This window comes from Phascolarctos cinereus, unplaced genomic scaffold (genome assembly GCF_003287225.1).
Source record: "Phascolarctos cinereus isolate Bilbo 61053 unplaced genomic scaffold, phaCin_HiC Scaffold_3;HRSCAF=262, whole genome shotgun sequence".
In the NCBI taxonomy this organism is placed as follows: domain Eukaryota; kingdom Metazoa; phylum Chordata; class Mammalia; order Diprotodontia; family Phascolarctidae; genus Phascolarctos; species Phascolarctos cinereus.
The window spans coordinates 90,900,044-91,044,222 of record NW_027555736.1 but is presented as its reverse complement, the minus strand read 5'-3'; the positions used below and the strand labels follow the sequence as shown (position 1 = coordinate 91,044,222).

General features: G+C 37.7%; 1 protein-coding gene and 1 long non-coding RNA gene across 6 annotated transcripts; both read right to left on the bottom strand.

Moving 5' to 3' along the window:
- Positions 1-38,942: 38,942 nt before the first annotated feature.
- Positions 38,943-74,511, bottom strand: LOC110209560 (uncharacterized). Of its 2 annotated transcripts, XR_013485244.1 has the most exons (5): positions 67,315-74,511; positions 61,068-61,188; positions 49,394-49,510; positions 48,332-48,425; positions 38,943-39,708 (listed from the first exon to the last, which is right to left on the bottom strand). It is a non-coding gene; the product is annotated as an uncharacterized LOC110209560 (long non-coding RNA). The 2 variants fall into 2 exon arrangements; XR_002324862.2 differs by lacking the exon at positions 67,315-74,511 and having other exon boundaries at positions 61,068-67,305.
- A 16,091-nt stretch (positions 74,512-90,602) lies between these two features.
- On the bottom strand, positions 90,603-136,680 carry FAM204A (family with sequence similarity 204 member A). Of its 4 annotated transcripts, none has more exons than XM_020988192.2 (8): positions 136,629-136,680; positions 132,156-132,422; positions 131,218-131,308; positions 131,033-131,063; positions 130,225-130,324; positions 118,226-118,315; positions 100,071-100,177; positions 90,603-99,771 (listed from the first exon to the last, which is right to left on the bottom strand). In XM_020988192.2, exons 1-8 carry the CDS (start codon positions 136,674-136,676, stop codon positions 99,720-99,722), a joined length of 786 nt encoding a protein of 261 aa, XP_020843851.2. In that variant the 5' UTR covers positions 136,677-136,680; the 3' UTR covers positions 90,603-99,719. The 4 variants fall into 4 exon arrangements, with proteins under 4 accessions (XP_020843851.2, XP_020843850.1, XP_078007162.1 ...); XM_020988191.2 differs by lacking the exon at positions 136,629-136,680 and adding an exon at positions 135,867-135,955 and having other exon boundaries at positions 132,156-132,400; XM_078151036.1 differs by lacking the exon at positions 136,629-136,680 and adding an exon at positions 135,867-135,947.
- Between the last annotated feature and the right edge of the window lie 7,499 nt (positions 136,681-144,179).

Sequence of the window (144,179 nt, the reverse complement as noted above, 5' to 3'; positions counted from 1 at the left end):
ACAAGGACTTCCCCATCCCCATTGTGGTCAGTGCTTTCTCTCCCCCTAAATTACTTTCTATTTGCTTTTTGTATTTCTATATCTGACAACATGTTGTTTTCCACCAGTAGCATGAAAGTTAGCTATTGGAGGATTTTTGGTCTGCATCTCCAACTCCTAAGCCCAGTGCCTGGCATATAATAATCATTAACTTAAACATTAATTAAAAATAAATTAAATTAAGAAATAAATTAGACATTAATTCAAAATGGAATTGAACTGGTAGTATCTCTCCTTTCCCATATCCTTTCCTTATGAACCTTCATGTGTTTTTAACTGTGATTAGAATTAGAAAAAAAAGTCTTAAACTTCTGAATTACTACAAGGTCATTGTCCTGGACACAAAAATTCCCAGATTTCATCCCATTCCCATTCTGAGATGCTGTTTTCTTGGACCTTGCTTGCTCTTATCTAATTGCTAACTAATTTCCACTTAGATGTTAGCCATTAAAACTTTAAAGCATTACTCTTCCTGGGGGCATTTGGATTTCCAGGAAACCTGAAGACAGGAAAACCATTACTATCTAGAGGCCCACAAGATTCTAGGGACAACATGCTATCACAGAAATCAGGTAGTTTAACCCTCTCATCATAGTAATAATTTGCATTTACTTAGAATTTTATGAATAGCTTTAATCCCAACAACTTTGTGAAGCAGATTTTATCTATAGTTCACAGATGAGGGAACTGACTGATATAAGAACAAAAGGTGTCAATAAAAATTTATTTAGAAAAAAGAAAAAGAATAGTCACTTCTGCAAGTGACAGTAAGTGGGAAAACTAAGGATTAGAACCCAGTTCTTCCCTCTTGTAACTTGGGCTTTTTTTCCCCTACACTACATTGACCATTACTCAGTGGAAAGAGACCTGAATTTGTAAGTTGAGGCTCTGGGTTTGAATCCATGTTCTATCCTGTGTTACCTGTATGACTGAACAAGTCACATAACTATCCCTCTTGGTCAAAATGACTTCAAGGACCCTTTCAAATCTAAATCTCTGAACCTGTGAAAGAAGGAATATGTCAATAGTAGAAATTATGGGAATAAGAAAAAAATGTGGCCAAAGGTTCCTTCCCTATATATCCCTTAGGGTCATTGATCTAGAGCTCAAAGAACCTCCGAGGTTCTTTAGTGCAAACTCTTCATTTTACAGATGAGAAAACTGAGGCCCAAGGAAGATAATTGACTTGGCCAAGGTCACATTGGTAATAACTGTCAGTGGCAGGATTTGAACCCAAGTCCTCTGACTTTAGAAGGAATATTCTCTGCCTACGTATGTATGAATGGATGGATGTTCCGTCATTTTCGACTCTTGGTGACCCCATTTGGGGTTTTCTTGGCAGAGACACTGGAGTGTTTACCATTTCCTTTTCCAGCTCATTTTACAAATGAGAAAACTGAAGCCAACAGGCTTAAGTGACTTGCCCAGGGTCTCACAACTAGTAAGTGTCTGAGGCCGGTTTGAAACCAGGTTCTCCTGACTTCAGGCCCAGCACTCTATCTACTGTGCCACGCACTGCCCCAAATCAGCTATATAGGCAACTGCCTTCTTGTCATGAGTCTTTTCATTTGTAAAAGGAAGGCTTTGAACCTAGTTCTTCTCTCCTGTAACTTGGGCTTTTTTATTTTGAACCAGATGATTTCTAAAGGCCCTTCCAATTTTAAGCATCTGGTATTCTGTTATTTTAAGTTGGGCCTTTAATATGCCATTAGGTTAAGAAGTAGAGAGAGAATATAATGCACGCTATTTTGTTTTGGTTTTTTTGAAAGCCTGGGCAAAAAAAAAGCCTGAAATTAAACCGTTAAATGGACCAGAAGTTACTGCTCCAAAAACAGAATTCTGTTTTTCTTTTTGCTTATTTTTCTGTATATATTTATTTCTGTACACACTGTATCCTTCCCCCATTCCCCCATCCCCCCACATGCACAACAAGAAAGTTAGCACCTAGAGGGTAAGAATCACTTTTTGGTTTATCTGCTTAGCTCCAGGGTCCTGGCACCCACACTTAAACATAGTAGGCGATGAATAAATGCTTGTTGGATGGTTATCATCATTATTATTTTAGAGATTAAACAGGCTCCCGGACCTGTACTTGAAGCATAGATATTATGTGTAAATTTAATCTAGAGAGGAATGCCCCTATAGTAGAAGTGCTGTGGCTAATGCCTTTATTCTCCTGGCCCAAGATTTCTGAAAGTGACTGTTTCATCTCAATGGGCTGGTGGCCCTGAAGGAAATTGCAACAGACATTTCTAATGCTTGTCTCTGGCTCCTGATTACAGACCACCAAGATGAAAAAATTTAGGAACAATTTAGGAAGATGTGATTCCTTAAAAAAAAAATTAGACAAACTCTTGAAGGTGTTTTTCCCTTTATCTTCAGACCTAACACATACTCTGAAACAATGGCTGCTGCCGTTCAGGTAGCTTGCTCGAAAGGACTGAAACTTCCATTGTATGTCCTGAAAAGATATGAACACAACATAGAAAAAAAAAAATTACATTCTCAGGGAACCAGTTATGCTGAATGCTGCTTGATAAAAATTCAAGATAAAACCCTCATGGATTCTACTCAACCATAAAGAGCCACTTAACAGACAATTTGCACAGTCCATGGACTGCTAAATTTCTTTTTGACTGTTGTAAACTATCTCATCCAGCTCCTATCTTTTCAACTATATGGTATTTTAAATGACAAATTTGGGGGGGGGTTGTTTATTTTCTTGTGATTGTTGTTGTTAGTGTTGCTGCTGTTGTTTTTAGTAGACAGCTCACACTGGACTAGAGAGGTGACTGCCTCTTCCATGGATTCTGAAGCTTTTTCTATAAAGTCTGATCTAACTCCTCCAACCTTTTTGGTGAAGAGTCCTGACTACTAGGCTGGCTAAGGAATGCCTACATTGACTAATCAGTCACCTCTTTAAATAACTTAAACTATAAGCTAAGATGCAAAAGGGGATTTGACATTCTAGCTCCCTCAGTATGTCACTGTTTCTCTAACAAAAATTTGTTGCTTCAAAAAAAACTGTTTTCCTATAAATTTTGTTGCTTGAAACTAACCTTTCATGTTATTCCAAGGGAACCAGTGCTACAATTTTCAAACAAGTTGAATGCAAACAGCTTCTTGGGACAGGCTGGTTTTTAAGCAATCTTCTTTCCTCCCCTTTCCCCTCTTCACTTTACCATACAATTTCTTGAATAACTGGGTCATGTCCCTTGCTTTTTCTTTACCTAAAGTTAACTGAAAATTTCCTCACCTGAAATTAGTGGAGCTGATTCTTAGTTTTAAGAGCACACAAGTCATTTTAAAGGCGACAGAAACCACTCACCCTTTATCTGAAGTAGTGGTTGCAAAGAGAAAAAGCATAGCTTTGGGAGCATTATCCAAAATAGTGACTGAGAAGAGAAAAAAAAAAGCATAGCTTTGAGTGCTGAGGGATAGAATTTGGATCCTCCCAGATCTTGAACAAAGAATGTTAGAGCTTGAAAGAAAGGACCTTGGGGATCATCCAGTCCTTAAGTGTCAAACCAAGAGAAACATGAGTATAGTCAGAACCAGATTAAAATATAATTGAGAAATATTCAACATAATAAATAAAAATACAATAGAACATAGACAATGTTAATATGTGTTTTTCTGTCAAAGTGTAGCCCCCAGATTATGATTATTAAGAATTTATTTATGATTTTTAAAAAAATTTAAAATTTGGGTGGCAGCTAGGTGGCACAGTGGATAGAACACTGGCCCTGGAGATAGGAGGACCTGAGTTCAAATCTGACCTCAGACACATAACACTTTACTAGCTGTGTGACCCTGGGCAAGTCACTTAATCCCATTGTCTAGGCCCCCCCAAAAAAACCCCCCAAAATTTACAATTTAATGGCTCCATATTTCTATTTGACACCACTGATCCAATGGTCTCATTTTATAAATAAAAAAACTCAGGTCCAGTGAGGCTTGCCAAGGTCACACAGGTAGTAACTGACAATGTCAGGATTTAAATCAGAGCAGAGTATCATAGATTCAGAGATGGAAGGGACCCTTAAGATAACTTTAGTCCAACCACCTTTATTTTACATTTGAGGAAACTGATGCTTAAAGAGACTAAGTGATTTACCCAAAGTTACATAGGATTTGAACCCATCTCCTATGACTATACAGCTCTCTTTCTACTACATCTCCATGCTGCCTATCACCTTGTATACTGCCTATATCACTCTGCCTCACCCCATAAGGTTTTAAGCTAGAATCCTATTAAAAATTCCATTCACAAAATGGATTCTTCAAAAAATATTGCTTCAAGGATTTGATTTTATTTTGGTCCAGATTTGTAGGGGTTTTTTTTTGGTATAAGGAACCTCTTTTCCCACCAATGCAGGGCAGCAGAGCTTCCATAACTTGTGCTCTTAGGGAGTGGCCTCAGGGAGTAAGAAATGAGTAATTTGCCCATGGTCACATAGCCAGGATGAATCAGAGGGTGGCACTTTAACTCAAGCCTTACTAGTTCTATCCTCTGTTACCTTTCTTCCAGAAACACTTCATCGATATATTTTGGGAGCAAATGGAATTGAAGAATCTTTAGTTGAGCATATCTTTAATTGTGATTAGCTTATTTTTCAGTTATGAATTTTAAGGCAAATAATGCCATTAATACAAAGTGCTCAATATCTCCAGGAGTCAAAGAAATTGAGACAGATTCAGAGATGGAAGAGACCTTCAAGATTATTTAGTCCAATCCCTTTATTTTACACTCGAGAAAAATGAGATCCAACGATTTTTACCCCAAGTTACACAGATAGAGAAAGCAGAGCTCGGGTTTAAATCCAGCTCCTCTGTAAGTGAATTTCCCAGGAAATGAATTTCAAAAAACTTGCCCAGAGGCACACTGAATGATGATATGTTTACATTGGTGAATACCCAGTATGATATGGCATAATCGAACTTATTTTCCAATGACTTGTATTTTTTTTATGTGGCTAAAATGGATGTTCCAGCATTTTACAGACATGACTAAAATTGCTGCCAAAATTCAATTCTAGTTATTTCTCTCTTAAGTTGTTGGGGTTTTTTTAAGTTTAAATTAGTGGATGACTTTGTCCAGAAAACTTCATTACACAGTCTAACACCTTTCTATGAGTTTTAACCTTTTTAATACGCCCCCCAAATCTTCAGAATCCCAGGTGTGGTACAGCCTATGTGACTTTAGGCGAGTCACTTCCCCTTTTCTGAGACTCAATTTCCTCACCTGCCAAAGAGGTTTACCTAGATGACCCTTAGGCATGACCTGTCCAATGACCCCTTCTTCAAACTCTACCCCCTCACCCGTAGTTATAGGAAATAATGAATAACTGCAAAGCCATGAGATTCTTAGCTCCATTTGAATTTTAGGGTATGAACTGAATTCTTTTGTAAACCAAAGAATAAAACTACAACAACAACCTACCAGGGAAGAAGGTCTCTTAGGACAGCTTAATTCAAATGTGGACCCCAAGTTCAGGTTACCATCAAGGAAGGAGAACAAATGGTTGTCAACCGCCATCTAGTGGCTACAAATGAAACTCCCTGGAAATGGATTTGGAAGCTATTCTCCATATTAGAATTTTAGAGGCTCACCCCAAGGCGCTGTACGTTTGGGCATCTTCCATCCTTGCTCTCGGGGAAAGTGCGTGTCGCGGGATGCGCTAAAGAGCCCGCGGCCAGGCTAAGAAACCTCTAAGAGGAGAGAGACAGCAATCGGGTTTAGCTCTGGGTACAGACAGGTAGGATGGGGGAGAAATCCTTGCCTACACGCAGCATTTGTGCTCTAAAAGGGTAAGTAAGTAGCAGGCTACAGGCTGCTTGCTTTCCAATCGGATCGTTCCGTGCGTGCGTCTACCGGCCCGAGCGGCCCCTCCAGGCCCAGCCTTCAGGTGGGGGAGCAGGAATCTCTGGGTCTTGGCTGCCTTTGGGGCAGTGGAGCAGGCTGTCCTTGGAGGGGACCCACGTTTAACCCACCTTTGGCGGGGAGGGGAATACACATAAACTCTGAACTCCTCCATCCATCGGTGCTCAGTATTTCAGTAAGGGGTCCTTTGGGAATGGGGGTGTGGGGAGAGGCAGGATTGATGATATTTTATGCTTAAGACTGGCTGATTTTTAACTCCCTCATTTCTTGGTTGCCCGTTCTAATAAAAAGAAAGTGAACAACAACAACAAATAAAAATGCAGTGAAGTCACCCAAAGCCAGTAGGGAAAGTTACATTCTTCCTTAAAAAAAAAAATCACAAGGCAGTAAGTATTTTAGCAAGTCTGCATGTGCTAAATATAGCTTTTAATTCTGTCAGGACAATTGGAAGGGAGGGAAATAATTTATTGGGGGACAAACTTTGAAAGATGCACTTCATTTCTGTTTAAAATGGTGGCCCAGTACAGTAGAACAGGGGCTAAAGTCATTAAATGCTCAACAGTTGAACAAAGTAAAATGAATCCAAATCAATTGCTTAGGAATCTAACAAACAGGAAAAATTAATTTCCCTGTCAGTTTCTTTTTGTCACATTTCCTTTTTTCCTCATAATTTTATGTATTGCTTGAAAATCATTGCTTTCATGGTTATTTTAAGACAATTCAAGACACTGAGTTAGGTTAGCATGTTAATAAAAGCACACAAAGGGTCTATTTGTCCCCTTATATAGGCTTTAAAAAAATTAAATCTGAGCTTTTGTCCCCAGAAAATGGCAAAGCTAAAAAGGCTTTTCCTGTTTTCCTTTGAACTAGTGTCAATCTGTCAAGTGAGAGGCAGAAAGAATATTAGATCCAGTTCAAACACTTTCACTCCTATGGCCTTATCCTACAGTTGATTGCTTTTGGTGAAACCTTTATCAATTTAAGGTGTTTCTAGAGTTGATTTCCTTTTTTTTTTTTTTAAAGAAGAGACTCTCAATAAGTATTGACATAAAAAAGCCAATTATTGTATATGTGAAATCACTTATTGGGGAAAACAACACAAACTTACAGCTGTAGTCACTGGAGCCTGCTCAATGGGTGCCTAAGGAGGCACATTGTCCAGAATCGAGGAACATAAAGGCCAGCTGCTCTGTAACAAAGGAACCTGTTCTGTGAACATTTGGCATTGATGGTTGCCTAAGTATTTAAGTGTCTGCAGAAAGTCATCTTTCCAACCTCTTTCTTTTCCCTGATAAATAGTATTTTCAAAGTAGGTACACACTCTTAAAATATTTACCTATTCAATGACAGTGCAGTTGAACAAGAAACCAGCTGAAGGTTTTGGAGGCAATGCCTGTTAGACCAAACACTCACTGCCATGCAAACTGAAAGAGGAAGGAATTTAAACTTTGTAGGTCTCATGACTGAAACCTTTTACATGTATTTACTACCAATGAATGGCATTTGATAGCTGACTGGACTCTTGTCCCAGGTAGACAGCTTGGTGGGTAAATGTCACAGCTTGGATAAGGATCAGGACCCTCTAGCTACATTTCTGCTGCTGCCGCATTTTTAGTTATACCATGTGTATCTCTGTCTGTCTGTCTGTATGTGTGTGTGTATATATATATATATATATATATATATATATATATATGTATATATATATATATATATATATGTGTGTGTATATATATATATATATATATATGTGTGTGTATATATATATATATACACACACACATACACACATATATTTACACACATATATGATATATATATATATAATATTTGTATATATACACATACATGTACAGTATATACTATGCATGTGCATATATGTTACACTTATGGTCAAATTTTATATGACTGCTCAATGGTTGCCATGTAATTCTGATAAGTCACTAAACTCAGTGTTCCAGGCATCTCTTTAAGTTACAGATGAGTTGTTGATCTGGGTTTCTATAAGGGAAGTTGTCCACACTGGTAAAACTATAAGTCCAGATCACCCTCTTCCCCACCTCCTAAAAAAAAATCTATATGAAAGCTAGTGTGTAGTAAAATTAAATTAATTATAGTAGTATCTCAGATTTTATCACATTTTACAGCTTACAAAATTATTTCCTCATGATAACCCTGTAAAGAATATATTATAAGAATTTTGTCCACCATTTTATAGGTGAGGAAACAGCCTCAAAGAGAGTAGGCAATTTGCCTGAGGCCACACAACTAGAAATCAGTCTTTTAAGTATTCTTTCCTATATACCACGCACTTTCTCTTTTATTATAAAATTGCTTGGTTGCTAGTAATTGAGAACTATAGTATCTACACAGCATAGAATCACCAACAATTTTCCCTGCGCTAGCCCAAATCCATGATTGACATTCCTCACAGCTGCCTCTGCCTTACTCTGAATCTCATGTGCGGTTGGAGAGTCTGCTTAAAAATAGACTTTGTGGCCAAACTGAGAAAGTGAGGTACAGATTTTTCAGAGGCTTAACTACAAATTCTGGTACTTGAGGCAAATACCACAAAGTGAACCTGCAGCAAACAGCATAAAAAGTGTCTTCAACTATTTGAAGATAAATCCACTTGAGGTAGAGGGTGGGAGAAACCTCAAACCTTGGGACCCAAAGCTCTATATACAAAGAGACCCTGGAACCTGCCCTGTGAAAAGGAGACAGAGACCCCAGGGACACCAGGATGCTTGAGGAAGGGGTAGGGTAGAGGAGAGGAGAGGAAGAGAGGAGCAAGGTGAGGCCAGGTCTGCTTGAAGCTCATTTAGGCGGGTGGGGTGGGGGTGGGGGAGGAGGGGTTGGGAAGTAAATGAAGGAAAGCTTTCTGAAAGTTTTCAACTTTAGCTAATTATTCTTGTTAACCAAATGCTAAGCTCAATGATTCTGTCTACAGAAGGAATTCCAGTATTGTCAACACTCTTCATTTTTGTACTCTGGGACAAAGCCCCATTCTTCCCACCCTAGTTATAGCTCTGAAGGTTTTTGGAGAAGAGGATCATCAGTTGTACATACTGTGATTACTTAGGTGGCTATTTGGTTATCTTTCATTTGAGCTTTTAGGCTCTCTCAAATAAGTCTTTAAATGTATTTAATTCGATGACTAAGGGCACATTTTTTTCACTGACCCGTTTCAGAAAACCTTCCTTGAATACTCTGGCCCTTGTCCATCTCTCTTTCCTGTACATTCCTATAATGTGTATTTTTCAGGCTGTACTATATCAGATAACTTTTCATGCATTTAGGTTGTGTGCTTCATGTCTTGTCTCTTCAACTAGATTGTCAGCTTCTGGAAGGCAGGTTCCGTGTATATATATATGTTTCCTCTCCAGTGCCCATCATCATTTTCAGTGCTTCTTGTACAACTGTAAGGTGTTAGACCTGAAAGGGATCTTTGGAGGTCATTTGACCCAGCCTTCTTGTACAAGTCAAGAGTCTGAGGTCCAGAGGAAGGAAGTGACTTGTACAAGGCAATGCAGCTGATTGATTAGTGGTAGAGGGGATTAGACCCTGCATCTTCTGAAAACTAGTTGGGGAAGGGAATAATGCCAACTATGTGCCAAACACTGTGCTGAGTGCTTTACAATAACACATTTGATCTTTACGACAATTTTGTGAGGTAGGTGCTATTATTATCCCCATTTTGCAGTTGAAGAAAGTAAGGCAGATGAAAGTTAAGTGACTTGTGCAAGATCACACAACTAGTAACTGACTGAGACTAGATTTGAACTCAGGTCTTCCTGACCCCAGGCCCAGGACTCTATCCACTGCACTACCTAGCTGCCCTAACTAGTTCAGTTTATTCTGACTCTGTTACAAACACATTTGATTAACTGGTTGGCATAACTTCCTAGGTGGCACAGCAGATAGAGCTGCAAGCCAGGAGTCAGGACAACCTGAGTTCAAATTCAGTCTCAGACACTTACTAGCTCTGTGACCCTTGGCAAGCTGATTAACTCTGTTTTCTTCAGTTTCTTACGTCTGCAAAGTGAGCCGAAGAAGGAAATGACAAACTGCTCCAGTATCTTTGCCAAGAAAACCCCAAATGGGGTCACTAAGAGTCAGATAGGACTGAAACAACTGAGCAACAACAATAACTTGCTAATAGTCTAAGTTCAAATCATGCTTCACACATTTACTAGTAGTGTAACCCTAGGCAAGTTACTTACCTCTCTGAGCCTCAGTTTCTCCATCTATAAAATAGGCATCCCAATAGCATCCACCTCATAGATTTGTTATGAACATGAAATGAGATGTGTCAAGCTCTTTGCAACATGAAAAACACTATGTAACTGTGTTTTTAGTGTTGTTTTAAATTAGTATTATATGTCAGCATTAGCTAACATATGCAGATTAGCTAAACTTATACCACCAAATAATATCATTAGCCATTGAAACAAATCTAATGATTTGAAAAATAAAACATCCTCCCTGAGAAGTTTAAATCTGTAGAAACCCTGGAATACTTTGGCAGAATGGTCACAATAACATGGTTGTAAAAGCATTGATAGACATTGGTCACCTGAGTGAACAAGAAATGCTCCCCATAATGGGCAGCCTCAAGATTATTGTTGACTGAACAGTCAGCATTGAGGAAAGCTCCCACAATGCCTGGCAGCCAGTCCAGAATACACTAGCTCATGCTGTATACTCAACTACTAGGCATGGAAGCACTTGAGTTCTATTTGTTAAGATCATGTTAACAATCCTGTGTTAAGACAACCCATGGGCACCTTGCTATTTGTCTTAAAATCAGATAGTCTCACACTTAGTTTTTATTTTGTTTTGTTCCCTGGGTGTTTGCCTCTCCCCTTGAGTAGGACATAGTTTCCCCATGTCATATTTGAGACTTTGCTAAGGGACAGTAACCTCTCCCTAATTTTAATGGGAATTAAGTGTAGAGGCCATATCTTATTATGGCTTTGCGCCCCACAACCTGTGCTTTGCGTCATGCTTACTTAGCACAGGGTCAGTGTCCAGTATTCACTAATGGTCAATCACCTGGTCCTTCTGGCAAAGAAGAGAGAGGCTTCTGTCCTTCCACAGAAGTCCAGACATGAATTGGAAAGATTTTGAGCATTCTCCTAGAGGGGAAAGTCAGACACACAGGTAGTCATGGATCAGGTTGAGATTTCCAACAACCGTTGTTATTTAGAAGCTAACAACAAGCTGCCCTGGAAAGCTTCCACCCCCTCATTTGTCTCACATTCCGAGCAGTCTTGTGGCTTGGTGTCTATATTTGGGATATTAAAGGGTTTAGAGTCTATAAATGGCACGGTAAATGGTACCTCATCGGCTGCAAATCAAGTGCTAATTAAAACTGCATTAACCCTAATGGATTGGAGAGAGGGAATCTAATTGACCCAAGTTCTGTTGCCACCAGGCTGCCCAGAATAACCCAGGGCACCGGGCTTGCAGACACCCAGCCAAAGGTGACATTTACAAGCTTAACTCCATCGCCGGGCCTCCACTTCCCTTTGAACGGCTACTGAAGCCATTCCGAAGGGGAGGCTGGGCAGGAAGAAAAGAAGTTATGTAACTTCAAAATGTGTTTATTGTTGCGGCCAGCCTAATAATAAGAAAGCACCAAAACGTGCTTGTACCAATCAGAGTCACAGGTGCTGATAATGGCTCACCTAATTACTTCATTATTCTTTGCCACTCGGCAGAGAGGGTTTGTATTTACAGTACTGTGTATGGGGCTGTTGCCGCCGCTCATTGTGAGGATCGTAGTTATTCCGCAGAGTCTCTGTGGGCCCAGACAAGTAGAATCTTGTTTTTCTTGATTTCCCTGGGGGGAGGGGGCAATAGAGGAGAGGCATCCATCCAGAATGTAATGGCAGCCGCTCATCTGAGATGAGTGATAAATGATCAGTTATTTTTGAAAAGCAAAATTTTTCTTACAAAAAATTTAAAAAAAATTTCTTTCCCTTTAGCCACAATCCAGGTTGGCAACAATGCAAATGGAGAGAAGGTGTTCTTGAGCTTGGGTGTCCCAGTGGCTGCACCCACCTAGAAGCTTCAGTGGACCGCAGGCCGTCATCATTATGATGGAAGCGAAGTTGTAAGTAGCCCCCTGAGGCTTGTTGTCCTAATGAATACCAGACCACAAATTAATGAAGTGGGTTTGGAAAAACGTTGTGATTTTTAGTCACTCAAGCATCAGTGAATCTGCTAGGAGTCAGGTCAGGCTGTTTATAGCTTGTTAAGATGTTGATTGTTTACAAATTAGATTTTTTTTTTCCCTTTGAAAAACTGTGCACCTATCTGCCAGCTGTTGTCAGTCATCATAAGCTCAGGGTGCCATCCTCTGAAGGAGAGAGGCAGCCTATTGTTAGGTGGTCTAATTGTCACAACATGCCAGTTTCTGGCTCCCCTCTTTGCCTCTTCCCCCCACATACAGTTTTAAAATAGATTTTCCACAACATTCCCTTTTGAATCAAAGGCACCCTGGGTTCTCAATAACTGCCACTTTCCATTTCTTGTCGTCTGAAAGTCATGCAAAGAAGTAAACACTCAGGGGCTGGTGGCCTTGTCTCTCTCCTCCACCTCACCCCAAGAGATGTAATAAGCCCCTGACTTTTGAGCTCATCCATTCCAAGAAAATATATTAATTTACAAGGTGAGGTTCTCGGGGGGAATAAAGAGCCAAAAAAGGTCCCTCCTTCAAAAAAGGATGGCAAAGTACTTACTTTCACCTTCCTGGACAGTGAAGAAAACTGACTAACTCTAAGCAGAAGGTACTTCCCTGTATCTTATGTTCCTGGTTTATGACTGTGGGTCTAGAATGTTCCACAGCCTCACAGATAGAACCACAGGTTACCTTTAAAACATTCAAGCTGAAGTGAATTCAGACACTGCATGCTCATTCAGGAATTCTTTTCCTGTATGTTTATATTTTAAGCTGTGACTCATTCATTCATACATACATTTTTTTTTTTTTGCCATTTAACGAACATCTACTTAATACCTATTATGTACAAGGCACTGTTCTATGTGTGTGAGAGGCACAAAGAAAAAGAAGTCATGGTCTCTGCCCTCAAGAAGCTTATGGTCTGGCATGGGAGATGACATATATACAACTAAATCACAGGGTATGATGGAAGACTGTAATGAGAGGTAGAAACTGCTCTCCAAGTTTATGCAAGCAAGAGGGCATTTTCAGTTATGGGAAGGCATAAGAAAGCTTAATGGAAGAGTTAGCATTTGAGCTGGGTTTTGTAATAATTGGTTACACTTAAGTTGGGAGGAGGATGGTCACTCTAGGCACAATAAAAATGTCAGCAAAAATAGAGCTAGGAAATCACTCTCTGGTCTCAGGACAGTGAGTGCTATAGCTTAACTGAAACAGAATTTCTGATTGGGAGTAATGGGAGATAAAGGCAAGTCTGGGTTCAAATCACAGTCTTAGGTGGGAGGCATTGAAGTTAAAACTTTGATCAGTGGAGTCATTAAGGGTTATGAGCAGGAGACGACATGATCAGAACTCTGCTATAAGAGGATTTATCAGCTTCTGTCCCCAGTTAGTTGGCTCTCTGTGGGTAACATCAATCGAACCATGTTCCTTCAGAAATTCTGATACTCTCATTGGACGTTGGCATGTTGACTTGTGCTCATGCACGCTCGCCACTGAATGGAGAGCGCTGACTTTGGTCTTCTGGACAGCATTGCATCACCTTGTTCTTCTGAAGTACTTTCTCGATGATATTTAAAAAATGGGCCTTCAAAATCAAAGAAGGAGCTTTGGGCTGAGGAGAAGGAAGAAAGTATCTCACCCCCATCCCCTCCTCTTAAGCCCTGGTCTTGTCTTCTTAAGAAGGATGTATGAGAAGTGTTTTCACATGGTGGTAGTAGGAGTGACTAGGAATCCCACTCCTAGGGTTAGGATTTGCCACTGTCCTGGAAAGTCACACGTGATGGTAACGTTAACCATATCCACAGCGTTGCTTTTTATTCCACTTCTGTAAAACCCTCTTGAATGCTGTTAAAGAGGTAATGCCCGAGTCCATGGAACTGGTTCGAACTTTAGTTAAAAGACTGGAAAGATATGGCGCCTTAAATTACCTTCCTTAATATTTAATGAATATTTTCTGTAGACCTCAGCTGTCTTTACCCATTCTTGGCAGTTCTAAAGGCATAGAAGGACTCCATAAAGCCCTACTCAGAATTGAGGATTCTTCAGCTGAAACCACATCAGAAGTAAAGCTCACTAATTCAGCAGGAATTCATTTGGAAACACCGTGACCTGTTGAAGGGACTTTCTGCTTCCCTTTGGGGGGACCAGTTGACATCCTCCATGGCTCTGTCTGTGAAGGAGGTAGAGAGCAACTTTTGGAAAACTTGCTTTTCATACCTCTCTTGAGGCAAGAAATGAAACTTAGGGCCTAGTAGTTCTCTTGTTACCTATCCATCCATCCAGAGATCAACCTGGCTCTTCTTATGTAAGGAATATAGGGAATGTATTTAAATATACCTCCACTAAGTATTTGGGGAAGACTGTTCTGAACTGAGTGGTTAAAAAAAGTGTGATAGAAAGGATTGAGATCCATTTGAATTGTAGAATTATTTGAACAGCAGGGGAATTTGGAGATTGCCTTATCCAATCTCTACAAGTTACAGATAAGAAAACCTAGACCCAGAAAGGTGACTTGCCTACCAACACCACCAAGTTAATCAGAGGCACAGCAGGCACTAATCTGAGACATGTCCTAATTACTATAGAGCTACCATGTTGTGATGGTAGAATTCAGGTAGTTTTGAGCCAGGAAGAACAATGTTCTGGTGGCCAAGAGGTACACACCTTCCTAAATCCATGGTCCTACCATTGGTCCCAAGCCGGGATCAGGCAAGGGAGTGGATCATAGCTTGATGCAAACCTATTCTCATTACAGGACAAACAACATAGAATATGACATCCGGACAACGTCCAGAGCATCATATTACTCAAATCGCCCTTAGTTCATTGGCCTTTGGAAGGACTTTAGTAATCTGTTGCCATGGGTCCATATTATTGACTAAAAGTGGGAAGGTGATAATTTGTCAGGAATAATTAAGCAGACTGATGTCCAATTTAGTGAGAACTGCCAAGTTGCCTCCAAGCAAGCTCCTGGACAGGCCTTTGCTGAGGTGAAAGTTTGGAGGAAAAAAGGTTTTTCCAAAAGAATTGCCTTTTTGAGAAAACCTAGAAGAGAGGGATGTCAGCTTGGAAGTCAAGCAGTGAAAAACTTCCCAAAATATGTTTTTGCCCTTTTTTTTCTTTTCAAAGCATATATTCCCCCCCTCAAAATTATTTAAAAAGCCAAGAGATTCCCTGAGATTTCCTTGCCCTTAATAGATTTCCTTGCCCTCAATAAATCTATTTGTATTCATTCTATCTTACAAGACTAGAAAAATATATACTCTAAGATTTAGTGGGCAAAAGGTGTCATGCACAGCTTAGCTATACAATGGCCATTAAAAATTATAAAAATCTCATGTTAAGTGTTTACTGACTCAAGGTAAAACAGTCCTCTGTTTGCTAGACGGCCTCTGGGCAGCCAAAGCACTTGGTTGTGCCTTCTGGGAAAGGAGGAGTTAATTAAATTACCTTATATTTAGTATTAATTTTTTCCCAGGCTTGTCAGGTAACCGACAACAAGCCCAGACTTGACTGGGAACATCAGCTCTGCGTCAACATTGTCTGGTGGGTAGTCGTATTGTAATATTAATTGAGTTGACATCTCAGTTGAGATTAGTTACAAATGTGGTTCCAAATGTTATTTCAACAGGTGTCAATTTGGGGGGCTGTGGTCAGAATCAAATCATCTGCTGCATTAAAATGACAGGCTCTCTGCTCAGCTGCTTCTGGAACTGATGTTCCTGTGTATTGTCAAACTGCCTGACTGAGGACGTTAGAGCAGATCTATCTGGACACTTAGGAAGTGCTCGAGAAGATAGGACTTCAATCAGGAAAACCACTAAACTGTGATTCTTTTTTTTCCCCTAAGAGCAGGAAATGGGCAGAGAAGGGCAGTGGGCATTTGGTAGAGAGCAATTCTAATGGGTTTTATTTGTTTGTTTGTTTGTTTTCCCTCTTATCTGTTCAAGGTTTTGGTTTTGGGTGGGTGAATTTTCATGCACTCTAATTTCAGCTTTTGGTTATTGGTTAACAATTTCAGGCATCTCACTCATTACTGATGGAAAACAGAAATGTTTCTTTTGTGGGGAGAGAAACGGGTTCTGATTTTTATTTAGTTAAAATTCCCAAAAATGAGTGCTATGGACCAGGTCGACTGGACTGTGAATACCTGAATAAGGGAAGTTCATGAATTCACCAAACATTTGTCATACTGCTGTCTTGGACTAAAATATTCTTATTTTGTCCTTTTCCTCCTAACCCCCCCCCCCACTTCTGTTAACCACTTTTCACATCATTACTTAGATGAGTGTGTTTCAAGGTGATTGAGACTTGGGTGGGGGTGGGGATGGAGGAGGTGAAACAATACACAGGAGTTAATGAGAGTCTTTATTAAACTAGATGCTTGTTTGTGGCTCCTCTGCTCATTCAGAGGTTTGTCCGTTAAAACAGATCTATTATCGTTGTGACAGACCAGGGAGCCAATATGTGAAGGGTCATCCAAGCTTCAGAAAGAATGTATGTTATTTAGAAGCATCCGTGAACCACCCGACATAATCCTTTTACTGTCCAAAGAAGAGAGAGAAGTGTATTCTCCTCAAGGGGATCCGGCGAAGAGTCGGACATACAAGGGGGCTGGTCTGGCTTGTGTTTGTCAGGTAGCTACGATTTGCCCAAAATAGGTGCTCAAAGAAATGATCCTGTCTGTGGAATGAGTGAAAGAATGAAACCCCACCAAGTTCTATAATGAAACACCAGCATGTTCTAAGATGTCTCAGAGGAAAGAACCTGGACTTGCTGAATGAGGTTTGGGCCTGGCTTTGTCAGATGGACAGTCCGTAGAGGGCTCCCGAAAGTCCATTAACAAATCAACAGCACATGCTGAGCAGCCTGGGCTGGCTAGCCTCAGGAATCAGCAAAACTCAGCCTCTACAAGTTTGGAGCAGCTGGCAGCAGGGGGTGGAGGTTGGGGGTGGAGGGGAGAGGGCCAGGGAGGTCCCGTGAGTAAATCACTGTCAAATCCTAACAACGGATGTTTCAGCAATCAGTCCTGCCAATAAGCAAATAATTATGGTTGAACACCTGGTTTTTGTACCACTTTACATACCTGCCACAGGCATTCTGGACCCACAGCCTCCCCAGCAACAATAGGGTGGAGAACCAGGCACAACGTCATCTCTTCATGATAGCAAGATTGGAGGGAGAAGAGAGAAACTAAGTCCAGAACAATTGGAACAGCAAAAACTAGATCAAAATCTTCAGAAGCAAAATGCTATTATGGAGGAGAGGCAGGGACGGTGGCAGGTGGCCCCATTAGGAAAGAATTCACAAAGCTTCATTTCTGATAATTACTTGGAGACTGAAATATAATGATCCCATTTATTCCGTCAACTGGAGTTGTCACGGTATTACTGCATGAAATATAAGCCTCCGCCCTCTGGAAATTCAATGTGAACTTATCATTTTCACATACTATACAGTATGGTTTCCACATGTTAATTATCCAAAAAGTAACTTCCTGAAAGTGCATTTTGTCATTTTTTCCCCCACACACCCAGAAGCTGACAACGGGCTCTGGACACATGTAAATAAAAGCTTACAGATTTTTACAAATCAAATAAATGTTATAATGCTAAACACTGACACCACAGAAAGCCTTGTTAAAGAAAAGTCTTGAAGCAATAATCTCTCTTTTACTCTGAGCAATAAATATGGCAGCCATTGTCACAAACATTATTGCAAATATATTTCCCATCTCCCCTTCCCCTCCCTTTTGAAATTGTACCCATTTTTCAAGGACCAGCTCCAATGCAATATCCTCGATGAAGTTTGCTCTGATTCCTCCAAATAAGATCTCTTCGTTCTTAAATCTCTCAGCACTTTTATAGCATGCTCCCACCCCCCATATACTTCTCACATTCTATTTTATAGTAATATTTGTGCATGTCAACAAGGTATATTGGGGGGGGATGCTATATTAACAGAGTGGTGTCAGCATTATTTTCCCAGCTTTTCCATTAATTTTTTAGTTGACTTTGGGCAAGTCAACTAAAGGCCATGGTTTCTTCACCTGTAAATGAGGGTAGGACTAGATAATAGTTGTTTCCTTCTAGCTAAGATACTACGATATTACCTAATAAATGCCTTATAGGCAAGTACTATGTTTCATTCTATTTCATATCCCACGTTATTATGCACATGATAGACACTTAACAAATCTCTCTAGGTGTCCAGGTTGAAAACTCTTCTTTACCTTACGTGCCCTGATTGCCCAGTCTTGTCAGTTTTACCTCTTAGTAGTACAGAGCAATGCTAATTACCTTTCTACTAAAATTCACCCCTCTTTCAAACATCTCTCTTTATGTTAAGAGTACCACCATCCTTCTAGGCACCCTGATCCAAAACCTTGAAGTCATCTATGACTCCTCTGTCTCCCTCACCTCACATATCCAGTCAGTTAAAAAAGTCTTGTCAATTCTACCTCCCAACATCTTTCTCTTATCTCACTCACACAGGCACCAACATAGGTTCAGTTCTTCATCATCTCTTGCCTGAACCTATTATGAGAGTTCCTCCCATAACCTCCCTTTAAGGGGGGCACCCAGGCCAGTATCTCTTCATTTCCCACCCCACTGCGCTCCATCATTCCCCAGAGCTGGATACCTTCCCCTTCCTCCCTACCTTTCTGTTTTCTATTAGATTGTACATTCCTTAAGATCAGGCACTGTCTTTCTTTTTCATACTTGTGTCCCCAGCATTTAGCACTATGGCCAGCACATAAATGTTTATTGACTGATTGACTAATAACCTTTTAATTGGCCTCCAGTCTCTATCCTCCCCAAGTCATCCTCTGCATAACTACGAAGTGATTTTCCTGAAGTATAGGCATGACCATGTCACTCCCCTGATCAATAAACTCCAATGACTCCCTATTGCTTCTAGAAGAAAGTACTGATTCTGCTGTCACTTAAAACCCTTTTCAATGTTGCTTTAACCTATCTTTCTAGCATTATTGTATGTTATTTTTCTTCATACACTCTATAGTACAGCCAAATTGGGCATTTTATTGTTCCTCACATGCAACATTTTATTTTCTGTCTCTGTATCTTTATTAAAGGCCATTCTCCTGCCTGAAAGGTACTCTTCTCACCTCTGTTTCTTAGGCTCCTTAGTTGAATTCAAGTGCTCCCTGCCATGGGAAGTCTTTCTTGATTCCCTCCACTGCTCAGACTTCTCTATAAATGCCCACAATGTCTTTCTTGAATAAAACTCCTGATAAACTCCTGGAAGGTCAGGCCTGCTCTGTCTAGCAGACTGGACTTATGATTTCATCAGAGAGGTAGCTCTCAGTGAGGAACTCCCTCTGCCATTGCATATTGGCATTTTCTCTGTGGTTTAAAGTCTTTGAGCATTGCTGGAGGACCAAGAGGTTAGGTAACTTGCCCAGAGTCACACACCATGTCAGAAGTGGGGCTTGAATGGCTCCAAGGTCAGTTCTCTATCCACTGTCCCTCAACACCTCTGCCTGGTTCATCATAGATGCTTAGTACACATAAATGCCTTTTGATTGGTTGAATTTGTTGAACTATAAACATGACATGTAAATAAGTTTAAAAACACAAATTCCATTCATGTACATTTTGAAGTTAGGTTTTTTCCCCCTCTCAAAACTAGCCAGGAAAGCAAGAAACATGTTAGAAAATAGAGTTCAGGGTCAAGAAATAAAAGAGGCTTATAGAAGACCCAGAACTCTCACACCTATATATCATGAATAATTCAAGAAGAGAGTTAAAAGGTACTAGACATCACATTGAATAACAATATCACAAAAAAGGAAATGGATTATATCTTAATGAATAGGAAATGAACAGTTACACCATTAACTTGTTAGAGCAAAGAATAAGATCCATGACAAATTAAAGAAAGAATAAAGGTAAGAAGGAAATAGATCATATAGTGGGTACATAATAAATGCTTGTTGATGGGATTGAACTTGATGAATTGAGCACATGACAAATGAACAAATTAAAAAGCACAAATTCCCTTCCTGTAAAATATGCAGTTAGATTTTTTGGGGAATAACTTTCTACCTATACATATATACAGATACATAATATATATGTGTGTATGTATGTATATGTGTATGTGTACATGTGTTGGAAAACATGTCTTAGGAAAAGTCCTCAGACTAGGAGCAGCAAGATATAATTAAATTAACTCATACCTGACTGATATAAATGAGCTAACAATGTCAAAAAAGGGAAATAGATAAATAAACAAACATCTCCATGGATTATCATCATTTCCTATGGAAGTTTAACTAATGTAAGCAATCAACATAACGAGGAGGCCATTAAAGTCTGGAATCACTTAAGCCAACAAACATTTGACTGCTTTGCCAAATAGGTATGGTGGATGAGGGCAATATCAGTGTAAAATTAAAAACACTTTTGTAGAATCTTACAAAAGAGCATGGTGGAAGATTGTGAGCAACGTCAGTTCACAAAACAGCAAAAATTGATGGAGAGGAAAAGAAATTTTGAAAAAAAATTACTGTGAGATTCAAGCCAGTTCATCCATAAAGAAACAAACAAACAAAAAAATAGAGCTCTATTAAGGTTTCTCTCCATCAATAACGTTTTTCTAACTAAATTAGGATTCTAACATCACAGTCCCTACTGTGTCTCATAAGGAAGTATGAATAACAACACCACAGAAAACAGAAAGTTTATATTGAAGGACACAAAATTTGTATCTGAAGGAAAAGGAGATGCTACACAATTAGAAAAAAATGACAGAAGGTATTTCTGCCCCCAAAAAGCAATCAAAAGGATATTTATAATTATTGATTCATATGCCTACTTTAGCATCTCTGCTAAATATTTAAAAATAATTTGTGTATAGGTCATCTTTCATGGAAATCTGATAAAGTAATAGGCAGGTTTTCACAGAGGAATATCCTGTTGTAGATTGTACTTTTACACTCACACAAATTAAGGCTAGAAAAGCAAGTGGAAGTCAAATTGTGAATGCCCTTACCTCCCAGACTGAGAAGTTGGTACGCAATTTCTAGAGGCAGTAAGGAGCAACTTAAGATTTTTTTTTTTGTAGGGAATAACATGGTCAGCCTGTTACCTTAGAAATTATTTAGGCAACAATATGACATATACATTGATGAAAGGAGAGGCTGGGAACAGGGAGATCAATTAGAAGACTGTTAGAACAGTTCAAGATAAAGATCTGAGTTAGTATAGTGTCTGTGTGAGTAGAAAGAAGGCAATGAGTTCAAGAAATGTTGTTGAGATAGAAGAACAACTGATACTCATATTACACCTTAACGTTTGCAGGGCATTTGACACACATTATCTCATTTGAATATTACAACTCAGGAAAGGAAGTGCTTCAAGAATTATCATGCCCATTGTACAGATGAAAAAACTGAACCTTGGGGAAATTAATGCCGGGGGTGAGATGGCAAATGGCGGCTGGTGCAGAGATTTAAACCCAAGGCTTCCTGGTTCCTGATGATCTACACTGCCACTTTGTCTTCAATGGATTTGGCAACGAATTGAACATGATAACTATAGAGACAAATGAATCAGAGTGACTTATTCGTTTGGGTAAGTTCTTGATTTCTCTAGAGTAGAATCTTTCCTTGCAACCATGCTATGTAGGACAAAACCGATTATGCATTCTCCACGCATGTATAAATCATCCTTTGCCATGTGCATTTGTGATAAGTAGGCGTGCAGAATTTATCCAAGAGCAGGCTATGGCTCAGAGAAAACATTATTTGAAAAGAGTTTAAAATTTATTCCCTGATGCTACTTGGCCAAATACTCTTAAAACTTTATAATACACAAAAGGAAACCCAATTACTTATTCATTTGATGTTTATTAGTTTGGCATATTTGTGGAGTCTGGGGTAAAGTACCTGGTGTATAATAAAGAACTAATATTTGTTTTATTATGATACCTGTTTTTATTGTACAATGGGGATATTTTTCTGGGTTTTTAAGAGTCTTGTGGCTCTCTAGTTCATGTGAATTCTTAATGGAGCATTTCGGTATGTTTTATGGTACAACTACTTATTGGGTAATTTACATCAACACTGATTTGAAATGATTTATTTAAATAATTTTTGGCACATTGGAAGCTCTCAATATAACTAACTATTTCTTAAAGATTTCTTTCTTCCCCTGCCACAACCCATGTTATGGTGAGGGAAACCGAAGGAGTTAAGAAATGGATTGTGGAACATCTATTGTAACTTCAAATTATGAAGAGGGGAGTCTTGACTCAGGGAACCCTTCCCTTCCCTTCCCTAGTGACTCAGAATCAGAAAGTACTCACCTCATACATGTACAAAATGTTATTATGATGGCTGACTGAGTAAGTAGATAGCAACTCCTTCATGTAATAATTGATGCTCTTGTTGCCCCTTCCACTTACAAAGCATTTTGTGTATTACCTTATTTGATCCTTGCAACAATCTCATGACACCAAAAAAAAAGTCCTGGACTTAGAAGTCTGAGTATTATGGCTTTGATTCAAAAGAACTGAGTTCAAGTCTCAACTTTACCACTTCATAGTCAGTTTGACCTTAGGCAAATTATTTTATCTCTATGAACCTTGGTTTCCCCATATGCAAGATGGCGTACTGCTACTTGCTTCAAAGTAGTGTTTCGTGCATACATCAAAGTATGTGCTTCAGAAGATAACTGTGAAGAGAATACTTTATAGAAAATAAGGTACTGTATTGATAAATGTGATCATATATTACTATCTCAGTTTTAGAGATGAGAACACAAACACAATGACAAGAGGCACTGAGTGATTTGCCCAAGATCAAACTGACTGGTAAGTAATAGAAATAGGGCTTAGACCCAGATCTTTGGAATGCCGTTCCTCAAATATCAACCATACTACCCATTATTTCACTCTTAGGACTTCATTTCCTTGTCTCATGAAATATAGGAATTACATCATATGACCACCAGGTGGCACTGCTAGCCACTATCCTGATCCTATTTAATAGGAAGGAACCTAGCTGATCAGACCCACACTAACATTGCCAGTTATCTTCATCTGTTCCACTGGTTGTAAATGCTGAAGAAGTCCCAAGCTCTCTATGGTTCTCAGAGAGTTAATTATTCTCTCTAGCACTTCCACCTCTCTCTATAGAATAACAACTTATTATTTAGGGCTATGTGGATTGTTAAAGTTACCTAATCAATATAGCTGAATCCTCACCGGTTGGCAGACCCAGACTCCTCCTGCACCTGTATATATTGACTTCTGATCAAATGATTTTGGCATAATCTATTCAACTCTCCAAACTAGCACATAAACATACTTAATAAGCAAATAAACAGTACATTGTAGCAAGAAAACAATGTGAGAAAGTAGCTATATGTCAGCCACACTTCTGGGTCCCCTGAGAAGTATAAAAGCATAGAAATTGGAAAGTCTCCTGAGAGTATAGAAGTTGAACCAAACACAACAGTTCTGGGAAATGCACAGTATATTCCCCCTTTTGAGTATGCAAAGGCATGTCGACAATACAACACAGTTCAAAATTTGAGTTTTAACTCACATATCAAGCAGGGCTGGTCATTAGATGAAGATAATCTGTAGGAACTCTGAATCTAGGACTCATGGCACAAAGAATAGTTTTGGGATTTAGAAGAAGACAGAACCTCCCATGACTAGTGCTTTTCTCAGTTTTAATTATCCTGTTGTTGGCAGGAATCTCCAGCCTTTTCTGAACAAAGCTAGCATTACTTGTGGAGCTGGATGAGTGGACCCAAAGGCCAGTCCTGGCAAGAAGTGTAATACCATTAGGCTACTCTGGGTTTCCTTTTCTTTTAACCTTGAATATAGCTCCCTCTTTTGCAGCCTCTTGTAATTTCTTATTGGCACTTTCTATCATGTTAAAAATATTAAAAGATGTTAGAGATGGAAGAGAACAAAATGATGGTCTAGTATAACCTTGTTCAATTCACAGATTGAAACTGAGGCCCAGAGAGGTAAAGCGATTTTCTAGCTTTTTGATCTCTGATATTCCTTTTTTTGAAAACCAGATTCCTCTGGGAGGAGTTAGACCACACACTGTTATCAGCTGGTAACACCTTAACTGAGATTAGCTGACAGCTACTTGAGACCAAGAATGGAACACAGAATCCTGTTCAGGAGAGGAAGTATACACCAGAAGCAAAGCAATGAATGATCAGCTTACAGAACATGGGAGGAGAGCAAATGGGTAGTTTGCTGATGGACAGTCTTATGTGGGCATCCTCACTTTGTCCCCCATGTGGAGGAATGGGGAATGTCAGAAACTACCTGAAGTCCCCATACTATCCTAACACTTTCTCTTTGGAACTTCCCCTGAGGATTCCCTTTTTCTGCCTTGCCTCCCCCTGGTTATATCACAGAACTTGGAGGCTAACAACAAATCTTTACTTGTTTAGTCTGCAAATGATAAAAACAGATTGGTTGATTGGCAGTTCTTTGATCTCTCACTTGCCAATACACTCTACTTATAGTCTTCTGTTTCCTCCAGATCTCCCCTCTTTTAGGAGTTGTTTTTTAATTCAATTCACTACATATATTCAGGGCCAGCTATATGACAAGTACTAGGGATAGAGACAAGAAAAAATGGTTCTTGCCCTTTAGAATCTTACATTCTACTAGAAAGATATAACATATACACAAATAAACATAATATGAGGTGAACTGAAGCTGGAGTGAGCACCACCAATTGAAGAGAACAGGGAAGGAAGGCTTCATGGAGAATGTATTACCTGAGCTGAGTCTCAAAAGTAAAGATTTGGAGGAGAGAACAGTCTTGACATTTCTTAAGGTATTCCAAAACTGCTTGAGCTAATTAGTGCCTAGTACTTCCAAACTACACAGGGGAATTGGCACAGCCTCTCAAGCTTAATGTTGCTGCTGGCACAAGGGAGAAAAATTTATGGTAGAAAGAGTGCTAGACTGGGAATCAGGAAACCTGGGCTCAAAACATGAATCTGCCATATTCCCAGAGTTACCGTAGATGTCATTTAACCTTATATAAGAGACAGAAATCAGAAGGAGGCATCCCACTGAAAACTCAGTTCTTGTTTCCCTATGTTCCCTATAACTTGAGATCAGTCTTGAAAATCTATCTCCCCTAAAGGCACTTTCTAGCCCAGGTGAAGAAGAGCCATTTCCACACATTTTCTGGGAAGGTCTGAGTAAAGGAACATGGAGTAAGTAACCCTTAAAGTCTTGAGACCAAATTAGGACAGCTCATAACTTATCTCTTATCTGACTGAAGGCCGTCTGAGACAGGCTGAAGTCATTAACTGGCCTGGCCAGGATGGGAGTAACCTGCCATGTACCTGGCACAGGGATGTAAGGAGGAACAGACACCAGCAGGAGTTGGATACTAAATCTCTAAAATAAAATGAGGTCAGAAAAATTCCCCAGGCTCAGTGCTTTACCTTCTTTCTCCCTCGACAGCAACATGTGCCCTTTTGAAGCAAAAAAAAAAAAAAGGCCCAGATGAAGATCACGTTCATTTAATGCAGTGTTCTTTTCCATAGTTGTGAAAGGAAAGGGCTTTTATCAGGCCCTATTAGATCTGTGATATATTTTTTGAATGACGTCTATAATAATTAGACTGTAAAGATGTGCAGTTAATCCATTTAAAGGTGTAAAGAGGTCCATTTAATGAACATTATAGTCACATTAGACTTGGAAACATCTAACTCTTTTGTTGAATAAAAAGAAGTTCAATGAGATTAACTTCTCTTAGTTGGTTTTAAAGAATAATCAAACATGCCCTACTCTGATAGTGTACCATTCCTTCATGCATGGATCCTGCATACCAATGTCTCCTAGCATAGAAGGGGAAGAATCAGACTGGAAGACCTACTATTTCAGTAAAATAATTACAAATTAAAGAGGATCACTTCGACTTTCTAGACTTACTCTACAATGATAAGAAGCTGTACCCCTTGAACTTGTAATTATATAACAGAAATGTTAATCTCCTGGTTTGCTATTCTCTTTGGCTGCATTAAACGTATTCTCACAATTATCAAGTTTACTTCATGACACTCAGACATTTCTACTGGGAGACCTAATATTTGATCATATCAGATTTTGACCATAAATACCATAATGGAATTCTGTTTTCAAATCTCATGCTATTTCCCATTCACCAATGAGGCTACCACACTATGCTGTGCAATTATACAAAGTTGAAAATCATTTGTATCCGTGTGTGTGTGTGTGTATTTTAAAAATATCGACCATAATGCTGGCTTCCAATTTATTTTCACGTGCTGTTTTTTAAAAAGGAAAGATACTAAAAAAACCAGTAAGAATTTTTTCTAAAGGAAATCAGCTTAGCCTAGTGGCTAAAGGATTAGTCTTAGAGTGCTAAAGATTTGGATTCAAATCTTGACTCTGTCTCATGCCAGGCAGATATTTAATGTCTCAGTGTTTCAGGGAATTAATTCCCTAGGACTACAAGTCACAGATACAGATGAGTTACCAAAATGAATTGGAGGTTGGTTTATTCCCCATTCCCCCACAGCAGGTGTTCCCCGGACCAAAGAAATCATAAAATTTGTCCCCAAGAATTAATGAATTTAAAAGAAGGAATTAACAAATATGGTGCAATCTAGTTTTGGATAAAGTAGATTTTAATTCCAAATGCAATTGCGATTAATCTTACCCTTTCTATTGAAAGAGGGTTCAACTGAATCAAGGGTTTCCATTGCGCTCAACAAAAATTTCCCCATTCTAATATGTTGGTCAAAGGTAAAACTTTAGCAACAAGAGTCATAGACCCTCCCTGAACACTCTTCTAAATTGTTTCTTTTTAACACACAAGAATATAAGCTTCACAAAGTACTTGGTAATAAAATTATTCCTGTCATCAGGGGTAAAAATCCAATGCTATTATCTGTATTAATGATATTAAAGTAAATAAAGAAACAAACCTAACCCTCAGGTTGTAACATCTACTCCTCGGTTTCTGAGATGGAGAAGGGGAGAGTTGTTTATACCACAAAGAAACCTCCACTGACAATAAGGATAGTTATGGTAAAAGCTTATTTGTAAAGATAAAATAAGGAGACTATCCAGAAATAGCCTGTTGGCTGTGTGTGTACTCAATCTGCTAACCCTGTGCCTAACTCAGTGTGTAACTGCTAACTGGATGATATGATGGATGATGGGGTGGAGGGAGTTGGGGAGGGAGGTTTGTCCAAGCCAAATAAACAGCCTGTTTTAGATCCTTTTTGTAGTTTAGGAACAAAGCAGATAAGATCAAGAGACAACATAATCCTGGCTAATGTAGTGTGGTTGTCTTGTAGAGTGTAATTGGGCATTATGTAGTGTTGCCATATTAGTAGAGGTGGATAAAAACAATTAACTCAGTTGAAAAATGCATTTATAAATAAAGGTGGCTATGCCCTCTAGAGGGAAAAGTGTTGTATCAAAGCCTATTCTTGGGCTAGCTGTCTGGTTCATGTACCTACAAACGAAGCCTAGAAATGAGGAGCCTGGGTTTAGACTGGACAGAGTCACACACTGAGTCACATCTCTCTGAGTCACTTTTTAAAAATGTAAAATTTAAATTAAAAATTACAAATTCCTTTTACAGACTCATGTGTGGACCCCAGGAAGAACAAGACAAAGAAAACCAATTCCAGAACTCCATATTGATCATTATCCTCAGTTATCTTCCCACATATGAAAGTAGAAGGCACAGTAAAGATGCTGCTCTCTTACAGCTTTAGAGGTATTTTTTAGAAGACGATGGAATCATATTCACTGTTACTAGCATGAGTCCAGCACAAATGCCATCTCCTCCACAAAGCCTTCCCAAGTCAGACTTCACCTAATATTTTGTGTTATCACTCTTTAAAGCATTTGCCAAATAATATTATGCATGTTGTTATTATTGTATTCAATCATGTCTGACTCTTCATGACTCCATTTGGGGTTTTCTTGGCAAAGATACTGGAGTGGTTTGCCATTTCCTTCTCCAGCTTATTTTACAGATGAGGAAACTGAGGCAAACAGAGTGAAGCAACTTGCTTAGGGTTACACAGCTAGTAAGTGTCTGAGGCCACATTTGAACTCAGGTCTTCCTGACTCCATACCTGGTGCTCTAGCTACCCCTAATATTATGTATAAGAGTTATCTTTGTTGGTGTCTTGTCCCTCCAATTAGGCCAGAAGCTCCTTGAAAGGAAGATTATGTTATCTTATTTTAACTTTGCCCTTCCTCCAACACATGCAGTAGGTATTTAATAAATGTTAGTTGTTAATATTTTCTTTTTCTTTTGGGTTTTCTATTCTACATCAAATGCTACCTTTCTAATGAAGACTTCCCAGATCTTCTGTTCTCCCTCTCCCCTCCCCCAGAAGGAACCTCTTCCTTTGAAATACTCCTTAAACATTTTGTACCATTACTCCTATCTCTACAAAACTGGCGTTTCATTGGGGTAGGGAACTCCCTGTGTGGAAACTCTTCTACTAATGCAGAGGGAGAGATGGGTCTGTAATTTATAATTTCTGAGGATTTCCTGGAGCACTGAGAGGTTAAATTATTTACCCATGGTCATACAGCCATATGGGGCAGCTAGGTGGTATAGTGGATAGAGTGCCAGGCCTGGAGTCATGAAGACCTGGGTTCAAATCGGGATTGAGACACTAACTAGCTATGTGACCCTGGATAAGTGACTTAACCCTGTTTGCCTCAGTTTCCTCATCTGTAAAATGAGCTGGATAAGGAAATGGCAAACTATTTCAGTATCTTTTCCAAGAAAACCTGAAAAAAGGTCATAAAGAGTTGGACATGACTGAAAACAACTAAACAAATACAGCCATATATTAGAGACAGGTCTTTCTGACTGCAGAGGAAGTCCTTTATCCATTATACCACACTGCCTCTCCTATCTATCTTATAGCCCTTATAGTTATTTATATCCCTGTCTTATCTCCTCTACTAAACTGTAAGCTCCATGAGGGCAGGGTTGGATTTAGAGTCAGGAGACCTGAGTTCCAATCTAGACGCTCATGCTTACTTAGCTATATGACCAAGTCACTTAACTTTTTTTTTTTGGCTAGGCAATGGGGTTAAGTGACTTGCCCAGGGTCACACAGCTAGTCAATGTTATGTGTCTGAGGCCGAATTTGAACTCAGGTCCTCCTGAATCCAGGGCTAGTGCTCTATCCATTGCACCACCTAGCTGCCCCTTCACTTAACTTTTTGAGCATTAGTTTCCTTATCTTTTGTTTTTGTACCACAGCTATGATTTCATTTGTATTGGGAATTCTGGGTGAGTAAACATATCAATACAGATTGGCACTCATTCTTCAATTTACAGTCTTAGAGAGTTGTCTAGGATCACTCAGAAGTTAAGTGATTTTCCCAGTCACATAGCCTATGTATTTCAGAGATGGAACTTGAACCCAAATCTTCCTAAGTAAATATGAAGCTAGGTCTTTATCCACTGTCCACTACACCATGATACCTCTCTTTCTTAGCTATAAAATGAAGGCAATAATAATTGCACTACCTACCTGCCTCACAGGTTACTATGAGGAAAGCAGTTTTTAAACTTCATCTTGCACCATCACTCCTAAAGGGTAATAATACAGGACTGTCACACATTAATCTGTCAATAAATATTTATTGATTTGAAACATAATCATTAACTAGCCCATGAGGCAAAGAGATGTAGGGAGGCAGAAGAGGCTTCCTAAAGGTGCTTGGGCTGAACCTTGAAGGTGGAGATGGGATCAGGAGGGGTTTCCATTTTAAGTCCACAGAATAACCTGAGCAGAAATACATGGATGGGAAGCACAAAACCTGTTTGGGGAATGGGAAAAGTTGTGACTAGCCCAGGGTTGGGGAACCTGCCCAGTGTGGCCTCAAGGCTGCAGGCTCTCCACCTCTGGGCTAGATCATGAAGGCCCTCAAATGCCAAACTGAGGAGTTGGGACTTTATATGGTAGGAACGTAGGGGAAGGACACAATCCATTCTGTGTTAGGAAAATGAATACAGCAGCCGAGGCAAGCTGTACTGGCAACAGGAAGTCCAATTACAGTCCAAGGGAGAGATGCTTCAGCTTAGGTAGAGACAAGTGGGAGTGGAAAAGAGACAGACAGAAAGTCAAGCACAGAGATGGGTCTCATAATGTCCTCCATATTGAGCACCAAGGATAAGCTAGGCAAAGGCAAAATGCACATAGTCAGGGGCTCTGGCTTTGAGTTCTAAAGTCAAGTCAGGAGGAAGCTTTGAACACCAGGCTTCTCCCTGGTTAGATAAAGGTCAGAAGCAAGACATAAGCTTCTCTTTGCCTCTTAATTATTTGGACAGAATCTAATTTGGGTGACAAGGTGGCCCTGGAGAGCCTGTCATCTCCTGCAACAGTTGGCAATGTCAACCAGTATACCAAGCTATTCAGGAAGTGTTTAAAATGATTTAAAATTTAAAATTATGCTTCAGTAAAGAATGTCCCTTTTTTAAGAAAAAGTTATAAGCAGTATCTATTCATATGCAGAAAATGTGTCAAAATGGCTTTATCTCAGATAGTTCCTAAGAATTGTGTCCTTTTTCCCTCTACCTGAAAGGATCATTTGCATGAGAATACATTTTTAGATTAGGTTATTAGATTCTGTTTCGATTGCACAAATAATTACAATAACCAGGACACTGTAAGGGGCTGGATTGAAAAGCTGTTCTAGATGTTACTTTACTGGATAAACTAGTAAGAAAATTGAATAAAAACCGAGGAAGGTGAAAATATTTTGTCAAAATATCCTTCCCCCTCCCTCTTCCCTATCTCCCCTCTAAGGGGATTGCTTTACCCTCTAAATACATACTTCCAGGACACTAGGTATAGGGGGGAAGGGGAAGTTATTTGCGTGAAACAAATGCAGCAGTGCCTGGAACTCACTATCATGCCCTGCAGTAAAGCTAATCACTCTATCCTCATCCTCGAACACATTTATCCACCTCCTAATTCTTCACCTAATTAGAGAGAAATTCAGAGGAGCTGGACTGGTCAGGGAGGTAGGGATTAGGGTTAAGAAAACACTTGTATTTGAAACCCCCTACCTCCCCTGGTCAGTGTGAAAGATTCTTAAAGAATCTCCCACCCTAGCTAATCCATGACCCTCAGCAGGGAGGAGTGTTAACAATTTAGTTTAAAACTCACACTCTCAGACAAATGCATCAAAAACGGCTTTTCTTCTTTGATTTATAGGTATTAGTTGTTTTTCCAGGCCCCATTAAGGACTCTTCATCCTGTACTGCAAGGGGCATTAAGAACTAGCAAGTTAACGTTGTTCCCAGCTCTGTATTATTCAAAGGCAATTTACACTAATTATTCGAGGCCATGGTGTTGCCCATATTAGTGGAATGAACCATCTCAGCAGGTTAAAGTACTTTTGAAATGGTAATTTATTACTGAGGTATAAAAATGTCCTTGAATTAAAATAAAGTATGATTTTTTTTAATGGCAATTTTTAAAGACCAGGGACCGAGACATTCCATGTCCCCTTTTTTATTTGCGCCGACACCAGCATAATTATGTGTCTTTTAGAAACCCAGGTTGTCAGACTGGTGGCAGTGCATTCAAACGCTGACATTACAATTATTACAAAGATCTTTCCTTGTTTGGTGCATTTTTCTACCCAGTTTACCAAGTGAAGCATGACCAAATAACACTGTGCCTGCTGAGCTCCAAAGTTCAAATGAACCTTCAGATTCACAAACAATTGTTATCAGGGTTTTATGTCAAAAAAAAAAAGAAAGAAAAAGGAGGAAAGAAAGAAAGGAAGGAAGAAAGAGAGAGAGAGAGAGAGAGAGAGAGAGAGAGAGAGAGAGAGAGAGAGAGAGAAGAGAGAAGAGAAAGAAAGAGAAAGAAAGAAAGAAAGAAAGAAAGAAAGAAAGAAAGAAAGAAAGAAAGAAAGAAAGAAAGAAAGAAAGAAAGAAAGAAAGAAAGAAAGAAAGAAAGAAAGAAAGAACCCTTGGGCAATGTGGGTTGCCTGCTCATCTTTGATAGGAAAGATTCATTTAGGTTTCAGGGTTTGTACCAGGACAAAACCTGGAGTCTGGAAGGGACATTTTAGGCATAAGTGATAGCATTTCCCCCCTAACACTGAAGAACAAATTAGCCCATGGAGCCCACTGATTTAGACTTGGGCCTGGGACTTCCTGTTCTTTGCTTTTGGGGATTCAACCTACAAAGGATTTCAGGATGAAATCAGTCACAGCTCTCCCTCCCATCTACTCTTGCAGGGAGGGGGGTTGGAGGTCATGCTTACCTCTTCTCTTGATTCAATTCAAGCATTTTATGAAATGGCAACTATGTGCAAGGCCCTGCTAGACTCTAGGGATACAAAAACAAAGTGACAAATGGTCCCTGTCCTCAAGGAGCTTACCTTCTACTGGGGTTTCACAACATGTATACATATAAGGAGATACAAAATGTGAACAAAGTAAATACAAGGATTTTGGAGGGGGTTTGGAGGAGGACAGTTGGGGCAGAGTGCTAACTACTGAGGGTGGGAGGTGGTAAGGACAGCACCTGAGCTGAGCTTTGAAGGATTCAAGACATCCCATAAGGCAAGAGTGAGGAGGGAGAGCATTCCAGACATGAGGGAACAACCAATGGGAAGGCGTGAGGCCAGAAATAGAATGTCAGATTCAAGGATCAGCTTATACATCAGTTAGTCAAGAATGGAACATAAGTAAAGGAGAATATTGTTGGGGGAAGGGAGGGAGAGAAAGAGGGAGAAGTATGGAAAGGGAAGCCAGTAACAGCCATAGGGGGAAAAAGTTGCAAATCACGAATAATAGGAAAGTGGTGATGGTTGGAAGGACAGGCATGCTAATTTACTGTTGGTGGAACTGTGCATTTATGTAATCATTCTGGAAAGCAAAGACCCTCCCCACTTCCTATCACTAAACTATGCATACCCAGAAACACTACTCCTAGACTGTGAGCTTATCAAGAACAGGGATTATTTTTTTGTCTTTCTTTGTATCTTCATCATGTTGCACAGTGCCTGGCACATTCGATGTGCTTAACAACTGTTAATTGACTATCAGACATATACCTCCAAAGAGGTAAAAGGCAGAAAGACTCACATGCTTTATAAAAGATTTATAGCAGTGCTTCTTGTCATAGCAGAGAACTGGAAACAGAGTGAGTGTCCATCAGTTAGAGAATGGGTCAACAAATTGTAGTGTGTGAAAATAAAGGACATTATTTGGATGTAAGAAATGATGAGTCTGACAAATTCAGACAAGTGAGAAGAGCAAAAAACCAGTAGAATAATTTTTAAAATGACCATAACAATATAAAGGAAACAACTGAGAAAAATTTCAGAATCTAATAGCTATGGTGACTGATCACAGCTTCAGAAAAAAATAGAGTATAAAACATGCCTTTTACTTCTTGGCATGGAAATGATGGATGAGAGGTACAGAATGGAACATGCTCCCAGACATGGTCAATAGGTTTGTTTTGCTTGACTATACTTATTTGTCACAAGGAGGATTCATATTGGGGTGGGGGAAGGGAGTTGATGAGTTGTGATAGAAATGCAAAAGAAGAAAAAAAATATAAGCCTATCGATGAAACATTTTAGAAATACTCAGCAAAAAAAAAAAAGAGTTTCAGGAAGGGATACAGATAAGCAGAACAGTTTATTACCACCATGTTAAAATTAATATGCACTTAAAAACACACAACAGAAATTTACAGCCTTGTATACAATTATTTTTGTTCTCCTTTAAATACCAAAATGTTCAAGTTCATAATAAACAAGAAAAAATTAAATGCAAAGAAAAGAAAGATGGTCTGGAGCCAGATTTTGAAGGGGTTTAAATGCCAAGTTGAGTGTTGTGTTTTATCCCAGGCAATAGGGAGCCTCTGAGGATTCTTGGGCAGAAGAGTGACATCATCAGATTTTTGCTTTAAGCAGATTATTTTGGCATTTGTATAGAGGATGGATTGAAGGAAGGAAGGGACTGGAGGCTAGGAATCCAATTAAGAGACCATTGCTTTATTGCAGGCAGGAGATAATATGTCCGGAGGAGGATAATGGTCATTCAAGTACAGAGGAGACAATTGCAAGATGTTGCAGAGCTAGAATTGACAAAATGGGCAACTAATTAGATTTTTGTTATGAGAGAGAGTGAAGAGTTAAGGATGACTCCAAGTTTGGAAGCAACCAAAATTAGGCATCCCCCACTTCGGAGATCCTATTGGCATTCCACTTGATTCAATTCAACAAACATTTGTTAAATTCCTACTGTTGCCTGGCACTGTGCTAGATACTAGGAATGCAAAGAAAAAAACTGAAATATTTCTGACCTTCAAGGACTTTCTATGTTATTAGGGAGGAGGGAGGAGGGGGGATACATCTTGTATAGAGATAAGTAAACACAAAGTGCATACAATGCCATTTTAAGGGGTAGAGAGCAATTATAATTTGGGCGGGTAGGGATGTCAGGAAAGGTCTTATGTAGAAGATGGAGTCTGAGCACAATCCTTTGAAAGAAGTTAGATGCTTTAAACTGTGGGGAAGATGCTTTAAACTGGAGGACAGCCTGTGCAAATGTACAGGTATGTTAGAGGTGGGCTGTCAAATATGGAAACAGCTCATAATCCAGTTTGATTGGAATGGAGAATGTGTAAAGGGGAGAAACGTGAAATAAGACTCAAAGGTAGGTGAACCCAGACTTTGGAGGGCTTTAAGTACCCACTTGACAATGGGAACCACTGAAGGTGTTCGAGTAGAAGAGTGACGTGGCTGTGTCTATATTTTAGAAGATCATTGTGTGGAGTATGAATTGGAAAGGGAAAAGGCAAAGTTGGCACCTCCTAAAGAGGGTTTCAATCAACCACTTCTGACCTGTTATTGGTCAACAGGGATGTTTTTTGTATTATGATGCAAACAAAATGCTTTATCCCACTGAGGAGGCAAAGACTAGCTGTGGATAAGCACAGACCTTTCAGTAAAACTGGAATTGTCTTGAAACCAAATGCCTGGTATAAGGATGCTCTCCACCTATCAGATTGGCCAACATGACAAAACAGGAAAATGATAAATGCTGGAGAAGATGTGGGAAAATTGGAACACTAATGTATTGTTGGTGGAGTTGTGAACTGATCCAACCATTTTGGAGAGCAATTTGGAACTATGCCCAAAGGGCTATAAAATTGTCTATACCCTTTGACCCAGAAATACTACTTCTAGGGGCTGTATCCCAAAGAGACCATAAAAATGGGAAAAGGACCCACATGTACAAAAATATTTATAGCAGCTCTTTTTGTGGTGGCAAAGAATTGGAAATTAAGGGGATGCCCATCAATTGGGGAATGGCTGAACGAGTTTTGGTATATGAATGGAATGGAATACTATTGTGCTATAAGAAATGATGAGTAAGCAGACTTCAGGAAAACCTGGAAAGACTTATATGAACTGATGCTTCGTGAAGTGAGCAGAACCAGGAGAACATTGTACACAGTAATAGCCACAATGAGCTACGATTGACTTTGATAGACTTAGCTCTTCCCAGCAATGCAAGAATCTAAGACAACTCCAAAAGACTCATGATGGAAAATAATATTTATGTCCAGAGATAGAACTATGAAGTTTGAATGCAGATGGAAACATATCATTTGCTTTTCTTTTCTTTTGTTGTTTTGTTTTATTGTTTCATTCTCATGGTTCTAATTCTTCTTTACATCATGACAATGTGAAAATATATTTAATATGAGTATAAGTAGAGCCTATATCAGATTGCAAGCTGTCTTGGGGAGAGGGAAGAAGAGAGAGCAGGAGAAAATTTAAAATTCAAAATCTTATGGAAGTGAATGTTGAAAACTAAGAAGAAATTAATTAATTATTTTTAAAAGAGAAAGAAAATTTAAATAAAAAGATATTTCCCTCCGCCCTGATTACCCTGGTGAGATAGAGAATTACTGGATGAGGGAACTTTCTAGAAATGCAAATTATAGTCTTATAAAGTTGCCTGGAACACTGAGAGATTAACTGACTTGCCTAGGATGACACAACTAAGAGGTGAGACTTGAATTCTGGCCTTCCTGACTCTATGGCCATCACCCCATCCATTATATCTTCCTGATCAGCTTAATAAAATATACTAATGATACCTTTGGGCTGCTAGAGGGCACCATAGTGCAAGGAGCTCAGGGCCTGGAGTCAGGAAAACTCATCTCCCCAAGGACAATTCCAGCCTCAGACACTTAGCTAGCTGTGTGACCCTGGGTAAGTCACTTAACCCTGAAATGGCACATACTCCAGTAACTTTACCAAGAAAATCCCACATGGGTCACAGAGTTAAATACAATTTAAAAACAACTGAACAACAATAAAAATGGTACCTTACACATCTATCACACTTCATAAGTCATTGGCTGCTTTCATGTGTGATTTTCACAACAATCCTAGAAGACAAGCATTAGCCCCATTTTAAAAATAAGGAAACTGAAGAAGGAAGTTTGAAGCATTGTTGTTCTTGAAAAGATACCCAGGTGATCTCTTAACCAGAAACCAGAAACCTTTGGAGGAAGGCATTTTTAAAAATGAGTCATTCTTTATAGGTATTGACCTAGCGTTTTCCTATGGCTAATCTCTTGCAGTTTTTTCTCCTCTTCCCAAGTTGGAGGCAGACTCTTTGTTCCTCCCAGATAAGAGGATCCACCAATTTACCTTCCCTATAGCAATCACAAATGTTCTCATTCTCTTACAGAAGTCCAATCTCTTCATTTAGCTGCCCAGTTAGTCACTGTATCCCATAACATATGGTTTCCTTTCATAGCTTAAACAGAATGTTTTTATTTCCCATAAACCAGTGCATGCCAGAGCAAGCATTTTAGAGCAAAGCAGAAGCACAATGAATACTCTAATCAGGCAAGGGCCATGATGTAAAGGAAAAATAAAAAATGTTCTATGGTTTCAATTAAAGATAGGTCCCCATAGGGATGAAAGCCAATTTCGATTTTCCAGGCTGCCTTTAAGACAGTAGTAAAGAGGGAACACACCCAAAATAATTTCACAACATGGTCTTGTGCTACCCAGAAATGTAGTTCAGATGGAAATGAGAAAATCATGTATACAGTAGGTGCTCAGTAAATGCATAATGAATTGATGTGTCATGTTCTATCTCTTCCTTTAGGAAGAATCGTGAAAATCTTATTAATTTAGATCCAACTTCTTTTCAAATTGTGATAATTTTGAATTTTGTAGCATTGGTTTTCCTTTACTTAGAAATCCTTTCTTTATAGAATGTTAGCTTTGGACAGTTCTAGTGCCTACCACTGTGCTTCACACATAGGGCTTGATAAACATTTGTTAAGTTAAATTGAATTTGAGGCCACCTTGTCCAACTCATTTAAGATAACAGAGGCTCAGAGAGCTGAAATAACTCGGTGATATTTACTTGAATGACCTACAGATCTATACATCAGTGTATTTCCTCCTCTCATACAAAGCTCAATTCCTGTCTACCTTAGTAAATAGTTCAGTTCTAGATAATATTAATTAATAGAATAGATAAGATTATAGAGAGAATGATGACAATACTTCAAGAATAATTGATTTAATTTCAAGCACTATGAGAACATCCATTTACAAATTATAAAACATGCTTACTTATTCATTTAAATGGGTAACCTAAAGATCTCTACTAAACAATACAGCCTAATTTATTCATTGAACGTACTGGAAACTAATAAAACTGGATTCTTTTTTTAAAAAATCATTTTGTGATTCAGACTTTTTTCATCGATTTAGATGACTTCCTCTCCCTTTACCACTAAGTTTGAATTAGTGGGGTTGCACTCACTCATGGAAACCATTGAATATACTCTAAGAGCTGGAAGGGACCTTAGAGCAGAGATGTCAAACACTTAGTCCCCAACATTCCTAAGTAGGTCTGAACCAGATTAAAATGTAATTGGGAGATTTTAAACAAAATAAATAGAATTCAATAGAACATAGACAATGTTAATATGTTTTTTTGTAAGTGTATATGCAGCCCACAAGCATTCTTATGTATGGTTTAGTGGCCCTGTTTCTATTTAACATCACTTTCTTAGAGATCATATAATGAATTCCCTTCTCTTATTTTGCAGATAAGGAAAGTGAGATTCAGAGAATAAGTGACTTGTCCAAGGTAAGACTGCCAATAAGTGGCCAAGTGGAGTCCTGAAACCGTACCTTCTGAATTCTAGTTCAATGTGCTTTCTTTCTTCCTTCCTTCCTTTCCTGCCTTTCTTTCCTTCCTTCCTTCCTCCCTTCCTTCCTTCCTGGCAATTGGGGTTAAGTGACTTAACCCAGGGACACACAGCTAGTAAGTGTCTGAGGGTAGATTTGAACTCAAGTCCTCCTGACTTCAGCATCTGTGCTCTATCCATTGCACTGTCTAGCTGCTCCTCAGTGCTCTTTCCATGACACCATGCTCTGTTTGTTTCCTTCATCACGACTGGAAGACCTGTTCCTAGAGTTGATGTGTTAAAATAATTCCCAGTGTGTCTATTATGTTGAAAAATGTTCAAGTACCAACTGGCTCAACATTAGTGGTTGAAGATATGTGATAGCTAAAATTTAGGACTTAAAATGTATGTCTTTATTAATGTATACAATTGGGGAGAATTATCTTTAAAACATATCAAAGTCTTTGAGTTTTGATGATCATTAAGAATTCTTTCATCTTCAGATTGGAACAAAAAAAGAATATATGTTAGTTAATATATAAGCATGTCCCACAATGACGTATACGCCAACAATAAAAACTGGTGCTATTCTGTACACACTTTATTTCATGAGCTTCGTAACAACCCTGTGAGGTAGGTGTTTCTATCTATTTTATAGATAGAAAGTATCAAAGGCAGGATTTGAACTGACATTGGGCACTCTATCCATATCTATGATGTCTAGCAATATAATTGTACAATATAGCTTAAACACTTACACCTTTAAAAATGACCACTGGGCTGCAAAGACATGTAGATTCACCACACATCAGTAAGACAGAAAGGTTAATTCCTGTGGCCAAATATCTCGAAACTTGATTAGTGTAGAGAGTCAGCATGTTATAGTGAATGGCAACCCAGCTTGGCTGTGCCACTCTGGGAGAGACACTTGTGGGCCTCCGCGGCCTCTTCTCTAAAATTAGTCAATTGAAATAAATGATCTCTAAGCTCCCCTCTGGCTCTAAACACCCTGTTACTAATTCTGAAAAAAAAATACTGGATAGTAGTGAGAATCTAACAAAAATAAATAAGCAAGAGTATTGTCACTTTAAAGTAAAGCAGCACTGGAAAGAAAAGGGCAAATGCTTTTGTCTGAAAAAAAAAACAACTCACCCACACAAAAAAACAACAAAACCCTTCATAAGGTCTGTAAAATGTATGTTTAGCAAGCTGCCCAGTGGAACACAGCATTACTTTACTGCTATTCTGATAACACAGCATTTGTGCATTCTGTATGCAAGGCTGTTGGCTCCAGTCAGCCCTAGTTCTAATTAATACGAGTCAGACAAAATCAGTGGGTGGAGGAAGAAAGCCTGGAAATAAAAAGAAAATGAGATGTTAGCACAAATGCCTATCACATTGTGAATATCTAGTCATCTGCATAATATTAATGATACCAAATATGCAAACAGATGTTTCTCTCATTAAATTGTATATGCAAATACTACTGGTAGGAGTGGTAATGTCTCAGGGTTGAGAGATCATTGAGGGTAATTAAAGGTTAATCTAGTTTTCAGTTCACAGACTGTAGGACATGAGTGGTTGTAAAGAAAAATTGTCACTTAACCTTCAATTCATTACCAATGGCACATGGATTTTCTACTAAAATAACATAAACATATACACGTTAATCATTATCTCCTGCCTCAGCAGTGGGTATATCACTAGCAAAAGACCAGAAATTACTTGTTGTGAGTCAAGCAAAGTAAGAGCTTCTGTAATGCATTAATAAGGAAAATAGAATTTCATCAAAAATTGTTAAGGCTCCAATCTAGTGTTCTAATCTCATTAAATGCATTTCAATTGCTGAGATATTGTCAAATGTTAATAGAAACGTGTCTGAAGTACTTGTGGGACAATTCTCGTAATATAATTAAAAGTAATGTTTTCGATGCTGAGTGTGTGAAGGTTGGAGACTGCAATAACTTCACCAGGATTCAACAATCTCTTTAAATCTCAGTATCCTGCTGGGTGGATTGAACACAGTAAATCATTTAGCGCTTTTTTTTTTTAAAGAAAGAGTTTAACCCACCAGATGGGGGCATTTTAATTCTTTGTCCCAAAGAGAAAATCAAGTGATGGAGGCAGGAAAGTTCAGAATTAGCCCAATCCTGTGAAAGAAGATATAAAGTCCAGGAAAATTAAGGAGGCAAATATAAGTGAAAGGGGGTTTAATAGCTTTCGATAATTAAAGCCATTTTATTTACTGTCCAGCAATTACAAGAAGCATATATTTGGCTTAGTGACAAGCAAGGTTGCCATGCAGAAGCATGGCTAATCTCTCGTCTCTCTTTTACTTTGGTAATAAATGATTGCACCGAAATGAAATATCAATGTACTGGGCCCAAAACCCATGAAAGGATTAAAAAAACAAACAAACAAAAACCTGAGTATCTGAAGTCTCCATGTTTATGTAACTGAAAAGTTTATCTTTCTTCCTAAAAAGTGCTCTGAGATGCCAATCAAAATAAAAGCACTCATTTTATGGGGACAGATCCCTAATCTTTAACCCTCATTAAACAATAAGTGGGTTTGTTGTTGTTGTTGAACTGAATTATACTTTTGTGGGATTTCTAGTTAAGCCTAGAATTTGATTCCAGCTCCTATGTCTTCTGAAAACTCCTTCCAAAGTTGAATGAAGACTAAAATTCTGAAAGAAACAAGAAAAATCATTGACCATCTTACTCTGATGAGCCAATGTCCAATCTTTAGCTAGATTGTGAGATCCTCAAGAAACTGTGTAATTCTTATGCATCTGCCACAGGCACCCCAGAGAGATTAATTACTTGCCCAAAGCCACACAATAGTGACAGGAATAGGATTTGAACACAGGTCCTTAAACACCAGATTTACTGTTCTTTTCATTATCTCGCTTATGTACTTGTTTACAGACCTAAAAATAGTAGGAGACAGTCTATAGTTTTTGAACAACCAACTGAAAAGTGAAAACATGGAATCAAATATACAAATGGCCTATACAGTTAAATAAAATAATTACCTAGTTGGTTTGTGTTTTCCATTGAATTTGTGGCTTCCTTTCACATCTTTTTGGGCCACTTTGTTTAGCCTATTATTTGGCCTCTGAGCAGGAATGGAGTTGCTGAACAAGCCCTAAGAGCAGTGAGGTGACACTGTGGGTAGACTGGAGTCAGGAAGACCTGAGTTCAAATCCGGCCTCAGACACTTAACTGTGTGACCCTGGGCTAGTCACTTAATCCTGTTTGCCTCAATTTCCTCATCTGTAAAATGCGGTGAAAAAAATGGCAAACCACTCTAGTATCTTTACCAAGAAAACCCCAAATGGGGTCGCAAAGAGTCATACATGACTGAACAACACCAAGAACAAGCCGGTCAAGTGGAAATTAAAATATATCCAATGGCAGCCCAGAGCACATTACAGTATCATAATTTTGAGTTGGAAAGGACCTTAGAGGCAAGGGTGTGCTGGTAAATGTTTAACAATCAGCTCTCCAGAAAGCACAATACATTTTCCAGTTTAATCTTGAAATTATTATTAACTTTTTCTCTGTCATTTTATGACTAGAAATCAACAAAACACTAAAGCACTGACTTGCTGATTTCCCAGATACAAATGATAACATTGAAAATGTACTAAGAGCTGGGCTAAGCTGGCTCTAGCCTAGCCTTAGGCAGGGGTCACTTAGTACAGTCCTCTCAGTTTGACTCGCCCAAGATCACACAGGTGGTAAGAGGCAGTGCCAGGATTCAAACTCACATTCTCTGACTATAAATCCAGCATTTTCCCAAAGTAACTCTTGTCTTTCCTTAGCTTCCTAGGTTGGTCATGGAAGTAATGGAGGAGAGTGGAGAATTCAAAGGGGAGAAGAGCAGTGATGTTAGTTTTACCAATCTTTCTTCTTGATGAATGAATTTCCTCCTTCATAAATACCCAAAGATTTAAGGGATGCCTCTTCTGAAGCTGCTTTTAAGATCTGGGTGTTGAGGCAATGTGAACCGGGAGAGAAAAGCACTCAGTCTGGAGGTGAGATGACCTGAACTGGAATCAGGGCTGTTACTGTTGTTTGGTCACATCTGACACTTTGTGACCCCGTTTGGGGTTTTCTTGGCAAAGATCTTGGAGTATATTGGATTTGCCATTTCCTTCTCCAGCTTAATTACAGATGAGGAAACTGAGGCAAACAGAGCTAAGTGACTTGCCCAGGGTCACACAGCTACTAAGTGTCTGTGGCCAAATTTGAACTCAGGAAAATGAGTCTTCCTGACTTCAGGTCCAGCGCTTTACCGCCTAGCAGGCCCTACTGCCAGAGATCTGATAGTTATTAACCATGTATCTGTGGGTAAGTCACCACCACTTCAGAAGGAGCCTCAGTTTCTGCATTTATGCTATGAAATGGGGGAGAGAACATGCCTGCCATCATGCATGCTCAGTGGCAGGCCTGCCCCCAAGTTTCCACTTGACTGGCTGGAATGTTGACTAAGTGTGCCACAGGGTGAATGAGTGGGGGAAAAGGTTGTATTCAGTACCTAGGACTTCACAGATAATCTATTCTGGTTGGCTACCACTTTACCAGTTCAAAACTTAGGTCCTTACCATCATGAGGACTCCTGCTTGGCAAACATCTCACATTCACGGTCTCATTTCCCAGCACATGGCTTTTAAAAGGCAGTTTTGTTAAGCTATAAGAATCGACCCAAGTCATTGACTAGAAAAAGAGATTCTCATAACCATGACATGAACCCAGGGCCTCCAGTGATTAGTGAGTTGGAATCTAAAAAGACCCATTTGGGCACAAAAGTAGGTACAGATTAGTGATTAGATAGATCCTGCCTTCAAGCTTATAACCCTTAGCCTAGGGGTGGGGAACCTGAGCCCTTGAGGTCACCTGTGACCTTATAGGTTCTTGGGTGTGGCCTTTCGACTGAGTCCAAGTTTTACCGAGGACCTAGAGGGCCACATGTGGCCTTGAGGCTGCAGGTTCCCCACCTCTGCCTTAGTCTATAGGACTAGCTCTGTGTCTTCATGAAAAGATGACTTTAGACAATGACTCCTGGCTTCTGCATTTATTGACTTTCTTTTGTGTCTGAACTTATACCTCTCTCTATTTTATATAACCTAACTAAAGAATAATTGCTCTAAGAAATTTCTCAAAATAGGGGCAGCTAGGTGGTGCAGTGGATAGAGCACCGGTACTGGTCAGCAGGACCTGCATTCAAATCTGACCTTGGACACTTACTAGTTGTGTGACTCTGGGCAAGTCACCTAACCCTGTTTTCCTCAGTTTCCTCATCTATAGAATGAACTAGAGAAGGAAATGGCAAAACACTCCATTATCTTTGCCAAAAAAAACCCCAAATGGGATCACAAAGAGTTAGACATGACTGAACAACAACAACAAAACTGATTATTTATAAAGGAAGATATTATAACCCTGAGAATCAAGCTGACTTACTGAAGGTCCCACAGAGATAATGGCAGACTTGGGACTAAAACTCATCCTTCCTTCCTCCAACCCAACATTTTACTCCACTACATAAGGAATGTGTATCAGTTTTGTCCTGTCCATGGACCCAAGACAAGTGAAAAAAGAAGATTCCTTCACATGGCCTCTCTTAGAGATTTAGTCTGATCAGGCAGGGAAAATGAATAACTGTTTGTAGAGATGAATCAGTTTGATGACTATGAGGCACCTCAGTGGTATAGTTCAGACGTGGAAGACCCAAGGGTCCTTGGGTCACCCTTGACTGGGGTGAGTGGGGGCAAGGTCAACAAGTCAGAAAAAGGTGGCCTTGCATTGAGCTGGGCTAAGCAAACCAGGTCAGAGCAGGGATGCTCCATGGCTGAAATATACACTCTGAGTTGCACATCTAACCATTGTTTCATGGATCAGTTGTAGGCCCCTTTTTCTTGACCTGTATGTACAGATTTGTACTGCTACAAATTTTCTGAACCATGGTGGAAGTGGTAGAGCAGCGAGTGAGTGGAGGGGTTTAAGGAAGAATTAAAAAAAACCCTCTTATTTCCATACTAATATTTTCATAAGACCATCTCCTTAGGGAAGAATTCTTCAATGGAGGGAAGAGAAAAGGAACAAGTATTTATGAAGCACCTACTATGTGCCAGGCTTTAAGTGCTTCACAAATATTATCTCATTTGAACCTCACAACAACCCAGTGACATAGGTGCTACTATTACTGCTTTTTATAGTGGAGGAAACAGACTGATAGAGATTAAGTGACTTGCCCAGGGTCACAAAGCTAGTGTCTGGGGCTGTATTTGAACTCAGGTCTTCCTGATTCCAGGCCTAGCACTCTATCCACTACACCATCTAGCTGCCTCAACACAGTATGTGGAGTATAGCTATAACAGAGAATAATAACAAATTATATTCTGATTATTTCTGGATAAGAAATTTCTTCACATGTGAAGAAATCCAAAGTCATTCATTTAATAAACTTTATTAAGCATTTTGTCCACTAAAATCTTATTTCTCTTTCTTAGCAGGGCATGGAGGTGACCCCAAGTTCTTGAAATGGAGTGTGAACTCTGGCTGATCCTATCGAGGGTTGTAGTGAAATCATCACCTACTACGTGCAGAGCTCTGTGCTTCATGAAGTTAGATGGTAAAAATATCAATGTCTTTTCAGTTTCCTAAAATATATATTTCTTTTCAGAACTATTCCCTTGAAATCTCCTTTGCTCATAGAGGAAGAAATTTATTGCCCAACTCTTTCCTAAAAATGGAAGTTTTGCACATCTAATTGCAGGAGTTGGTGAAACAAAACAGAACAGATCTTTCTTGCCTTGAGTCATATCCAAGGGGATTAATTTGTCACTCTTCAAAAAACAACTCATTGGAGGGATACCCTCTTTGATTCTCTAGTCTCACATTAATTAGAAGTAGTAAGAACACTGGATACACTTGGTATTTGAAAAATTAGAAGAAAAATTTTTGCCACACCTCTCAAGAGGAGAAAACAACAAAGATATCCAACAGACAACAAAACCCTAAAGGCAGGATACATGAAGGATCATTAGATCACATTTCTACTCTTGACTATAGCAAACTTCACTTAATAAAGGATGAATTATTTGGGCAAAGAAACTCTGTATGATGAATTTAATCATTTAAAAAAATGTATCTTATTAGGAAAAAAGTGATACCATATATTTGTTCATATCGTATAGAATGATTTTGTGGGAAAGCAATAAATTGGAACAAAATCTGGGACCAAGCCAGATTTTGACATTTGATGAAGCAAGGGATTTAAGCCTCATATGTATTTTTGATTGAGAATTGATGTATTACTTGAAAACAACAAAATATAAGCATAGGCTACCCAACAACATTTTGGCTCTGTGAAACTACAACATTAGGTAAAGCAATGTTTCAGGAGTCAGTTAATTCTAAAGAACAATGTTAAAAGTGGAATAGCAAGCAAATTGACATTGGAGGGAATTAATGTACTCCTGTGCTTAAGTGTTAGCTCGTCACAAACTGGATGTATAGCTCAAGCAATAGAATGTCTTAGCAGGATTTCACATTAGGGTGGGATTTTGCAACTATAAGTATCACTGGAGGAATACTTGTGTTAAAAAGATGGGCCTTTGTTTCAAGGAAAAGTTTGAGGGTTATTAAACAGATTGTAAAATTTCCTGATTTTAATCCAGCTAGTTTTCTTCCTCCCATACATTTCTAGGCCCAGTTCATTTTCCATTTTCAGTGTCCTCTCTGGAATACTGATAGGACCAGCTCTATGCACAGTCCACCTAACATTTCATAGTCTGGCCAATAGGCACTTCAACAATTAATCAACCAATCAATCAATCAATCAACAAGTTTTTATTAAGTTCCTACTGTGTGCCAGGCACTGGGTTAGGCAGGCACTGGAGAAACAAATACAAAGAATGAAACAATTCTTAGCTCTCAAGAAGCTTATCATCTAATGGATGTATAGGTATATGACCATAGCTGCATAGCTATAAAGCATGTAATAAAAACACAGTTCCTGAATAATTAAAGTTATCAGGTTCCCCAAAAGGCAATGGAGAGTGTTATGGTGGGCATGGGTTGGCTGCAATGTGTTATCAAAGCACATCTGTAATAAAAGATATTATGAAAGAAACAAATGACAAAGAAAGGAGGTAGGCCAATCTTGTAGGGAGGGATGACAGATAAAGAGCCCAACTCCACCAAAGCAAAGTCAGAAGATCTAGAGGAAGCCCCTTCAGGATGTTAGATGGAGCCCTTGGGGAGGAATCATGAGAAACCATGGACAACAGCCATGCAGGCTGAAAAGGTGTGGGTGGGTAGTGATCAGCACTTCTAAAAGGAGTGCCCTTATCAGTGAGGTTAGAATTCCACTAAAACATCACAAAGAGTATTGACATTTGGTTTTGTCATAATAGCAATAGTATAATAAAACAGCATCAATCAGTTGCATGGGGAAAAGAGCACTGGTTTTAGGGTCCAAGGATCTGTGTTCAAGCCTAGCCTTTATGACTTGACCGACCTTGGCCGACTTGATCTATCTGAGCCTCAGCTTCCTCATCTGTAAAATAAGGGGGGTATACACTCTATGAGGGAGTTCTTAACCTTTTTGTGGGTCATGGATCTTCTTTGGTAGTTAATATGACAAAGCCTATGGACCCCTTCTGAGAATGTTTTTAAATGTATAAAATGAAAATTATATATATATATATATATATATATATACATATATGTATCTATATGTGTATATATAATATACATATTATATATACTTACAGGATTGCAAGAGAAACCAATTATACTGAAATGTAGATATCAAAATATTTTTAAAGCAACTTCCTTGGTCCCAGGTGATGAACTCCTGAACTAAAGGGGTCTCTAAGGTCCCTTCATGCTAATGATACATCCATGATTCTATGAACATTACGCAGAGTACACCTGTGTGTGCTATATGTTTTTGGAGTAGAACTTCAGTGCGAAAAGAGACATGGGAGTAGAGTATTGGGTTTAGAGTTAGAAAAACCCAGTTTAAAATCCTCCTTTGACAGCAGATTAGCCATGTGACCTTGGACAGGCCATTCAATCTCTTTTGCTCTCTCTCTCTCTTTCTCCCTCTCTCCTTTCTCCCTCTCCCTTTCTCTCTCCTCTCCTCTTCTCTCTCTGTCTCTGTCTTTCTGTCTGTCTGCCTGCCTCTCTATTTCTCTAGCAATTCCCCAGGACTCCGTTCTCCAAGCATTTCTTCATAGGCCAGGCAGCTCCCTAGGAATATCCACTAAATCGTGGATTGATTGTATCTGCTAAGGAAATACCTCAAACTGAGGAAGTCACAGACCCTTTGCTAGTCAATGTCTGGTACTACCTGTGCAGCGACATCTGGAAATGATGTGAGAATTTGCTTCCATAAATACAGAGATAGGAACTGGACCTGTGATTTACATTGGTGTAGGGAATTGCCCTCTGTCAAGGCAAGTTGGCGTCTTCTCTGTGCCTTATAGCCTCAGAAAATTGCCTAGACCACTGAGACGTTAAGTGATTTAGGGTCACACAGCTAGTATGTGTCAGAAGTGGAACTTTGAACCCAAACCTTCATAAATTCATAAAATTCTTTCTTAATTGGATACTTCATTTAGATTAGATCTTATATTAGTGTTCTAGTCAGTGGGTGCTGGATAGTTGTAATGTTCTGCATTTCAAAACTTGAAATATTCTTGTAATTCCTAATCTTTAAGAAACAAAAAACAAAGAATCACCCTGTCAGGCGAGAATAACATAATGCTTGGTTGGGAGCAAGATTTTTGATGCTGAGTTAGCATCCTCTAATTTAGAAAACAGTCCAAGATTTTTACTATCCCTGTTTCCAAAGCCAGGCCTCTCCTCTTTTACTGGTCATGTGCATAGCTATGCTATGAAGGATTTCACAAGTCATGAGTGCTATAGAATACAGAGGGCTATGTCTTCTTCCCACCTTTCATCATGTCCTCAAACATGCAGCTTGAGAAGCAATCATCATTGCCCGCTTGTTTAAGGTAATTACAACATGTATTTCTTCCCTGCTGGCTCTGTTGGAGCAGAAAACACTTCATCATTTACTTCAGTCACAAGAAGAAAGAAAAAAAAATCAGGAATATAAACACCGTGGGTATTTTTCCCCCCTTTTTTCTTTACATTGAAAGACAGGGCTCAGGGTGAGTTTTTCAATAATCAACCAAAGTTGGCAATCATGCTAATAGCTCTGAAGTTGCCTGGAGAGCTCTCCTCCAGGGTAGCTAGAGCCAAAGGGAGGTGCTGAGGGCTTTTTGTTCTCTTGTTGGTAAATAACTGGCCTCTATTTACATACAGCTGTTTCCTTTTTCAAAAGATATTCAAAAGCCTGGGTAGTTTCTGGGAGTTGCTTTCCGAGGGGAGGGGTGGGGGGGAATATATCTGAATTTTTAAAGAGATTTAGGCCTAATTAAATCTATGCTGCTGGGAGAGAGCTGTAGAAATCCCTGTGTTTCAAGGTTTCTAGGAGGAGGGGGAGTGGGGGGGAATAAGGTGCATATGATTAGCAGGCCAGCCCAGGGTTGTCAACATCGGCTCTTTCTTTCCAAAGTCAGACATACCCCCAAGGGCATCTCGGAGAGCAGCCTGTGGGAGGGAGGTGGGGAAGGGAGGGGGTGGTGGTCAGAGAAGTCCAAGGGCGTGATGCCATTTGTTTTCAGTAGGAAACCAAACTGAGCTTTCTAAAAATGAACTTTTCTTCCAGGGTTAAAGGAAAACCACGAGACGTGGAACCCAGGACCTCCCACCTCCCCCCCCACTCCCTTCAAACCCTGCAGTCTTTAAGCTTTTCCCTGGCAGTACAAGCTTCATAATGACTTCCCTGCTTCCCATAAAAGCCCTGCAGCCAATTTGTATATTGTCCCCGTGAAACAGTGGAAACAAGTCTTAAAGTCTAGGAATAAGGTAAAAGGCATGTTCAATAGAAGGAATGAAGTATTATCATTGGAATCTTTATTTCTGTGAAGAGAGAGGGCTAAAACATTACCTTAGAATTCCAGATTACAGCACCAGTAAGAGAGTAAATTCATTCTAGTGGTGGGACTTCAGAACCATAATCCTTTCTCAAAGCCCTTTTGTTATTTTAATGTCTGACAAATTATGCCTTTAAAAAAAAGAAGAAGAAAAACACTTAGATTTAAGAGGTTTCTTTTGCTTTGGCTAAAAGTAGTTTCACTAGTTAAAGAAAAACTTTTAATTTTCTGTAACCCATCATCTCTATTCTGCTGGCTAAGCATTTGCATAAGAGAAAGTTATTTTAGCTTCCAGAGATTAGAACACAAAGTCACCATGGAGGACCTGCATCAGGTTGCTGTGGCAACAGTAGTTGTAGAAAGTACTTAAGTTTGGTGGAGGGTTTCTCATTATTAACTTGAAACTGCAACCCCCTCACCCCCCCACCAACCTTTGTAGTTTTGTGGTATGAGGCTTGTAGTGAGGCTGCTGAGAATGTCTGAGTAAATGGATATATTTCCTGTACCTCATTTCCCCCTCTTTGCATTATGGTGGTTCCATTTTAGGCTTATTAACAAATTATCCTCCAAATGACTACTTTTCATCAGAGGGATTCAGTGAAATACGTAGCTAAGAGAAATAAACACACACACACATATGGAACTAGACAAGGTATACATATATATATAATATATATATATATATATATACACACACACACACACACAGATATGTGTGTGTATATACATACATATATACATGTACACATACATGTGCATATATACACACATACATATGCATATATATATATATGCACACACACACATACATATACACACATATATCATATATATGCTCTTTCTTCCCTGGAAAGCCATCAGGAGAGGAGGCCTAGAGAAAGATTGGTCAGGATTTAGGAACTATACCTTTGTTCTTCTTTGCTGTTTCTGAGATCCAGCCCAGAATGGACAATAGTGTACTAGGGGAGGTGGGGGGTGGAAGGAGATAGTACCAGCAGATGGCTGTTTGGAATGCTTCTTTAATATGAGTTTGGCTCTTAGGTGGTACCATGCATGGTTATGGGAAGCAGAGGAATATGGTGACAGAGACAGAAGGACCAAGATAATCAAAGTATGGCTTGAAACTGGAATGTATGATATTGAGAAGACAGTCTACACCAGGCATTCCTAAAACATTTTGGTGTCGTGGACCCCTTTGACAATATGATGAAGTCAGTGGACCCCTTCTGAGAATAATGTTTTTAAATGCATAACATAAAATACGGAGGATTACAAAGGAAACCAATTATATTGAAACATAGTTATTAAATTTTTTAAAAATTTGTGATATAGTAATCTATCTAGTGGCAGCCCTAATAATAATAGTAATTTAAATGAAGTGTTGACCCTAAATGATATTCCAAGATCTCTGAAACAATTATAATGTTATATGAAAATATATGTGATTTTACTGTGAGTACTATTGTGGTTTGTTTCCTAAAGTTGTAATTCAAAGAAATGTTAAATTTCAGTTAGAGGTGAGTGAAAATAAAGATGTAATTTTTTTCCCATCCAAGTTCACAAATCTCCTTAAAACTGGTCTAGACCCAGGGAACAGATGGAAGGTGAACTCTCACAAGGAAAGAGCAATGGGCAGTCAGGCAGCAAATGAGAAGCCAAGTCATACAGTGTCATTTAAAAAAGTAATTTTATCAATCTTTTATTTTTCACATCACCAGGATTTCTCTAAGTATCCCTCACCTTCCCCTTCCTGAGAGTCATCCAATATAATACATATATTTTACAGGAAGGAAAAAAAAGAAGAGATGAAAGAAATCAGCAAAAACCAACCAATACATCAACAATCTGAAAATACATGCAATATTTCACACCCATGACCTTTGCAAAGGAGTATGGTAGGAAAGTCTTCTCATCTGTCTTCTCTGGGGATATGCTGGTTCTATGTAATTTTGTGACATTAACTTTCAATTGTTTTATGGTTGTTCTTTCCACTTTATTTTCATCATTTGGTATATTATTTTCTTGAATTGGCTCACTTTGTTCTGCGTTGGTTCATATATGTCTTCCCCTGTTTCTCTGTCTTCATCATAGTCATCATTTCTTATAGCACAGTAATATTCCATTTTATTTGTGGACCACACTTCATTTAGTCATTCCCACAATCAATTGAGCATCTACTTTGTTTCACATTCTTTGCTACCACAGAAATTGCAGCTCTAAGTATTTTGGTGCACATGGGGGTAACTTTCTTCTTATCAACAATCTCCTTGGGGTATAAGCCTAGTAAGTGGAATCTCTGGGTCAAAAGATATAGACATTTTAGTCACTTTATTATTCCATTTCATTCTTGTCTTTATATCCCCAGCACCTAGCATTGTACTTAGAAGAAAATGGGTGTCTAATAAATGCTTGTTGCATTGAATTGAGGACAAAGCAATGGGTTCCAGCCAGAAAAACAGTCAGGAAAGCTAACAGGAGGCACAAAGCTACAGAAAATAAGGCCTGCCCCAGCCAAGAAGCCTTTTATACTTTGTCTTCTTGTAGCAGATCCAGTGATCAGTGTATTCAGATGTGCACAGTTACTACTGTATAGGAGGCAATGCCTTGAAGCACTGAACTCATGCTCTGAAAGACATATAGGACATATCCACAATGATAACAATAAAAACATTTTTTGTTTTTGTTTCAGATTTTCTTGGGTAGTAGTCAGACTTGGAAGCTTTCATCTTTACTCCTGATACTCCATCTCCTGTTCTCATACTCTGGCCATTCCCCATGCCTGGGGGATGATTCTTCTATCCCTCCTTTCCTCTGCATTGCAGAATTCCTCTTTTCAAGAACCCAACCACTCATACATCATCTTTTTTTTTAAATAGTACTTTATTTTTCCCCCAATTCCATGTCAAGACAATTTTTAGCATTCATTGTTAAAAGATTTTGAGTTTCAAATTTTTTTCTCTCCATGTTTCCCCTCCCCTCTTCCTAAAATGGTAGGCAATTTGATATAGGTTACACATGTGCTACCATACAAAACCTATTTCCATACTAGTCATAGTTGTGAAAGAAGAAACACATCAAAAGGGAAAAAAAACACAAAAAAGAATAAAGTAAGTGAAAAAAGGTGTGCTTTGGATCACCATTCAGAGTCCATCAGTTCTTTATCTGGATATGGATAGCATTTTCCTTCATGGGTCCTCTGTACTTGTCTTGGATCACTGTGTTGCTGAGAAGAGCTGAGTCATTCATAGTTGATCATCACACAGTGTTGCTGATACTGTGTTCACTGTTTTCCTGGTTCCGCTCATTTCACTTTGCATCAATTCATACAAGTCTTTCCAGGTTTTGTTTTTTTAAATCTGCCTGGTCATCATTTCTTATTGCATAATAGTATTTCATTATATTCATACACCACAGGTTATTCAGCCATTCCCCAAATGATGGACAACCCCTCAATTTCCAATATTTTGCCACCATGAAAAGGGCTGCTATAAATATTTTTGCACATACAGGTCCTTTCCCTTTTTTTATAATCTCTTTGGGATATAGACCTAGTAGTGGTATTGCTGATCAAAGGATATGCACAGTTTGATTGCCTTTGGGCATTGTTCCAAATTCCTCTCCAGAATGGTTGGATCAGTTCATAACTCCACCAACAAAGCATTAGTGTCCTAATTTTCCCACATCCTCTCCAACATTTATCATTTTCGGTTTTTTTTGTCATATTAGCCATTCTGATAGGTGTGAGGTGGTACTGCAGAGTTGTTTTAATTTGCATTTTTCTAGTCAAAAGTGATTTAGAGCACTTCTTCATATGCTTATAGATAGTTTTGATTTCTTCATCTGAAAACTGCCTGTTCATATCCTTTTACTATTTATCAATTGGAGAAAGGCTTGTATTCTTATAGATTTGACTCAGTTCTCTATATATTAGAGAAATGAGACCTTTATCAGAGACACTGTAAAGATTGCTTCCCAGTTTTTTTGCTTTCCTTCTAATCTTAGTTGCATTGGTTTTGTTTGTACAAAAGGTTTTTTAAATTTAATATAATCAAAATTATCTATTTTACATTTCATAATGCTCTTTATCTCTTTTTTGGTCATCATCCTGTAACTCACTTAATTTCTCCTTTTACAATTTAGATGACACACACACACACATATGGTGCATATATGTTTAGTAATGATATTACTTCATTTCCTATGGTACCTTTTACAAGATGTAGCTTCCTTCCTTATCTCTTTTAATTAGGTCTATTTTCAATTTTGTTTTGTCTGAGATCAGGATTGCTACTCCTGCTTTTTTTTTTTAACTTCAGCTGAAGCATCATAGATGCTGCTCTAGCCCCTTCACTTTACACTGTGTGTCTCTCTGCTTCAAGTGTGTTTCTTGTAAACAATATATTGTAGGATTCTGGTTTTTGATCCATTCTGCTATCTGCTTCCATTTTATGGGAGAGTTCATCCCATTCACATTCACAGTTATGACTACCATCTGTGTATTTGCCTGCATCCTATTTTTCTTCATTTGTTCTCCTTTCATCCTCTCCCTCCTCCATGGTGTTTTACTTGTCTACAGCCTCACCCAATCTGCTCTCTCCTCTGTCAGTCTCCCTCCTCGTTTACTTAATCTCCTCCCCTCCTACTTTCTTGTCAGGTAAGATAAATTTCTATATTCAACTGATTGTGTATATTATTCCCTCTTTGAGTCAATACTGATGAGAGTAAGGTTCAAGCAATGCCCATTGCCCACCCTCCCATCTTTCCCTCCACCGTAATAGGTTTCTCGAGCCTCTTCATGTGAGATAATTTACCCCATTCTACTTCTCCCTTCCTTCGGTACCCAGTGTACTCCTCTTCCTCATCTCTTAATTTTTTTTATGTCATTCCCTCAAATTCACCTTATACCAATACCCTCTGTCTATGTATAATCCTTCTAACTGTGCTATTAGTGGCACAATTTTCAAGAATTACAAATATCATCTTCCCATGTAGGGATGTAAACATTGCAGCTTTACTGAGTCCCTTATGTTTTCTTTCCCCCTTTTCCCTCTTTAGGCTTCTCTTGGGTCTTGCTATTGGAGATCAATTTTATTTGTTCAATTCTGGTCTTCTTATGAAAGTTTAAAATCCTTCAATTTCATTGAATGACCATTTTTTCCCTTGAAGTATTGTGCTTAATTTCTCCAGGTAAGTGATTCTTGGTTGTAGTCCTAGCTCCTTTGCTTTCCAGAATATCATGTTTCATGACCTCTGATCCTTTAATGTTGCAGCTGCTAAGTCCTGTGTAATCTTGATTGTGGCTCCCTAATATTAGAATTGTTTCTTTCTGGTCACTTTAAGTATTTTTTCCTTGACTTGATAGTTTTGTAATTTGGCTATAATGTTCCTTTGGTTTTTTTTTTTATTTTGGACTCTCTTTTCTGAGGTGATCAGTGGATTCTTTCAATGCATATTTCCCCCTCTGGTTCCAGGACATCAGGGCAGTCTTCCTTGATAATTTCTTGAAAGATGTTATCCAGGTCCTCCTTTTGATTATAGTTATCAGGTAGTCCAATGATTCTGACATTGTCTTTCCTGGATCTATTTTCTAGGTCAGATGTTTTTCCAGTGAGGTATTTTACGCTTTCTTCTATTTTTCCATTCTTTGAATTTGTTTGCTTGATTTTTGATGTCTGATAGAGTCATTAGGAGTACTTTTCCTCAATTAGCTTTTGTACTTCCTTTTCCATTTGGCCAATCATACTTTTTAAGAGTTATTTTCTTCAGTGAATTTTTGTATCTCCTTTTCCATTTGGCCAAGTCTACTTTTTAAGCAGTTGTTTTCTTTCTCCAAGCTGTTGACTCTTTTCCATAATTCTCTTATATCACTCTCATTTCTTTTTTCCAATTTTTCTTCTACCTCTCTTATGTGATTTTTAAGCTCCTTTTTGAGCTCTTCCATGACTTCTTTCTGGGCTTGAGACCAGTTCCTGTTTTTCTTTGGGGTTTTGCCTATAGGTGTTGACACTGTTGTCCTCTTCTGAGTTTGTTTTTTGATCTTCCCTGTCGCCATAATAATTGTCTATGGTCAGATTATTTTTTTTTGTTGTTATTTTGTTCATTTATTTGTTCTTTTGACTTTCTTTTAAGTTTGAGCTCCGCTCCCTGAGTGGAAGGGGCACTGTCTCAGGCTTCTTGTGCCAGAGGCTGCAGGCCCTGCTGTTTAGCTGGTGCTGCACTGATTTTACCCTGAAGCCCACAAGGGACCGTCACGTCTGCTCTTGCACTGAGGGGATGGGATAGGGGGTGCCTGGTGTCGTTGGAGACCACAGGGGTCTGGCAGCTCAGGCACCATCTTCTGCATGAAAGTATTCTTGATCCCCTTCAGCTAATGCCCTCTCTCCAAAAGTAGCTTGTAGTAACCTATTTTGTGTGTGTATATACATATATATATTTATTAACTGTGCTTATACTCTCCCCATATTTTGCATGTACTTATCTTGTACATTAGAACATAAGCTCATTGCAAGTAGACATTGTTTCATTTTTTAAAAATTTGTATTCTTAGCACCTTAGCCACAGTATCTGGCAAATAATGGACACTTAAGACCTGTTAAGACAACGGACCTGTTAATGGCTTTATTGATTTTATTTCTTGTCACCTTGTCTAGTTCTCAAGGAACTAATAAATGGTTCACAAAACCCATTATGCCAGATAGCAGTCACTACGAGCCTAAGTCATTTATATCTGTTGTTGTGGTATCTATCTTGTTGTGGTGTATATCTGTAAACGGTCAAGGGGCAAGAAGACTTTCTAAACAATTAAAATTTATTGCTTCTAAAACTACCCTAGAAAATTATCATATCACACTTCTATGGGAGATTAGAAAGCATAAAACATGGACAGAGCCTCAACAGAAATAAAACAAATAATTTGTACTTCAAGCATCCCTTGGCATGCACATAAGATGGAGACAACTATATTTTCCTCTTTATAAACATTTCCTATCTTTCTTTTGACCCAGAAAAATTAATAAAAGTCTCTCAGCAAGAATTTATCAAATAGCTATTCTATGCTAAGTAGTGTTCTATCCTGCCTTGGCATACAACAATGAGTGAATGAATGAATGATGAATGAATAAAAAATTTTAAAGTGAATGAAAAAGTAGTTATTAAGAATTTACCAAATGCCCGGCACTGTGCTAAGCACCAGAGAAGTAAAAGCAAGCAAAACAGTCCCTTCCCTCAAGGAGCTTAAATTCTAATAGAAGAAGAGAGTATGTAGGGCAGTAGTGGCAAGGGAAGAGTATTTGGTTTTGGTTTTTTTTTTGGCTAGGCAATGGGGTTAAGTGACATTCCCAGGGTCACCCAGCTAGTAAATATCAAGTGTCTGAGGCTGGATTTGAACTCAGGTCCTCTTGATTCCTGGGCCAGTGCTCTAACCACTGCACCACCTAGCTGACCCCAGGAAAAGCATTTTGGAGAGGGAAATCAGAGAGAATATCAGTTGGGAGTGACGGGACAATTCCTTAAGCTCTTTTGTCATGAATGATAGTGCTGATTAATGATTGTTTTTAGTAGGGGCAGGGAGAATATGGGTTGGACTGTATGGCAGCAGCCATGCAGGGTCACAGAATGGCATCTCTAGTTCCAGACAGAGTTAGGAGCTGGAGAGCAGGCTATCCCAAAAGTATTTATTCAGTAGCTATCATGTATTTTTTTAAAATAAATTTATTTATTTTCAGTTTTCAACATTTACTTCCACAAGATTTTGAATTCCAAATTTTCACCCCATCTTGCCCCTCCTCTGCCCCAAGATGGCATGCATTCTGAATGCCCCTTCCCCTAATCTGCCCTCCCTTCTATCTCATCCCCTTCCCCTTCTATTTTCCTGTAGGGCAGGATAGATTTCTGTACCTCATTTCCTGTATTTCTTATTTCCCAGTTGTATGTGGAAACTTTTTTTTTAAACATGTGTTTTTAAAACTTTGGGTTCCAAATTTTCTCCCTTCCTCCCACCCCACCCACCCTCATTGAAAAGGCAAGCAAGTCAATACAGGCCATACATGTGCAGTTATGAAAACACTTCCATAGTAGACATGTTGTGACAAACTAACTCTATTTCCCTTAATCCTATCCTGCTCCACCCCCCACTTATTCTATTCTTTCTTTTGACCCTGTCCCTCCTCAGAAGTACTTCCTTCTGATTACCCCTTTCCCAATCTATCCTTCTCTCTATCATCCCCCTGCTCTCTTGTCTCCTTCCTCCCCTATTTTCCTGTAGGGTAAGACAGATTTCCATACCCAATTGAGTGTGTATGTTATTCCCTCCTTAAGCCAAATCCTATGAGAATAAGATTCCCTCATTTCCTCTCACCTTCCCCTGTGTCCCCACCACTGGAAGAACCTTTTCTTGTCTGTTTTGTGTGAGATAATGTACCCCATTCTACCTCTCCCTTTCTCCTTCTCCTAGTAGAATCCTCTCTCACCCCTTAATTTTATTCTCCAGATATCACCCCTTCATCTTCAGCTCATCCTGTGCCCTCTATCTATCTATCTATCTATCTATCTATCTATCTATCTATCTATCTATCTATCTATCTATCTATCCATACATATAATTTTTCCCCTCCCACTACCCTAATACTGACAAAGGTCTCATGAGTTATAAATATCATCTTTCCATGCAGGAATGTAAACAGTTCAGCCTTAATAAGTCTCTTATGATTTCTCTTTCCTGTTTACCTCTTCATGTTCCACTTGAGTCTTGTATTTGAAAGTCAAATTTTCTATTCAGCTCTGGTCTTTTCATCAAGAATGCTTGAAAGTCCTCTATTTCACTGAATGACCATTTTTTCCCCTGAAGGATTATACTCAGTTTTGCTGGGTAGGTGATTCTTGGTTGTAATCCTATCTCCTTTGCCCTCTGGAATATTATATTCCATGCCCTGGTCCCTTAATGTAGAAGCTGCTAAATCTTGTGTTATCCTGATTGTGTTTCCACCATACTTGAATTGTTTCTTTCTGGCTGCTTGCAATATTTTCTCCTTGACCTGGGAACTCTGGAATTTGGCTACAATATTCCTAGGAGTTTTCCTTTGGGATCTCTTTCAGGAGGAGATTGGTGGATTCTTTCAATTTCTATTTTGCCCTCTGGTTCTAAAATATCAGGGCAGTTTTCCTTGATAATTTCTTGAAAGATGATGTCTAGGCTCTTTTTTTGATCATGGCTTTCAGATAGTCCAATAATTTTTAAATTCTCTCTCCTGGATCTATTTTCCAGGTCAGTTGTTTTTCCAAGAGATATTTCACATTGTTTTCTAATTTTTCATTCTTTTGGATTTGTTCTACTGTGTTGTGATTTCTCATAAAGTCACTATCTTCCAATTGCTCTATTCTAATTTTTAAGGAAGTATTTTCTTCAGTAATCTTTTGGACTTCCTTTTCCATTTGGCCAATTTTCTTTTTAGGCATTCTTCTCCTCATTGGCTTTTTGGACCTCTTTTGCCATTTGGGTTAGGCTATTTTTTAAGGTGTTATTTTCTTCAGTATTTTTTTGGGTCTCCTTTAGCAAGCTGTTGACTTGTTTTTCATGATTTTCTTGCATCACTTTCATTTCTCTTCCCAGTTTTTCCTCTACTTCTCTCACTTGCTTCTCAAAATCCCTTCTGAGCTCTTCCAAGGCCTGGAACGGATTCATATTTTTCTTGGAGGCTTTGGATGTAGGAGCTTTGACTTTGTTGTCTTCTTCTGGTTGTATGTTTTGATCTTCTTTGTCACCAAAGTAAGATAATATAGTCTGATTCTTTTTGCGAGGTTTGCTCATGATCCCAGCCAACTACTTGAGTTTTAAACTCTTTGTTAAGGTACGAATCTGCTTCCAATGTGGAGAATGTACTGTCCCAAGCTTCAGGGGTTTGTATAGCTGTTTTCAGAGATACTTCTAGGGACCTGTAAATTTTCAGTTCTTCCAAGGTGGTATGATAAAGGTGGAGGTGTTTACTCTCTTCCTGACCTGTGCTCTGGTCTTTGAGTGACCAGCCACAAGCGGTCTTTTCTCTCTTGGAACTGTGAGGAGGGTTTTCTCTGCACCACCACTACAAGCTCCACCTAGCCAGCGCTCCTCCTCACCCCAGGACCGCCACCCAGAACTGTGACCCAGATCTAAGCACTGGCAAAGCAAGAGATTCTTGCCTCAGCACTGGCAAAGAGATCCCTGCAGTCCCCCTCTGATCAGCCACTTGATTCCCCCTCAGTCAGTGGGCCGGAAGCTCAGGACACAGCCACTGGCCTGGCATCTGCGCTCTGCGCTCTGGAACTGGCTCTGACCTAGCTCTTCTCTCACCAAAAAAACAGACTTTTCCCACTGACCTTCTAAGTTGTCTTTGGCGTTTGTGGATTCAGGAGTCTGGAAGCTGCCACTGCTGCCTGTGATTCATTCCTCTGAGGCCTGCTCCAGGTTTGCTGTGGACTGCGCGCCCACACCGAACTGAGCTGCTCACCCCACCAGGCACAATATGCCTTTCTGATCAACCATCCAGGCTGTTGTGGGCTGGAAATTTGTTTTACTCTGTCTTTTTGTGGGTTCTGCTGCTTTAGAATTTGTTTAGAGCCATTTTTTATGGGTATTTGGAGGGGTTTGGGGGAGAGCTCAAGCAAGTCACTACTTTCACTCCACCATCTTGGCTCCAGCTATCATGTATTCAATTACATGCATTGGACTATGCTAGGTGCTACTCTTTCTCCTCCAGGTACTTATATTATGCTGGGGGCTACAGCATGGAAAAGGATAAGCATATGCATGATAATTTGAAGAGAAACAAGAAAAAATATTGACAGAGCCTTAAAGAAGTCTAGGGATTATCAGAGGCACAGAGGAGACAGGGTACAGCAGGGACAGGGGGGAATACATCCAGTACAAAGTCAATCAGGCAGGAGGTGGAGTGCCAAAGTTATAGAATGGCAAGTGGGCAGGTTTGACTGGGACAGAGCCAGCATCCGAGGTATCAGATTGCTGTGGCTGGCAAAACTCCCTAGAGGCCCTAAAAAGATTAAAAGGTCACTGGGAAAGTTTAACGAAAATAAATGAAAATACAACACAACGTAGATAATATTAATTTGTGGTTTTCTGAAGCAATGTTCAGCCTGCAGGGAGCCATTTCTATTTGAGTTTGCCACTAACTGTGTACGAGCCTGGAAGCAATGTTCATTAAGCATAGACAGGTAAGTTGGGGCTTTAAATGCCAGAGGGATTTGTATTTTATTCTAGAGGAAACAGGGAGCCAGAGCAGTCTTGAGCAGGAGAGTAATGAAGACAGATTTGTGCTTTAGCAAGATTATTTTGGCAGGTATGTCAAGGTGATATTTTTGCCAGGGGAGCTGGTCCAGTGCAGTATTTCAGAAAGGGAGAAATAGCTTATTTTCAATTCCATATCTCTTAGCAAAAATTTTAGAAAGGAATTGTAAGATTTCAGAAATGGAAGTGACCTTAGAGATCAAGTTCCACCACCCTTGTTTATAGATGAGGACATTGAGGCACAGAGAAGAAACAGAGTTAATTTTTATTTTTACTAATTATATTTTATTAATTATTAATTATAAAACTCACTGATCTTTAGCAAAGAAAAGTCCTTTTAATATTCACAGAAATTTGGAAGCCAACAGCCCTATTAATTCCAGTTCTACCTCTGCCTATCAAACAAGACTAACCTTTTATTTTCTGTGGTTCATGCAAGGGCTCTCAGTGTTCCAAGGGTTAGCTCCTTTCTGCATCTAAAATTCTGTGGCTTCTATGATCTTGTTGCAGAGAATAAAGAGTAGTGACCTCCAACTTGGGTTTGGGGAACAGAAAAAAGAGTAGTATTACAGGAACAAGTTATCACATGAAATAAAATATTTGACCCCAGTAAATTTTACAGATAACTAAAGCCTACCCTTTCAAGCACTGAAACTTTTTTTAATTAAGTATTTCCAATGGAAGCCTATTTCAAATGTTACAGATATTGAACCTAATTTAAACTTACTGCTGGTTCAAGTTCATTATCATCCATGAATGAATGGTCACCCATGATAGCACAATTTAGACACAGCACACCTAGATTTCAGCAAAGCACTTGATTAAGTCTCTTATGCTTGTCCTTCAGACAAGATGTAAAGATATGACTGATTGCTTCACAGCACAAATGCTAAAATTGGAATACATACAGACAAGGCATACTCATAAAATTTATAAATGACATGAAGCTAGGGAATGAAAGAGTTGGTTCCTCAAATGGCCTTGACAGCACTTGGCAGAGTGCCTGGCACATAGTAGGCAACTGATAAATGTTTACTGATTCATTAACAGTGTAGAATGGTGGGTTAATTGAACAAGAAGAAATTTAATGGGGATAAATGTGAAATTGGTTCAAAAATTCAACTTTACAAGTACAGGATAAGGCATATATGGCTAGTTAATGGTTGCTTTGGAAAAGATCTGGGTTTTTGTTTTTGTTTGTTTGTTTGTTTTTAGTGGACTACAAGTTCAATATGAGTCAGCAGAATAAAAACATAGAGTTGAGAATGAAGGTGATAGATAGCAACACTATACTCTGCCCTGATCAGACTACACCTGCAATACAATGTTTAGTTCTAGGCACCACATTTCAGGGAGGATACTGACAAGCTGGACTGCTCTCAGCCAAAAAAAGGATGATGAGGATAGCAGAATGCCTGGACCCCATGCTATGTAGTGATCAGATGAAGGAACTAGGGGGTTTTGCCTGGCCAGGAAAAGATGGAGAGGACATGATAGCTTAGTTACTTGAAGGGATGTCCTATGTAAAATGCATTCAACTCATTCTGCCTGGCTCTAGATGCAGAAGTTGGAACAAATGGATGGAAGTTACAGAGAGACAGATTTAGGCTCAATGAAAAGAAAATATTTGCCTTGAGAGGCAGCAGGTACCTGAAAGTTTTCAAACAGAAGCTGACTAACCTCTTAGTAGGGGTACCATAGACCAAATATGGGTTGGACTAGCTGAGCTGACTTGTGGGATCCTTTCCAACACTGAGATTCTGTGAATATGCAACAATACAGTGATAGCTTCATAGATATTAAAGTATGTAGGACCTGTATGACCCTAGAGTCAATGGTCCCAGACCTTTGTTTTTTTAAAAAAAATTCTTTTACCAGAATTTATTTTTTTAGCCTATACTCTTGCTATTAAGTGTTATATTTTACTCTTTCAATGTGCCTGTCCCTCTTTTTAATTTGCTGTTTCTGATTTGCTTTGGGACAGGAAATAAAAATTATTAGAATTCTTATTAGAATTATATATAACAAAGGCAAACCACTGTTGAGTTTGGCTGCTCAGAGATGATTTTTGCTTGTTCTCTTCCTAGCCCTCAACAATTGCCAAGTGACTGTTTCTGTTATCGTTTAATTTCTCCCCCTTCCTCCGAAGGATTTTTATATCTATCATATAATTTAATCATTACAACCCCATGAGGCGTACAGAGGAGATATTATTCCACATTTTATATATAGGGAGACTGAGGTACAATAGAGCTAATTACTTCAAAACAAGTCTTAGCACAAAGTAAGAGGAAGAACCCTAAGGGGTCAAAACTCACATCTCCTGGTTGTAAGCTCTTTCCTTTCTCTGTAACATGCTACTTATTAAAAGGAGCAAGCAGAGAGGAAGGAACACAGGGAAAGGTATCTGAGCTGGTGGGATGAGATGATTAGATGGTGCCAGATTTGGAGTGAAAAAAAAAAACAACCTGAATTTTAATTATGCCTCAGATACTGTATGACCATCTGTAAAATGGAGATAATAATACTACCTACCTCACAGGGTTATTGTGAGGATCAGATGAGTTCACAAAGTGCTTTGAAAACTTTAAAGTGCTCTATAAATGCTAATAAGTATTATTATAATGATGATTGTCTATTATAAACACTGAACAGAAGGACAAATTTAAGTGAAGGAGGGGCAGAGGTATAAATTAGATGAAACCATAGCCCTAAAAGTGCTAAATAGAAGGCTTTTGAAGGAACAGCCAAGCTTGAGGCAGCATCCATGCCCTCATTTGTGGACTGGGAGATTTTTGTCATGGAAGATGTTTTCATAGTTCCTCAGCCTCTGCCTATTTGTCTGCCTTATTTTCTCCTTCTCATTCTCTGTTTGAAAGTGAAGTCTTCAGTAAACAGAAGGGGACAATTCCATATGGCCCCCATCTCCTGTCTATTCACTATGCAAGTAAAGGGCGCCCAGGTGTTACCTGTCTTCTGGTCATTTAGCTGAGATCTCTGTAAATGCCAGCTGGTTGCCACATGTTTAATATTTCTGCAAGCCCTGCACACCTCCCCCAAACTAAAATTAAAATGGCACAAAAACCAGAGATAGTCAAAATGGTGAAGATTCATTCCATTAGATCTTCCACAGCTTCCTCCTCTAGCCATTCGCTGTATTACCACAGGCCCCTGTTCCAAGTCGCACACTATATTTCTTTCTGACAAATCTGGTTAACTGTCTTCTCTAAGTCTTTCTCATTGCCTTGGGAAGCAGCATCTGAAATCTTAGTGATGACCTCAAAGAAACCATCATGCTGTATCTCTCTTCCCCTCTCAGCTGCACAACTTGAGAGAGCTGTTTATACTCACTATTTCTCTACTTCTAAACCTTCTGTAATCTCACCCCCTGCCTTCAACTGAAACTGCTCTCCCTAACGTAACCAATGAACACCTAATTGCTCATTCTTCTGGACTTTTCCCAAGTCCTCATCTTTCTTGACTTTTCTGCAACCTTTGGAACTGTCAATTACCCTCTCTTCTCGGATGGTATGCTAAACTGATTGCTCTCCTATCTGCATAACTGATACTTTTCAGTCTCCTTTGCTAGATCTTCATCCAGGTTATGCCTGATAACTATAGATGGCCCTCAGTGGTCCATCCTGAGCCCTCTTCTCTTTTCTTTCTATACTGTCTTACCTGGTGATCTCTCCAGCTCCCATGGGTATTCTCTCTGTGCATCTACATATGTAACTCCAGCCCTATATAACTAAATACCTTTTGGACATCTCAAACTGAATGTCCAGTTGGCACCTCAAACCCAGTGTGTTCACAATAGAACTCACTATCTTTCTGTCCAAATCTTCTTCTCTTTTGAGCTTCCCTGTCAGCCAGGCTTACAGTCTCATTTCCATCCTTGACTCCTAACCTGCACTCACCTTACATATTCACTAGAGTCTAGAAGTTCAGATTCTAGTTTGATCTCTGTATCAAGGGCCCAATTTTCTTCTCTGTAAAATTGGAGGGCTTAACTAGATCTATTTTTTTTTAATTTTTAGGCAATTGGGGTTAAGTGACTTGCCCAGGGTCACACAGCTAGTAAGTGTCAAGTGTTTGATCTGAGGCCAGATTTGAACTCAGGTCCTCCTGACTTCAGGGCTGGTGTTCTATCCACTGTACCACCTGGCTGCCCCTGAACTAGATCTTAAAGGTCCCTTCCAGTTCTGAGATTCTGTGAGTCTAAGTGCCAAACTCAAAGCTAAGTGTATGGAATGAAGGTGTAGGTGTGACTGTGTGGCCCAGAAGCATTAGCAATGTTCCTGTGATCTGCTAGATTCTTATGTCCCACTTATACCTAGTGCTATGTGGAATACAGTAACTCCCCTTGCTCTGAATGTTATATTTCCATTAGTGCCACACAACAGGTCATTCGTTCTTTTGGTTGTATCTTCATATAGCTGACTCTTATAAAGTTTTCAGTATACTAGAACTACTAGGGATTCCCCTCCGCACTCCAACTTTTAATATGAATTGCTTTCTAGCCATCTTTTCCTCAGACTGAATTTATATGTGTGTGTGTGTGTGTGTATGTTTTAAACTAAGTACCAGACTCTATATTTATTCTTATTGAATGTAATTTTGTTAGTTTTAGCCCAATTCTAGCCTGCTGAGATATTTTTGAATCCTAATTCTTTCATTCAACATATTAGCTACTCCTTCATGCTTTTTTTCATTAATAAATTTGACAAACAAAACATACATTTTTTTCATTCCAGGCATTGATTTTAAAAAATTGATGAAAGATCCAAGTAAAGGACAGAACTCTACCCCAAGACTCAAAAAGAAATAGAAGCCACTAAACCATACATAAGGATCCTTGAGGGTCACATATTGATTTAGCTTTAAAATGTAATATTATCTGTTTTGTTGTATTTTTATTTATTTTGTTAATATTTTCCAATTACATTTTAATCTGGTTCAGGTCACACATGGAGTGTAATGGGCCACATATGGCTTGTAAGGTTCCCTCCCTCACTTGATAGGTCTATTCTAAGCACCTCCAAAGCTGACAGTGATCTATTAACCAGAATGCTTTGGGTCTGGTCAGTCAACATATTCCAAACCCACTTATAATTGTATACATCTTTCCATCTTGTCCATAAAGATTTTATAAGAGACTTTTATCAACTTTCTATCAGAAAAATCAGATTTACTATGACCATAGCATTCTCCTGATCTACTAATCTAATAATAAAGTAAAAAAATAAGATGAATTTAGTTTGGCATGACTTGTTATTAATGAACCCATGATGGCTCTTAGTGGTAACTTCCTTCCTTTTGAAATTACTATAAATCATCCCTTTAAGAATCTGTTTTCCTAAAAAAAAAAAAGAATCTGTTTTAGAAGTTAACATAAAGCTTACCAGTCACAAATTTGAAATATCAATCTGCTTTCTCTTTTGTAGAAATGCAAATTAAAGTACTTTTGAGATTCCACCTCATACCCATCAGAGTGGCAAAGATGACAAAAAAGGAAAATTATAAATGTTGGAGGGACTGTAGGAAAACACATATTTGATGTACTGTTGGTAGACCTGTGAATAGGTACAGCCATTCTGGAAAGCAATTTGGAATTATACACAAAAAGGTAGAACAATGAGATGGTTAGATAGTGTAATGGAATTAGTGAACATGAAATTGGATAGACTTCAAGATATACTGGAGGATAAAAGGGCCTGGCATGCTATGGACCAAGGGGTCACGAAGAGTTTGACATTAGTGAATGACTGAACAACAACGAAATGTTTTCCCCCAGCTATACTATTGCTAGGCCTATAACCAAGAAGGAGGAAAAGGTACTTTATGTACAGCAGCTCTTTTTTGTGGCGGCAAAAAAAAAATCCCGACCTCAAAAAATAAAAATGTAAACTAAGGGGATGTCCATCAACTGATCAATAACTGAACAAGTTACATAAATGTGATGGAGTATTATTGTGCTATAAGGAAAAAGGAAATAAATGATTTTGGAAAAATATAGAAAGACTTAGATGAACTAATGCAAGGTGAAATGAGCAGAACCAGAAGAACAATTTACACTATAACATCAACATTACAAAAATGAACAATTTTGAGAACTTTTATAAACTGATGAAGAATGAAATGAGATGGAACCAGGAGAACAATTGATACAATAACATTAATAACAAACAACTTTGAAAGCTTTAAGAACTATGATCAGCACAATGACCAGCTATGATTCTAGAGGACCAGTGATGAAACATGTTATCCATGAGAGAGAGGTGATGAGATTTAGGACATAAAATGAGACACATATATTTTCATATAGAACCATTGAAGGAATGGCTTCTGCTTGCCTGTGTATATTTGATATTTGAAAAATTGTTTTTCTTATTTTTCTCCAATGGGGTAGAGGGGTAAAAGGATGATAAAATAGATTTTTGTTCATTTTTTTTTAAGTAGAGAGGTGGTAGAGAATTCTATAGATGTGTCATGTTGCATACTGTTTCAGATGAAAATCCCTACATTATTTGTTTTATTTAACTGCTTTACTATGCTACAAGAAACCTCTCATAAAGTGGGAGTAATCTGTAAATGTTCACAATATGAAAATAAAACACATTAATAAAACTTTTTTTAAAAATTGGGATATCATTTTCTTACCTTTAGGCTAGAATCCTTTTGCCAGGATTCCTCAAATATCACTATTCAATAATCACACCCTCAGATTCTTTCAGTATCCTGGGATGTAATTTTGCTCATGTCTTCTTGAATCCCTATCCACCCTTTAAAGCTCAATTCAAATGCCAGTTCCTTTAAGAAGACAAGACTTATTTGTGTCTAACGGTAGCCATCTCTGGGTGACGAGGGAAGAGGGAAGAAAAAAAAAGAAATTTACATGATAAGTTTGATGTATATTTGAATGGAATATTAAGTTGTGCATAGCAGATTCGCAGTTTCATGTACAATCATCTTTTTTTCCATTGTACTATGCTTGTTTTATTCCTTAAATTAAAAAATAAAACTTAAAAAAAAAAACAGAAGACAAGACTTCCCTGATATCTTCCCCATTCTCCAACTTGGTAATGACCTTACCCTTCAGGCTTCACATAGCATTCAGTTTTGGAAATCCCTAATGCATTTGTCATGTAAAACTGTATATCACCGATAACTACACTGATACCTTCTCCTCTTACTCCCCATACATCCCCCAAAAGGCTTTCTTTGTGAGGGTCCTTGAAATTTGGGACTGTGTTTTTATCTAAATGTTGTATCTCCCCAAACATATGGTGAATCATTCCACATTTACTGTTGTAGTCACTTAATCCATGTTTGTTGTTGTTCTTTATAGGTTGTGTTTGGGCAAGATTCTCCACAATGTGTCAATCTATACTTTGATATTTGTTGACTTCATTATGAAGGTGGGTGCAAGGGAGGATGGCAAAAAAAATCTATTAGAAAATATGACTCAGGTTTGAAAAACAAAAGAGGTCAAAGGCTTGTTGATCACTCAGAAACCTCATGCCTTTAGACCATGAATATTTTCTTTTAAAATTTTCATTATTATTTTTTGATTCTATATCACTTTATTTCCAAATATATCCTCCTCCTTCCTACCCATAAAACAATCCATTTTGGTAAAAAAAAAAAAGAGAAAAATTAACAGTTTAGTAGAACTAACCAGTACATCAACCCAAGTTTAATGGTTATATGCACCATCCATACCCACCTACTTTGCAAAAAAGGAGAGGAAGGTACACTTTCTCGTCTCTTTTCAGGGGGCCAAGCCTAGGTCATTATAGTTATATAGTTTTTAGATTTATCGTTCTTTCCATTTACATCTTTGTATACATTGCATATTATACAATGTATATATTGTGTATGTTATTTTTCCTGGTTCTACTTCACTTTGCATCAGTTCATATAGATCTTCCCATGTTTACATGTGTATTCTTAATATTCATTATTTTTTACAACACAGTTAGATTCCATTATAATCATATAATGGATACTTTCTTTGAGTCAGAAGCAACTGGACTTGGTGAGTGTCAAACCATATTACACAAAACTGACTATATCACGATGATTCAATAATTCAAAGAACATTTATTAAATACCTACTATAGGCAAGGCACTCTGCTTAACAGATAGGAAATGACTGATTATTGGTATGGAGGTCATATCAGGATCTTATGTCATTTGGTCACTGACTAGCTAAAGAGTGAGGTCAAAATCAACATCAAAAACAGTTTAAAAGGTCAAAAAAGACAGTTTAAAGTAAAAAAAAAATAACAACAGTTTAAGGTCAAAAAAGACAATTTTTGAGAAGTGAAAATAATCACAATTGCCAAAAAAATGGAAAAAGCAAATATACTGAACTTGAGTTATCATTATGTCCTGCAAAAGTTAAAGCATTGTAAAGCAGTTGCCACAACAAAGAGGCCAAAAGAGACCAGAAATCATCTTAGCTAGCAAACGCATGGTCTCCTTGCTGAGAGGGAAGAAATGACTTGGGTAGTAGTTTGGAATACAAACTAATTTGGAAAATAGAATGCAATGGTGGAAGATTATAAGCACAATTACTTCATAAAAAAGAAAATAAGTAGCAGAAAACAAATCTACAGAAAGTTTGGCATGGGATACACGTGGACCAGTATCCCAACAGATGATGAAGCAACCAGTAAGACAGAAGACTGAAAATAGAACAAATTTGCCAATATTTCTATAATCTCCTGGTATACCTGGAGTATTCTTCTCCTGTATGTGAAGGCTCTAGAATAGTTAACAGGTTCAAAGTGCTCTTTGGATCCACATCTTCCTTGGCCCCTGGGGTCATCTATTAAGAGCTATCTGCCAGTCATATCTGCTCCAGTCTACTGGGATGTAGTAGATAGAAGCTCTCCCCCTAAAAAACAGGCTAATCTTCAGTTATAGCCAACAAAAAACAACTAACAAAAGGCAAATTTTGTATCTTCAGGCTAAGATTCAATCTGTTTTTTTTAACTACTATATTTGAGAGGAGATCAGAATCCTGTTATAGTTAACTATCTAACTTTGGGTTACAGATTCCCAAGATGCTTTTTGGCTTAGCTTGCAAATGATTGGAGTCAGCACAAAAGGTGAACTAAAGAGACAAGTTCTTCACCTATCTGTGCCAATTTCTGTCCCTTTCTGCACATGTTTGTCAGGAACAAAGACCAAGTTCTTCATTACTGTAGTTTGGTCAGCAGAAAAACTTTGTTATCTGTCTAAAAATCTGTTTCCATCATTATTTATAGCATGATGAAATATAATTAGCACTGTTTAGAAGGTGAAATTCCTTAATTAAAAAACTGGTTCTTCTACTAGCTGTGTGATCTTGGGCAAGCAGCTCAACCTTTCTTGGTCTCAGTTTCCTTATCTGTAAAGTGAGGGGGTTGTATTAGATAGCCATCTACTACCCTTCCAGTTCTAGATTTACAGCCTTTCTATGACCTATGATCTTATGACATAGGAATTATGACATTTCAACCCTAAGACCTCAGTCCTCAATAAGGAAGTTGAAATGGCTCCCAAGAAAATGAAGTTGTAAAACTCTCTCCATATGACAGTTCTTCAAACACCCGAAGACAGCTACCATGTCTCCCCTGAGTCTCTTCTTATCTAGTTTAAACATGTCTTATTCCTTAAACTGATTCACATATAACATGGATTCAAAGTGCTTTACCATTCTGGTTGCTCTGCACTTTGCAGTTCATCAATGTCTTTCTTAAACCACATGCTGCCCAGAACGTAACATAATACTCCAGAAGAAACCTGGCAAAGGCATAATACACTGGGACTTCCCTATTCCTGGAAGTTATGCCCAACTTAATGCAACCCAAGTTGGCATTAATATTTTTGGCTTCCATATCAACCAGCTGATTCATATTAAGCTTGGGGTACCCAGGTCTTTTTCAGTATTGTTACCTATCCATGCCTCCCTGACTCCGGGCCTAGCTCTTTATCCACTACACCACTTTCCTGCCCCTAATTAATACATTGGCCATGCCTAAAAATATATTTTTCTTTACTCTGCATCTCTAGTCTATTACCTCTCTGACATGAGAAAGGAGGCCTGCTTTATTCTTCTTCTTCTGAAGTCATGATTATTCAGTATATGGGTCAGAGTTCTGAAATCTTTCTAACTTGTTTTCCTTCACATTATCATTATATAAATTGTTCTCCTACTTCTGCTAAATTCACTCTGAATGATGTTTCCTTATACTTATTCTGGGCTAGGTCTGCCTCAGGCCAGTCTAGTGATTCAGGCTTAGGATTAAAATATACTGGAACAATTAAATGAAACCAAATTCCATTAAATGAAATAAAAAGTTTACTTGTGATAAGATTAAAAAAATAATTACTAGGTAAATTAAAACGCTACTTCCAACTTCACTATAGCAATTGGCAATATGAGGTCAGAAAGATACCTCCAACAGACAATAGGAATTAAGCCAAAACTTCTGACATCCTCATTTCCTATAGACTGGGCATTTTATGAATCAAAGGGCAAGGAAGCCAAACCAATAGTTTAATCCTAAGGCTCTTCCCTTTCCCCTTACCAACCAACTCCCAACAACAGCCTCCCTGCCCCTTTAAAGGGCAGTCTGCCCAATCCTTATAAAAAAAAAAGCACTGTTCCTACTACATTTGATGGGTACCTACTTTTTCTCTAGTGCTTAATACTCATTGATTGGAAGTTACACAGCTAATCAGTGGCAGAAACAGGACCAGGATGTAAGTAGTCACTATGGAAGACAACAAACATGCCAACGATGCTGCCCCTGCTCAAAAATACTATGAGCACCTATTTCTTTGAGAGAGGTCATCAGGGCCACATTGGAAGCCTTACATGCCCATGTATACAACATTAAATTGGAAAATCAGTTGATGACCTAAGCTTCCCCTCCACATTTTCCTACTTTTAGCCATTACAGGTAGCCATTTGAGTGGCTGTGCCAGATCTAGTTTCTGGGGCTAATGAGCAAGTTGGAGGAGAGAAAGACCAAGACCAGTGTAGCACAGGCAAAAGCAGTATAAGGCCCCAGCCCTATCCCACTAGTCACTTTGTACAGGAATGACCAATGAATGAAAGAAGGGAAAAAAAAGAAGGAAAGAAAGAAAGAGTGAAAATAGCATGCTTCGGTCTGTATTCTCTGGAGGTGGATGGTATGCTTTATCCTAAATCCTTTGGAATTATCTTGGATCATTGCTGAAAATTACTAAGTCATTCACAATTCTTCACTGAACAATGTTGCTGTTACTGACTCCTGGTTCTGTTCACTTCACTTTGCATCAGTTCATGTAAATCCTTCCAGGTTTTTCTGAAATGATCCTGCTTATCATTTCTCATAGCACAAGAATATTCTATCACAATCATATACCACAGCTTGTTTAGCCATTCTCCAGTTAATGGGCATCCCTTCAATTTCCAATTCTTAGCCACCATAAAAAGAACTGGTATAAATATTTTTGTACAAATTAAGTCCCTTTCCCTTTTTTTTAAAAAATCTTTGGGATATAGACCGTGCAGTGGTATTGCTGGGTCAAAGGGCATGCAGAGTTTTACAGTGCTTTGGGCATAGTTCCAAATTGCTCTCCAGAATGGATAGATCAGTTCACAACTCCACCAACAGTGCATTAGTATCCCATTTTTCCCACATCCCCTCGAACATCCATCACTTTCCTTTTTTGTCATATTAGCCAACCTGATAGGTGTGAATACCCTACCCTTTCTCACCCATTCTCTCTTATAGCCAAAGACATACATTCAAGAGATAGCTGACCAGTCTGGGGATGGCACAATTGGTGACTGTGGAACATGCCAAAACTAACTGCCTCTACCTCATTAGCACTGCATCTAACAAAGTTAGTTAACCAGAGGGAGAATAGTGTCAAATACATCCATCAATAACAACTTGTTCTTCATTTCCCACATCATCTGGGCACTGACATGCTACTTACTTTGACGTCAACATAGTTAGATTAGAAGAATAAATAGCACCATAAAAACAGATGGAGAGTAGCCTAGAGATGGGATATGGTCCCCAAATGCCTTTTCAATCTGGAGATCCTACTCTGGCTCTTTGGCCCTCAAGCATCCTTAGCAAGTGCTGTTGTGTTAGGTGCAAAGACGAGTCAGGAAGTCATTTGAATAATTCTTGATTTTTATAGAGTATTACTCTGGAACAGCTATGAAGTGAACAGCAATACAACAGTCCCAATATGTAAACAAGCAAAGGCCAGGACATCCTGCAGCAATGATGGTAACTCTATCAGAAGCAGAATGAAAATAAGAAAAACAAATACTGAAGCAACTAACCTAGCATGGGAGCAAAGAAAAAAAAAAGCCAGAACAAATGTCACAAAACAAAATTTTAAAAAAATTCAAAAGATGCTAATTAAAAAAAAATACAAAACCCTAAACTAAAGGCCTCTGGCCATTGTGACCCAACTAAAAAGACCCTTCTTTGGAATTTCTTTGTTTGTTAAACAGGGGTTTGGAGTTCTCTCATTTGATCACACTCTCCACAGGTCTCTTCTTTAAATTAGACTTTTAGCCTTTGTTGCCAATGTGTCTAGCACTCCCACTATGAGCACTAATTCTTTTTGTATTCATGCACTGTTGTAGGAAATACTAACTCCCAGGATAAAATCTTTACCCTTTATTTTAGCTTTGTTTGTGCATGCTGTTTTGATTTGTGTCTTTGGTATGAAAACCAGCTTGCCTCATATTCAGAAAATGAATATGTTTGACTACATTAATGAGTAATTTCTGGCCATTTGTAAAGGTTTCTATAATGAGAAATTGGGGGATACTCTGTTCTTTCAGTGTAAGAAGCACTATGGTTTCTGGTCCAGATTCTCCCTTGAAGCCCTGACCACATCTTTGAATGGGCCTCCTAGCCCTAGCAGGTCCTTCAAGTAGATTATCTTCTCATGATGCATCACAGCTAGAATCAGAAAATCAGAGTGCTAGATCTAGAGAACATAGTAGAGGTCACGTTAGTCTAAGTCCATCATTCTACACATTGAGAAATGGAGGAATGGGAAGGTGAAGTGCCTTGACCATGGTCGTAGAGTTAATGATAACAGCTAGCATTTATGTAGCACTTTAAAGTTTGAAAAGTACTTTATATATTTGATCTCATTTGATACAAAGAACCCTGTTAAGAAGAAGCTATTATGATCCCAAACTAATAGATGGAAAAACTGAGTCTGATCCAGATTAAGTGACTTGAACAGGAACACACAGCTAGTGTCTGAGGCAAGACTGAACTTGATTCCACTGTGCCACCTAGCTGCCTTCCTTGAGGCATAACATTGCAACAATATTCCAAGCCCCTACTATTCTTTCCACTGTAGCACACCGCCTCCAAGTGAAAGGTTTCACTAAATTCATTGGAGAAGGCAACAAAGAAAATTAGTCCAGGGTATACAATTTTACCTTGTATCAATTTTTAAAAGCCAATATTTCTTATCATGGTGTCTTGGAAACAACTGTTACTCTACAATATTCTCTCTGTCCCCTGTAAAATGATGGGGTTTGGCTACATTGTTCTTAAGGTCATTTTCAGTTCTGAATCTATAATCTATGAAAAGTATATTCAGGTAAGAATGAATATGGACATCCTTTATTGAACTGAGCCCCAAAGTATCAATGCTTAACTACTCTTTCATGTAGAGGCTAATGATTATGATATTTTACTTGCCCATGATGTATTCAATTCTTTGTCACAGGGAAGGCAAAAGGACAAGTACCAAAGCTATTGTACCCTTAGGCTCTTCTCTTTTTCCTTACCAACCAACTCCCAAGAACAGCCTCCCTGCCCCTTTAAAGGGCAGCTTGCCCTATCCTTACAAAACAAACACTGTTCCTACTACATTTGACAGGTACCTACTTTTTCTCTAGTTCTTTCCTACAAACAAAAAGAAAGTGCTGCTACTAATCTTTGTGTACCTATAGGTAGATCCTTCCCTTCTGTCTTTGATTTCTTTGTGTGGATGGTATGCTTTATCCTAAATCTCTGATCCTGAGAAAATCTAAATGGGAGACCATAACGCCCTACTTGCCCTCTTGCAAATCACTTAACCACTATATGCCTTGGGCAATTTTCAGCCTAAAATATAACAATTAAGTCATTGAAGATTATGTCTAGTTGGTTGAGGGAGTTCCTAAACCAGAAGTGCCCTACACTGACAAAATGACAAATCTTTTGCCAACTCAATCACCTGGGACTCAGTCTTTCTGCTTTCTAGGAAAGTTCATGAAATCATAATATCATGGAAAGAACACCAGACTGTAAGTCAGGAGATTTGGGGTTCAAATTTCAGTTCTCTGAATCTCAATTTCCTTCCTGTAAAATGTCAGGATTGGACTTGAGTTCTAAGACTCTCTGAGTATATTAAAATATTAATAACAACTCATATCTATCTAGAGTTTTAAGGTCTACAAAGTATTTTACATAAATGATTGCATTTGGTCCTCTCAGGAACCCTAGGAAGAAGGTATATCATTAACTTTACTTTAAAATGAAACTGAGGCTCAGAGCTTGTGGCTTTTCCAGAGTCAAACAACTAATAAGTATCTGAGGCAAGGTCTAAAACTAGGTCATCCTGATTTTAGGTCCCCTACTCTATTCATCAAAGAACTCAACATGGAACAAAGACTGTGACTTTCTCTCAATGGGAGAGGCAGGGATAGAACCACCCCATTTGACAAACAGCCACTATGGATTCCACTAGTATAATATAATACAGAAATTAATACTTATAGAGATGGCACTAAGACATCAAGAAAAACTTTTGTTTAGAATATGCTATTTAAGAATAGCAGCTAAGTGCAGTGGACAGAATGCTGGGCCTGGGGTCAGGAAGACCTGAGTTCAAATCCAGCCTCAGATACTTATTAGTTGTGTGACCCTGGGCAAGTTACTAAACTCTGTTTGCCTCAGTTCCTCATCTGTAAAATGAGCTGGAGAAGGAAATGGCAAATCACTCCAGTGTCTTTACCAAGAAAACCCCAAATGGGGTCACAGAGTCAGACATGACTGAAGCATCTGAACAACAACAAAAATTCAAGAAGGTAGAATCATCCATTAGAGTTAGAAGGGACCTCACAAGCCATCAAATTCAATTCTCATATTTTAACAAATGAAGAAACTGGGCCCAAAGAAGTTGCAATACAACTTGCCCAGGGCCATAGACTAGTAAGTGTCTGAGGCAAGGTTCAAAACCTAGTCTTTTTTAGTTTTGAGTCCAGAGAACAATAGATAAGTGGTAAAAAGACATAAGATGGGAGCTTTCAAATGATGTACAAGCTATTAATAGCCACATGAAATAAACTCAAATCACTAGCAATAAGTAATAAAAAATGCAAATTAAAATAACTCTAAGGTTCTACATCATACCCATCAAACTGGCAAAAGATGATAGAAGAAAATGTCAATCGTTGGAAATTCTGTGGGCAGAAAGGCACACTAACATAGTACAGACAGATTTGTAAATTTATAACTTGGAACTGTACCCCAAGTCAATAAATGGTACCTACTCTTTGACCCAGCAATGCTACTCCTAATAAGATATCAAAGATGGGGGGGAAGGATCTACCTATAGGTACACAAAGATTAGTAGCAGCACTTTCTTTTTGTTCGTAGGAAAGAACTAGAGAAAAAGTAGGTACCTGTCAAATGTAGTAGGAACAATGCTTGTTTTGTAAGGATTCGGCAGGCTGCCCTTTAAAGGGGCAGGGAGGCTATTCTTGGGAGTTGGTTAGTAAGGGGAAACAGAAGATCTAAGGACATAGACAATATGTTAATTAGGGACAGGTAGGTGGTGCAGTGGATAGTGTGCTGGGCCTAGAGTCAGGAAGGTGAGTCTTCCCGAGTTCAAATCTGGCCTCAGACACTTAATAGCTGTATGATCTTGGGCAACTCACTTAACCCTCTTTGCCTCTATTCCTCATCTGTAAAATGAAGTGAAGAAGGAAATGGCAAACCACTCCAGCATCTCTGCCAAGAAAACTCCAAATGGGGACACAAAACGTCAAACATGACTGAAAAACGACTAAACAACAATATTTCATTTGTTTTGCTTAACTATATGTATTTGTTGGGGATTTGCGAAAAGTCAGTTAGTGGGTAGAGATGTCAAAAGAAAAAAAAGGATAGAAGAGAATATTAATAAAATATTTTAAAATGCATATGGAAAAAAGTTCAGAGGTTATACAAATAAAGAGGACTATTTTATTAATACCTTGTTTATCTAAATAAAAGATAGGAGAGAACACTCCCATCTCACCCCTTCAGAGGTGGGAAGTCCATGGGGGTTGTACATCACACAAATTTTTTGGAATCTAAATGTATTGATCTGTTGTGTTGCTTTTTTTCCCTCTTTTTTGTTGAAAAAAACTTTTTATCATAAGGAATGGCTCTCTAGGAGGGGAAAAAAGAAGGATCCTGGGGGAAACTATGTTGATGTTAAAAAAAAAGACATCAATAAAAACATTTAAATAAAATAAAAAACAAAAAATACATCATTAAATTTATTCTTTTACATTCTTTGTATATTGAAATGTTTGAGTTTATTGATGATGTTTAAGTTCATAATAAAAAAAACAATTTTTGAAAAGAGAAGATAGGAAAGTACGTAATACATTTTAGACTTTTATTTTTCCGAAGACACCAAACTGGGACTGAAGGGGGTAAACTTCAGCATCAGGAAAATCTTCTTAGATAAAATGCCTCAAGGCAGAGGGACATACTAGCTCAAAAGTCGGTCATATATATATATATATATATATGTATATATATATATATATATGTATATATATATATATATATATATATATATATATATATTCAAGAACACCTGTGTTCCAATCTGCCTCAGACACACACACTGGGCATACAATCCTGGGCAAATTACTTAACCATTATGTGCTATATAAAACACCTTATTTCTGATGTGGATAAATGGAGCATTATGGCACACACACAGCATAAGACTTATATGCATAGGAGTGTATACAGACACACATACAACATATACACACACCTCTAACATCTATAAGCATACACATGAATCAGCTTTTTCCAAAATTAGCTAATTAGTAGACTGGTCCTATAATATTTATGTCTCAATGAACGGTTCATTAAACTGAAAATTGTTGTTCCCATTGAAGACCCAGGGACGAGAATATATTGGCTTTACAAAGTAGGCATTCCAGTGATATAAAAGATAATTCCTAATTTTTGTGTATTCCATAAATATTTATTTTTAATTTGTAATTATTGAGCTTCAAATTATATTTATCACTGATTCTGAAACCTTGGCTGCAAACCCCAAAGAGTTTACTGATCTGGACTAAATCTAATTACTTAATGGGAATTGTTACAATAGCGTAAAGATTTCAAAGCTTTGATCAACAGAAAATTAGTGCTTTTATAGGTTTTTATATTTTCCAAATTACTTTTTGGTGACAAAATGAACCTATGAGAAAAACAAAATTGTAGTTTTGTTTTTATATTCCCTTGAAGATTCATTGAAGTGATCACAAAAAGCATTTCTAGATTTGCTAGCAAGTATCACATTATTCTAAAATAATTTTGCTAATTTCCCTTCATTGTACTGTTCTTGCCAAACAATCACTTGTGAATTTCTCAAAAGGCATTTATTTGCAAACCATAATTAGTATTCTCTTTAAGGACATTATTTTACAAAGTTCCATTAATGTTTTAATGAAATGTTGTATTTCTTGATTCTACAAAAGGCCAAATCATAGATCACAGATTTAGAGTGGGAAGGACCTCAGAGGTTACCCAGTCCAACTTCTTTGTTTTGCCAGTGAAGAAAGCGAAGCTGGGAAGGTTGTGACTAGCCCAGGAGTTAGTCCTTCACAAAAGTTTGGATTCAGTCAAAGTACCACACTTGAGGAACTAGAGGGCCACAGGCAGTAAATATTTGATCAGGTCTTGCTAACTTCAAGTCTAACATTCTATTCAGCATACTATTTGGAATCATCTTCTCATTCAATGAAAAACAGACTTATCAAGATATGAGGCTTTTATTTAACCAATAACACAGAAGATAAATTATTATATTTGATTATTTTACAATTCTATCTTTTTAGGAAAGACAGAATGGAAAAGTGGATAGAAAGCTGGTCTTGAGACCAAGAGGACTTGGGTTCAAGTCCCTTCCCCCCCCCCACCTATACTGGCTGCATGATCCTGGGCAAATCACTTAACTACTCCATGCTCCAGGTAATTCTATAAGAATTCTATAGGTATATAGATATACATACACACATATACATATATACACACATACATATACATACATGTACACATATATAGATACACATACACATATAGTATACACATATATTTAGTATATATGACTTTCCTCATGTAGGAATTCCAATTTACAGGTCCAGTCTCTATCCTTTCTAGTTCTTTACCATACTAGACCCTCCCTGGAAATGTGATGCTTTGGTTATTCATGAGCATTGTTTAAATCAATTCATTGGAAATTTATAAAATGTGTAAGGCCCTACAGAGACACTATTTTAAAGACCATGTCACAACTGGAAAAAGAACCAAAGGCTACAACCAAAAGATAGTATCTAAAGTTGGAAAGATTTTCAGAAATTTGGAGTAAAATTATCTACATTAAAAACTGATTCAGACTAGAACCAGAGTCACAGAATTCTTTTTGAAAAGGTATTTTTAAGATAATCTAAAATCATAGATTCATGGAGTGTTAGAAGTGAAGGGACCCTTGGAAATCATCTCGTTCAAACCTCTCATTTATTTATAGTTTTCAACAATCATTTCCATAAACTTTTGAGTTTTAAATTTTCTCCCCCTTCATCCCTGCTTCCTTCCCTAAGACAGCATGTAATCTGATATAGGCTCTACATATATATTCCTATTAAACACATTTTCACATTAGTCATGTTGTAAAGAAGAATTAGAACCAATAGGAGGAACCATCAGAAAGAAACAAAACAAAACAGAAAAAAAAGAGCAAATAGTATGCTTCCATCTGCATTCAAACTCCATAGTTCTTTCTCTAGGTGTGGATAGCATTTTCCATCATGAGACTTCTGGAGATGCTTTTTGCATTGCTGAGAAGAACTAACTCCATCAAAGTTGGTCACTGCACAACATGGCTGTTACTGTGTACAATGTTTTCCTGGTTCTGCTCACTTTACTCAGCATCGGGCCATTCAAATCTTTCCAGGTTTTTCTGAAGTCAGCCTGTTCATCATTTCCTATAGCACAATACTATTTCATTACATTCATATACTACAACACGTTCAGCCATTCCTCAATTTATGGACATCACCTCAATTTCCAATTCTTTGCCACCACAGCTATTATAAATATTTTTGTACATTGGTCAACTCTCTCATTTAAAGAAGGGGAATCTGAGGCCCAGAGAGAAGGGATTGGCCCAAGGTCCTTCATCAGTACTGAAATCGTTCTCTCTGACTCCAAAGGCTAATATCCTTTATACTATTCCACATTTCTTCCTCTTCATTTTGTGGATGGTAAATCAAAGGCCTAAGTGACTTAGAACCCTAATACGACAACACAAAGGGGTGTCAGAGAGCCACTAGTACAGTTCCTTTTATTTTACAGAAGAGGCTAAGAACAAACAGTTGGCGGTAGAGCTCAGGGCCAGAACTCAGGTTTCCCATGACAGCTCTTGGATGCAAAGCTTTGCTCCATGACTTTAGAATGCCACTGACATCTTCAGGTTTACCTACTGTGCATAGCAAACTCCTACCATTTCAACTTTCCCTCTTTTCCTCTGATCAGCAACAGAAAGGACAAAGGCTCTGGTGTCTGAAGACGCAGGCTCTGATGACAGCTCTCCTACTTTACATCATTTAAATTTCCTGGGACTCAATTTTCTCGTTAGTATAAGGAGAGTATTGAATTATATGATATCTAAGGTCCCTTTTAGCTGCATGACTCACCTTGCCCTTCCCTTCCCTCCCATCTATAGATTTCATGTATGTCATCAGGCAGCTCTTGAACTAATGGCCTTATAAATAGAAAGTTAATATAAGCAGTTCTTGAATTACATCAGAGGAAAACTCCAGGTGGGTGGCAGCAAAGACTCTTCTTTCCTCTGCAGTCTATCTATCAACAAGGATTTATTAAGTACCTATTATTTGCCAGGCACTGTGTTAGGTATACAGACACTCCTGGGTCCTCAAGCTTTCATATTGTCAGGGGAGACAACTTACACATACATATATACATACAAAAAAGGTTACAAGGTAATTTGCAATACCTTGCTCAGTATTTTTTCCTCTCGCCTATTCCTCCCACTTTTTGTTTTTACTGGAACCTGCACTCCCCCACCTGCCTTACCTCTTTGCTGACTTATTTCTCACCTTGATCCACCGCAAGGCCAAGTGGGGTTGTAGTAGCAGGATAGCTAGAAGATAGTAAGTTCTTGATGTAGCCCTTCATTTCCCCAACCCCCTCACTCCAATTCAGATCTCTTCAGTCAGCCTCTTTCCAGATCTTCTCTCCCTAGCTCCAAAGCCACCTTAGATCCCCTGATGAAATGCTTAAGATAACCACCTTATTACTTAGTATCTGACACTTAGAGGTGCCGCAGAAGTTAACAGCAGGCTCAATCAACATGTCAGCTGGCTTTCTTAAGCCCGTAGGATGACAGCATGTCATTGCATTAGTTATCCAGCAAAGGCACGTATCATCTGTGTTGTCTACCAGATGGTGTACCCTTTGAGTCACTAGCCCAGTAGCCACTTTAGTTCTTATCTGCTTTATGTAGGGTATAGTCTCTTGAAAAACTGTAATATCCCCTCTGAGCATCATAGGATACTTATTCAGCCACAGGTGTCTAGGCTATGCCTTCACTGTTGTGGCACGTGGCTTTAAGCTATGATACTGGGCAGTCTGAACCCATACTGCCTGAATTTGTAATTTAGGTTCGTGATTATATAGAAGTGTTCAAAATACAAATATATATACACAAATATATATATAGCCCCAGAGCCCCCTATCACATGTGGACTATCTTTTCTATGCTCATACCCTTCAATATCAACAGCACTCAAGACACAACACAAATAGCCACATAGTTTAATAACAGCAAAAATGGAAGGAAAAAAGGTTAAATTTTCCTATATCAAGCCATTTGCTTCCAGTCTTCTCCCTCCTATCTCCTCCTGAGTGCCGCCAGGGAAATCAGGGATGAGAAGTGTATCCTGGATTCAGTCTCAGAATCACAAACTCTAACAAGGAGAAGCAGAGAATGGACAGAGAAGGAAGTAGTCTATCTCTGCTTGCTCACTTGTTGATGGTATTCTTGAATGCTGGGAAGACTCACGTCCATGGGCCCTAGTCTTTTCTTCACATCTCTATTCTCTGCTCCAAGATTTTAGTCTCCTCTTCAGGCTGGTATCCAGCAGTCTCAATCAAATGGCACCAGCTCCTTACTCCACTCCCCCTCCCTCCTTTTTTGGCATGACAACCCAGACATCTAAATATAAAAGTCAGCTGATGTTTCCTCCCCTTGGCATACCACTGTTGCTTGTATTAGACACCCCAAATCTCAAAAAGATTTTGTACTTGTTTCATGGACAGAAGAAGTGGTGACTATAGTGGAAAATGCAATGAATTTGAAGTCAGAGAATCTGGATTAGAATTCTAGTCATACACCTGTGTGATGCTGGGCAACTCTCTCTGGGTATTAGTTTCCTCTTCCACCAAATGAGGGGGTTTGGACTAGATGATCAACTTTAAAGCCTATACTATTACTCAGGCAAATTGTTATTTCTGTTTTGAGTCAGGGAAGAAACTAGTCAGGGGCAATAGGTGATGACAATGGAAAGAGAAGTAGGTATGTGAGTCCCTAGAACCTCCAGAAGAAAAGAAAGGAAGTCTGGCTGTGGCGGCATAACCCTGTAATCCCTTTTACAGGGGAGACAGAGACTGGTAGATTGCTTGATCTCAGAAATTCTGAGGTGCAGAAAGGGTAAAGCTACTTGTTTGTCTAAACTGTCTGGAACCAATATGATGAGAGAGAGAGAAAGAGAGAGAAAAAGAGAGAGAGAGAGAGAGAGAAAGAGAGAAAGAGAGAGAGAGAGAGAGAGAGAGAGAGAGAGAGAGAGAGTGTGTGTGTGTGTGTGTGTGTGTGTGTGTGTGTGTGTGTGTGTAGTATAGAATTCCATGTTATACATGCTGAGTTTGAGATACAGGTAGTATCAGGTGGTGCTGGCTAGCAGATAAATGGTTTAAGGGGACCCTGGAATTCTACCTTAAATAGAAGTTACAGGTGGCTGGCTATATATATTTGGGAATCACATGCATAGAGATGATAACTGAACCTATAGAAGCTGATCTCATCAGCAGAGAAAAGGTAAAAGGAAAAGAAGGCCCAGGCCAGAGTTTTGGAGACCAAAGAGCAGTCAGATAGGTAGATAGGATGAGACCCAAGAAGAAGCAGTGTCACAGAAACCAAGAGAGGAGAGAGTACAAAGTTGAGAAGTAGAGGGTTCAGCTATTTTAAAAGGTGTACAAAGCTCAAGGAAGAGGAGGACTGGAAAAAATAAATGGCCATCAGATTGAGCAATTAAGAGATTACTGGCAACTTTAGAAAGAATAATTTTACTAGAATGATGAGGTCAAAAGCCACACTGTATGACTGAGTAGATATTAAGGAAGAGGCAGTGGGTGTGGCTAATCTTTCTTGGTGTTTGGCAATGAAAAGCAGGATCAAAGAAATCATAGAATTTGAAGAAGCCTTCAAAGGCCATCTGATACAACCTTTACATGAATAAGAATCTATAGCATCTCCAAGGAGTCATTCAGCCTTTGCTTAAAGATTTCTAGTCTTTAAGGGGGGAAAACCAAAGACCTCTGGAAGTGCCCCCTTTTATTTTTAAATATATATTTAAGAATTTTAAAAAAATCTCATTGAACCTGTTTGCCTACAACTTTCACCCAGAAGGAATACAGGAAAATAGTTTGATGTAATAAACAGGGTCAAATGAAAGTGTTTTAATGATAGGAGTGGCCTACACATGGGAGGTAACCAGTAGAAAGGAAGAGACTAAAGATTCCATCCTAGGATAAATAAAGATGAAGAGAGGTTTCGAGGGGAGAGGAGAAAGCTGAGGCTGGAGAAATTTGATCTTCTCAAACAAGTAGGAGGCAAGGTCATCTGATGAGAAAGTGGTACAGGGGCCTGGAGAGAGGGGAAAAACTTGTAGTCACTGCAATAGTTAATCAGACATTAATAATGAAGGCCTAGCTGAAGTTAGAACAGCATTTCTGTTACTTCGGTGGCTTGGGAATAAAAGTAGAGAAGCTGTATGGCGGGGTAACCCAAAACTGAAGATCAGTAGGATGTGAAGACCAAGGAACGAGGGAAAAGAACAGTCCCTTGCTGAACAAGTTAACTACAGGATCAAGATTATGAAAAAAAGGAAATGAAGCTTAGAATAAGGGTGACAAACTCTGAGAACAGGAATTGTGGAAGTGGAAGTCATGATGAAGATTAAGAGAATGCTTAGGAAGAGATGGGGGAGGGATGAAAGGACAGGAGATTGTGATCAGGTAGCACAACCTCTTGAATCTTGGAGTTGGAATCAGGAGGAAGTAGATTAGAATCCTGTTTCAAACATTTACTAGCTATGTGACCCTGGGCAAATCACTTAACCTCTACTTCAGTTTTCTCATCAGTAAAATGAGGATAACACTCACCCCCACTCCCTGTTAGTTGTTGTGAGGATCAAATGAGATACTTATAAAATACTAGCTATTATTATTATGATTATTTCAGCTAATAGGACCTGAGCTCTATGGCATGATGGTCCCCACATCCTTTCCTAGTTTGCTCTGTAAATACGCTTGTGTTGTCTGCTTTAGACTGTATGTTACTGGACCCACAACACCATTGGACAATGACAAAAGCATGCCAGGCTGACTTGTGAATTCTTGAATACTGCCTAGAGTTTCCTCTCTACCCCCACCTTTGAATCTCTCCTACCCAACCAAGGCTGCTAAAGCCCAGTGTTTCTGAGGGCTCTTTAGGGATGGAGGTAGCCAAGGTTCCAGTAATGTTAAGACCCAAGGTAGAGTGTCTATAATAGGTTATTCCCATTATGCCTTCCTGCCCTGGACAACTACTACAATGTCTTAGGTTTCCCTAAGCTCAGCTACTTTACTGGTAGGGTCATCCCTAAGGGCTGCATCACAGGATAACATGGAGAGAGGAGAGCCAAAATGGAGTATATTTTTACATAAATCAAATTTGGTTCAAGGGGAGACTTGGAGTGGGGAAAAAGTCACAAATAGGAAGCCTGAAGGGGTATAATTTGGTGGCTGAAGAATGGCCCCACCTGATTTGCACTGATATTGGGGGTAACTTTTCAGGTTGATTGTATGTATCTATAAGAATAGTTATTAGTGGCCAAATGGTAGGGCCTACTCCTTGTCTGCTTATGACTTCCTAAATTCCTGAACCTGCACAGTGATCACTCTCATTTTCTATACCCTAGGGAAATCACTGCTCCTAAGGAAGTCCTAACTTGACCTTCCCTTTAGTGACAAGCCCTTATGCTATGAGGTCTATCTGCACTATCAAAGAAAATGCAGTTTTGAATTCTGAAGACAATTCATAATCATAGCTCACATTTTTATAGCACTTTAAAGCATATGAAGCACTTGAATTATCTCATTTGACCTCACCTGTTGAGGTGGGTGCCAACATTATCATCCCCATTTTAAAGATGAACTGAGGCTGAAATGATTATTTGCTGAGGATACAACTACTATCTGAGGGATGAGAACCAGGTTTTCCTGACTCCAAGTGCAAGGCTTTTTTCTGCTTTATCAAGCTGCTTCCCTAAATGTAGTAGTGACTTTGCTCCTCTAAAGATTTCCAAACCTCATTTGTTCTCTTCCTTTGTTTCAACATTCTCTTTCCCAAAACACCTCAGGTATGTAACCCAAACTTTAACAGAGCCAAGCTTTTGAATGAAGAAAGTTTCTCTTGCCACCAGATGTTTTTTATCTACTTGTCACAGAAACTATACCTCACATAAATTTGTTTCCCAAGCATCATTTTCATGTTCCTGTGCTCTCCTACTGTGAATAATGTGATTTTAGTTATCTACAAAAGATTTTTGTTTCCAAAGCTTCATATGCAATCCCTGACAACCATCCTTTGCTGATAAAGAGATGTGCTAAACATTGGATATTGTTTGGGGGTGAAGGACAAGATCTCTCACAGAGCCTGGCATGCCAGTGAACTGGGAAGATCATTCAAACAGGATCACATTAATTACTGTTTTCCCTTTGAAGCTTAAGATTCTCGGACTTCATGTTGATGACCTGCAGGGCACCATCATTGTTTTCAGTGTGATTATATTTGGCATTGGCTAATATGAGGTACAGTGACACGGAAGGTTTTTTTAGTCACAGAATCTCAATCAAAAGGGACCTCAGAGATCATCAAGTGGACCTCATAGCTGGGCAGGAGCACCTTCAACAAGATCCCTGACCAGTGATCTTCTGGCTTCCATTTAGAGACCTTTGCTAATGAGGAATTCACTGCCTCCAGGGACAGCCCATTCTGGTTTTGGATAGTTTCAATTGTTAAAAAGGTTTTGTTTATACAAAGCTGAAATCTGCCTTTCTGAAACCTCCATCCATTGCTCTACTTCCGAATTCCAGGGGCACACCAAATCTCTTTTCTACAACCCTTCAAACACCAGAAATCAACTACCACATCTTCCCTCTCCCACCCCCACTTTTTGGAATGTGTTCTTGTCAAACACCACCATCTTATACTTCCAACAAAATGCTGGCAATAACCTTTTTACATAGTTACTGCTGATTGGGCACTTGGGTCCATTTTCGTCATAAGTTCACATTAGTAACATTGCTGTATTATTTTTCCCATTTAGAAAATTTAAATTAAAACAAGACAGATGTTTAATAGAAAAGGGAGCAATGGGCTAATGGTTGCTTAGCAACCATCAGACATGTTTTGCTGCTTCACTCTGGAAAAGCCAAAATGGTGGTTATAATCTTCTACAGATTCCCTGGACAACTCAAGTGTAAATGACAGCTCCTTCTAGGCCTAAATTACTGTCTTCTTAGTATGTGCTAACAACCCTTCTGCCCCCCAGCCTATTACTTAATCAGAAGGAAAACTTCCATATTATCACCTCAGAAACACAGAACTTTTCTGTCTCTTCTTCCTGCTGATGTGCTATTTGCATGTTTTAAAAATACTTCATGGATGCTGTTTTCCTCATTGAACCCTCACTTACTGAAAGCAAAACACTACATCGGACACTGTCTGCTTTAGAAACCCTTTCCTCTAGCCTCTTTTCTAACCTCAAAAAAGACCTTGCTTATTAAGCATTCTATAGCTAGAGGAATGTCTTTTCCTTATATCTTTCCTCATAGTAAATTAGATGTTTTAGTGAAAGTACATTTAACATTTTAAGGTCCCAGTTGGCAAGGGATTTATCTGGATTGTAAAGAAATCTGACAGCTTTCCTGCCCCCCTCCAATTTTCTGAAAGACATTCACATTGCCCTTTGCTGAAAATCAAAGTCTCCTGTTAAAACACTGGGCAAACCACAGTTATATGGAGCTGGGGGAGGGGACATCACCCCCAGGAGAGCAAAAAAGGCACCAGGAATTCTTGCTGGGCAGGCTGAACCCCCAACGCCCAGAAAGCAATACATCTAGTACGTTCTTAGTGTAACTACTCCTGATAATTAGGAGTTGAGGTTAGCTTTTTCTTCACACCTGTAATCCAAGAAGCTTGATTACTACAGGGTAAGGGTAGAGTGGGAGTCTATACAGCAAAGAGATGCTTTGGGGGAGATGATGGAAAGATGGCTTAAAGTGTCCTGGCAGAACCAGAAAGGACCTGAGGGGTCATTTAGTCTAACTCTTTCATTTTATGAGGGGAAGGGACTTGTCCAAAGTGATTCAGGAAGGTTTATTCAGCTTTTACTAAGCATAAAGTGAGGAAATCAAATGGAGCCCAATTATCAGTCTTATAGCACTTAGAACTAGAAGGAAACTTAGAGACTACCTAGTTAAATTCCTTCATTTTACAGAGAAGGAAATAAGAGCCCAGCATTAGTGTCAAGGCAGGGACTATGACCCAGGTCTCCTGACCCTCACTTTAGCATTCTTTCAGCCATATTCTTAACATTTAGCTCCTCTCAAGGGTAGCAGCCTTTCTGAATAATGGAACCCTGATCTCATGACTCAAGAGGAGCAGCTGGCCTGGAAGGGGATGCTTGCAGTCCTTTCTGGCACACTCTAGCCCCACCCACTCATACCAAGCAGAGTGAAAGTCTGAGATGCTTAGGAAGGCACAGCTCAGAGGGAAAGAAAAGCTCCCTCTTTGGGGTGGAGGGAAGGGATGATACAAAAGCATCCACAGGAAGGCACATTTCTCCAACAGGGGCTGAGGAACCGTCTTCCACTTTGTTTTACAGAATCACAGACAGGGAATCAGCTGACTGGGGACCTCAATTTCCAGAGTCCTATGATTACTGATCACAGATCATAGGTGCCGTGGCAATGGTATCAGCTTCCATGACTTGTCATTTGGAACAGAAAGAGGTGGAGGGTATAAAGGTTTCTTTCCAGGCTTCCTATTTAAGTCAGGTTTAACTCACACTCAGCACCAGCCACCATAACCTTATTCTCAGATAGATAATGGGAATGAGGTACATCCAGAAGACACTTTAAATGTAGAATACACACTCTACTTGAAACTTCCAAGTTCTCAAATGCATTGGTCCATTACACTGGGCAAATCACATAAGCATTCTGGGTTTCTTTACCTATAACATGAGAAGACTGGGATCCCTTCCAGTTTGAAATCCCTATGATCTTAAGTCACTTAAGCCACTAATCACTGTTTCCTCAGAAAATGGAAACGATAATGCTCAGAGTGTTGTGAAAATCAAATGACATAACACATGAAGACCTTTGTACCATGATGCATTACATGTGAGCTACTGTGATCATCACTGTCATCATATTCTGAATACTGTTGGTTATCCATGTACATAGACTTAAGCCACCTCTTAGATCAAAAGCTCTTCAAGTACAGAATGAATTTCATTTCATCCTTATCTTTTGCACCTAATACAGTGTCTTGCACAGAGTAAGCACTTAATAAATGTTTGTTGAATTTAATAACATAAATTATAATATATGCATAAGTATAAAGAACTATTAGATCAGATGAGAAAAAGAAATCATTTCCAGCTGGGGGAGAGGAAATATTTTTACATAAGCAAATGTATCAGGCTCTGCATCAGTCAGTTTGTACTTTACCAAAAGACAACCTAGCTAGATCTTTTTAGTGATCCAGATGCAAGTGCACTTAATATTCACATCTTTTCCAAAACCAACAAAACATGAATACAAAGGAAATATCTAGAGAGAGTGAATATAAACAAGTAATCTGAATTTTAAAACATCTCCAGATAAAATATTGTAGTACTGACACATAAAAAAAATTGGAAAGATACATTTTCTTCTAGTTCCTGAAGATGAAGTTCAGTTTTTGAAAATGCTCTTACCATCCGTAGCTAGCTATGGCTAGCGCAGTACATGTTAATTCATATGAAAGTGTACAGGGAGAAAGAGAATCTCTAAGGAAACCAAGGCATTGGTCCCTGTTAGTCAGATCACTCCTGCATGATTTACAAGGTTTTTCACCTCAAGGATTGTTGGATCCACTTCTAGTAATGTATGAATTTCATAAAAATGCCTTCCACGGTGCACTAAAACATCTGAGGACTTCAATTAAGCCCTCTGCCTTGGGGAATAGAACTTTTATGTCAGCACACTTTGAATTTTTCTCTTTTTGTAGCAAGGCTGGAAAGGAAATAAGTGCCAGACTAGGATTCCAATTGAGTTCTTTGACACAGAACCTCTCTTTTCTTTTTAGAAAATAGTGATTTATTGCATTATATTCAGGACTACAACTGGCCTGTTTGGTGTAATATACACATATATTAATGGAATAAGATTCAGTATTTTTAGTCTACATTACAAATCTTTATCCTTAATTTACATGATGAAAGCTATGCAACAGTTGCAATGATTGCTCTCCAACTTCTATCTAAACTCTGGCATTTAAGGACACAACACTGTCTCTGGGATAGAACAATTGGACAAAATAGAAAAGAACTTGGGTTCTATTCCAAGCTGTTTGATGTTATTAGCTGTGCAGGTTAACATAGATCACTTAAAACCTCCACTTAAAACACTTCAGTTTACACATCTATAAAATGGCCAAAGTTAGATATGCAACATAACTATGGGGCATAATTCGTGTGAGAGACTATTTTTTCAGTTCTAATATACTTTCAACAAAAACCAGTAACTTGGCAGCTCTTATGCACAGCCCACTGTGCTAAGCCCTAAAAAAACATACAAAAACATGGATAAACAAGGTAATGTTCTAGTTATCACACCTGGTAGTCTGGTGGGGAAGATAAAATCTGTACATAAAAAATGTATGTAATAGAATATGACAAAGTGCGTAAGACGAGTAAAAGAGGCAATCATATAAGAGAAAAAAGCTGGAACAAAACTTCACTCTCTCATAAGGATATAAAAATAAGACCATAGGTGTAAAGACACATAACTTTCCAAAAGTGTCATATAAGCATAGGATATTAGAAGGATCATAGGATCAAAGTTTAGAGTGGGAAGGGACTTCAGAGGCCATCCGGTTAAATCCTTTCACCAAGTGATGAGGAAAATGAGGTCCAGGACTCCAGGAGTCCAGTGACTTGCCCAACATCATACAGGATAGAAACTAGAGCCAGTGCAACTAGAACTAAGATGCTTTTGAGCTTTTTAGGATAATGGAACACACCTCTGTAAAGTCTCTCAAATAGTCTTTTATTAGCAATAGTTCAATAACAGCTCTTCCATTACTATTATCACATATCAAAAGAGTATTAAGTATATTTTGAGTGTCTACTATATACCAATCCAAAAGCAGGTGCTGCAGAAGTACTGCAAAGAACTCCAAGCCCCAGTCCCTGCATTTGAGCAGTTAAAATTTAGTTAAAATTTTAGTTCAAGGTAGACTTTCGATAAACATTTATTAAGTATCTGTGTACAGGATACCATGATACAGATGTACAGCAAACACATGGCAATACTATACAATAAGCAAACGTGTGGTCCAGTCTATAGGAGTTCGAGAGGGAAAGATTATAGTGGGTGAAAGAAGGCAGAAATGGCTTCACAGGCAGCAGGTAAGAATTCAGTTATTCCTTAAAGAATGAATAGGGTTCTTATGGACTGAGAGGAAAGGGGGAAGTTATTCCAGTTAAGGGAATATCGTAAGAAAAAATGCAGAGTTTGAACTTGGCGTGCCTATTTATGAAGTAGAATTCCCTAGTTAGAGTAGAACCATTATCTCTAAAGCAGATTATATAGGTTTTTTTTTTAATCTATAAACTGCTTTCTCTAGTGTGAGTCCTACTCACAGTCCTACTCTGCTCTGGTGGAAGCTGTGCATTTTTAAAATCAATTTACAACCCATTCGGTCTTCATAACACTATAGATTGTTCCTCAAAGCCCCCAGGCCGTTCATGGAATCAAATGCTCATGTGACTTCTCATCTAGGAAGGTTCTAGTCTAGGAGTCACAGCTACTTCTGGATATATCTAGGCACAGAGCCATTGAGAAAATAGCAGGATACACACACACACACACACACACACACACACACACACAAACACAAACACACACTCATTCACACTCTCTCTCTCTCTCTCTCTCCCTCCCTCCCACTTAGCTATCATTATTAAGCTTTAAGCTCAGAAGAATTCCCAGAATTTGGCAACTAGTATTTTTTAAAAGTTTAAAAAAATCATGTCACTATTCCTAAACCACAATTTGATATGAAGACAGTAGCTCTTAATTCTCATGATTTAGTGATTCTCTCCGTGCCTTAAGTTTTCCTTCTCTAAAATGCAGCTATTACACTGCCCTACCTACCATGTTCCCTAGGTTATTGTGACAATCAAACAGTATATTATTTGTGAAAGTAAAGTCATAAGAGAGGCAAAATACTTTGATTTTAATTTCCTAAAATATCTCCCAGTACAACCCAAACTGGAAAATAGTCACTTGGGTCAGTCATGACTCTATGTTGCCCATCAAGCCGTTAGCTTTAGAACTGACACACACCCTAGAGTTTAAGTGAAATAAAACTACTTGAGAACATGCCAGAATTTAGAAATGAATATTAAACAGCCATGAGTAATTACAGCTTGTACCTTAGCTGTTTCTCAACCTTTAGTTCAATGAACAAGTATTAACTGGACAGACACACCTTTGTAAATTAAGAGTTGGGGAAAGATTACCTCACTCCATGCTAGTGATACAGAAGACCCCCTGTGGCAATTTAGTAAGAGCAGACCAATGGCCTTGGGAGGCAAAGGATGAATTTTCAATCTTGCAGCATTTGTTTGCTGCAGTCCTCAGAGTAGAAACAAAACAGTCAAAAGCATATATTTTTAGTCCAATAGCTTCCTCCCTTTTCTATGCTGTAGTCCCATGATATGATAATAACCATAACGATAATAATAGTGAACATATCTATAGTCCTCACTCTGCAGATTAGAAAACTCAGGGCATAAAAGCTATAAAATAAAACAATAAAAAATAAATTTCAGTTTGAAATATTATCCCTGTTCTACTTGTCCTCAACTCCCCTAGAATCTTACAAATATCAGCAAAAATGTAATTCATTGTTGTTCAGTTGTTTTAGTGGTATATGACTTTTCATGACCCCATTTGGGGTTTTCTTGGCAAAGGCACTTAAGTGGTTTGCCATTACCTTCTCCAGCTCATTTTACAGATGAGGAAATTGAGGCAAACAAGATTAAGTGACCTGCCAGGGTCACATAATAAGCATTGGAGGCCACATTTGAACTCAGGAAGATGAGTCTTCCTGACTGCAGGGCTGCACCTTATCCACTGTGCCACCTAGCTGCCCCCACATAATTAATCATCCTCCATCTATTTCTTGACTTTTTACAAGTATATCTGACAATATGTCCAATTGTAATAATAGTAAAGTCTGTGCATTCATACAACTGTAATAAAGAACACAAAATACAATTTAGTAATACAATCCCATTGCAGCATAGAATTTATACCTTCATAGCGTCTTCACTGCACTAAGAGAATGAAACACCACTGCTTCTTGCCCAGCAAGGGCCTTCATTTTGAAACCAGACTCAAATTGCTAAAGATGCCCTTTTAGATTTCTTTATGGTAATTTTGGCCTGATATGTGTGGCTGCTGCTGGCTACTAGTAATTTGTGCTATTCACAGCAAAATTCCCATGGTGTTTTCTATTGCTTTTAGGGACTGAAGGAAGACAGATCATAAAGGCTGTACTTCCTTGTCTCTTGCACTAAAGATTTGTTAATATAAAAATATTAAGTTAAATCAAGTAAATTATTTCATCCATAGGCTGTCTGTAAAAGTTAGTTCAACAAACATTTACAAAATGTATCCTGCATGCCAGGGATCGGGATTTGCCTCGAAGAGTCTATATTCTATGTAGACAAAACAAATAAGCACAAAATACATGCAAAAGTAAATACAAAGCAATTCCTAGGGTAAAGACACCACTCCATGAGGGGAACAGGTGAAGTCTCATGTAGAAGGTGGCACTTGAGCTGAGTCTTGATAGAAGCTAAAGACAGCATGTGGTGGAAAAGAGGAGGGGGCATGAATGAAAAGGCATGTAGATAGGAAATGGTATATCATACATGAAGAATGGTGAGTAGGCTTGTTTGGTTGGATCATAGCCTATGTGAAGGGTAATGTGCAGTAAGCCCAGAAACAGAGACTAGAATCAGACTGTGAAGGGTAAGCAGAGTCTGTATTTTATCTGAGAGGAAACAGAACTTTGGGCAGGGAAGTCAAATGTTCAGACCTGTGTATCTTAATAATATCAATTTGGCAGTTATACGGAGAATTCAGAATAGAGTGGAAAGAGAATGGACTAATTAAGAGGGTATTATAATAGTCTAGGCAAGAGGTGATGAAGGCCTGAATGAGGGTGGTACCGATATGGAGAGAAAATGAAACAGATACGAAAGATACTATGGAGGTAAGACAAGATTTAGAAAACAATTACATGAAGAGGTAAGGAAGAAGAGTTGAGAATGACTCTGACATTGTGAACCTGGATAACAAGAAGGATGGATCTACTTGTAGTGATGAAAACAAGTAGAGAATTAGGATTTTGGGGGGAGAACAGAGGGAAGATAATGAGTTCTGCTTTAGATACGTTATGTTTCAGATGCCTTATGTGGCATTTGATTGGAAATATCTAATAAGTAGCTGGTGATATGGGACCAGAGCTCAAGAGAGAAGGGAATTGGACAGACAGATCTGGGAGTTGTCCATATAGATAATTGAACCCATGGGAGCTAATGAGATCAGAGACTGAAGAGAAAGAAGGGAGCCTAGGACGGTGACCTCAGGCAAACCTACACATAGAAGGCAAAGCATAAATGACAAAAAAAGAATAACTGGGAAAAAGTGGTTAGATAGGTAGAAGAACTAGGAGAGATCGCTGTCAGGAAAACCCAGAAAACAGAGGGTATCCAAAAGCACATGGTGGTGGTCAGCACCATTAAATGCTGACAGAGGTTTAAGAATTATAAAGACAGAAAAAAAAAGGTCATTGGATTTTGCAATTAAGAATAGATCATTTAGGTAGGCAGACATTTTCCTATATAATTCTGTCTACTTAGACAAAAACTTTATTTTAATACATGGATTTCTGGTGTTTCTGAAAAATACAAGTGATAGATTCAGATGCAACAAGACCCTGGAAACAGGATTTTAGCATAATTTCATGCAGAAATACATGCTCTTCATCCTTCCTAAATAATTAAAATGGCATTGGTGGCATAACATTAATCATTTAAAGTACAAAATAATTTTGTGCTACATTTATGGAGCACTTTGTTTTTTTCAAAGCACTTTCAGATCCATTATCATATTAAGAAGGCACTGATGCCATAAATACCCAGCACTGGTTCAATCGACATTTGGTTTTGGAAAAGATTTACATGTACATACTTTGTCCAAATATTACTATTTGTTTCATGAAAGTCATGGCTAAGACTTTAGTAGAGTGTAAATTTTAAGCCAGAGAATAAACAGTTGGCTTGAAAAAATACTAAATTGACATGCAAAGCATTTGTTGTTCTGCCAGATACTAAAAATAAAGGTGACTTGTGCCAACATGGAAAACTTGAAGCATTTCAGTTGGTTCCAGAACCTTGGACAATGGAGGTGTCATAATTTTTTCCTGTGTAAGACCTGTCTCCATGTCACCTATTTCTACAACCTTCAATTTATTATTTCTTTAAAAAGGAAAACAAATTCTACAATAAAAATGGCACGTTATTTGTAACATCAGCTTGACACAGAAAGATTTTGGGGCTGTGGAATTTGTATTGTAGAAATTTTATACCACTTTTCTGTACGCATACTATGAAATTTTGAAGCTCTTCATCACTGGGAAACAGTGAGGTTTAAGTCTGGTACTTATTTGGCTCTATGATTTTTCTGAATCTATGTCTTCATCTATCACATGGAAACAAGAGAGTAACACTTGTACTGCCCCATCACAAGGTTTTTTTTTTTTTGAGTATTAAAAAAGACAGCGGATACATAAAACTTTGTAAACAAAAATACACAATTTGTACTAATGTATTATGTATTCACTTTAAATTTATATCACTAAACATTCTTAGTATTTTACAAGTGAAACAAAGTTTACTGCACTAAATAAAATATAGTATCAAATGACAAACGAAAAACACGGGAACAACTCAAGCAAAAGATATTGAAGAAATAAAATTTGTTAGTACATAAGTATTATCTGAAGACTTGATATTTGACATTCTAAGCCAATGTCCAAAGTTAAACAACATTTTATTCCTGTCCCTGTCTTCCCCATTCATATCTGTCTGCCTCAAAAATAGAAGCATTTAAAATATGGAGTTAGAGATTCATGATCAGTTGTAGAAACCTGTTTAGCTACTGATTTACAACCTTGCCAGTGGTATTTAACTCTGTCATCAGAACTAATTATAACTGGCCTTAGATTACCATATTCAAACTCTCCTCTTGGTGAAAGAAATAGAATGTTCTACTGAAAAATCAGAAACATCCTGAGGGCTGCCCAAGAAAAATGCACTGCAAACTTTAGTTCTCAGAATCAATGCTGTAAAGCTTGAAATTACTATTCTTTGGTAAGTTGTTTTAGCCTGAAGTACTTAAACAATAAATCAGTTACATTAATGCCATACCTGTGGCCTGAAACATATTAATCTCTGTTAACAATAACTGACATTTACATTACTAATTTAACTCCAGCATTCTTGGGGCAGTAAATGTATATGTAGAAGCTTCAGGTGGTAGAGTTATGACTCTAGAATATACCCTTCTCGCTGAGAACAGTATGGAGAACGTTAATAGCTACACATGTGTGTAGCATGATCACTGTATCAATCATTTTGTTTTGAAAAATGACAGAGTAAAATTTCTAATTCATATGATACAAAATGGAGAGGCAGCATGCCATAGAGAACAGTGAGCTGGCCCCAGAGCCTGGGAGATCCAGGCCTCCACTTGGCCACACTGTGAGTAAAATACCCTGAACAGAAAAGGGGCTTGTCTGGCCTGGTAGGGAAACAGCCTCATCGCTTGCTCTCTACACAAATGAAATCAATGAGTGGCTAAAAACATCCCACGTGGGATAACGCATCTGCACAGGCAGCTCAAGGCACTTCCGACAGTGCACTGAGAGCAGGTGTGGTAGATTCTAGGTTCTCCACTGATTGCTTCGGCATCACCTCTCCCACCTCTTTCCACTCAGACACAATTGTTCAAAAGGACCCCCATATTGTCCATGAGCTGGACTGCCACGGCGGCAGCATTCAAGCAGCATCCAGGAGCTCTGAACTCCCTGGCCCTTCCCCAGACCTGAGATGATTTCTATATCCTATTCCCTTAGAGCCCTTTAACAAGTGCCTTAAAACACAAAACTCCTTAAGGCTTCAAGAAGTCTAACATGGGGAAATTTTAGGCAGTCGGAAGATCTTTGAGTAGTTTGACTTTCTAACACTTCTCAAAATCTTGCCATGTCAGTTACTAGGGTTGAACTTGTGAATCAGGAAGGATTTTTAGCCTTGAGCACTACCCCTGGAGTTAGACAATGCCTGAAGGAAATCGGCCTAAGGTAAGTAGAAAAAAAGAATAGGTAAAAGGAAAACATATTCCCTAGCCTTTCCATTTGCACAGGTTTAACAGTTTTCAAAGTGCGTTTTCACTGGTGTGTTACTATAATCCAGTGAGAGAGCAGATGGCAATATCCCAATTTTACAAATGAGAAAAAACTAGAGCCTAGAAAGATGAAATGATTTGCTCAAAGTGACACTGTTAGTGGTGGAACCTATACTAAAAACAAGTCTTCTGACTAGTCCTCTGATGACTAGTATATTCCTCTTTCCATCATATCACAGTTACAACAAGCACAGCAATCTTTCACTTTTTTCCCAGAAAATTATGTTTTTAAACAATGTATCTGATAAATCAGAGAATTAATACCTGCTGCTATAGAAAATTTTCTCTGAACAAAATTGTAGATATTTCCCCACAGAATAGGTCTATACAATGGTTAGTATTACAATATGCCACTTTATCACCTCTATTAGACATTTAGAATGACTTTGAATATAACAGGGATTCTATAAATGGCATATAACTGCACCCTCAAAGATATGTCATGTATAAAAAGAAAAACAGAAACTGAAAAACAACAAGATGTCCAGTTCAGATTCTTAAGATGAATTATAAAGCTGGGTAAAAGAGCTCTTGAAGTTCTATTTCCTCAAGGAATCATCATTCCTTAAATGGACAACAATGATTTTTATGACCTCAAAGAGCAATAACCGTTCCCTTTCCCCCAAACCCAAAAAGCAACATTAATGCTCATAATGTAAAACTTACTTAATGCTTTGGATAGTACAGTTATATTTCACTGTACAACTAACTGTTCAGGAAAAGTTACATAAGAACCAAATCACGCTGAATAGAAACTACAGAGCACTCTAAAGAGCACTGTACTGACAATTAATAAGACCTTGGTTCTAATCCTGATTCTACTAATGACTGACTATGATTTTGGCCAAGTTATGTTATGTCTCTGAGTCAGTATCTGTAGCCACAAAAATCCTCAGGTCTACTAGTCCATGATTCCAAAAATCTTTTGAGATATAATGTGTTAAAATATACATTCTAAAAATTCAGATTTGTATTTGCTGGACTTTCTTAAAGGCACACCTGCATACCATCTCCTTGAATATTTTATGTATGGCATTCAATTCATATTTATATTCACATAAAGAATCTGAGTTTGATTTTTCATAGTATGAACTGTGTATAACCCCTAAAATGGTTTCGATTAGATAACTGGAAGTCATTCAAAGGAATTAGGATTATTTGGCCTCAGAAGACAACATTAGCTGATGACAATGGTGATAAGCTCTTCTCCACCTCTGAGAACTGAGACTAACACAGTGATGTGATCTTTTCTTCTGGAGAACTTGGTGCAAAGAATAAACATCCATCTGTGGGATGGCTTATGTCCTCTGTACAAGATCTTTTGAAGTTCATTTTAGAATTCTGCAATGCTAGCATATTTTCACATACTCTACTAGCATATTTTCACATACTCTACAATGACAGGTAAGATTATCTTTCAAGGTATCTACTCTCCAAAATAATTAAGAGTAAGACAGAGAGAGAGAGAGAGAGAGAGAGAGAGAGAGAGAGAAGAGAGAGAGAGAGAGAGAGAGAGAGAGTGTGTGTATGTGTGTGTAAACAAAGGGAAAGAAGAATGAAATAATACAAACCATATTTTTAAAGAATTTAAAACATTATTTTCCAAATAATATCAAAATGATTATCTATTTATCAATATCCAAACTTCATGACTAATAGGCTATCTAAGAAGAACATTAAAATTCAAATAACCACAGGGATAAAAGAGACAATGAGATGGGAGTAGTCTATGTCTATTCTCAGGAAGAATTTAAAGCAAAGCAAACTGTATGACATTTTCCATCCTCAAAGCTACTTAAAATTACTCATTGACTTTTACCAGACAGCCATGGGAAAAACAAAACCAAACCCAATTTTCTAGAAAAAAATATTTAGACAAAACATCATTTGTATTAGAATTGAATGTTTCTTGGCTGGTGCGGTTATATGCTCTTAGGCATACTTATGACCTACTTACTAACAAATAAATACAATTATTTTTAAAAAAATCTATGAGGATAATTTATGACCATAAATATTTAAGTTACATGGATCTCAATTGCTAAATATTCATCAAACTGTGGAAAAGCAAATAATTTTTGCTCCATATAAATATATTACTCCAATAAAGTCCAACTGATACCTTATCAGTGCAAGTAATCCTGAGTCCTGCAAGGCTATTACCGTAAGTTTGGCAAGGCTTGCTCACAGAATATACCTGTTCTGACCACCAGCCTAACCATGCTTGGAAAGGACCATTACCAGATGGAAGCCACCAGAAGACAAAATTACTTTGGCCATGGCAATCAAAAAAATATTATCTGCTATGGCACAAAGAAGGGTTTCAATGTGAACCAATAGCAGGTATATCCATATCAATGATTTCATTAATACTTTCAGCACTGATGTATATATACATTATTTCTCTCATATTTTTAACTATATTCTCATATTTATTATGAAAAACTAATTTTTTTAAACAAAATAATACACATTTTTTAAAAGGCTGAAAAATAGGGAGAATTGACCCACTAATCTGATGTTTACTTTCTCTAACTGGTATCAGATTTAGCTAGCTCCCTTTGAGCAGTAAGATACCACTTTTCAAGGACGAAGGCCTAGTTACATATATCCCATGTTGCTTTTGGTTTCCCATCTCTTCTTTGCTTCAAACCTAAAACAAAAGTACAAATCACCTATTCATTATTAAAGCAATTAAATAATTAAAATATTTTTTAACAGGTAATGAAGTGACATTAGATTTGCTTTAATTTTTCAAATACTTCACCAGTTACAAAATAATATCAAAATAAGATGAAGAAAAATCTCTATATTTACAAAGCGATAAAGATTAGGCAACGATATTTTAAAAATAAATCAAGATTGCACAAGTACAGTAAAACACACTGGCAATATTTGTGTGATTCATATGGCTATAACACTAATTATAACCTAAATTTTGAAGTGACTTACCCCCATGCAAGTTTCTTCTTTTTTTGAGCCTCTTGGGAATTTTCAGCATCTTTTTTAGCTTTTACAAAGTTGCGGCAAGCAACAGCTTTGGCAATTTTTACACCAAGCTAAAAGAAGGCAAAGAGAAAAAAACCTCACTAATATTATAGCTAATACAAGAGCTACTTTGAACCTAATTAGAATTCAATTATCCAAAATCTGAGAGTAGAAGAAGAGATCAATTTCTACATTTTAGAGATGCTAGTGGCTTTGAAAACCTTTACGTAGGTGTAGCAACATTTAGGTCTCAAATCACTCTTTTTCCTGTGATAATCATATGGAGTATAATGGGAAGACTAAAATATTTACTTCCCAATAAAGATCTTTGCTCTATATCAGGCTAATCTTTATACCACATACATACATACAACAGTTGTTTCCCCTTCTTTTTACCTTGCTCATGTTTTCTGCCCTTTGTTGCTAACCTAAGTCCTCTCCATTAAATGTTTTCTCATTTCAGCCTATAAAGATCTCTCTTCTTCCTCTGAACTAGGTACATACAACATACTTCCGCCTAATTATATATATTTTATATTGGTTTCTTGTCGCTTCACGTGTATATCTCCCAAATCAAACTACAACCTCCTCAGGTGCAAGCACTTTGTGTGTTCTACTACATATACCTTACAAAGTCTTGCACTGTGCTAGCTGTTAAAAATGCTTGAGTGATAGTATAATATGTGTGCGTGCGTGCGCTAGTATAGTGTGTATATATATATATATACGTGTGTGTGACCTGAGTGATAATATATGCCACTCCTATCAAAAAGAAAAAGATTTTTAGCATCTCCATATATATAAATTATAATATGTATTACCATATTAATAATTATGTATATTGTAGAAGACACAAAAGAGATGAGATAAAATGAAATATTTGATACTAGAGTCAAAAAAATAGCCCCTGGATCTTACTGGGGGAGAGATTACATAATCTGACTCACATTTTAGGAAAGTCACGTTGGCAGCTGTGGGGAAGATGGATTAGAATCAGGAATGACTTCAGAAAAAAAACAGTTAAAAGACTATTTCACAATTCAAACAAGAGGTAATAAAGGCCTAAGCTAGGGTAGTGGCTATGTAAGAGGAGAGAAGAGGATATATAAGAGAAGAGTTGGAGATAGAAATGACAAGCTCTTGCAAGCGAATGGATACACAGAGTAAGAATGAGGCTAAGGCAAAGATTAAGAATCTGGATGACTAGGAGGATGGTGGTAGACTCAAGAGAAGTAGAGCAGATTTTGGGGAAAAGGTAACATAATATCGTCAGCAACCCATCTTAATTTCTGCTTATCCTATGTGACTCAATTTGTCCTACCTGAATGAAAAAGTGGGGCAGGGAATTTACTCTCTGTAGGGTCCCAGAGCATAGAGCCCATCCCTTGGGGCTAATGATCTAGAAGAAAGGGTGTGAGTATAGTGGGAAGAGGTAGATAGGAAGGTGAGTAGGGTGAGAGTTTTACTTGAGCAGCAGCTAATGAAGGTGTCTAGACTGAAGTTAGGTTATAATCAATCTGAGGGACTACTAAAGCAGGGAAAAAATTAGGAACATGTAGAACTACTCAGGAGTACAGTAGGAGTGCTGGTCCACAAGGGAAGAAGGGTCTGCTACACTGCTAGAAACAAGCCCCAGCATTGACTATAGCAGGAAGGGTGGGATGCAATCTATTTTTCCACCCTTGAATGATTACTCCTCTTTCCCCCCTACTCTCTGCTCTACACCCCCACACTCTCCACACTTTGGAGGCTACTGGTATAGGCTACTCATGTGGTTTTCTTCTTTGGAATACAAATTACACACGTGGACCAAAATCGTTTCAATGTGCTGCTCTTTGGTGTTATCTTTAAACTGATATTCATAAAAGGAAATCAAGTGTTAATGGTAGTCCACATAAAAAGACAGGAATTTTCAGCATAAAGTTGTCTAAATAATTGCAGGTCAATGGAAACAATATTACAACCAAAATAAGAATAGCAAAATTTGGTCAACACTAGCTGGCAAAGCCACTGAAAAAGAAATAATGATTCTGATTTAAGAGACAGGCTAATATTTATTCCAAATGCTAAATCAATACTACAGGACCTAATATAGGTGCTACCTCTTAGCCAAAACAAAGTCAAACTCCACAGTAATGTCCATAAGAAATCTTGGATAATTTTCACAAGAAAAATTACGAGTGATTATCTCCAGAAACCCTTTATACTTTTTGCTCTATTTTCCTTTTCCTGTTCTTGGCAGTTCCTAACACTTAAGTCAGCATGAACATAGTGACAATTTTAAATAACTAAAAGGTCTTTGGTACATCGGTTAACTAATAGAAAGAAAACTTCAGAAGAATTTTGTGGTCTAGTTTACAGTTAAGCTAATTTACCACCACTCAAAAATTATATTCTTCCCTAATGAAAAGCTCTCATAACTATGGAAAAAGAAGTCTGAATTTATGCCTACTAAACTAGCTACTGTGAACTGATTGGAGCTTGCCATTTGAGTTTTCAAAATTCACAATACCTACTTTTATGTATAAGGTTCACAAAAAATCATGAAGATTTTTTAAAAATTTTGATTTCATTCCACTGAACTCTAATGGAACTTCAGTATATTCTACTGTTTTGCCAAGATCCCTGTGGGCACTGAATAATTGATAGTGATGCTGCCCTATGAAAAAGCGCTCAGAAAATTTTTATCATGCAACCAAATTTGACTTATAATTTGTATACTTAAAAAAGATAAATGATTTGAACCATTAATAGCATTTGCCCTCAACAACATAATGAAATTCTTTTCTAAGATTACTGTAAATTAAGACGTACCTCAATACCAACATTTTAAATGATGGAAATTTCTCAATCTACGTTACCTGGACCATGAACAGACAAATCGGAGTACATATGACTGTGTCAGGACATGCAGTTATTTGATTTAAATGTAACTTAATCTTGACATGGCCTTATATCTAACAATTTAAAAGCTCTAAGTTTCCCAGCTACATTAAACCCAATCCAGGATGATACTTCACCCAAAGATTTAGAGTACATGCTTTTTAAGACAGTATAAACTTGCTTAAAAATAATACATTATAATGCATTAAACAAGTATTGGCATGAGAAGGCTCCATCATTTTATGAACTGTGTAAATAAAAGAAATCGACTGGGTACACAGACAATGCATTCGAACAGTTCCGTTCTTTTAAAAGGTCAACTTCTACCTACATTTTACATGAGTTAGTTTAAACACAATATTCTGTACCTGACAAACACTAAAAAAGCATGCTGTCTTTGTTTTCACAAAATTTAATGACAGACTCATTTGGATGGTAAATGTAATGAAAAATGAGAGTATCCTTTGTATACTTAAAACTTAATATTCTTCATTTATTTCTCTGCACACTGAAAAGAATGAATGTTTTAGAATAATTAAGATATAAGAATCTCTGTGGAACAGACAGTCTAGGGATAAAGTATTATATGAGGCAAGATGACCAAGTTCTAATTTTCAGAACATGAGGATAGATGCAATAAGACAATATTACAAATAAATATTTTGTGCAGGCTCAGGGTTCCTTTATACCTCTGGCTAACTCTTGTACCTTCATGCCCCAACCTAAAAATCACAAAAGCCTGGTCAATTGCCTTTGTTAAAAACTGTTTTGGGTCATTACACAACTCAATAGCAATACAAGGTAAAAATAAATAAGAAAATATGGATAAGAATATTCGCAAAAATGTTTTGTGTAGCTAAAGTATCAGCATTTTCCATATAGAACATCCAATATTTTGCTGCATTTTAATTAAGGTGTCTAAACATTATCACAAAGAACTGCAAATTGGTCAGAGCACGCAGTAAGGAAAATTAAGCTCTAAAGGCTTTTTATCACCATATTTCAGGAACCAAGGGTGTAAAATGTTCTAATTTGGGATATATTAAAAGCCATAAAAGGTCTTTCAAAAAGATTAATGGTACTTTGCTTGGATTTAAGATAAGGGCTTTAGCTGGTTGGAAAAGCAGGGCCCTGGCTAGACCCTTGAGGCATTCATCTTTACAGCCACTTGGAAGATTTGTAAAAGCGTCTGCATAACCTCAAGCAAACGCACTGCGACATTTTTTTAATTCCTTTCAATTTTACAGGTTTAGAGTGTGTAAATCATATTGGGTAGTAAAACAGATATAATGGCTCATCCTTGTAACATAGTATAGATTTTTAAAAGACAAACTTTAAAAATCAAATGAGTTTCTCTGTAGTAAACTCTTGCCATTATAAAGTTTGCTGATAATCATTTGAAGCATCTGACTTGAACAGCTTAATCTAGCATGGCTCTAAACTTCTTATCCATTTAAGAAAATATTTTACTCATCTCAAAATTACTACCTTGTAACTAACAGATTTATGAATCTCTCCAACCCCCCCCCCACCTCATAGCTTTTGGACACTTTTGAGGCACTTATTTAAAAATACCAATTATCATACTTTAACTTTTCATGGAATAATAGGTCTCTATGAAAAATATTTATGCCATTCTCTTTTGTTCTTTAATTAAATGAAAACAGATGTTTTCTGAAGTAAAGCGGAACCATTACTGGAGCACTTAAAGTGTTAAGGTCTTTAATTTTTATATCAGTTTGGTCTACAATTCCTGATTGTCTTTACTCAAGCTCAACATTAATGTCAAGCAAGTTACCTAGGAGACGAAAGAGATCAAAGAGACAAAAAACCCTCAAATGTCTGATTAATCAAGCCTGCAAACAGCTTATTTCTTTTAGCCTGCATGCAAGTATGAAAATGAGATTCTGGGAGCCGAACATTGTGCAGATTTGTTCATTCTTATCAGAACAAAGCCAGCGGCAGCTTATTTCATGGATCATTGGCACTGTCATCAGTGCTACACAGAACGGGTGACAGCTCCTCATTTTGAGGCTTGAACAAAATTAGCAAAAAGTCGGCACAAATTAGCCTCTCATCTTTTTAGTAATATGACATTATTCATTTACTTTTTATCCAATTTTTAATTTTTTCTTTGTCAGCTATCCCTTTCTAGTGTTTCCTGCATGGCATCATAAAATGCTTTCTAAAAACAGGCAGAAAATAGCTGAAATTGAAAAAATTATAATAAAAAGTTCAAGGCAACAAAAATGGAAAGCATTTCCAGTGACTTATAACATTATAGTTTCTGCAACTTTCAAAACTTTGCACAAATGCTGATGTGTTTAATTTGGAATGTCATGTAGTTAAGGGCTTTTATGCAATTAAGAGGCAGCTTATACTATAGAATAAAATGTAGATAATAAATAAAGAATGCATTTTCAACCATTTCAAAATTTCATGAGATAAGTATTGTGCTAAATTCAGGAGATGTTAAATAGAAGATGCATATTCACATTGGTCTTGTCATCTCAGGACACCTGAGAGATGTCCCATGTATTTATGTTATCAAAGAAATATAAAGGGATCCATTCTTTTAAGCATTGATGTTAATGGAATCATTACCTCCCTTGTTACAGAATGTAACAATTTCATTATGGGATCATATCTACACGTACAAGTAATGTGTTTTACACCAAAAACTGTACAATAAATATTACTCAAAATGAACCATTTGTATTTCAAAATGCATTCCAATGGTTTGAGTGTTTTTAAAAAATTATCAGAATAAATATATGAGTCGCTTAGTCAGATGAGTTATGAAATGCCAATCCTATGTGGTTTTTGAAATGGAAACAGTACACTTTCAATCATGTACTCAACATTGAATTCACTGGGTAATACTTTGTATAGCATCTATGTTAATTATGGCTATGAAGACTTCAAATTATATGTATACTACTATATTATGCTACAGCAGAGGGAGAAAAAATGTTTTATTATTTAAGTCACTATTAGATATAGACCTTTATATTCAAGCAACTTCTATTCATAAGGGGGAAAAAAGCATTAAAAAAATTAACCATAAGCTGTTAGATGCTTTACACAGTCCCCTTATAAGAAAGACAGTTTTTTAAAAAAGAACTGTAGTACTGTTTTCAGCAATTTCTTTATCTCTGTTCTTCTAAGTAAGAAAGCTTATTAACAAGCTTTGAACTTAAAATCACATTTACAATAATGTGCCATCAACAGTTTTATAAGCTAATTAGAAAAAGATTAATTAATGACTGGCTGCTAATAAAATGGCAATCATGAAGAAAGAAACCAAGGGTGCTAAGCTTCAACTACCACCAATTAAGAGCTAATTACAAACAAATTATATATGTGTTTTGCTGTGGGCTTTAATTTACTAAAATGGTTTTAATTAAAAGAGAAAACATGCTGATTAATTGAACTGCAGAAAAAATCTACAGTATAAACTGTGCTTTGTCTGTCTCTTTAATTAGACTTGTAACATTTGAAATCTTTTTTTTAAGGTTTGTTAAAAGCACAGATAAACATAATTAAAAGAGAGCATAAGGAATGCCATTCTAGGTGATCACCCAATCATATACCAAAGGTTAGAAGAAAACATTTTTGATAAAAAGAGATATTTTCAAGCATACTCTGAAAGCCTGGGAAAAAGACTCATCCTTAACTAAAAGTGTAGGTATTTTAAAATATTACAATGTTCTAACTTTTATGCTATATAATTAAAGTTCCTAAGTAGGGATTAAAAAACCCTTTAAGCTAGATGCAAAGGAATGTAACCAAGAAACACCTCTTACCTGAATACACTCATATTAGTCTCTATTTGCTGTGCTAAAATATCATCTTCTAATTGACTAAGAGAAGTCTCTGTAGGACTTCATGAACATGCAATATATGCCCCAAGGACAGAAGAAACCAAAAGGTGAAAAACGAAATAATCTTTTATGAGCCTCCTGCCCAGTGGCTAGACTAAAGATTTTAAGAAGCACTGACAACGATCAAAGTCAAATGAAAAGTGATTCAGAACAAGATATCACACACACACACACACACACACACACACACACACACACACACACACACACACACACACACACACACAAACTTATCCTATCCTACAGGAATGATGAAGCTTCTAGTCAGTGAAGAGCTTATCCTACAGCTTCCCCTCCCCTTCCCCCAATTTACTAGGTTCATCTTTATCCACTGATCCTTATTAACACACCTAAAAGTAGCTATTAAATTTTATTCCTTAATAGAAATTATTATAAACATTGAGGAACAGCATCCACAGTTAAGACAGATTACATCTCATAAAATGAAAAGTAAAATGCATCTCAGCAGGGTGATTAAAGATTATCTGATAACCTTGTATATGTATTGGTCACTTAAAAATCTTTAAAAACTTAACCTTTTACTTTAAAAGCACATTGCACATAGGATATTCACTAGCACCATTAGAATCTGCAATACAGTTTCCTTTCACAAAAAAAAAAGTGTAATTAGAGGTTTCCTATTTTAAATACTGCATGTGTACATGGTTAATTTACATTTAATGTGCTGCACACTATTTGCTCAATTTTAAGTGGTGAGAAATCACAATTACTAAGAAATCAGAAAGATTATCTGATACCTATTACAATTTAAGAGATTATGAAAATTCAATAATAACTACTTAATTGAGATATACTGTTCTGCTTCATGTTTAAACAAAACATTTTACCCTGGAAATACTGGCTATCACTATACTTTTACATGTAGGAAATATGCATTAAAGAAAGATGGTGAAAGCAATTTTGCTGCTTTCATTTTCAGATGACAGGCTTCAAACAAAATAATAAGCCTGCTTCACTGAAATAGCTGACTTTAATTTCTCTAATTTTCTCAGCTTCTCTTAAGTCAGTCCTAAAAAAATTGCTGCTTTAGAAATATCACTTCCTAAAATGCCAAAAGCAACTTTGCAGTTAATCATTTTAATAGCATTATTCCTGTTTAGAAGAATTAATAATACTTAAAAAAAAAAGTAACTGGATTGGGCAATACTACTAATGCACTTTGACAGGTAAGCCTAATGTCAAAATTGTTTTATTGTTTAGGGAGTTTTTGCCTTCATAGTTAGACAATGAAATCTTAACATAAAACTAAGAAAAGAAAAACAAAAGATCTACATTAACCAGAGTATTCTGAGGATCACTTGTGGCTGGAGAACAGTAGTCCACCTACATACATCTATTCTTAACAAAACTAACCTTCCTCAGAGGGAGGAGTACCTTATATGCTAAGATAAAATTCCGTAGCTTTACTTTACACCTCAAATCAGACCACTTTCACAGTTAATGTGAAGTTGTTCTAATAAGAATATATGATATGTTTATAATCTAGCCTGAAAAAAAAATCATTTATCCAAATCTTCAGAGCATTTATTTCATTCGAGTATTAAAAACGTAACCTAATCATTCTGAGCTTAAGGCCAAAAATATTTTTCCCATACTATTTAAAAGATCAGCATTACTATCTTTACCATAAAGTTTACTACTGAAGAAAATACATTCTGGCAAAGTAAAAATCAATAGACTCAAACTTATTTCTAATTCCCCAGATATGTTTAAAAAATCAATGACAATAACTTGGTTCTTTTAATATCACTTATTCTTTAGATATCTTGGTTATTCCTAAATAAATATTTTGCTCTACAGGACAAAGGTTGGAAATTTTATCATTAAATATACAGGGGAGGTAGTCATTGCCTTAGGTACTCATTTATATAAATTCAAGCAATAAGAGCTTTAAAATATGAAATACTTTATCATATCTTTCTCCTTAATCGAAAGCTTTCAGCTCTGGCACAGATGGCAGTGGATTACAACAAAGAGTTTCTCAAGTATGAATATTAATACTTTGTAAAATGTAAAAGGGACAAGACAACTACTCTTCCTAGGATGCACAGCAATATTACCTTTTTACAATGCTACATATAACAATGCAAGTTTCTATCTTTTTTGAATAGACAATTAAGTTTAGCTAGTGCTCTGATTAAACACTATTCTGTTTCAGTAATCTACAGAATGGCAACTAAGTAAGCTATGGGGTATAATCTAAATAAACTTGAAGGAAATTCATAGGCAGCAAGCCAGAGATGGGGTGTGTTTATGTTATGATAAACTATTATATTCTCTTTCTTTGGTCATTCTATTTCTAATACTGTATTAGTAAAATTGAAATCAATCTTAGCAGTGCATTAACTTGGTGGAGGTGTGACTCATTTGATGATAGAAACTCACTGTTCTATTGCCAAATAGAAAGCTGGTTTTGATCTACAACAAGCGGACATGCATAAGCCAAGAGAAAAATTCTGCTTCCAAAATGTACTATTCAACCGAACTGGTTTCTTCTTTTTAATTAAATCTAGACTTTAGTATTTGAAATGTTAAAGTACTGATTTCTCATTGGCTGTTATGAAATTAGAGTAAACAATTTAAAGAGTTTTGTGTCAAAGAAAACATCAAGGGGAAGAATTTCAAAGTCAGGTTTTACTAGAACACTTCTTACTACCCATAACAGAATGTGCCACAATAATATGAGAGTTCAAGTTACTAGATGACCAAAACAATTAGCTATGCAATAGTTAAAACAAAAAACTCCTCTGGATCCTTAAAAACTAGAATGGTTCAATATGTATGACACACAAAAGAACATGGTCATATATTTCACCTCTGCATATCCTCTCTATCCACAATCCTCCCTTTTCCAAAATAAAAAATATTTTGAAGTGATGGCCCCAAAATATCCTACAATGGGGGAAAAAATACCTTTCCACAACATAACCATGGCTTCAAATGTGTGAACTTCAGGCATTCCCCCAAACATGATGATGTATATCACTAATCTTACCATGAATATTAATGGACTCTAATATGGGGGGGAGGGGGGAATATCTCTTGTGATGTCACAATGATGACACACTGATGACATTTTTTTTTGACAAACCATGTTTTTCCAAGATATATTTTTAAGGGCTATTCTCCGCCATGGATTTATTTTTGGCTTCATATTTTTTTCCGATACTGATGCGGTTCTATCGCTTTCACAGGCTTATAAATGTTATACATCAAAAATTAGTTTCACTTATTATGGCAGGAAAAGGCTTTAAGAACTCTGGGATCTGTGCCTCACGGCCCAGGCTTTATCAGTAGGCCCCAGTCACTGCTCTTGAAAAAGAAAATGATACTGATTAAAACCCAATACACCTGATTTCCAAAAGGACACCCACCAAGTGCATACACATTCTACTTTAAAAGGGTTATGTCCTAACCATATAATTATTAACTTTACAAAATCCCAACCTTAATATTCATTAGGGAAAATAAGAAAAATTAAATCTCTAATGATGTATACAAGAATAATTCAACCTTGATTACTTTAGTTATTCCTCATGAGTGCTTAATTAACATGGCATCAGCATCTTTTCCATGTCTGTTTCAGACCAACAACAAACATTTTCCAGATGTTTTTCCACTTATCCATGGAAAACTCACAGAGCCCAAATTATGTGGACTCAAAAAATGTTTTTTAAAAAATTAGAATTCTTTAATCACAAACCGAATAAATTGAATTTACTTTTGAGAACAAAGTGTTATGTTTGTGTGAAGGGGAAAAACAATTTTGAAAAAAATCTTTACAATCCTTATATATGAAGTTCAGAGGATGAAAAGTATCAAGTGTTGCAAAAGCAATCCTATTTGTCATAAACCATGCCAAGTAAGTAATGTCTTTTAAACTAAACACATTTGTGAAGAGTGAAAATATCTATTCAATGGCATACAATTCCCATTTTAAAAGCAGTATAAATAAGTACTTTTAACTGCAAGAAAACTAAAAACTATAGATGCATATAGTAACAATTTCTGAAAGCTTTTAAATCTGTCAATGGTAGATGCTCAGTTCAATTTGAAAAACATCTATTAAAAGTCTGTCTAAGCCTTCAAGAATTTAAAAAAAATTATTAAACACTCCATGCCCTCGACGGGTTATGTTCTAAGGGCAGGATGGGGAAAGGAAGAGAAAGGACAACATGTACACATTAAAAAATAATAATAATAAAATAATTTGGAGAGGGAGAGAGCATTAAAGGAGGAGAGAAGATTACCAGAGGATGATGGAAGGCTTCCTACTGGAAGTCACACATAAGCTAAATCTTAAAGAAAAATAAGTAAACTGTAAGAGGCAGGCATGAGAGGTGAGTGTTCAAATGCCCAGGAGGCAAGAAATGAAAAATCAAGGAATTTAGTTTGAATGTCCCTTAGAATGCACAAAGAGAAATAATGTGAAAAAAGGATAGAAAGGTAGGTTACAGCTGAGATGACGATGTTAATGGCAATCTAAGGAATTCACATTCTATTTTATAGGCAATAATGAACCTCTGAAAGTTTTTGATCAGAGGAGTAACAAGATCAGACTTTGTGCCTTAAGATTATTTTGGCAGTTACAAGGTGGTTGGATTTGACAAGGAAGAGATTATAAATGAAGGAGACCAATTAGGAAGTTATTATAGTAGTCTAGATAAGCAGTGTCAAATTGAAACAGATACAGATCCCTGGTGGCAGCATACTGACTTAGAAAACTACAAATTCACATTATCTATGTTGCATTGTATTCTATTTTGTTTAAATTAATCTTTGGGCCTAATGTAAGTTTTGTAGGTCATTGAAGGGCTGTTTTCAAACAGAGAGCTAAGAGTCTGACACCTCTAGTTTAGATGGTAAGGGTATGAACCACATATTCTCCACTCAATGCAAACTATTCTGTGGTGGGTATGTTGTGTTATGTGGATTTGGAAGCAAAGGAAAGGGTTTGAATCTTACTCTGCTCTTATTACTTGTGTGACCTTGGGAAAGCGGCTTAACCTCTCTGGGCATCAGTTTCCACTTCTATAAAATGAGGGGATGAGATAAGATGATTTGAGATGACCTTTAAGATCCCTTTTTTAGCTGTTATACTGTTATTAACATGGTTAGATGTTTAGAGGAGGGATGATTTTATGAGTCTAGATGATAAATCCTGATATAGACATGCTGAATTTGAGATGTTGCTGGAACATCTAGGTAGAAATGTCCAGCCAGGTAAACTGGCAAGGTGGGCTTTGGAAATCAAATAAAGGCTGGATATACAGACTTGGGGATTATTTGTACAGAGATAATAGCTAGTGAAAGCTGAGGGAGAGTACAGACAAGGATTCTTGGGGTCTGTGTTTTTTCCAAAAATATTCTGATAACTATTCTGATATAATCGATTTCATTTGCAATCCTATATATCTTATTTTATGCACTTTAAAATATTCTGTGAATGGGTCAATAGGCTTCATCCAGTTGTCAAAAGGGTCCATAAGACAAAAAGCTCCTAGTATAAAGAAAATGAAAGATGAACTAGAGGCACTCATTGCCTTGAGGGACATCCATGCTTTTTTGGGGGGAGGTGGGGTGATGGTGGGAGGGGGCACAAGGTGATTAGTGTCAGGGAAGGAAGAATAGGGAAGGAGGACTAGATAACGAATTAGCAAGAAAACCAAAGAAGATTTGTAAGATAAGTAATAGGAGAACCAGGACCTGGTCAAGAATTAAGTCTCAGAAAAGGTCATAGGATTTAACAATTAAGAAATCATTGGTAAATTAGGAAGTTGTATAGAACAGTACGGTAAGAAGACAAATTATAGGAGGTTGTTGAGAAGTGACTGCATGGTGAGGAAGTACATGCATCAAGAGTGACCAACTCTTTCTAGGAGGCTGGTTGTAAAAAGGAGAAGTTATAAGATGCCTGTCTGAAGGAATGCCATAGGCAAAAGAGGTACAGAGACCTGGGCATGTTTGCATCTAGCAGTGAGTGAAAAAGGCAAAAGGAAGATGAGGCAAAGAGTGATAATAAGAAGGGTCACATAGCTAGTAAGTGTCTGAGGCTGGATTTGAACTCAGGTTTTCCTGACTCCAGGCCCAGTGTTATCTAACTGCCCTCCCACAGTCTAGGCACAAACATAAAGTATTACTTTTATAGGCTGAAAAGTAGGTTTAAGTTTCTAAAGAACAATGAAGAAAAAAGTAGAATGCTGCATTTGAAATCAGATGACATGGGTTCAAATCCAAATCTTTGTGGGCCTTGTTTTCCTCATCTGAAGAGTAGATTAGACTAGATGACCTCTAAGGTCCCTTCCAGGTATAAATCTATGATGCTATGACCCTAATGGAAAAGGAAATGAAAGAGTAGCAGCCAAAACAAGAAGCTGGTAAGTGGAACGTCGGGTGCAAGCTACAGAGAGGCAGATCTTTAGACCTGATGTAAAAAAAGCTTATAAATAATTAAAACTGCCCCAAATTGGAATGAAATGCCTTGGGAGCTAGTGGGCTATCCTTCATTACAGTGTTGCAAGCAGAAGCTGTGTGACCAAAACTGTCAAGGATGTGGAAGAGAGAATTCTTGTTCAGATACAGGCTGGGGTAGAATATTTCTAAGTTCCCTTACAAATGTGACATATATAGGATGTATAGCTTAAAACTGCACTAAGGCTTTTGGGACATCCTCTCTTAAAATATGTAACCAAATTATTCCAGATTTAACGCCAAAAACTGTTTCATTCACAATCTTTAAAATATTTCAGCATTACTAATTTTCCATCATGTAAATTTGCCTAAAGCAAAATAAAGAACCTAAGGTAGATCTAACATTGATTTCTGTATTATTGAATTGGGAAGGGAATAAGTATTTATTTATTGCATTTCTATTTTGTGCCAAGTACTATGCTAAGCGCTTTATAAATATTATCTCAAGGGATCCTCAGAATAGCTCTTCAAGGTAGTTGTTGTTATCTTTATTTTACAGTTGAGGAAACTGAGACAGCAGTTAAGTGACTTGCCCAGGGTCTCACAGTTACTAAATGTCTGAGGCTACATTTGAAAACGTCTTCCTAACTCCAGGATCAGTACTCTATCTGCTGTGCCACCTACCCACCATTAAAGACAGGGACCACGTATTATTTATATTTGTAGTTCCCTCAAAGCCTAACATATTCTTCCTCCATTCCAATGCTTGTCCTTATACTCGGGGACTTCAATTTACATTTTATGGCCCCCAAAATGCATTTACTTAATCAAACTATTCAACTCCAACAATCTGAACTTTCATTCCACCTCACTGATACACAGGGATGGTCATATACATTGCTTTTATAATTGCTTTCATTACCACCCATGAGAACAGGTTTCATTTTTATATCTAAGTCTTTTATCTACCATAACCACCTGTTTTTTCTCTCTTTGAATATCATCTCTACTAAACCTAAACTCCCAACCTCACTGTAATCTCTCATTTCATCCCTTTCTGCTCTGGCTTCTCTCTCCCTTCAAAATCTTATCCCTTTAGTTAAGAGTCACTAGCCTCTACCTTCGGATCCCTCAATGCATTCCATCCATCTTCTCTGTCCCAAGTTGCATAATACCTCTGCAGAAAGTCACACAACTACTAAATGGGCCCTACGATAAATTTATGTTATCTAGTCTCAACTGGACCCTCACTACCCTTAGTCTTTTACATTTCCCTGACAGACCTCAATAATACCCAAAGCAGCTGTTCAAAAACTTCTCTCAAAAGTCACCTTCCCCATAGACCCCCTCCCTATCTCACCCTCTTTCCCCTCAGGAGAGAACCTTGCCTTCAACTTTTACTGAAATATTTAGGCCATCTGTCTCAAGTTCCCTCCCATACCAAAATCCACACCTCAGCCACAACCTTCTTAAAAAAATAATGGCATCTTTTGCTTTTATATCCCACGGTATTTCCCATTTCCCAAGGTATCAAGCTCCCCCTCCCTGCCAAAGCCATTCCATATAATAAAGAATAAAAAAGAGGGGGAAAAACTTCAGTAAAACTAACTAACATGTTGAGAAAACCTGGCCTTATCATCTCTCAATCTTCTCCTTTGTTCTCATCTGAGAGGATGAGATGGCACTTCTCCTTGCCAATATCAACCATTCTACACGTGACCCTGATCCCATTCCCTCCTGTTTCCTCTAGGAGCTCATCTTTTCCACCATCCCTTATCTCCTCCCCTAATTTTCAACCTTTCTTTGTCAACTGGCTTATTCCTTGTTGCTCCTACAAACATGTCAGCATCTCATATCCTTTAAAAAACCCTTACTTAACCTCACCATCACCTTGAAGTGATTATTTTCTTTATTTGATCCCTTTCATAGCTGAACTCCAACAAAGTGCTGCTTACACTCAATGACTCCACATTCTCATCTTCAACTCACTTTTCAACCCCATGCCATCTGGTTTCCAACTCCACCACTTAAACTGATTTCCTTAAGGTCTTCAATAGTCTCTTCATGCCAAATCTAATAAACTTTTTTCCAGTGTGCATCCTTCTTGACCTCTATGCAGCATATGACGCTATTGACCATCATGCTCCTACTGGACACCCTTTCCTTCCTAGTTTTTCATGACCATTCTGTCGAGGGTCTCATCTTGTCTGACTCATTCTTCTCAATCTCCTTTCCAGGATCATCACCTATGTTTCTGTCCTCACATTTGAATGCATCCCCAGGCCTCTATCCTACACTCTTTTTTCCCCTCTAAAGGATCTCCTCAGGCCCCGAATACCATCTTTATGCAGATTACTCTCAAATTTACATATTCAGTCCTCCACAGTCTTTTCAAACCTGCATATATAACTGGTTATTTCCAACTGGATGTCCCAATGCAATCTCAAACTCAACATTCTGAAAATACAAGTCATTACCCTTTCCCATAAAACCATCTATCTTCCTAACTTACCTATTTAAGTTGATGATTCAACCATTCTTCTAGTCACCTAGTTTGCAATCTAAGAGTCTTTATCAACTCTTCAATCTTACTATTTCCTATTAGATGCCAAGTCTTTGTAATTATTCCTCCACATTTCTCAGACCTGGCCCATTCTCTCAACTCTTATGGCCACCAACCTTGCAGTTCTAGTTGCCTAAACTATTGCATGTGCCTAACTGGTTTCTGTGACTCCACTCTTTCTCCTTTCTGATTCATCCTTCAGAATGCTACAATTTAATATTTCTAAAGCACAAGTTAATCCAAGTCATTCCTCTGCTCCAAAAGCTCCAGTGGTTTTCTACTATCAATGGATAAAAATACAACCTCTTCTGTCTGGCATTTAAAGTCCTTCGCAATGGGACTCCAGACTACTTTTCCAGCTGGATTCCACATTACTTTCCATTCATATACTCTACAAACCAAACTTGCCTTCCTGTTGATCCCTTGTAATCTTGATCCAAATGAGATAAGTTATGGGAAGTATAAGCAGTCCCCAATTAGTGGGTATTTAGCTTACAAATGATATAAGAAAGGATGCTGAAACTCTCTCCTGCTGCTGAACACTTCGGCCCAAGCCCTTCCTTACTGATGTAGAAGCAGAGTCCTTGCAACTGGTTCTAAGGTACCAAGTTGCAGAAGCCTCCCTGCCTCCCTGCCTTGGAGTGGAGTTCAGGAATCATACACAAGCTTTTGAGAGTTAGCCAGAATACCTTACTCTAACATTTACAGTTTTTTCCCCCATTAAAAACTATATTCTAAATCCCTAACAGTTGAACTATAAATAAACCTTTAGAATACAACCAATTTTTAAAATGAGGGTTCCTTGTAGTTTCTCAAATTGCTACACAAACTATAAAATCAATAGCTAATTTTTTTTTCTAGATCTATGGTTTCACTGGCATAGGAAATTCCTCCACTAATTCAATAATTTATGCAGTTGCCTGGATGCTAAGAGGTTAAGTGACTTGTCAGCTGTCACACAGCTAAGTATCCATCAGAGCAGAATCTGAACCTGGGTCTTCCTGAGTTCATGGATAGCCCTCTATCTACTATGACACTATCTCTCCTTTTAGCTAAAATTTACTGGAAGTCTAATAGATATGTACAATGTACAAGATGGTATTTAAAATAATTTTCCCAAAGAATAAGCCAATGCAAGAAAAAAAAGGAAAAAATAAACCAATGAATTATTTTGTTTTTGAGAATATAAAAATGGTTAAAAAGAGATTAATAAAATTATCACTATATCCAAATAACATGCAGCACCCAGTGAAATCAAAAGATAAAACACAGCAACCAGCTAGTTACATATCTTAGTAGCATGACTAGTTTAGGGACAAAAATAAATATTTTTTTTAAATGTTGTTAATAAATCTGAAGAGATAATACACCAAAAATACTGCCCCTTTCTCCAAAACAAGTTGCCTAAAATGACTACAATACTCCCCATGTCTCTGTTCATACCCCTAAATTAACCTGCAATGGCTTTCTTTAGAGTACAGTGATTCAATGAAGGACAGGAGAAAAGAGAACTCAATCTTTAAGACTACCTTCAAGTCTCTATTTCTGCTGAGCCCAACACCAATCAAGGCAGCTGCTCCAAAACCAAAAGTAAAATAAAGCTCTAGCAGTCAATGTTGGTTTCAAAGCACAGGATACTGTGATATTTATTAAATAAAGTTTCGTTCACCAGATTTCCATTTAGAGAATGAACAGTTAGGTAGAGTATAAGATTTTCCATAAGGGAATCACTATGCTAGTTTGTAGGAAGCCAAACAATGGCTTGACTATATATATTTTTTCACTAAATTTACCAAGTCACTGGACATCGCGTAAACATAGTCTAAGAAAAAAAATTAAAAAACAAAAACAAAACATAGACTAAGAGAGTGGCAAACGGGTAAGCCAGTCATTTAGTATACTACAAATAAAACACAAAAATTTAGCTAGCTTGCAAGTATATTTTTTAAACACTAGCAAAATGAAAAGGAGTTATACAGAATGCTGCCAGATCACATGTGGTCTTTACTAGTGATAAGTAAGCAACCCCTATTTGTGACCTTGCCTATCATATCTTTAGAAAGAGAGCAAGCTGCTTTTCCCCCTACAATGAAAGTTAAATGGGGTTAAAGAAGCAAATGGGAAAGGAAGGCTAACCTTTTGGTCATGCAGGGAAAAAAGATCTACTTGCTTATGAGATGAGGAAAGAATCATTTCTAAAATAAGATTTAGCCAAAATTGATCTAAAAACATAACTGTAGAAACATGATTCTGTATTTCAAAATAACATAAATAACTATAGACTAATGACAGTACTAAAAATGTTAACTATATTTTCTTATAAGATACTTTAACAATAAACATAAAATTTTAATTACCTCTCGAGCAGCTAACCTATTACTGAGTTCTTCTGCCTTTTCAATATCCCCTTCAGCCACAGATTTGTCGATGCTCACTTCAAGGCCTGACTAAAAAGAAAACAAATTTTAAATTAAGGCCATTATTAATGAATTAATAAGCTGCCTATGAAAGAGAAAAGCTTCTTTCAGGAAAATGATTTATCTTCCTAGGGAAAATTATTTGTTTACTGGATGAAGATACTTGATGAAAGATTTATACACAAAGTTGAAGATACTTAATAAAAGAACTATGCATACAGTTTCATGGGACTGAAACACTAAATATATATCTTGGTATAACAGAACATCTATAAAAAAGTGCTCAAACACAAACAACCACATTAGCTCCACCACATCTATGATTACTATAGTAAACACACATATAAACATATATCTATATATCTATATCTATATCTATATCTATATATGTATGTATGTATGTATATGTTACATGGACTAATTTATACCTGTAAACATTTTATCCCTAGACATGGCTTACCTAATCCATTTTGATCTTTCTTTTTAAACTGTTACAAAGGAAAACAATTATTACTTTCTTTTAGGATTCTCAAATCTTTTAAATGAAGCTGATTTATCAAGCAGGTATGGTCGAAAAAGCACTGGATTTACAAGACCTGAAATGCGAGTCCTGGCTTTACCACTCCTTAGTTGTGTGATCTTAAGAGAGTCACAATTTCTCTGAGACTCTATATCCATGTTAAATAAGACTAACACTTGCACTCTATTTGTCTCAAAGGGTTGCTGTATATACCTATTTGTGTTCAGGCTGTAGTCACGCCCTACTTCACCAAGCAGAAGGTAAACTCCTTCAGGGCAAGGACTGGGTCATTTCTTATATTTCCAGCACCTAGCACATCTTGCACATAGTAAACCTTGATAAATGTTTGCTGAATTTAAATGAAAGAATGGTTATAAATCACTTTATAAACCATAAAGAGCTCCATGTAAGCCATAAAAAGACTATTTTTATTATATCCCACAAACGAAGTCCTACATGATGCCACCTTTAAGACTATTATTAAATTACATTAAGCAGTTAGGTAAGAGGAAAAAATTCTGTTTCTGTCTAATCTCTGTTGAAACAAGGATGTAAAAAATTATTACCAATCCTCTCCTACATAAAAAATATATCTCAATTTGGAATGTAAATATGCAAATAAATACCAGTTAAGTGATAGTTAATAATAGCTCAACTGAATTAAATAAAAAGTTTTAAGCACCAACTGTGTACAGAGAAACTTAACTACACCTTGGGGGTTTGATCCTTACAACAAGCCTGTGACATAAGTAATACAGCCATTATTATCCTCATTTTATAGATGAGGAAACTGAGGAACATAGAGGTGAATAGCTAATAATTGTGATGGGATTTGAAGCCAGGTCTTTCTGATTACAAATCCAGCATTCTATCCATATTGCCATCCAGTTTGAATGGAGCACAAATCATATGTAGGGAAGGAAAGAAAATGAAATAAGGGCAGAAAAGTAGGTGACATCAATTTAAAGGGCCTTAAATCCAAGACAAAGCAGTTTGAACTTGACTATAGGCAAGAAAGAGGTACTTGTAGAATTCTGAGCAGAAAAGTATGATCATATCACATATAGGAACTCATTATTTCCATGTTAATAAAAAGTTCATACTAGAACTGAAAAAAAAATTCAAAAACAGGTTAGATTTCTTTCATTGTGTGTCCAGAAGCAACAAGAAATATTATTTCATGAGACATGTAGTCATCACACATTGCAATATTAAAGAAAAGTATCCACAAAAAGAAAACCATTAAATAAATTTCAGCTTACATAGCAAAACCAGTTTCTGAGGATGTGGCAGCAGAGAAATTCTATGAAAAACTTGCTAAGACCCTCCAAATCAAATCAACACATACTCTAATACTTGGAGACTCAAATGCAAAGTGGAGTGGGGAAAGGTGAGGGTGGGGAAGAAATACATGGCAAAGCATGGTTCAGGAAGAAATGGGGAGGCCAAAAACACAGAAGTCTCACATAATTATATCATGAATACTCCAGCAATTAATATGGTAAGCAGCAAATAACACCATAAAGAATGAAATAGATTATATTTTAACAGACGGGAAAAGGTTTATTATTGATGTGGGAGTAATCCCTGAGTTAGCTATCTGAGTATGGCCGGACAATTAACTCATTTGAGCAAACATTAGAACAACAAACTGAGCTAATATTAAAATAACGAATGACAATAATAATAAAAAAGGTGCAAAATCAAAAATGACTTGCCCCTCAATTATTTTAACAAGTGAAAATCAAAAGTGATAAATGGACAACAGAAACAACATTGATATCAACTACATTAATTTTATCTGTAAGTTTAGCTGATATAAACTAAATTGTTCCAAGGAAAACAAAGAAAATTCCCTAGTCAGTAAAACATCTGACTTACTTGCCAAACCCAGAGAGAAGGTAATAGGTCAAAAATATAAATTCATGGGGGCAGCTAGGTGGCGCAGTGAATAGAGCACCGGCCCTAGATTCAGGAAGACCTGAGTTCAAATCTGGCCTCATACACTTACTAGCTGTGTGACTCTGGGCAAGTCACTTAATCCCGTTACCTAACCAAAAAATAAAATAAAATAAAAAAATATACATATATACATATGTGTATATATATGTGTGTGTGTATATATATATTCATGGGGCAGCTAGATGGCACAGTGGATATGGCACCAGCCCTCGATTCAGGAAGACCTGAGTTCAAATCTGGCCTCAGACACTTTGGTAGCTGTGTGACTCTGGACAAGTCACTTCACCCCACTGCCTCACAAAAAATAAATAAACAAATTTGTTTGTAAAATCTTATTAGGAAGGATGATGGATGAGTATGATACTCTCATTAAGCTGAGAGAAGCAGTGAAAGCTAAAATCAATTTAGAAAAAGTCTGGCAAGATAACTAACTAAACATTCCAAAGGCATTTAAGGACAAAAATGAAAAGTCTAGAAACTGAAGAAAAATGGAAAAGATTTGCAAAAGCTTTTTTAGCAAACCATTTTTTTCTATCATGGAACCAATACACTTGGAAGCTAATATCACAGTCTCAGATGTGCATACAGAGGAGGCAATAGTGGTCCTAACGAGAACAATGACAATAGCAATTGCTCAAGGGACTAAGTACATACCAAGGAAATCCAGGCTGAATATTATAAACTTGTAAAGGCACTGATAGATACAAGGCACATAAAGAAGGGAAAGACACTAAAGGCAAAATCAATCACCAAAACTCAAACCTTATTAATATTTAAAAAGGTGACCAAAGGGCCACAATAACTACCACTCTAGATGCCCAATCTCTCCATCTATAAATAAATCTTCATAAGAATCTATGCACAAAGATACCCCTGATGATGAAATTAGTAGGGAACAAGCAGGCTTATACAACTGATATTTAACAAGGGAACACTTTTTTACTCTTAACAAGCAAAAGATATAGAAAATATAGTATCTCATTGGGCCTAGTAAAATGATTTTGGAAAAAAACATCAGATCTGGTAGAAAATAGTTTTAGAACAAAGTGTCTTCCTGTTCAAAAAATTGTAGAACATTAGAATCTACTGGAAGACATCTCTAATCACCAAAAGAAAGACCAAGTGCATAAAGAATACCTACTGCCCAGATTTCTTTTGTTTTTGTATTAATATTCTATTTTATTCCGTAAATTAAAAATAAAATAAATTTTTAAACATATTTTATCTTGTATATAGAGACAGAGATAAGGACTGGACCTGTGATTTCACTGCTTTAGCAAAGTTCTGGATTAGGAAATTGCCTTCGCTAATGCAGGTGAGTGAACAAGCATTCATTAAGCACTGACAGTATCCCAGGCACTGCACTAAGTAGTTCCTGCATCTTCTCTGCATTCTCCACTCCACCCCTTATTTATTTTTAGTTGTCAACATTCATCTCCACAAGATGTTGAGTTCCAAATTTTTTCCCCATTTCTCCCCTCCCCCTACCCTAAGACAGTATGTAATCTGATTACCCCTACCCCCAATCTGCCCTCTATCACCCCCCACCCACCCACTTATTCCCTTGCCCTTCTATTTTCCTGTAGGGTAGGAGAGATTTCTATACCTCATTGCCTGTACATCTTATTTCCTAGTTACATGCAAAAACAATTTCCAACATTCATTTCAAAACTTTGAGTTCCAAATTCTCTCCCTTCCTCCCTCCCCACCCACCCTCATTGAGAAGGGAAGCAATTTGATATGTTACACATGTGTAGTTATGCAAAACACTTCCACAATAGTCATGTTGTGAAAGACTAACTATAATTCCCTCCATCCTATCCTGTTGTTCCATTTATTCTATTATCTCCTTTGACCTCTTCCCTCCTCTCAAAAAGGTCTGCTTCTGATTACCCTCTCTACCAATCTGCCCTCCCTTCTATTACTCCTTTCCATTCCCTTCCCCCCTACTTTCCTGTAGGGTAAGATAGATTTCCATACCCAATTGAGTGTGTATGTTATTCCCTCCTTAAGACAAATCCAAGAATAAGATTCACTCATTCCCTCTCACCTCCCCCCTCTTCCCTTATACTGTAAAAACTTTTCCTTGTTTCATGTACATAATCTACCCCATTCTAACTCTCCCTTTCTCCTTCTCCCAGTACATTCCTCTCTTATCCCTTAATTTTATTTTTTAGATACCCCTTCATATTCAACTCACTCTGTGCCCTCTGTCTACATATATTCCCTCCAACTATCCTAATGATGAGAAAGGTCTCATGAGTTACAAATATCAACTTTCCATGTAGGAATGTAAACAATTCAGCTTCAATAAGTCTATTATGATTTCTCTTTCCTGTTTACCTTTTCATGCTTCTCTTGAGTCTTGTATTTAAAGTCAATTTTTCCATTTAGCTCTGGATTCTCAAGAACGCATTAAATTCCTCTACATCACTGAATGTCAATTTTCCCCCCTCACTGATTAGCCTCAGTTTTGCTGGGCAGGTGATTCTTGGTTTTAATCCTAGCTCCTTTGACCTCCAGAATATCACATGCCAAGCCCTCTGATCCCTTAATGTAGAAGCTGCTAAAATCTTATGTTATCCTAACAGTGTTTCCACAATACTTGAATTGTTTGTTTCTGGCTGCCTGCAATATTTTCTCTTTGACCTAGGAAAAGTCTGGAATTTGGCTATAATATTCCTAGGAGTTTTCCTTTTGGGATCTCTTTCAGGAGGTGATCAGTAGATTCTTTCCATTACTATTTTACCCTGTGGTATATTAGGGAAACTTTCCCTGATAATTTCTTTTCTTTTTTTTGTTTGTTTTTTAGGTAATTGGGGTTAAGTGACTTGCCCAGGGTCACACAGCTAGTTAGTGTCAAGTGTTTCGTCTGAGGCCAGATTTGAACTCAGGTCCTCCTGACTTCAGGGCTGGTGCTTTATCCACTGCACCACCTAGCTGCCCCAATAATTTCTTGAAAGACGATGTCTAGGCTTTTTTTTTATTATGGCTTTCAGGTGGTCCAATCATTTTTAAATTATCTCTCCTGGATCTATTTTCCAGGTCGGTTGTTTTTCCAGTGTGGTATTTCACATTGTCTTCTATTTTTTCATTCTTTTGGTCTTGTTTCATAATTTCTTGATTTCTCAGAGTCATCAGCTTCCATTTGCTCCATTCTAATTTTTAAGGAATTATTTCTTCAGTGAGCTTTTGGACCTCCTTTTTCATTTGGCTGATTCAGCTTTTTAAGGCATTTTTCTCTTCTTTGGCTTTTTGGACCTCTTTTGCCATTTGGTCTAGTCTATTTTTTTAAGGTATTAATTTCTTCAGTATTTTTTGGAGTCTCCTTTAGCAAGCTGTTGACTAGTTTTTCATGATGGTCTTACATCACTCTCATTTCTCTTACTTGCTTTTCAAAATCCTATTTGAGCTCTTCCAGGGCCTGAGACCAATTCATATTTTTCTCAGAGGCTTTGGATGTAGGAGCTTTGACTTTGTTGCCTTCTTCTGGTTGTATGTTTTGATCTTCCTTGTCACCAAAGTAAGATTCTATAGTCTGAGTTTTTTCCACTGTTTGCTCATTTCTCCAGCCAATTACTTGACTTTTTAACTCTTGTTAAGGCAAGGCTCTCTTTCCAGTGCAGAAAGCATACTGTCCCAAGCTTCAAGGATTCTGTGAAGCTGTTTTCAGAGATACTTCTAGGGACCTATAAATTTTCAGTCTTTCCAAGATGGTATGATCTGAGGAGAGTTGTTTACTCCTCTCCTGGCCTGTGCTGGTCAGTAAGTAACCACAAACACTCTTTTCTGCCCTGGAACTATAAGGAGGGTTCTTCTCCACTGCTGCCACAAGCTCTGCTATGCCAGTGCTTCTCCTCGCCCCAGGACAGCCACCCAGGACTGTGGTCCAGATCCAAACACAGGCAAAGCAACAGAATCCTGCCTCAGTGCCAGCAATGAGATCCCTGTAATCTCCTTCTGATCAGTTGTTTGATCCCCTTTATTGTCTGTGGGCTGACAGCTCTGGAAGCAGCTGCTGCCACTGCCGCCCCAGGGTTGTACAGGAGTTGGGGCTGGACTGTGCTCCTCTCTCACCCAGGTCCAACAGACTTTTCCCAGTGACCTTTTAAGTTTTCTTTGCCATTTGTGTGTTGAGAAGTCTGGAAACTGCCACAGCTTCCAGTGACTTAGTCCTCTGAGGCCTGCTTTGAGTTTGCTGGGGTCTGGTCTGTGTTGGTAAGGCCCACACTGAACTGTATTCCTCTCCCAGCCCGGTGCAACAGACCTTCCCTGTTGACCATCCAGGTTGTCTTAGGCTGAACATTTGTTTCACTCTTTTTGTGGGTTCTGCTGCTCTAGAATTTGTTTAGAGTCATTTTTTTACAGGTATTTGGAGGAGTTTGGGGGAGAACTTAAGCGAGTCCCTGCTTTTACTCCACCATCTTTGCTCTGCCCTACACTGCCCAGATCTCAAAATACACTTGGATGACTAATCTACAGTTTGTTCAACAGTATGTATATACTGGATAGACACTGCAGATGGACAATGAATTGGACCTAGTTTAAACTGAAAGAAAAGAGTAGGTTGGATTGCTTTCAGGAAATTGCAAAGCTCTTTTATAGATTCCAAGTTTCTGTGAAAGCAAAGGCCTCTTTTAATGTTCATATTTTAGCAGTGTTACTACGATATGGCAGCAAGATGTGAAACATTAATGCATGCAAAGAGCTAACACTGAATAAGATGCATAGGAAAATTGAGAGGTACACGGTGGATGTGAGCAACCCTGCATAACATAACCAATAAGGAAGTCCATCGAAGAACAAGAGTAAAGGCTATCATTATAGAATTGTATGACAGAAGATGGGCTGGTCATGTGGTAAGGGCAAGAGATGACATGTGAACAGATGAAATGCTCCAGTTGTATCCTAGAGACATTAGCAAAAAATAAGTAAGATCTTCAGCCCCCTGGGTGGGCCACTTGTGATGAATTTTTGGGAAGCCTTGGACAAGAGTCAGAAAGAATGGGCAAGCATGTGTCGGTTACAATCTGCACTTAGGGGACAGAACTCCTGAATTAATGAGATCACAGGTCTATATGAGTACTGCTTTGAGATCTCCCCATAACAATTATATTTTCCAGTCTAAAAACCAGTTGAAGTTTTTTCAATTGATATGATAGTACTTCTGTAATCAATAAACTGAGCCAAACTGGTTCTAAATAATTTATTACAGTGCTTTTACAAAACAAAGTTACCATTTAAATTGTTGATTGTCTTCTGATTATTTCAATTGTTGATTCTGTAGTGTACCTAGAGCTTTTTAAAAAACTAAATCTCCAGATAAAAAGAGGATTTTAAAAATCTAAGAAGAACCCTAGAGATAATCTTAATATAGCATCTCCCAAACCAATTTGGCCATGGAACACTAGAGCCTTAAGTATCCTGATAGAACACATTGTCAGTCCAGGAGGGTCTGGATAGGATGGTCACAGAAATTTTGGTGTAAAATGAAAGAAATCAAACCTATCTCTCTCTCTCTCTCTCTCTCTCTCTCTCTCTCTCTCTCTCTCTCTCTCTCTCTCTCACACACACACACACACACACACACACACACACACACACAATACATATAGTCAACAAGCATTTTATATTTAATATTTTAGAGGAGAAAATAGTAGCATCAATCCTCACATAACTCTTATTCAGACTGTTTAAGTTCTACATAGTACTACTGCATTTTAGAATATAACATTTTGGAAATAATGATCTTGTCTAAAATACTTAGTTTACTGATAAGGAAACTCAGACACAGAGGAGTGAAGTACCTGGTCCGAGTTAGTGACAGAACTCATGGGACTAGAAATCTGGGTTCTAAATACCCTAAGGGCAGTATATGGTCTATTCAATTCAACCCAAGGTTTCCTTTATTGGAGTGCTCTGTTTTATATATGTTATTTTTATAGCAATAATGGGTTAGGAACGCCTTTAGCCAGGTGTTATGGCAAAAGATGCTTCATCCACAAAAAAAACCCAACACATCTTTTGTCATAACATAGTACCCACACTCAAAGAGTATCCTATTTAGATCATTCAATTTTACTGAAATACAATAAAACCACCAATCGAAAACTAGCTTTCCTTTAACTACCAAAGGTCCATCTCAACACAACCCTAAACCTTAAGCCTTTCTTTTCAGTCACTTGTATTCTAACAGCATTCACTCTCTTGTGTTGCTTACTTCATGTATCAAAAGAATTCTTAAAACGGTTGCTTGTTCCATCTTAATTCATTCACACCTAGGCCCATGAGAAATATAACAGTATCTGACCTCCTTTTATATTTCTACAAAATCCGGAGACCTAGGTTCATCCCATTCTTGTTAGCACCAAAAACTTAAGTTATGTATTTTATACCCCACCTCATTTTGCCTGTATGTAAGCTGATATTCTACCAAAAACGTTAATTGCTATACCAAGTGTCAAATATCCCTTTATGATAGGCGGCTTCCTTACTGAACACTAACTGAAAGTCATTATCTATTAAAGCAGGGGGGAAAAACCCTATATTTCTCATTTATACCTACCTGTATGAAATGATGTATTTGCAATAGTTTTCATTTTTTAAATCTATGTACTGACATACAAGAGCTGATAACATATTAATTTCCAAAAGTATTTTCACACAAAATAAAGATGGTAGGTAGCATGATAAAGTGGCATAAACACTGGACTGCGTACCAGGAGACCTTGGCTCTAGTTGGATCTCTGACTGCTACTGAGCCTGAAAACTTATGGACCTGTTTCTTCATCTGTAAAATGAAAGGTTTGACTATGTATTTTCCTCTCATAGTAAAAGTACTATGTCAAAGTCCTAACTTGAGGCTATCATAAAGAATAATTCTGTATGGTGAAATAATAGTTTTTGTCACCTTCTTTAAAAGTTTCAGTTAGTGAAGTTTAGTTTGTCAGTTTCTATTTTATTTTATATCAATTCTGGTTTCATGTTATCAGCCTATTTTCTAATATGTTTATATTCTAGGTGTTAAGAATTTCTAATATAATTCAACTGGGTCACTGAGAAAACTAAGACATGGAAAGACTGAAGGCCTTGCCTGAGGTCAACTAGGCAAAGTCTAGTTTGGGGTCAGATTTTCTGTCTGCTACCTTTTTTTTGGGGGGGGGGGGAAGGCAGAGGAGGAGGATCAGGCTTAAGTGATTTGCCCAGGTCACACAGCTAGTAAGTGTCTAAGGCTGAATTTGAACTCAGATCCTCCTGATTCCAGGGCCTGCGCTCTATCCACTGCACCACCTAGCTGCACCTGCTGCTAGCTTTCAAGAAAATTCAACCTTACAAGGCAGATAAATCACCTGCTGCTAGCTTTTAAGAAAATTCAACCTTACAAGGCAGATAAATCAGAAGAATCCTTTTGTAATCATTCATTTTACAAAATATTTCACATGATTTGATTAACATGAAACTTTTCAGGGATGCATCTATTCTGCAAGGCGAAGGATTAAAAACACGACAGTACTGCTAGTAAAGTTGATCACTCACAAGAATTTCTCAGAACTTTGAGACAACTTGCATGTCACAAAGAACCTTAGAGTCAATCCCAAATAAAGGCTATTAGTTTATAGTGCAGTAACATGCAGTATTAGCAACAAGTTTCAAAAATCAATGTTTTAATTTAGATACGTAATGTAATTTTTTGAATGTATAATAAATCACAGAAGTACTGGTTACATATTTTCCAGGACATTCAATGGCAAAAATGTTAAAAATAATTTTAACAATTTCAATGATGTAACTGTACTAATCAACTCCAATTTAGACATCTAAATTTATGATTTTACCACTAAGCATACGATAAATGCTTTAAATAATGCTGGAACAAGAATTTTCTCATGGCCCAGGCCCAAGTAAGAAATTTAATTATAAAAACATTTTTTCCTAAAAGGACGAAGATTTTATTATATTCTTAAAAAAGCAGAATATAGTGCTTATAACATATGTGCTAAAGATGGTGTACAGGTTTTCAGTGTTCCACTGGTCAGCTGCTGCTCCCATATTCCATATCTCCATCTGTTTTTCAAATTCAATGAAGTTAACACCATCCCACCCCCACTTCCATGCTACTCTTCCTAGAACATGAGGAAAATCTGGTCTAACAACTAGGTTATCCTACTTTTGAAATCCTACCTCTAGTCTCAGTAATAGAAGAGTATTAAAAGAAGTAAAGAATCTCAAGGTTCTATTTCATCTCTGCCAGTGACTTTATCTCAAACAAGTAATCTGGCCTCTTTGCACTTCAGGTCACTACATATAAAATGTCCTCATGGCTAAACGATTCTAGGAACCATAGCTATGAGGCAGCAAGGTACAATGCAGTGACTCTAGAATTCAAGAACCTGTGTTCAAATCCTGCCCCTACCACCCATACCTGTGTGATCTTGAACAAATCCCTCGCCCACCCTAGGCTTCAGTTCCCTCCTCTATAAAACAAGAGGGTTGGACTTGAGTTTCTGAGGTCCCTTTGAGCTCTAAAGCCATGATCTTATGAAGAGTCTTTCTGCTTCCTGTCTCTCTATCCATACGATGACCTCAGTAATCTTTCTAAAGTAGCAGTTCTTTATCACCTATCAAATAAAATATAAACTCCTGGCCCTGAGAAGGCCCCGTGCCTCTAGCCTCATTTGTCCGGAGGCATCTCTGGCCACTGCTCTCCTGTGCACAGTCTACACTCCAGTCAAAGAAGACGATCCCACTTCCAACCACCCTCTGTCTCCATGCCCTTGTGCACATTATATCGATATACTTGGATTTGGCTCCTTTCCTTTCCAGTCAACTATTTCCAACTGTTGAGTATTCTCCTGCCTTCAAGGCCCAATTAAAATGCCACCTCCTTCATGAAGGCTTCCTGGACTCCTCCAGGAGAAACTGATTTCTCTGGCCTCAAATTTTTACAGACCTTTCTCCTATATTTATCCATACTCTCCTTTATATCTTAATTATTCAAGGACTTGCCCTTCCCATCATTAGCATGTAATTTTCTTCAAAGCGGGCCCTGTGTTGTATCTTTGGGTTCCCAGTATCTAACATAGTGCCTCTATAGTTAGTATTTATTGAAAATTTGAACTGAGTTCAAAGAATAAGACGAATATTATCTATATAACTCAGTTCCACAAAATTAGCAACCTAAACCACTTAACATGGAGAACAAGCTATCCAGACAAAAAGAGGAAAAATGAAAATTCTGTCTCACAAAGGAAATGCTTTAAAGTGATAGGTCTTAAATATGAGAAATACATAAGCAAATGATGCATGGCTCTCTGAACACAACTCTTAATAATGCTCCTAAACTCTACCAGTACTGGCTTGATTTATCTATGGTAAATCTTAGGTACTGAGGTTGGGGGATGAATGACTCTTCATCTAATATGGTTGAAGTAAACAAACAAACAAAACAATAACTTACCTTCAGAAGAGCTCTATTACTTATGAGGGGATCAAACTTATCATTTATTCCAAAATACTGAGTAAGCTCCTTCCACTGGGCTTCATTTGAAGATTGTTGACTGCACAAAGACAAATCGTTGGCTATATTTCATTCAAAATGATTTAACTATTATTATTTCCACCATGTTTAATTGGAAACCTAAAACAACAAACTATCCTAGTCATATATGGATTCCTATGTTCAGTTCTAGGCATATTACAGGACAGACACTGACAAAGTGGAACAAGAATGAAAGAAAGAGACCAGGATAGTAACTGAACTTGAAACTATGCCATACAAGGATTGGCTGAAAAAATTGGGGATGTTTAGCTTAGAGAAGACTTCAGGATGAATGATATCTATTTTCAAAAGTTGGATGAGTTACATATGGCAGGAGGATTAAATCTGTTCTACTGGGCCTGAGGCCAGTATTAGAACTAACTAAAGACATAGATATGAGGTTTGATATAAGGGAAAACTTTCTAACAAACAGAGCTGGCTGAGAAAGGATTGAGCTATCAAGCTAATGACCTCATTTCTGAAGAACTTTAAGGAGAGACTAAATGCCCACCAGGAATGGATATCAGAGAACAGTTTCTTTGCTAGGTACTGCTGAGATTAAAAGACCTTTAAGACCCCTTCCAACTCAGACTCTAGAAGTCTAAAAATCAATAGCTTATATTATATTACAATTTATACAGGGATGGCATTAGCCTACAGATGAACTGTTAAGACAGGCAAAATGCCTACTTTTCATCATAAGATATTTGTGCTAGCTTTTACATACCTGTCAGACTCTTCTTTATTCTTCAATTTACCTGGAAAAAAAAATTCACAAAATGTTGGGATGTATACTTTCAATTATATTCTTGAAACATTTTAGTTCTTTAAAATGACTAATATAAGGAATTACTTTTTTGCCATTAGCCCTATCAACAGTTAAGATTATTAAACAGAAATTACATAAAATACCTTTTCTAGAACGTTTTCTTTTGCTCCTCTTGCTTGTAGAAATACTTAAGGTTTTCAGTTCAGAATGTTTTTTATGTAACTCTTGAAACTTCTGTGCAGGAATGAAAAACAAGTCACATAAGCAGATATGTTAAGACAAAGTTTATAGTCTTCAAATAACTAAGATTGTCATTAAGAGAGAAACATTATATTGTCATTTAAAGCGGAGTTTCAGTTTAATAAAAAAGTTAATTCTGGCTTTGCATAAAGTAGACATCTAATAAATTGTTTATTGAATTGCTAAGGGAAGTCACTGAAAGTTTGATCTTCACGGTGTATCACAACATTGAGTGGGTACATGTGAGAGCGTGCACACACACACATACATACATAGACACTGGCTTTCTATAATATAGATAGCCATCTGCTAATCTGGCAGGTAGGTTAAATGAATTATTACAAAGATAGCAAAGGGAGAAAATTTCATTTCACTTGTTGGAAAGCTAAGTTTCATTGAGTATATCAGTTTTTAGCAAACATTTCTATTTGTCTGAGAGGCAGCCAATGTGGCATAATGCAAATCAGGAAGGCCTAGCCTCAAAATGAGCCTCTGACATTTATTAGGTTTATAACTACAAGCAAGTGACTTAAATTCTGAGTTTTGTAATCTGTAAAATGGGGATGAGTACCTGCAGTGTCTGCCTCACAGGGTTATGGCCAAGATTAAATAAAGATATGGGTCAATATTACTATTTAGTATCTCTTCAGAAACAAAAAATGGAAATCACCTCTAAAGCCAATTAATATTAAGTCAAGATTTTTTACTCCAGGGCAAAGCTAACTTCATAAAGCACCCTTATGGACATAGTAATTTTCTATTCGAATATAACATGGTTCTAAGAATGGCACAGACACATTTTTTTCCCCCAGCACAACAAAAGATCTTCAGAAAAACTTACATTCCACATATTTCGGGGAACTCCAGATGGACACTCTTCATCAGCATTTTTTGCATTTGTCTCTGCCTCATTTTTAGACCCACCAGTACGGAAAACAGAAAACCCAACTTCTTCAGTTACGCCATCTCCCTTATCTTCCTTTGAACTAAGTTTTGAGATTTTCAATGTGGTCTCATCCTCAGAACTCAACTCAATATCACTTTCATTCATCCCAGGTGGTAACAGTCCACTCCACATCTTCTTTTTTAAATGGGAAAGAGGAAAGACCTTAAGACCAATAGAAAATAAAAGTGCCAAGTAAGTTTATTTAGGGTTTCAACAATATCAATGATAATACAGAGGCACATTTCATTTAGTGATTAAAAAGAAATATAAAATAACAAAATAAAACCTATCTCAACTGTCAAAATAATTTTGTCTGTTTTCCTTTGTTACAAAAGGAATCTACATTAAGATGTGACTATGCTATAAAAGCAAAAAAAAAAAAAAAGAAACTTTTAAAAGAAACAAAGGACCTAGATTTTTAAAGACCTGAATCAAATGAGCATTTTGAATCTCAAGAAAAAAACTATTCAATGTTAACACTATTTTAAAAGCTATAATATTAAGCTAAAAATTAAGATATATTTAATTTTGATAATACTGAATCTGAACAACATTTTTGGGGTGGAAGGGTCAGGAAAAATGTACAACAGGAAGGGAAAAAAATGCTAGTTTTAAACTAGCAAATACTGTAATATAAAAGTCTGTCACTTTTAGGAAAACTTGGTACAGTCTCTAATTGTTATTTTTTAAAGAAAGAAAAGTAAGATTGGAAAGTAGAGGGAGGAGGCATGATATATCAAATAAAGTACTGGACTAGTAGTAAGGAAGACCTGGATTCAAATTCCACCTTTGACATTTATAAGTTCTGTGACCATGAATTAACATCTCTGAGTTTTAGGTGCCTTTCAAGATTATAAGATACATGTAGGTTATGAAGTATATCAGTAGAGTTCCCATACCAATGAAATCACAGGCCCTGTTATTGAGGAGAAAATGTCACAGTTGATCATAACTTACAAAGAAGTTACCATTAGAGCCAGGTCCCCAACTAGTTTCCATTTTATTTATATTGCTGATCATGACAGATAATAGGCTTTAGAAAGTGGAAAGAACCTTACAGATTATCTAATCCATTCCTCTTTTTATAGATGAGGAAACTAAGGCCCAGAAACAATAAGTAGCTTGCTAAGATTATACAGCTAGGAATGTAATAGAGACTGGAATCCAGGTTCACTGACTCCAAATCTATTACTTGTTCCAAGACACAATTGAAAATTGCAACTTACTTGTTTAATTGATCTACTTTAAAAAAGAAATAAAAATGTGAGACAGAAACTTCTCTGACTTTCTTATATATAAATCATTTTATTTTTCATTAGTTTTAACACAAACCCACCTGGCACCCTGACATTCCACATTTAATCTATTCATCAATTATTTAATTAATATATATTGGAGCTTAATGCAAAAGGCACCTTTAGGATAATGGTGACTAGTTACAACTTCAGTTGGTATTTCTATTTCCTCCTGTTTTAAATATCTAGAATATTATGTGCTCTGCAATACCAACAACTGCCATACAGAAAGCCAGCAGTCAGAGGAACTATGGTATACAAAAAACATTGGACTAAGAGTAAAGAGATCAATTTTTCCAGGCTGAAATCATGAAACTAACTTGCTGCAAGTTAATCTCTGTGCAAGTCAATCTCACTGAGTTATTTTCTCAACCATAAAATGCAGGATTGGCTATACTCTTAATTCCTCTTCTAGACCTAAGCCTTGAAGTATCACATCATATCTAATGAGCAGATTTTTTTTTTGTGTTTTTACTGTAACTGTTCTCTAGGTCACACAATGTAATGAGTATTCTACTTTAGTGGGCAAGGTTTCTCTCCCAAGCATAAAGATTACTCGCATGACTGATTTTTTTGGGGGGTGGGGGGGTGGGGGCTGAAATCCTGCTCTTCAAGTAAAGTATTTCAAAAGTAAACCCCAGGATATGAATTGGGAAGCATCAATTTCCTAAGTATGACTGTTAGGAGAAAAAGGTAACAATGATATAGAAAGAAGTCAATAGCTATCATCTACTTGCAATCCTGCATTATTCAGCATTATCTTTAAAGCAATCCCTAGAGTTTTTGATACAACTATACAGCAAACTATGGCATAGTAACAGTCAGCAAAATAAGTCTGCTATCTAAATAAAGCTTTTACATAGAAAGCAGGCTGTTGAAAACCTTTGGAGGGAAACCCATGATTTTTATATTAAGAGAAGTAAATAAACGAGTAATGTACCTCTCTCTAATCTGGATACAGACATGTTTTCCACAAATTCATTTTCATAGGAGCATCATATTCCTAGATGTAGAACCCTCTCAAAAAAATCGATGACTATATGTTTTAGAAAATATATTTAATGGAATAATTAATATAAAGCTCATTTAGATTCTATTTTTGTAAGCTAAATGGATTATGAAGGTTGTCAGTTGACAACATGTAGTCATCTTAAATCTGAATCAATACAAACTACATTTTACACTGTAAACCACTTGAACTTTTATTCTACACAAAAATCTAAGAAATTGCTTTAAGCAGTTAGATAAAGGCAAGGAATCAGTTAAAATGTATATATCTTAAGGGTTAAATCAGCAATCAATTCTGAATTTCATAATCGTTAAAATCTGGCCAAATTCTTTACATTATAAGGAAAAGACAATGCTATACGATATACTGAGTAAGATTAGTCCACAAAGTCGAACATTTTGACAGTGGTATGTTTTGTAGAACATGGCAGCTGCCTTTAAAGATACCAATTTCAAAAGAACAAAACGATACTATCTAAACAGTTACCACTTCAAAGGCTATCCCTTACTTAGGATCACAGGATTCCAAGCTTGAAAGGGCCAAAAATCATCTACTCCAACTACTTCATTTTACAAATAAGTAAATTGAGGCCCAGAAAAATTGAGTGTAGCCTCGACTAAGGCCACAAAGGTATTAAGTGACAATGCTAGGATTCAAACCCAGTTCTCTCTAATTTCAAATTCAACACTTGATTCACTCTACTATTCCAAATTTCAATATCCCAAAGCTTGTGAAATATATCACTTTTCATTACTTGGGAAGTTGTGCTTCATTACCAGTTCTCCTAAACTGAATTATTAAAACGGAAATCCAAATCTTCTGATACTATTTCCACTTTACTTGAGCAATAATCATAAGAAACAAATACTGCTCTCCTCCATATTTGAATATTCTAATACAACAAATACGGCAATCGGACACATAATTCAGAACAATTTAATTAGAATTAAATACAAAAACAATGAATAATTTAAGGGTTTTTTTACTTATGTCAAAATGCATCAAATGCATGTTTCCTTTTTCCTAAAATACAAGCAAATTATAATATTAAGAGTCTCTCCTGAAATTAAAGAACAGTAAGATAAACCCTTCAAAAGGCTTTTAAAACATAGGAAAAAGAATGTTCTAACCTGCTTGCTTGTTTGTTTTTTTTTAATTTGAGAACTAGAGGGAAAACAAGAACAACACAACACTTCTCCACTGCTTCCAATTTAACGGCCTTGCCAGTATGGAAACATCCACAATTAACACATACCATCTCAAGGCTTGGGATAAGTAAGATGCTGCCCAGTGCATACTTACAGGGTTTAAATTTACAAAGTGGTTGCTTCTGCTGGCAGTGCAATTCGGAATTCGGGAGGCTCTTCTTAGATTGGTGTGAACTCACAATCAAACCTTAGAGCGGAAAAAGATCTTAGACATCACCTGAGTCCAACCTCTCCATTTACAAAGGGGAACACCAAGGCCCAGAGGGGGAAGTGACATGCACAAGGCCACACAGTCAATCTGTGGCAAGTATAGGTCCCCAAGTCTGGGGCTTTTCATTACTCCCTGCCCAGCAGTCTCCCTATTTCACCTTTTCTTCAACTATAATCACAACTTAGGGCAGAAGGAAAAACACTTGGGGGGGTCGGGGTGGGGGGGAGCCTGAGCGAGAAGCCCCAGATTTCAGATCCGGGGCTTCTAAGATCTCGGTGCCTCCTGCTGATTTCTATCTATCTCTATTTTCTAAAACAGGGTACTTCTAGAAACATGCACGTCATTCGAGTCAATGAGAAGCCCCAGGGCCTTCACCCACTCGTGGGCAGCCTGAAGCGGAAGGAAGCCCCCACAGCCACAGACACCGCGTCCCGTTCCCCTCAGACCAAATCCGAATCCTTCGATGCTGCCACGGTCACGGTCGCAGTCGCGACCAACGCCACGGCCACCAAGAGGCCAGCGGAACCGGCCGGAGAGCTGCCCGACGGGCACCACAACCCAGGAAAAAGCTGCACCCCGCCGGGAACCCCAGACGGCTCCAAGCCTCGCTAAGAATCACAACTCACAGGACGAGGAACTACTCACCCGACCGACTCCCGCGATCCGGCGGCCATTTTGAGACGTCGTCAACATCCCGCCTTCCCATTGGTTCTGGCCTCCTGGCCAATGGGCTGGAGCTGGTCTGATCCTCCTCCAATAGGGAGCTCGGCCTCGCGGAGGGGTCGCCATAGCAACCAACCTCGCCCAAGTTCCGCGTTAGGTGAGGAGGCGGGGCGGGGGAGGGGGGGAGCTCGCTTTCATCCTTCTCCTTTGCCCTCTCGGTTTGGACCTGTTTCCGTTGGTTGGACTTGTTCCAGCCCCCTTCTCTTCGTCACGGTATTTGGCCTTTGTTGACGCTAAGGCAGGCCCTGCTGTAGCTGACATCTATGGGGATGAGCCCCACAGCAGGAAGGGCTCCTGTTGTGACTCCCTTGTTACAGAGGAGGAAGGTGAAGGCCAGCAAGGTGAACTGATTTGCCTGAAGTCACTAGTCTATGGTGATGGCAAAGCTAAAGAAGCCAGGTATTCTAACCCACTCCAAGTCCAGCCCTCCATCTCTGTAGCAAGCTAACTGGAGGGGGTGGGGGAGAGAGAGAGGAGGAAAAGAAGACCCTTTTAAGAACCTGGGGTTACATTCAGTTTCTGTGCTGATGGTACAGGATCAATCAGCCTTCTCAGGAAAGATGAGGCAATGCTAACAAAGTCAGTCAACAGCAAGCAACAAGCATTTATCAAACGCCTGCTTCGCGCCAAGCACTGCGCTAAGTTCTGGGGAAGGCAAAGAAAAGTACAAAGCGCCAAGTCACTTCTGGAGCCAAAGGAAAAGGTTGCTGAGCACAGTCATCCCATCCAGCCATCCATATAAACAAATTCAGTGAGGTTCAAGGGCTGATCAAAATTGTAGCAATTACCAAGGTATAAGGGTGACAGGCAGTAAATATCCTACAGAATAATTTCTATATATGAAGTTGGACTTGATAATCTCAGGGATCCTTTCCTGCTTTAAAAGTTTGCAAATGGAGCACCTCCAGGATTTCTCATGAATGTATATTCCTAAACAAAGCCAGACTTTGACTGTGCTATTTTAGATCAGTGTATTCAGGTTATTATGGCAAGTTAATGGTCTATCAAAAAAATTAATAAATTTGAGAGAAATGGCACAAAAGTAATGAAAAGAGCTAATGTTAGGGAATAGGGAGTAGTCGATTTTGGTAAGTACAAGAAGTGTCTGGTTTGAATTTATTACAGCAAACCAGCTGTCTCAAAAATTTTATTAAGAATGTTAAACTAGAATAATTGAAAATTTGGGGGGGGTTTGGCTAGGCAATGGGGTTAAGTGACTTGCCCAGGGTCACACAGCTAGTAAGTAGTATATGTCTGCTGCAGGATTTGAACTCAGGTCCTTCTGAATTCAGGGCTGGTGCTCTATCCACTGTGCCACCTAGCTGTCCCTAGTAATTGAAAATTTTGAAGAAACCATTGATGCCATGTTTTCTGTAAAATCTAACATGAGATAAATGCAAAATATTCTGCAGAAAGGTTTGCAGAGTGCTTTACATTTATCTCATTTGATCAGTCTCTTAAGACTTGCCAGTGATCCAAATTGTCTATTTTAAGATTAGTATTATCATTCTAATAACTGATTTTTTTTACTGTTTGACTCTCTTCAGTTCTTATTTTGAACATTCATTGTACAATCTATAATTCAAACTTTTCCCTCCAGATTCTATATGTAAGATCTTTAGTTATTTTATTTGCTGATAATTGCATTTTATCAATTTTCTAGGGAAATATTGAAGTAATTTATTTCCCTTTAATCACTTTCCCTCCTTTGGTAAATTTCTATTCTGGATATCTGCCAAACAATATGAATGCAATAGTTACATCTGTAATAGTTCTATGAAACATAAAATTACCAAACATTGATAATTAAGCTATAAATGAGATATGTAATTATTCTTGCTGCTAATGAATTATACCTGAATTTTGTTGCATCAGGCATTCATTTCAGCTAAGAAACAGGCCTTCACAAAAGCCTCCAGGTTCACACAGATCTGGGCCTCATCGTCAGGGCCAGCCCTCAGAGATCAGGTTCTGTATTTGGATTCAAAGGATCAGAATTCAAATCCTGCTTGTGTCACTATCTGTGTGTATGATCTTGGTCAAGTTACTTGGCCTTCTTGGACCTCAGTTTTCTCATCTGTAAAATGAGAAGGTTAAACTAAATGGTCTCTAAGGTGTCTTCCAAATATAAATCTATGCTCCTCTGATCTCTCTGCCTTATTAATCAACCTTTCCCTGTCTGCGCTACCAAAGGACACTTCAGGAAAATCCCTAAAACAAAACTTAGGTTTGATTCACATTTAGTGTTTTCTCTGTATGTGGGTACAAGGCTTTCCTCCCAGAAGATACTTAGTAAACAAGATGGGTATTAGCTATGGGATGACTTTTTATTTTCCCCACCTCAGAAACTGCATAAGACAGAAAGGACACACAGATATTCATAAAAAAATTCAGGAAATATTTTGGATTTTGGACAAAACCTCTAAGTTCATTGGTATTGGGAACTCCTGATGAAGAAATTCCCTCTGTCTATGAACGTTGGCACCTGCTTTGTGTCATTTGCTCTTAGTTTCCTAGGGCACTGAAAAATTAAATGACTCACCCAGGGTTGCACAAACAGTGTGTCAGAGGCAAAACTTAAAACCAGTTTTTCCTGACTGTGAGCCCAGTTCTGTTAATGATGCCATATTGTTTTACAAACCTTAAGTGATACATTCATGTCAGCAATTATTATTAATGTTGGAATCTTCAACAAGTGGTCATCCAATTACTACTTGGAAACCACCAATTGATGGGAATCCGTGACATCCTAAGGCTACCCATCCCAATTTAGACAATTCTTATTGCTAGACATTTTTTTTTCTTACATCAGTATAAATCTAGCCACTGTAGCTTCTACCTTTGGGGCCAAGCATAACAAATCCTTCATATACATGGTTTTATTTGATTCTTAGAATTCTTGTGATATAGGTAGTACAAGTATAATTTTTCTCCTTTTACAGATGAAAAACTAAGTATCAGAGAAGTTAAAGGTTTTGTTCAAGGGCACACAACTAATAAATGGCAGAGCTGAGATTTGTGCTCAGGTCTTTTTGTTCCAAATCCAGTGTTCCTTCTATCCTACTATGTTGCCTTCTCTTAATTTATGATTTTTGTCTCGTGACCTAGGAGTTGATAAACTGCCGCTGGCACTCGACCACACTCATTTTGACATACTTGCTATAATGAGATCTGAAGCATAGAGAAGTTGTAACTAATTGGAAGAATATCAGATGGGTTTTACTCAGGGAGCAGATTAAAGAAGTTGGTAGATTTGGCTTTATCATAGATCTAAAAGCAAGAAGAAACATTATTTTAGGTAACACTTGAAATAGCACTCCATTCAAAAAGACCAGATTTAATCCTGAAGATACATTGTACAGATTGCTCTTTGGTTTCTACTTTCAGGATAGCTTCCTATGAATATCAGGATTTTCTCGTGTGTGTGTGTGTGTGTGTGTGTGTGTGTGTGTGTGTACATACATATGTAATACATATAACATGTTTATATTACATAGGCATATATGTACTTATACATGGCAATGCATATGTAATGTATGTATGCATATGTATGTGTGTACGTGTATATTACATATACATGCATATATACGCACAATATCAGATAAAAGACAGACTTCATTTCACCTCACAGAAAATGCAGAAACACAAAGGATTCGTAGGAAGCATTAACTGTCCCTTTCCCTGGCTCCACAAGTCCTACTTTCCTGTAGCGAGCACCCTAGTGTCATCTAATACTTGAGGCTTCCTCAGAAGGGAAACACATTTGAGGGCTTTGGAGGTATTGTAGCTCATATAACATTGTGAGCATTCTTGTCTCAACTTCCAATTGATGGGTTTTAGCCTTGGTCCTGAGGGCAAGGCTTGGTTTCCAACTCTGGGTTCTAAGATTGTCCCTATGAAGTTGGGAATGATTCACTAATCGTTGCTGTTCAGCTGTGTTTGATTCTGTGATCCCATGTGGGGCTTTCTTGGCAAAGATACAGGACTGGTTTGCCATTTCCTTCTCCAGCTCATTTCACAGAGGAGGAAACTGAGGCAAGCAGGAGTAAGTACTGTAAACCCTGAAAATAAATGACCAAAGAGTCACAGAAGCTTTTCAGCCCATTGTTAACTCTGAAAATACCAAAGAGCTTACACAGGTTATCACAACCACAATTAACTCTAAATACAAAATAAAACCAAAATGATAACAGTGGTCACAAGCAAAAAGCTTTCTTTATTCCCCTGGAGGAAGGAAACTAGACACATGCTGGGGCCCTGTCTAGGAGAAGATCCACTTTAGTGTGGGCACATCTCTATACATATACATATGGCTACACAGTGAGCCATATACCCGGCAATGCGGAGTAGCAGCAACAATGAGACAAGTTTGATTCATAGCAGGACTTCCTGACCTGAGCTTGGCATAACAACAATCCTTTGCAATCACTTTCTGGATAACCTCAGCCACAGCAAAATCCCAGAATTGTTTCACACAGGCACCAGGTGGTACCTGAACTGGAACTGCAGTACCCATGTTCTGGTCTTGGCATGGGGATCCTGACAATGACTTGCCCAGGGTCACATAGCTAATAAGTGTCTGAGGCCAGATTTGAACCCAGGAAGAGGAAGCCAATGCTCTATCTACTACGCCACCTAGCTGCCCCTGGGAATAGGCATCTTACTAAGAGAGAACATATTGCTAAAAGAGAATTGCATCACAGAAGCTACATAATGTCATCAGAGAGATGTAGGGTCCACAAAGGAAAACTTCCAAAAAGCGATAACTGATGGATAGTGTGTGGGTTCCATTGGTATACATAGAATTTAAAGAGTTTTAGAAGAAGGCCCTCAGTATATTATGTGCACCACTTTCTTCCCTTCCCTATCCCATACTTCCTCCCCCAATGAATGCTTAAGAAACATGGATGAAAGTTGCCCAGGATGAGAAGGTATAGATTCTAATTTACATTGTTGGATATAGTAGCCACATTAATGAGATTTTAGAAATAATAGAAAGTGGCATAGTATGTAGAGGCTTAGACTTGGAGTGTAGACAGCCAATTTCTAGTCCTATTATTGTTATTACATAGCTCTGTGACTTTGGGCAAGTTACAGCTCCAATACGTGTCTCACTTTTCTCATTTATAAAATAAAAAGGGTAAATTGCCTCCATTAAAGTCCTACTCTAATGCCACATTGTGGTATGAAAGTGATCCTTGGTTCTTTAAGTTTGTGTCAATTTTTGTAGGTTCTGTCAATATGGAAAGCCATTAAATATAGGCCCATGATGGTGTATCTTTCATTTTAAGACCAAACTTCCTCAGCTGAACCAGGTTGGTCTAAAGTTGATAAATTTCGCATACACATCAACTTGAGAAGTTTGCTAAGTCATAGAAGAATGGTGATCTGCATTAGAACAGGGAATGCCAACATTAAAAAAAATCACAAATCTTTAAAGAATTGAAGTAAAATGAGAAGTCTAGACTAGTTATCTTCAAAATCCCTTCCAGCTGTAACATTTGATGACCTTATCCTTAAATATAACCAAAAGTAATTGAAAAGGGATGTTAACATTTTTATATAGCAATAACAAAATCCAGGAGGAAATAATAGAAAGTGAAGTCCCACTAAAATAACTCTAAGATACATAGAATATGTGGGAGGTCAGTCTAACAAGGCACACTTTAGACTTGCATAGATATAATTACAAAACACTCAAAGATATAAAGAATGACAATAATTGGAGGAATATTTAGTACTCTTGGCTATGTCTATCCAATATGATGCAAATTATTATGCTACCTAAATAAATTTAGGGATTTAATGCCATACCGGACTACCAAAGAGATCCATTATCAGCTAGACAAAATGTTAACAAAATTCATTTGAAGAAATGAAAGGTTTAGAATTTCAAATAAAATAATGGAAAAAAAGAATAAAGGAGAAATAGTACTCTAGATCTCATTATAAATTACTATAATGCTGTAATTATTGAAACCATTAGGTATTAGTTAAAAAAATAAAAAAGTAGGTCAATGGAACAGCCTGGATGAGGAAGAATTAGAAACAATTGAACTCAATAATCCAGTGGTCAGTAAACCTAAAAACATAAATTATTTGAGAAAACTCTGTATAAGACAAGAACTTTTGGAAAAACTTGAAAACAGTTTGGCAGAATTTCACATCTCATAGAATACAACATAATGAACTTAAAATGGATACAGGACCTGAACACTAAAGGTTATACCATGAAAAAATTTAGAAGAGAAGGAGATCAGGTACCATTCCCAACTATGGTGATAAAGGTGATCACAAAAAACAAATACATTATTTTGTGTCATGCACATTTAGGGCAGAGTTTGGGTAGATGGCACCCAACAATACTAGGATAGTATGATCAGATGAACAGCAATTCGTACTCCCTGTCTTCCTCTCACCATCCTGTGGGCAGTATGTAGGATAGTGGCCCAGAGGAAGGGTGGGATATACTGTAGAGTTGTGCTGGTAAATGCTTAACATCAGCCTCCACCTCCCCCACCCCCACCACGTTCCCACTCCCAAAGTATGCCAGCATACTTTTAAGCTTAATTTACATTATTAACATTTTCTACATCACATCTAAAAATCAACAGAATGGTAAATCAAGCCCTGATTTGTAGCCATCACCAATATCCAAGGTGTAAATGCTCACACTGAAAACTTAACAGTCAACTCTTTAGCTAGAATAGGTTCCAAAAGTGAGTGATATAGCCCCCTGTGGGGGGAGGCACTAGAATGATCAGGAGGGTGGTAGTAGCCTTGAGTGCAATTAGGGGGCATTGAATAAAAATAAGGGGGTGGTGGAAGCATAAGGAAAGAAGAGAAGAGAAGAAAATTTTGAAAAACCATGCATACATGTTTCATCTGTTGTGTAAAAGAATTAATGTTGTAGTGATTACACTATTTTCCAAATAAAAATACAAAATGCAAATTATAACCCATCAGTGGTCAAGTCCACCAATAGGTCTTAACAAGAAAGTGTTGGCAGGCTAGCATGTCTTGCATTGTCGGAAATTCCAGCATGTATTGGCAGGAATATGTGGGTGTAATGATTTGTTTACAATATGATACTGTATGGTTACATGACTCAATGTTGCACCATCAAACTTCAAGGCAGGAAAAAAACCCATGAATTTACAATAAATTATTAAATTTGAGATATAGTATTTTTTTTAAAAAATTGCATTTTTGAAATGATGCAAATTTTTAAAAAAGCTTTCCAGGGGGTGCCGAGTAATTTCTTTCTTTCTTTCTTTCTTTCTTTTTTTTTTTAAAGAAGGCAGCATGTAAGCCAAATAAGTTTGGGAATCTCTGCTATAGAGCCAGTTTCAGGTGTCTGCAGCAAAGGACTTCATATGAGCTGGTCTAAGGCATAGAACCTTTGGTGGCCTGGTTTTTCAGACATAGGACAGTTGTCACGTGGGGTGAGAGGAGCAGTGACAGCAAAAAACG

Bases quoted from the DNA above. Each gene is read 5' to 3' on its own strand.
- FAM204A (XM_020988192.2), bottom strand. From the start codon at position 136,676: ATGTTGACGACGTCTCAAAATGGCCGCCGGATCGCGGGAGTCGGTCGG. The intron at 131,064-131,217 runs GTATTTTATGTA...TTTTTTTTCCAG, and splicing joins AAGAAAACGTTCTAGAAAAG to GTAAATTGAAGAATAAAGAA. The intron at 100,178-118,225 runs GTAATTAAAATT...GCCTTCTTTTAG, and splicing joins ATAGGTTAGCTGCTCGAGAG to CTTGGTGTAAAAATTGCCAA.